Below are 144,179 nucleotides of genomic sequence, written 5' to 3'. Positions count from 1 at the left end.
GCAATAAAGAAAGTGGAATCCCGGGTTGCGCTCCAATTACCAGGATATACGCGGCAATCCCGTTGACGTGTTGCTTGGTCCCCGGGATGGGGCAATTATACATATATCTCCTGAAAACTATTGCTTCATTTTAAATGGAAGGTAAAACTATGTTGCGAGCTATAAAGTAGCTCCAGAACTAGCAACATCAATTTTGTTTATAACACGATGGGTGTTTATAATAGTCTTATATACAAGTAAGAATCTAATAATTATTTGCACTGGATAGTAAACATTAATTCAGTTCGTATATTATATGAACCCATTACACTGTATATGTTATTTATTTCTGGATATATACGTTATTTATTAATATTTTATTCTTCATGTTATTATTATACTTGTGGGTTCATAAGGAGTATCATTATCGATTTTTTTGTGTTTATTTTTGCTTAGTTTATTGTAACACAATGATATAATAAAATGGTATGGGGATAGCTACGCATTTCCTTGGTGTCAACACTAGGTGCCAGGTGCATGTCGTTTCCAGGTTAATGCTGGATTAGCACAATTTCCTATGTTGTGCCACACTAGTTTGTGCCACACTTAAAATCGTTCTCAGGAGATATAATAAATAAATAAAATAAATATACTACGACAATAAACACACCACCATCTAGCCCCAAAGTAAGCGTAGCTTGTGTTATGGGTGCTAAGATGACTGATGAATATTTTTTTAATGAATAATATACATAAATACTGATAAAATACATATAAACACCCAGACACTGAAAAACATTCCTGTTCATCACACAAACATTTTCCAGTTGTGGGAATCCAACCCACGGCCTTTGACTCAGACAGCAGGGTCGCTGCCCACTGCGCCAATCGGCCCTTAAAATTATATGATAATAATATAATAATGACATATATGTATAATTGCCTCATTATGGGGACTAAGCAACACGTCACACTAAACAATGAGCAACGTAGTGTGTGGCGCAATGTAGATTTTTTTTTTTTAAGTAGATACTTATGTACTTAATCAATTATGAACCGCGAACCCTTAAGTGATTATCGTCTATAGTTTAATTAATTTGATTTCAACATTACATTTACCTTGCGATAGTTATTTACATATATCCTAAACAGTGTTGTATCTATAGAACATTTTAATATAACATATTCTTTTGTTTCTAGCTAGTAGATTGAAATTATTCTGAACCTTCAATCAAAACTAGATAATATAATTTAGTGATATAAAAGAAAAGACCAGTTTTCGATTCGACTGAATATTTTTCTTTGCAGTATTTATCGAAGCGAATCGTGGAAAACACATTTCCTTGAGCCCCGAAAGGCGATACCGGCGCAGGCGGGACGGGTCTCTGGGGACCTACACTAGTTTTCCCAGCATATCTTATTGCTCTTTTGTTGATACCCCGGATCGTTAGTTTCATCGCTCGGGGTCATTGGAAAGAACCCGCATCACGGGATTGTCGAATTTCGTAGAGAGAGAGCGTCACTTATATTTTTATCACTAATAATTAAATGAGATATAATAAATTGATAAACTAAGGAAATTAAGATTTTTTGGTGAGTCTTGTAGTTTGAAAAATTTAAAAATTACTTCATGAAATTTTTTGAAAATCAGTTAGGTTAGGTTTTTAACTTAACAGTTAGTTAAGTCCTTGGGAGAAGTTCCTTCGATAAACAACTATATGAAATAAAAGATAGATAGAAAGTCTTTATTGCACATAAAGCAAAAGGTAAATAAATATATATGCGCAAAGACAGCCTTATCGCTTGAAGCGATCTCCCCCAGACAACCTTTGGTTGATGAAGCATGTATAAAACTTACGAACCGGGAAAGTAGGTCATATAAATGCTAAATTAGACTTACAATTTGTTAACTCCATTATTCTACGTAGATCTAAAGGTACTTTAGCATAGTTATGGTAAGTACCTAGCATATAACATAAGGTACATGAAGTAGGTAAGAAGATGATTTTATTTATGCCTATTTAAAGTTCTTTTATTTGTATTTTTTTTTAGGCTCAGAATCACTAAGCGGGCGATGGAGAGAGCTATGCTAGGAGAATCTCTACGTGATCAAATCAGAAAGGACGAGATCCGTAGAATAACTAGAGTTACCGACATAGCTTAGCGAGTCGCGAAGCTGAAGTGGCAACGGGCAGGGCACATTGCTCGGAGAACCGATGGACGTTGGGTTCTTAAGGTGCTGGAATGGCGACCCCGCACCGGTAAGCGCAGCGTAGGTCGGCCTCCAACGAGGTGGACGGATGATATCAGGCGAGTCGCTGGAGGCAAGCGGCCCAGAACCGTGTATTGTGGAACTCCCTACAAAAGTCCGATGTCAGCAGTTCTTTTGGAACGGTTGTAGGGTTAATTTAACGAAAATAGTAATAAACATCAACTCGTTGTTATAGAAACAATAATATGAATCCAGGTAAATTTGAATAAAGTTTTTACTTGTCTTGTCAGTTTTTTCTAAGTCCTTTACCTCAAAATAAACATCAAGAATACGGGGTGCAAAATAAGTGGATTTTATATAATGATGTATGTATCCGTAAATTCTTATTTGTATCGCCTTTATTGCAGCTAAAAGCAATTTGAAATTAGACGATAAAGCCTCGCCTTTCACCAATTATTCAACGAAATTTCCAGCTGAGACCGTGTTATTTCAAAGGATTAAAACATTCAAATCAGACAGTTATACAAGCGGGGATAGCCCCTCTGAAGACGACCCTTGTCTTATTTATTCATCCGAGGAAAAAACTTGTTTTGTTTACTCCCCTCGTAGTGTGAGGGAGTTTAGATATACGCTTCGAAGGCAACTTTGCTGATTTAATACAACGCAAGACGATATTTTTGCTTGTTTTGGTATTGTAAATCTAGCCTTACTTATAAAGTGCATGTTTATCTACTGTTTATACCTACTAGTGGATTGGAAGTATTCATATGAAGTTGTTGGGTTTACTTTCACGTTTTTACTGGCGGATAATATTGTTAAAAATAAGGTATTGTAGTGGATATTTGTATTCCTACACAAAGGTTTTTTATAGCTTGTAATTAGGTATCAAACTATCTATCTAACTATCAAATCGAACAGCGTGGAAGTTGTAAGATCTAAACCTCTCTAAAGAAATCTAAGAGATGAGGGATTTTGTCTTCTTAGTAAATTCAAAATTCCTTTATTTCAAGTAGGCCCAGTTTATAAGCACTTTTGTAACGTCAATCCAGTCTGTCTGTAGTGACTCTACCACCGGTTCGGAAGGCAGATTCTACCGCGAAGAGCCGGCAAGAAACTCAGCAGATTGCTCTTTTTTTAACATCATTCTACAGGTTAAAATTTTGGTCATTGGTGATACGCGGACGGCCGGATAAACGGATGACGGAATGATACAAGGGTTCTCTTTTCCGTAATATAGTTCGGAAGAGTACACGTATTTATAGAGAATATTATTATTAATTCTGAATATTAATTTGGAAAACAAATGTTTTTTTGTTTACGCAGTAAGCGTACTGAAGCGATACGAGAGGAATTCTATTTCATTAGATGAATAATAATTAGATAATATGAAGCAGCTTAAGCAAATAGTCCAAAATCCAGAATATCTAGCTTAAAGTGCAATGAAATGGCAGCCGCAGCTTAGTCGGTCTCGTCCCGACATCGCAAACTTTGCCTTGCACAGGTGCTCAAAGTTTTCTAATTATTTGAAACCGCTTATGTAACAAATGCAGCCATACTTTGGTATATTGGATAGAAGCGTTACTTTGCGGTAATCCATAATGTATTATGAAAATTAAGCTTAATTTGCTATAATCCGCGAACAGCAGGAGAATCTGTATGGTGTAATTTATAATTTCCGTATAATCCGAACCAAAAAGATCTTCGGCAATGTACCCTCAACGCACGTTTCGCTCCGAAACCGGAGCATCCTCAGGAGATGTTTACTTAACAATTATTCATTGTAAATTAAGCTTCATTTTCATGATACTTTGGTATGGTTAACTAGCTATTTAACGCGACTTTGTACGCATTTGTTTCATGCATATTTTTTTCAAAATCGGTTTTAGTGATAAGCCGTTCAAAGGTAACAAAGTTTTTTACAATCCCTGGTGCTTTTCCGGGATACATAGATATGAAAATTGTGACTTTTTGTTGTTATTTTCTTTTTTGTTTGTTTGTTTATTACCAGTGATTTGGTGTTCCGCTGCAATATTCCATGGAAACCGATTGGGGGTATGACTACCATACTCCCTAAAAGGATAGCCCGTTACCAACTTAGACTGCATCTTCACTTACCACCAGGTAAGATTGCAGTCAAGGGCTAACTTGTAGATAAATTAAATATTTCCTTCATATGTTTTGGCAAAGAGATATATTTGAAACATAGGAATATTTTTTCAAACCGTTCGTTTTAAATCACTTCACTGATCTATATGCATTATTCTATAAACATAGCTTGAATACGAAGATAATTTTTACTCTACTCAAATATAGCAAAATAAATCTTTGAATAAAACAGCTAGTTTATTATGAAAAAATGTGTCCTCGTACCTAAATAAAAATCTCAAACTTTGAGACGCACGGTGCTCTGTTATTCTACCCCAGAGCTACCCTTTTTAAGGGGATTTCTTTATGTTGTGAGAGCTCATTCATAGCGTCCATCAAGACGATTCTGAGCGTCGTTACGGTGGCGCGAAATGTAGCGAAATCATCGCTTCACTGCTACTACTTTTGCTACGGACATATTGTACCTACTGAAATAGGTACTGGGTACGTTTGATTCGATTTCAGTTACCGAAATGTTTTAAAGCTTTAGAACTTCTTTCCTATCAGTTATCTTCTATCATTGGTCAACATTTAGATATTCTATTTTTCATAAAATGAGACCTACTTTGATTCTCTATTCTCATATAGCAATTTTCAGTCATTTTATTCGGTATCATCACCACTATCAACCCCCTACTAGCCCGCTACAGAGCACGGTCTAGTCATATCAATTGCTAAAAAAAAATCTATAAAGCCCCAGCTTTTCCAGAATTAACGGCCGATTGGCGCAGTTTGCAGCGAACTTGCTTCCTGAGCCCAAGGCCGTAGGTTCGATTCCCACCACTGGAAAATGTTTGTGTGATGAGCATAAATGTACAGTGTCAGGGTGTCTATATGTATATTCCAAGTATTTATGTATATAATTCATAAACATATTCATCAGGTATCTAAGTACCCATAACACAAGCTACGCTTACTTTGGGGCTGGCGATATGTGTATTGTCGTATTAAAAAAAAATAAAAAAATAATGCTTTATAGAAAAACGAAGCATGAGCTTATTTAGTAAGCCTACCCTAAAACCCTTCCGCAAAAATTGGGCTATCAAACGATTTTTTAAACCTGACTGGTTGTTCGCTTTGTTGTTAATACATAGATTGATATACCTTTTTATAGTAATAAGAATAAAACACAGGAATTATAAAATAAAATGATTGTTACTAAAGAGTTCTGGAAGTTACGTCTGTTGAAGTCGTAACAGCGCTTGTGGACGTTTTGCGGCGGCAAATTTACTTTTAATAAAGGCCGCAATAGAACCTCTGCAGCCGTCGCTCCGTCGATATTACACGAACACCCACTAATGTTCTCTTTTACTATTACACTCGAAATATTACTGAGGGTTGACAATCTCTGTGTTTTTAATACTTACTATGTGATAAAGGACTTTAGGGCATTAACTGATGGAAATATAAAATTAACATCAACACTGCTTTGCGTATGTTAGGTAATCGGCTGATTGCAAAATCTTTCAGAGTAAGATTTCGTTATATATCAGATATAAAAATCTTCATTTTTCATACGCATCATCAATAGATTTTTAAATCTTAATTGCTTAAATAAAGCATCAAACAATCGCTTAATGTTCAAAAGGTGGTAATCCCGGGTATGAACCAATCTGATTAGAAGACTTATTCATCTGCAGATAGCCATTTTTTTAAGGCCATATTTAAAAAGGTATTAAACACCGGTATAATCACAGGGTACAGCTAGAAGTCCATTAATTTCCACAGTCAGTTACCTCCAAGGTAAAAGTTTACCTACAGTAGACATTCCTATCACGTTTAAATTATTACGTTAAACAAAGAAAAGTTCCATTTTATTTTTTATAAATCAGTAAATGCTGTTTTTGAACATTACGAGATGTTTTGTACCATCGCATAATGTTCAAAAACTGCAAAAATACACGGATAACTAATTGTTGTGTTTGTTTTATTATCGAAAAACAGCGACTTCTTGACCGTTAATTGCAACCGCATGTTTCGAAACATTAAGTCAACCCTCCTAAATGAGTATACTAACAAAATAATGTAGTGCAGGTCCGACGGTCGTAATGACCATGCGACGTCCCCCGATCGTCGCCCGCAATTAAGATCGGCGACTTCCTATGTAGTTAATCCGAAAATACGTGCGTTGGGTGATTATTGGCTGTAAATGACGTTTATGAGACCGTTTATTTTGCTACGTGAAATGAAAGCTAATAGTTCAATATAATTTCCTTCATATTTCATACCTAAATATTATTAATACATAGGTTCAATTAAAATGTGTCGTCTAAATATAAGCAGTTACTCAAAATAAAATTGGAAGAATTTTAGTGCAGAGCTTTTAAAAAGTTAACAAGTAGAATTCACTGAATATCGTGAGTACCTAATAAGGGGCATAGAGCGGAGGCTCCAGTCCGGCACGTCGGCTTTATGGACCGTTAGTGCTACTGAAATCAATAAAAGTGCCGGAATGTACCGCTCATGCGCAATAGAGACACCAGCCCGTACTGAGTCAGCTACATTTATTTTATAGCCACTTGTATTTGTGTCTATGGCCACTTTGTACTCTTTACTGTTGACGGAGTAAAAAGAGGGAAAAAATTAATTGGTACGGGTCGTAAATACCGCAAGCGGTATTAGAGGGTTGGTTTGATGATCTAAATCACAATTTGATGTTTCAGTACCTTTCCAAATATTATTTTAATAGCTCCTTTAAGTAATTAAAATCTTGACATGATTGGTTTTCTCATTTGCTTTAACAAAACTTGTGGTATGTTGGTACATAGAGGGACCTTTGTTACTCAGCAAAATTATTGCTTTGAACAAAACCTCGATCTCATGCTGTGACTAATAGATACTGCGCAGACAATCTAATAACTTTGCATTACGTTTAATTTATGATAGAATATAGACATATTTAGTTTCGCCCACGAACCGGTCCATTAAATGTTTCAATATTAATATATCAAATTTGAAGGTATTCACTGTATTAAGTTATTTATGTGAGACAAAAAGTTATAATATAGCTATAATATTTGAAATTACTAATTGAGTTGTGAATTTCCAACATTTAAGGAACATTAACTTTATAATACTTTACTAATTATATTACTAGATCTTGTTATTTTTTTGTGTATGCGCTGAATAGCTATAATAAATTTTATAAAGTTTGTTTGTTTAAACGTGGTAATCTCGGATATTAACCAATCCGATTAGTAGACTTATTTTTTAGCAGATAATCGTTTTATTAAGACAATATTTTATTAGGTATTAAAGACCGGTATAATCGCAGGGTATAGCTAGTTTTTTTTATAGTTCATTACTTTAGACAATCCCAAAGGTAAAAGTTTAACTACAGTAGGCATTCCTATCAAGTTTTAACTATTCATAAATAAAGCAACGTTCCATTTTATTTTGTAAGTAAATCTCTTCAACTAACAGTTAATAGTGCCTCATCGAATCAATCTCCTAAGATTAAAAATAAGCAAACGAGCATTATGTTCGACGTTTACGAGATTTTTATGAACTGTCAGCCCATCAAAATCTTTTTATTGAATCACTTGGCCATCAATTTTCCAAGCATCATCACGACAAAACTGATATGGCCTTTAACGACAGTACAATTAATTAAAAAGGTATAAAAGCCACGTTTATATACGAGGAGACTATAAAGACTAAGTTTTATACGTCGTAAACGCGATTGTTAAGGACCCTGACGACTTCGACGCTGGCTCGGGACGGCAGAACTGTACCAAACCGCTTATGGCAATAGGAAAAAAAATATTCATCACGAGTAACTTGTTTTTTTTTGTTTTCTCATATGCCATGTATATGTATATACACGTAACACATAAATTAGAGATATCTGCATATCTTCTGAGAAAAGTACAGAAATCTTTTGTGGGGATGGGTATATGCGTTTATATCATGATCCCGAATGTAATATTAGAACTACCTTTACCTAAGTTTACATATAACAATATATTTAAACACATTTAACCAATCGTGGTTACTACACGATTGATGAATTCCTTAACGACAAGGCTGCTTGGAAGCAGGCCAGTCCGCTCCCATCTCTTACAAAACAAAAAAATTCTAAAGATTAGTTTTTTTTGTTTTGTGATTGTTTTGATTAGAAGAAGAAAAGAGCAATCGGCTGAGTTTTTGGCTGGCTCTTCTTAGTGGACTCTGCCTTCCGAACTGGTGGTAAAGTCACTACAAACAGACTGACTTGACGTTTCAAAAGTATAAACTATAAACTAGGCCTACTTGAAATAAATGAATATTGAGATTTGTAAGCCGGCTATTTTTATATACTTGTACCTACGCAGAATAATGAGAAAATTAATGTGCGTTAATCTAATATTAGTTTCATCGTAAACTCATGTAGCATTATAAGCATTGGTAAATAATTAAGTATGCAATGGTATTTATTAGAAGCTGAAGGAATATGGCGTTAGATTCTGTGAACAAGCAAAGGGAAAATCTTTTTATTTTAAAATAAGTAAGTGAAAAGGTAATGAATTAAATCATCCTTAATTCGTTATTACTTTTCTTGCCGTCTTGAAAACCGCGTTTGTCAACCGCGCTAGGAAAAAATATCAGATTTCTAACGCGGCATTTCAAAATTTTAGCAATGCTGTATGGATCTATAAACGACGTTAAAGGTATATTACATTATTGTAAACTGCAAAAGCAGAGAGTTCGATAATGTTAGTTAGTCTTTGTTGAGTTAAAAAATATATCTACACTGAAGAGCGTTAATAAAATAGAGCATTAATATAATTTATTTGAAATATGAATGAAAGTAGACCCATAAATAACCCTGCGTGTGCAAAACACCGCACTAAATCACCGATAGATACAGAAAAGCAACGCAAACATAACATAAAAGCAATTCAGCTCGAAGCTAGATGTCTCGGAAGGCGAATAAAAGAGATTTATCCAAGGCGAAGGAAACTTTGAAAATTGTAATTTTTAAATAAACCATTAAGAAAAAGTTCCGCACCATTTGAGGGTTATTGTACTATCACTATTCGGAGCCATTGTAACAGAAGAGATATTTTAAACTGTACGACGCGGTATATTATACTACATTAGTTGAAAAGACATTTGCTGATATTTTAAAAGGCAATACGAATATTGATGGTAGTGTAATAATTTTGCGCCCACTATTAATGTTAGGGAATGATTTAATAAAAGGTACATAAAGGACACAATATTAGACATGTTCTTTGAATGTGATATTATTAGACACTTAAAATGTTGTGAAGTACTTAGTTACAAATACAAAAAATAAATGACTTAACTCTTAACTGAGTATTCGCTTTATATGAGTCAACGGATATATAGATCAGATTTAAAGAATAGTTTATATAATAAGATTTTAAGGGTGATGTTGGCAACCATGCAAATCTGTACCGTGCTATTTTTTTAAAGAACTTCTCACGAATCCTCTAATATCTCACATATTTCATGATTCATTAGATAAATAATATATTCGCGGAGTTATGCTTTTTACAAACATTTGTTTTGATATAGAAGCAAACTCAGTATATGATGCTTTTAAAAATCCCTATTTTAGTGAAGAAAATATACACATTTGTCTAACCGTATATTCATCATCATCATCCTCATATTAATCCATTACCGGCCTCTACTGGGCACGGGTCACAATGAGAACGGTTTAGGCCTGGCTCCGTGTAGATTGGTGGACTATTACAGTAAACCGTCTATTATTATAAATTAATTTTGGTACAAGTCATCTTGTTTACTAATAATATAGTTTGTAGAATAGCCCGGTGGTTGAGATGAATATAAAAACGACAAAATATCTTGTTCGTTTTTTGGCAAAAAAAAAACTTCATGTCTATATAATTATAAGTTCTCGGCATATTCCGATTTATTTGACATAATAATTTAGCTCTGCGGTGACTCGACTTAAGAGATTTACTTCCAAGTTATTCTCATCGGAATGGAGTGTTTGTAACCATTAATTTTTATGACCGACCGCATCCTTTGATTGTGTAAGATATATGTGAATAAGAAAGATAAAATTATCTTATATATTTATTAACGGAATTAAGACCTTAAGAGCAGTTCCGAATTAACATTTGAAATTAGCTTCTCTATCGACCCTTAATGTTCTTAATGTGTTCTACTTTATAAAAAAATATATAGAGTTGTTTTTAGATAAACACATGAATACTATTGGATTTATTTATTTAATTTGCAATTATCTATACGTAAGCAGATATTTTACTACTGAGGAAATATTCTTATGCCCCATATAAATTGTAAAACTCTTTAATGAATCAATCATTTTGCATTTCTTAATATTTTTCATGAACTCTTTCATAGGGGTTTTTAGAACTTAAACCCACCACGTTGCCCCAATGGGCTAGGAAAAGAACTGAATGCTAAAAATTTTACGAAGTTTTAGTGATAATGATTTTTACGAAGTTTTAGTTTTCATTAACTTATTTTTCGCATTGGAGCAACATGGTGGGTTTAAACTTTTTAGTGCCCTATGAAAAGGCGGGGCTGTGTTTTTCTGTAGACCAATAATTATACGAATGATAAACAGCCTTAAGGCTTATCTGTAACCCTGTGCGGTGGTGGCTCTAATAAGATAAGATACAAGATGGTTTATTTTACAAAATAATGTAATTTAGCTATAAAGAGTCTAACATATTTTAACTTTTCTGGTGTACAAAAATTTCACACTATAACTAGTTTAATTAACTTAAGAAAATAGGTGTCCTCATACATAAATTTTACCAAAAATGCTACTTAAATGGCAGGGAATATGATTATATGCAAGATCACTCGAAACGTAGATATGGAATTCTGAAACATTTTAATACTTTAATAGAATATATATGACCAGCTGTTGCCAGCGGCTTCCTACGCGGTTTTTTGGTTTTCATGAATCCTGCGGGAATCGTACAATTTCTTAGGATAAAAAGCAGCCTGTGTGTTAATCCAGGGTATATTCCAAAATTCAGTCAAATTGGTTCAGAACTTTCTGCGTGAAAGAGTAACAATCCATCCAACCATCCATACAAACTTTTGCATTTATAATATTAGTAGGATAAATGCGTTTGTTGGTTTGTTTGCCCTTCCTTCACGCACTTACGCACCCAATCAAACTAGATTTTTGGCATAAAGTTAGTTAACAGGACTGACAGTAATACAAGCTTATTTTTACAGTTACCACGGGATTTGTAAAAAGCGTAAGAAACGCGTACGAAGAACGGGGGCAGAAACTAGTGAAAATATAAATGTTGCTTACACAGTAGATTTTATTCATTTTGCATTCATGTGAAATATTAAAGCATTTATTTTTGCACTTGCAGATTTATTCAGGAGCCACGGGACGCCGTCGTACGTATTTATTTGTGGAGCATCAGGGCTCCCCGGGCGCTGCGGGGTGAAATGGCAAACACCGGAAACGGATCAGAAACTTTCCCGCCGAACCGGCGAAAGGGAGGATGTGTAGGGTGACTTTGTATTTGCGTTACCAACACACACAATAAGGCATTTTGGTTATTCCAACCAGATTCCAGAAATCATTTTTATGGTGATTATTTACTGACCAAGCAGATGGCCCAAGGTTGCCAGGGATAAAAGTATCAATGCCCCTGTTTAGGATAAAAACATCTCTATGCAAAATTTAACAAGATTGTAGTCAAGATCTTTAGGTAAAAAATCAAATTTAAATTCCTCGAGAACGTTACCCTGATGCTATTTCGGAATAAAAATATTTTCATCCCCAGGATGCAAGCTGCTGCTGAATTTCATCAAGATTTTTGCTCCTGAATAAACAAACAGATATACTCTCGCAATTAAAATATATATTAGTGTTTCATTAAATCTATAATATATATAGATTTAATGAAACATTATTTACACTAGAAACCACCGCAAAGCGTTTATTTTCTGAATGATTATCCAATCATACGGCTGTAATAATAAATACCCACGTGTTTTAAAGCAATACATCTTGCTTTAAGCGCGTTTTCCCCGATATTCCTAAACTTATGGCCATCCTTTCCCCTTGATATGTTTATATGCATTAATACGGCTTTATAGCAACGAGATAAGCATAAATCTAGCGGACGGTGTACATCCCACTTTATTGTTATTTCGTTGAATTTATTTATGAACCTCCAAATTGTCAAGTAAGCGCGGTATGGAACTGGGAAGTTTGATTGTTTTGTAATAAGTAGTGGGAGAGGGTAGGTTTATTTTTATCTCGATTTTTTTTATTGTTAATGTTACTTTTAAGTTCCTACTAATACACTTTAAAGCTCTATTGGAAAGATGCCAGTGCTAATATTAAATATTAAAAATTCATTTATTTTATGTAGGCGCATCTAATAAACATTTTTGAAACGTCTGGTATGTCTGTTTGTAATGTACTCTTGGAACGGTGTGGAAAAAAGATTATTAACAAAAACTTCTTCATTAAAATATAAAAAACAATAAGTAACACATTACGTTGTAGTCATAATCATCATCAAATAATGTGCAAATGCTGGACACAGGCCTTGTCTCTTACAGACAAGGATTAGCTACGCTTACTTGTTACACACCACGCTTTTTCAAAGAAGGTTAGCGGCCTTTGTTTTCATAATCCAAGCCTCTTTCCTTACCACTGCAAGTAAGTTGACTTGAATCTACTTGATGGTAAGTTGCGATGCAGTCTCATGTGGTACGGTAGTCGCAGAACTCCAAAGAACTTAAATAACCTGAGGAGAGGAAATATACATGAGCTAAATTCTTAATTTTCTATTGCCTGAACCATTCTTGTACTGCTACCATAAATAAAATGAAAACTTAATACAACAACCTCTAAAACCGATAAAACACATGCTTCCTACAATACTTTAAACATTTATGCACATAAAAAAAAACAATTTTTATGGTAAATGTTACAGAATTCTCTTATACTTCTACCTTTTTGTGTTGCACACGCAAGGAAAAATCTCTACTTACATGGGATTTAGTTTTTTATTTAGTATGACCACAAAAACAATAGGTATTATTTTCGAGAAAATAAGTCTAAAATACCTTATTGTTTATGTAATCAAACTTGTAGATTAACTTTTATTTTAGTCGTCACTGATAAGCACGCTATATCAATCCAAAATAAACATAACTATAACAATATTAAATACTTCTAAATAATTAAGCTAAACAGTAAAAAATCTTGTATAGCATGCAATCGAAATAAAAAAAAATACCTAATTTAATGAACATTTAATAGACTCACCCTGATGTTTATTTATTTTTAATCTAAGCAGACAAGTGGAGAGATTACGAAGATTTTATATGAATATTTTTGTTTAACAATAATAATATTAAACATTACCCACTTAAGCACTTTACAACATAAGCCTATACAATTTTAAACTAACTAAAATGGTATTTACACACGATTTTAGTTAGTTTAAAATAAGTTATTTATTTTTGATTTTGAAGGATTTTTTAACAGGTTTTTATGAGAAGTAGGATAGTACCGAGGCAACTTTACCACGGGGAAAGACTGAACCGATTTTGACGGAACTTTTTGACTTCGGTAACTCCGACGAGGACTCTGCAAGCAGAATTATTTTGTATTTATTTTATTTCGAAAAATGTTGAAATAGAAAAGAAAGAAGAGGTTTTTGCAAGGATAAGTCATATAAAAAGTCATTTCAAAATGCATATAAAAATCAGTTGTTGAGCAAACTGTATTGCAATTCTTAGGTATATGGTAAGAAACAAAAGGGGCCACGGAAATAAAATATGAATTCAGTGCGTCTCGGCAGTTTCGCGCACACGTTACTTGTTTATCCTGAGGGTGGCTTCTCATTTCAGACAACTGCCATGATTGCTGCGTAATAGCCGAAGACGTTTCCAGACCCTTACCAATTATAGAGAGACACGAAGTCAATTGAACGAGAGGAGAAGCGGGGTCAATGTCAATTGGTTATCATTAACGTTTTGGCATACCAACGAATGTTTTACTAATTTGTATAAACTGATAATTAAGTGTATTAGATTTTTAGAACGGTTTTTTTGGCTTTCCACCAGAGCAGACTAGAAAAAATTCAGAAATCATTAATCCAAATTGCCGCAACTGGGGATCGAGTTCGGGACCTCCCATTAAAAAGACCACCGCGCTCAACAATGTGCCACAGAGGTCGTTAAATCGGTACATTTGAAATTATTTATTGAACAATGAAGCTGACACTAAATAACAACTATAGAATATGTTTGGCTTGTGTCGCAAAAAACTCGGCTGACTGATGAACTTCGGGATTCATCATCGTCGCACCGTCAGCTTATTAATATCTGACTGGCTATAGGCCTTCTTTGATTGTCATTTTTCCATGTCATTTTTAGTAGAGCTTTTTGTGACAGAGTTCATACGACTACTGCCATGCCTATTTATAACGCAAAACAGCATTATTACAATGCTGCGCCCCTTTCTAAAGGGCGTGATTGCCGGTGTATTTACAGGAACATGAAGTTTAACAACTATGCCTTAGGTTGATGGACACAAGGTGGCACGTTGCAAGGACGTGTTCCTTGCATGCCCTGTTTAGTGTTGCCCTGTTTGTAGGCAATGTTTCTCCACTTTCCATCAGGTGAACCATCTGCATGGTTCGTCTATGATTCATTATCCTTATATCAACCCATTACTAGCCAACAACAGTGTCCCCCAAGGGGTTATGGTTGTAGTCCACCTCGCTGGCCCAGTGCGGATTGGTGGTCTCCACACAGCTGAGAACATTATGGAGAACTCTCAGGCATGCAGGTTTCCTCACGATGTTTTTCTTTACCGTTGAAACAAGTGATTTTTTTATTGCTTAAAACGCACGTTACTTACAAAAGTTAGTTTTTAGATTCGAACTCGGCCCCCCGAAAGTGAAGTCGAAGTCTACCGTCTATCACCGCTTCAATTATTACTGTAAAATAATTACATTCTGCCCTAATTCGAGTTGGTTGTCTATACCATTTTTTAACCTGACCCGGAATTCAAATAAGTTAACAACTAGACCAGAGAGGCAGTTAAATAAATAACGGGATGGGTCTTAAATGTCACACACAATCAACGTCCCACTGATGGGCACAGATTCACAGACAACATCATTCTAAGTGCACGAAATCACTTTACCCATGCAGGGTAAGATAGTGAAGCAAACAAATCCTAATGGAATACATACATGTCCATAAAAAGACGTCCATGGATTGAGAAGATGTAGATTTAAAGAAAGAGTTGGGAGAGGTGAAGACCGATATTTCAAAATGTCTATATGACTTAATTCTCATCATAATAAATAATATGATAGTAAGTATAGTTGTATGCTACTATCAGAAATTATATGTTCAGGAAGCTGGAGGGGAGTTCAGTCATAGTATCAGATGCTTTATGAACATTTCGCCTGTTTTGGCACAGTGTCAAAGTATTTTTGGCTCGCATTGCACTTCATGAATGCAGTGAATTCGCCGTTTTAAATATATTACGATAACGACCTACATATTATTAAATGTACACATATTGGAAGTTACTTTAATGTTTTAATATATTAAACATATTTGTTACCTTCTATTATTATAATTTATCTAATCTTAAATAGTTTTTTTTTGTTTTTAATTTTTTGTTTTATTGTTAAGTTACCTTTATTTATCTTTATTGTATTCAACCAGGAAGGACTGATTTCCACGACACATGGAATCCTAGTGTGGAAATCACAGACTTTATCTGTATTTTTTGGCTTACTTTTTATGTGTTTGTTTGAAATAAATAAATAAATGTCATATAATGCAAAACAAGTTTTTTTTAAATATATAGATGAACATGAGTTTAGCATTAGTAGAGCTTATTCTGACAGAGTTTTTCCGGGGAAGTACTATAGCGCTACTGATTTGCCACTAAACAGCGTTGTTGCAATGCTGTGTTCTGTTCTGACGAGCGTAATTGCCGGTGTATTGAAACTGGCAAATGAGGCTTAACGTAGGTGTTAAGCCTCAAATTGATGGACGCAAGGCGGTATGTTGCGGGACATGCTCCTTGCATGCTCTGTAAGTGTTGCTATATATATAAATATATATATATATATATATATATATATAGCAACACAAATGTATATAGCAACACATATATATATATAGCAACATATATATATAGGCGATGGTTTTTCACTAACCATTCGGTGGGCCATCGACTTGTTACGTCAGTTATTACTATAAAAAAATACATTCTGATATATGAAAATATCTTGAACTTTTAACCTCATTGAAACACTCAGACTACATTTTGTTGCTGCACTTGGCGCTTTCGTCTTATAATCGCGAAGTTGTCTCTGGTTTTATTCCCAGCTGGAACCTTATATTTGCTTAATTTGCTTGTCTGGTCCTTTGGGAGGCCAAGGCTGCAGCGCGACACTACTAAGTAAGATAAAGTGTTATCCTACAATGCTGCATAGAAACAGAATAGGCATAGATTTTAAAAGATGGTTAGTAAATGTTCAAATAATTACAATTTATGAGACATAGTACAACCATAATCATTATCAACCTATAGCCGGCACATTTCAGGTCACGGGTCTCCTCTTGGAATGAGAAGGGTTCAGGCAATATTGTACCAGCCAGCGGCCAGCGGCCAAGTATGGACTGGTGGACTTCACATTTAGGAAAGTTATGAAGATCACGACACTCAGGATGTTTTCCTTCATCGTTACACACATATGTGTGTTTAATATTCTTTGTTTGTTAAGATTACTAAAACAGGAAAAGTTAAAAAATTTGCAACAAGATAAGTTTAATATCCTAAAAATATACGATTACAAATATGGTTGCTTGCAATTTTTTAACTTGTGGAAAGGTAAAACACCTCACTTTTGTTATTTATTTCAGATTATAATACTAAATCCAGACCAAAAATAACAAAAACTTCTAATAAAGATAGCAATGTTGTGAGATAAAGCGTATTTAGCCGTACGTATTACATTATCAAACGGAAAAAAGGCGAAACAAAATTGAAAACAAGCCATTGTTATGTTATACGAAGGTTTCACGAGAAAAAGGCAATCTACATGGAGGGTTTGCACCGGACGCCTCGAGATGAGGAAATAAGAATTCATCCTTTCTCGCCCGGGGGTAGGTGGGGTTGGGGGGAAGTGGGGGCAAGACGGACGACGCCATTCCAAAAACCCATTATACGAGCTCTAGAGCTGTTTTCTATCTTGGAAAGGAACCCGCGTCGCCCCCTCCGCGCTCCACCCGACCCCTCGGAGTCCCGACTTTGTTTATGAAAATTACCCATTAAAATAGCTATGAAAGTAATGCTTTTACCACTCCCGAAATTAATAAGGAAATTGATATAGATTATTTTAAGAGAGGGCTGCTACTTACACATTTTTTGAATGGTGGATAATATGTTTTTTGGTAATGTATAAAAAGTTCCTAAATTTGCTTTTAATTTTTCTTTTAAATGATATCAAATAATAAAATATATTAGGTACTAAGGAGTACTAAGGGGTATTTTCTCTTAGCAGATAATTCATAAAAACCTAAAAAGACGCCTAAATTTGAAACTTTGTAGGTACAACATTAAATACCTACATAAAATAATAAGAAAGAGTTGGTAATATTTACCATTAATTTAATTTGACCACACATTTTCAACTTTAAATAATATACTCCTAGAAATTGATTTTCATTTAAGAATTTAATCAAATAATTAAACTGATATTAAATGTTCCTTTGCCTGTGTTCAAATCAAATCATCTTAAATTAATGACTGATTTATTTCCATTCAGTTTGTATTGTGCCGAATTTTTATGGCTTCTATTAAATTGATTCCCGCCCCTCAAAATTTACGACTGCACGCAGTTACAAATTAAATTAAAAAACAAAATTATAACACTTGAACCCAAAATCTAAATACACATTACCGTTCCCCTCTTTATTGAGAAGCAAGTAAAGAAAATTCTTTAGTTCGCATGCGTTGCTCCCTTTCTCACTTAAGCACTTTTGCGTGTTCAAGAGTAGGAGGGCAGATGTTCGTTGTTCCCGCTAGTATTTCGATATAAAGAAAGATTATCCGAAGCCCCTAAGGAAGTTTGAAATTGCTATTGTAGCGAAAAGGATTATATGTTAGTACTACGCCGTAGCGGTTCTACGTTGTAGCGGGGTTTTGAGAGGTTGTGTGACAAACTTATCTTTACAGGCATACCTATTTAATAGATCATAAGTAACTTGAATATTAAGTAACCTATGATATAGCTTCGCTAAGTACTGTACTACAGAGGCGCCCTGATTCTAAGGCATTGAAATCTTAATTAATTTTAAAAATAGTTCTCTTCATCCGATGACTGACCATTCATTTTTTTTTTCAAATAGCATTACATTATTATACATAGTTTCTCCATCATTGGCGTGAGTAATTAAGAGTTTCGAACCTAGGCTTTGCTTCGTTACAGGTGGGTTCCACTAAAGTAGAGGTTAACTTGGCGATTATTATTACTTAACTTTACTTTATTGTTACTAATAATATAATTAGGTACTTTCTATGCCTCGAGGATGGATAATATTAATTTTCTAACACCGATATCGAACTGAGAGTTTTTTGACAGAAAACTAGCCATCGAGTTATCTATCCAAAAACTCTCGGTTCGAACAATTAATGAATTAATCTACTCGACATTTTAATCACTAGATCAACGCAGCTGTTTTATAAACAAATATTGGTCAACGAGCACCCCGGGTCACCTGATGTTAAGAGATCAACGACGCCAATAAACATCTGCAAACACCAGAGGCGCAGTGGCGTGCAGAAAGGCTATGCGGATGATATAAAATGGAGAATATCTCCAGTACGAACTATAAAAAACTTAAGGATAGGCATTGAAAGAGTTATAAAAAGCCTACCCTTGAGTATTTATAATTCGTACAGTATAGTACATTTTTATATCGTCTGCATGCCCTGAGCATACCCTCAATGCAAGCCACTGCAGAGGAGCCATTAATGTGTTGCCGACTTTTAATATTTTGTTTTGTCTTTTGAATAATCCGAAATTGTAGATTTGAGGTAAACTTAGGACATTTTAGATGGGAGATTGTTCGACAACTTATATATGACATGATCTGGCGCAGAATACCAGATATCCAGATGGTGCAGATGAAACTTGTTTCCACTGCCTGAGTTGCAGTTACAATTTTATCACTTTACGAAAGTGATAAAAGTAACAAAACTTATTATTACACCAAATAATAAAACTACAAGTAAGAAATTTTATAAACAAACATAGGGCGTAAGGGCGGCCTTATCTCTTCCAGGCAACATCTAAAGGTATGAAGAACAAATAGTTGAATCGGTGATTGATGCAAAGATATAAAAAATTAAAACCGATTCGTTAATTTATTTATTTTATTTTTTATTTATTTATTTATTTTAAGACATACAATAAACTTACTTAAAGTAATAGCCAATCAAGGTCATGCAGTTTTGCAAAAATAACATGTTTTTCGGTGTTTATTCTAATTACACAGTTTCTTTCGATTTTCATAATTATTATAACATGCATCTCACTTCAATTAAAGGATAAAAATCGATATGTAATAATAATCAGGGTGTAATTTACTATGATAAGTACAAAATAACAGTTGGTGATATGTTGTGATTTACTCCTATTATTTCGACCATAAAAATTAAATAGTATTCAAAATAGATTCCAATAAACTGCAATTTTCCGTTCAGTTAATTAACACAAAATAAAGCAATAAAAGCAAACGATTTAAAACGTAAAATAAACAATACGATATCGCGACAAAGCACACCGGAGCGCATCCGGATTAATCCGGTGAAATCCAGTCGGAGCCGGTGGGATCCGGTTAAAGCCGAGCGGGGTCGGAGCGATACGGCCCGGCCTAGCGCTGTGGTGTTAATCCCTATTTTAAATTCTGATAAAAGCACCTGTATTATTTCGGACCCTAATTTGTTTTGGTTACGTGTATAAGTTTATAAGGTACCTCCTAGTTTTGGGCCATGAAACTTTTTTATTTGTTTTTGTGGTATTAAAATTAGTCTATGGAATTAGACTACTCACTGAACTTGATGCGAAAACCACACCAATGTATAACTAGGTTTTAGTATTTTCCACTATTAGTTGCCAGCCAAGGCAGCAAGTAGGGCCAGCGTGGTGGTCTTAGGCCTTAACCCTCACTGTGGGAGGAGACCCGTGCTCTGTAGTAGGCCGGTGGGTTGATGTGATGATGATGACTATAAATTAGCCCTTGACTGCAATTTCACCTGGTAAGTCATAATGTGGGACCAAGTGAGATTGGACATGACAGTTATAAAAACAAACCCTAATCGGGTGACTCAAGCCAGGCCCCTAAACCATTTAGCGTTCCGGTACTCCGCTTAAAAACAGATTATAATCAGACCCCAAGACCTCGTTATCTTTAGTGGATTATGTTTGTCACTACATCAACGCGGAATTTATATATCATATAAATCTAAGTTGTATTAGTATTTTATCAAACTAAGTCTAGGGAGAATTTCATAAAGCAATTTTATAATCCGCCCTCTCCACCCAATTAAGTAAACTAGTAGGTATATTAGAAAAAACTTTTCTAGTAGCTGAAACATCAAGAGAGAATTACATTAAAAATTTACATACATATCTACCCGAGACCATTAAACATCGAATTTAGGGATGGCGTATAATCCAGCGTGCATAACGAGATCGAAAATGAAACATAAATCGCCCAGACGTACTTACGGCGATTAAACCTATTAACGGGCACGGGTCATCGGTACCCGGGAGAGTCCCTGTCCAATCAACAACCCTTTTACTGCCAAAACAACCACCAGGTACATCAGATCCTGGCGATCTATCACAGTGGTAGTGTAATGGTAAAGTTAGATAGGTCGCGAGGTTCGCATTAGAATGGTTGGTGCGTATCAGGATTCATGATCGGGCGCCCCTGTACGCCCCCACTCAGATATACGGTAACGATCGCACCACAATACCATAGACAATAAATATGGCCCGTACGCGGCTACATATGCTGGAGGCGCGTACAGCCAGCCAGTACGAGTATTCGTATTGTTTATGCCACATTAAATTGTTAGAATGTTGCCCGGTTATTGCCGAAAGCGTATTTGGTTCGCGTATCGTTATGTAAGTTACGTATACGTAGGCGTAAATTGTTTCGCCCTAACGTTTACTGCTATTCCTTGTTAGTTTTCATGTGTTTTATATAATTTGATTGTGGGTCGTTATTGTCTTATTGTGTGTTACAGTGAAGGTAATGTATCTATAACTCACACGAGAAAACAGCGACCAAATATTTTTGAAGAAAAACTTAAGAACGGTCTCTATTTTTATATAAGGCAACCTACCCACCAGAGATGTAAAAGCAGATCACAGTAAGGATGTAATTGGGGATTATTAGACCTTTTCCATTAAAAGCAGCGAATATGACGTCTTCTGTAGCTATTTTAGTTTTGAATAGTATTGTCCACGTGTTTAACGCGGACATTTTAGCGAGGTACTCGTAAACAATGTTTTATTTGTATAAATAAGACAAACAAAATAATTCAAAACAAACAAAAGTACCTACACTAAGTGAGCAAAACATTTTTCCATTGCCTTAAAGTAGTTGATATTGCTAAGTGACGGGTTGCCTTGTTTCAATAACAATGTCACTCCGCAGAGACTACAAAATATTTTCCTCTATATGAATAAAGTAAACTTACGTTATATTGCGCTGCTAACTTAGTGGTTAGGGCTTCGGCTTCAACTTCCGGGAAGCCGAGTTCAAATCTCAGCACGCACTTCCAAGTTCTTTTTGCTTTAAGCAATAAATATCTCGCTTGCTTCAACGGCAAAGGAAAACAAAGTGAGGAAATCAGCATGCCTGAGTGTTTTCCATAATGTTCTCAAAGGTGTGTGAAGTACACCAATCCGCACTTGGCCAGCCAGTGGTTGACTACGGCCTAAACCCTTCTCACTTATCGGAGGAGACCTGTGCCTTGAATATAATTTCTCGCAATATTTCTCGTTAATTGCATCGTTGATAAAACTTTTCTCTATTGGACGGAAATGCTTGAATTACATTGGAAAAGATAATACAAATAATGTATTATTAAGGGGCTGGGTAAAGAAAATTCATTATAAAAAAATAAATTCTCTTCAAAATTTCTTAGGAAATCGGTATTGTCGTCTAGTTTGATGACGATGATGTATTTAATGCAAACATTCTGAACGGAACAATCGAGTGTATCTGGCCGTATCCGACTACAGCGACTCCTTCTAGATACCATTATGAGCGCACCCGATGTGCTCTCAAGTGGCTGGCATAACCAGTTTTTGTTTTAAATGTGCGATCACATTGACAGCACGTCAGTACTCCACTAATTATATTGTAATATATAGTCGGCGACGGCCTGGCCTTTATTTCATTACGCCTAGCATCTTTTTTTGCACACTTTTCCCAAAGGAAAATAATTGGAAACAATTGGAGATTACACTATTTATTTTTACTATTCTGCCTCTACCAGTCGAGAATTTAACTAAAAAAATACTTTACAAACAATACTATGTTGGAAAAAACGGTAAGGTAAATATATTACATAATATTATATACAACATACTTATAAAAATATTTTGTGGGTACCATGTAGATACCTACAGTAAGTACTTTAAGGAATGTATAATTTTAAGATTTAGGTCTGTATATTATTCAGTCCTCACAAATAATCCTACGGCAATAATGTAGTCCGGTATCTTATCTAGCAATGTAAGGCCCAGTAGTTGTTCGGTGTAGCAGTCTTACGGATGGCTATGAAAATAAAACATTCTTCAACAAGAGCATAAACGTCAAAGGGAACGCCTACTTGGAATAATTCTCGCCCCAACATCCAAAGTACATTCCCATGCATAATGTTAGGAAGAATATGGAATTTATGGTAACAAGTTCATATGTGAAACTTGTGAAAACGAAAGCGTGGCTATTCACTGAAAACGATTCCCTGAGGGAAAAGTTGCTGGAAACGATATCTAGGTAAATGTGTTATACTAAAATTATTAAATATTTCAATTGATAATGATATTTACTAGTCGGTAGCTCAATATTCTACCTATCTACGTAGTACGTACTGATTTTATTCATCATCATACTCAGCGTGTAAATAACACAGTGCTGGCCAGAGGCTACCTCTCTAGGTGAAAGAGGGATTGAGTGCTTAATCCTACATACTGTTTCATACATATCTAAATCGTGCTAATGCTGAATAGAAATTGATTTGGAAAGCGAAATGACCTTTCAAATGTCAGAGCTTGAAAAAACATTACTACTCACACGTTATGCTACAATTATTAATAAGGGTGTTTGGGGGTTTAGCGTAGCGTTATAATTCCATGTGAATGTAAGGAACGCACGCAATGACGCGGTGTCGAATGCTGAAGTCAGTGCTACTCATTGGTAAGTCACTACCGCGCACACGTTTTGTTTAAAAATTGTATATTTTGGGTTTTAGCTGGTGAAGATAACAGCTTCATTAAATGGCCAAATAAATAATGTAATTATTAATGATAAAATGCGCTACAAATCATAAAATATATATGACTTATGATACTAATACTTAGCTACTATTTTGAATTTGAATTTTGAATTTTATTTAATAGCAGACCTTGATTTAAATGAACTTTATAGTTAATATTTTGATTTAAAATTTTAAACTAAGATTTTCGTGGTTAATCAACATTTCTTAAATATAGTTCAACGACAAATCCAATAATATTATCGTGATATGTACCCGTTGAACTATATTTATTTTGATTATTAAATAAATCTGAAAAAGATACATGTAACGCCATCTGTGCCAAGCAGATAGTGAACTATTTCACCGAACAGTTGAAATACCTTTTTTGGGTGCCTAGACAAAAATATTAACAAAGTAGGTTCAAATGTACCGATTTATTATTTTAATACTTTAATGAAAAACAGTCCAATTGTTCATTGACTAAACTAAAATAGCAAACTGGCACCATAAGCATCAACAGCCTTTTACTCTCAGTTAGTGTGTCACACGCCGGTCACAGGACTTATCTCTCAAAGCAAAGAGTGATTTAGTATTAAGATCACCCACACTTCAATTTATTTTGTTATTTAATAAGTTTGCTTTATGTATCACATTATTACGTTACTGCATGGAAAATACTATGTAAAGGCGTTTTTTGAACAAAATTCCGAGAAAAATGCAAAATAAATACTCTTTACTACTATATCCATGTTGTATCGTCCATCGGCGACCGTGCGTGAAACGGCCGCCCGCTCCATTAAACGCAAGCATACCCTGTGTTTGATACACTACCGCTATTGGGGAAATTGTATTTTAGAATATAGCGTTTTACAGAGTAAAATTTTGTTTAGGTAACTTGGAATCCAAACTGTTTTAAATTTAAGTACAACAAGTTTCTTTGTCAAAGTTCAATCATGCTTTATTTTGATTTACATTATCACTAAGAAATTATTACCAAAATCAGAACGACAAGGGTTAAGACCGTAGACACGTTGGCGAAATGCAGATTGGTAGACGCTTTTTACGAGATGAGAACACCGTGGAAAACTCTCAGGCAGCAGCGAACCAACCACAAGTGACTACCTATCACTGAATTTTTACTGAGTTTCTTAATAAACAATGTAACATTTTAAAATATGTGTGGTAATATGAGAGTGTGTATGAATTAGTTCATGCAAAAGACACTCATATTGAATTGGTTATTGAACTGGTTAGAGAATGCTCGCATCGAATTATTTTCGCGTTTTGTGTAATTTATTTTCATTGTACACGTAATAAAAATACTGAGCTACTCCCGAGAAGATGTCCTGCCTTGTCTGCAGTGGCAGTTTTAAAGCCTAAAAAAAGTGAGGATATATCTCCGCTACAAAGCCAGAGAAATATCTTAGCGTAGTATAGTACATACTATAACTACGCTATAAGTAGAGTTTTACAAAGTTTGATTTTATTGATGTAACTTTGAGGCGGTATATGCTACGACTGATTTGAAATTAAATAGCCCAGTTAATAGAAGTTTTCATTTGCCATATATTAATAAAGCTAAATAAGTATTTTTCAGGGGGTTATTTTACATGCCACTATCCAGTTTTACATTGTTAATTCATAATCATTTATAGCGTTGTTCTTCGGTACAATCGAATCAAAAGAAATCGGTATTCAGTTATTTGCGAGGTAAAGATAAAAAGTAATGCTACAGGATCCTATCGTTTTAACATTCACTTGAAAATTAACGTACTATACCAAAATATATTTATATTATATTCATTAAACATCAATTAAATAAAGATTGGTGGCTGTTTCTAATCCGAAAACTTTGACTATTCACCTATTGCATATTCCGTCTAATAATAAAGGTGCACGAAAGCCACCTAATTAGTGTCTCCCAAATATATATGCTATATATGCTTCAAACCGGCGGCTTGATCAATAGTCTTAGGTAGCACTCTGCAACTTCTAAGTAAGGATTACCTACTGTCACTTGGTAATGGTGGCAGAGGGCTTAAAGAGCTTTACCAGGCACGGAGCAAAGGTACCTAAAGGATGAATTCGTACCTCTGAAAGTGGTACGCACATCCAATTAAGTACCAATTAAACTTTTTATTACCCTCGTGTGTAATATTCGTGCGTTATATTCAATATATACAAGTTCAAAATGGAAGTTATCGCTTCATACGGGTTGGTCACGGGGGAAATTTAACAGCTTCTGGCCATATTTGCATGGACACTGAACGCTGACCCTTCTGACGCGTTAACGCGCACTCGGATGATATTTGCATCTAATTGTAATCCATTGTTATTTCATGGGAATGGCCAGGGGGCAGTGATAAATTTGATTATACCTATTATATGGACCATATCAAATGTGCGCGTATGAGTTTGGATAGTAGATACGATTGCTAAGCTACTGTATATAGGGATTGAGCGAAATATTTGATGTGTTTTGATTATTTGATATAAGCAGGCGTTACTTTGCGGAATTCCATGATATGCTATAAAATTAGGTCCAATTTGCTCGACTCCGTGAAGAACTAAAAAAAAAATAGTGTGGAAATTTACACCATACAAATTCTCCTGCTTTTCGGGGTGTAATTAGTATAGCAAATTAGTCTTAATGTTCAAAAAAAGTGTTTTGGGTTCTTTGTAAGTACGAATTGATCAATTTGTAAAAAAACACTTACAAAAGGGGTTCTCAAATTTAATTCGTTTTACTTTAATATATATGGCGCACTACAAATCTGAAATAAAAGTTTATATAAGCACAAAAACCCGAAAAGATTTTATTAGTTTCTCGGTTTATCAAACAACAAATTATGTTTAGATATATTTTCATAACTGCAACGCAATTAACTTATTCTGGAAGTATTTAGTTACATCGTTGTTGTGTAATTGAATTCTCTCACAGTAAAATTATAATTATATTCGCCGTAAAGGCCGTGTCGGCGATCTCGACGAACGGGCAAAATGTGTAACTTCCGTTTTCCGCGGCATTGGGCACAATTTGAAATATTTTACTGCTCTTGTAACGACTTGATGGCACTGCCGAGGGCCACTTATATATCTCTTTTATCTTTTGTTGGCCCTCTCCCCTTTGCCCTCTGTCGGATAAAAGTTCGGGGGCCTTTTTTAGAGAATTATAGTTGAAGTAGATTACACCCGAATTTGTTTTGAAGAGATTGTTGTTTTTTTAATCGTTTGTGGAAATTAAGCCGCAATGTGAAGACCGTTTTCTTTTAAGACGAGAGGCATACCACAATTGTTTATATTGCAGGGGTAGCGTCTGAGGGTTTTATTATTTTAAATGATTGAATAAAGCTACTTTGTTCCGAATTTATTAATGAATTGTATTTTTCACTTTGCCTGATTTTTCGGATGGGAGGTTTAGGTTACCAGGTTACTTAGCATTCCGAAGCGATGTCGCGTATTGAGCGTATGGGTTCAAACTAATTTACGTACTAGTGAACATTGCATAGTCACTTACCAATAAGATGTCACCGACAGAACCCAAGTTATCTGTCAATAAGTAGAAAATATTTAGGTATACCTATCGTTTGACAAATCAATACTAATATTATAAATTCGAACTAAGCAACTAATTAACTTGCTATTTGGCATAGGTATGTGTGTAGATATATGACGGAGTATTATGTAAATTAAGCTTAATTTGCTATACTCCGCGCAAAGCAGGAGAATCTGTATGGTGTAATTTATAATTTCTCCAACTATTCATTGTAAAGTGAAACAACTCTAGCGGATGCTCCAGTTTTGGAGCAAAACGTGCGTAGATGGTACATTGCCGAAGATCTGTTTTTGTGTGCAGTATAAGGATTGGAGACATCATAAATTGCACCACGCAGATTCTCCTGCTTTTCGCGGAGATAATAAGCAAATGAAGTTTAATTTTCATAATATATCATGGAATTATTTCTGCAAAGTAAAGTGAGTATAACAAAGACTAATTTTAATCCCATAAAAACAAACAGTTCCCACGTAATTTGTAAAAAACGTGGACGAAGAACGCGGGCAACAGATAGTATTTCATATACATTACATTCAACATGTATACCAGGATTTCATGAAATATTTATAGCAGCAAACTCAAGTCGCCAATGTAAATGATATTCTATTGTGACCTTTGATTCGAGAAATACGCTGCACAATTAATTCTAAAATGAATGGGCTGGCGTAGCAGAAAATATCTTCAGAGATTCTAGGCATGGCATCTTAATTTAAAGACACTTTCGTAAACAAGTACACGGGCACAAATCTTGTCGATCGGCTCCTTAAATCAAGACACTATCTCAGTTGCAATCTGTGAGATTTATTGCGAGTTTCTCGTTTTATTATGCTGGAAACAAGGACTTGGTACACGGCGTGCTTTTGTTTTGGCACGCTTTAATGACGTTATTATTACTGCGATATCGAAATTTAGGTAGATAAGTATAAACCCGTATAATTTTTGAGCTTGGTTTCATTTATTTATACCAAATTGTAGATAGGGAAGTAGACAGCAGCGTGGTGGACTAAACAGACTGGACTGTAATTTATGTTATCTAAATTTTTCTCTACTTCGGTTTCGTGGGAGACTTCGGCCGTGGTAGTTACCATCCTACCGACAAAGAGACACCTTAACTGTTATATAACTTGTAACAGAATTACGAATTAATGTTGATGCACCCCGCATAAGAATATTTCAAAAGGAATCGCCCTGTAAAAATATTAAATCAAAGAAGCATATTTATTTTTCCATACAAACGAATTTAAAACATCCTAAGTGTTTTAAATTCGTTTGTATGGAAATCTTTTGACAACTTTCACGTATTCTTGTTAAAAAAACACTATAGAATATAATAGGTACATAAAATATACCTAGGTAAATTAAAAAGACTTCCGACGACCCCACGCGAACTTTACTAAAATAACTGAGCGAACTAGGGTGGTTGTATCATTTTAAACACTAATTTTTTATCACTAATTTTAGTAATCTTTTTACCGTCTTGAGCTAACGTTAGTATAAGAGTGCGCTATAACTACCTATCACACTAGGCCATAACCTTTTCGCTAGATATTAATATATAAGCATGGCATAAAGTAAGATGTAAGTTAAGTAATAAATCTGTTAACTCTACGAACAGCGCTTGGAGATTATTCTGTTGCACAGGTAATTCTAACTGGTTTGAAATGATATCCATTCTTTATTGCTTATATATTCATTACCCATTCGTCTTTCCCATAGGATTACAAGTTATAATATATAAATAACTAAACAAAAGGAACCCTAGCTCTGCCACGCATAACTTATAACAAACAAAACTATAATTCAGGCAAAAAATATACCTATAAGTAAGTATAGTGAAGTCTTTTTCATTTTTTGGTAACGTCTTGATTAAGTAGGGACCACCTGCTTGGGTCCGCTTCTGAGGGACTCGATAAATAAAGCTCGAAAAAAATATTAATGGTCACATAAAGTATCCGCTGAAACTCAAGTATGGGATATGGTCGTTTATGTTTTTATAATGAAAAGGGGTGTAGTTTCTTTGTTTCTGCCGATCCTAAAATAGGACTGAAGCAGTCAAATAGTATTTATATAAAAATGGATTTTAATATTTAATTTACTACCCAATTGGCAAACTTTTTAAACATTTTAGTCGCCAATTCGCCATATAAAAAAATGTTAAACTTAATGACATTGTGTTTGCTATGTTGTACTAAAAATATTAGATCGTCAGGAGGCGATCGCTTTTAAGCGACCTACAGTTTGACCCTGCTTTTTGAGTCCAAAGCCGTGGGCTCGATTCCCACTACTGGAAAATGTTTCTGTGAGGAAAATGAATGTTTTCCAGTGTCTGGGTGTATAAGTATTTAGTCAGTCATCAGTCATCTTAGTAGGTACCCACAACACAAGCTACGCTTACTTTGGGGCTAGATGGCGATGTGTGTAGTATATTTATTTATTTTTATATTCATAGTCTCTTCTTGAAGATATTTCAGTGAGTGTAGTAAGCGAAACTTATATATGGAAAAAGATTCAAAATAAAATACTATATTTAAAAAAATCTATTCCCCTTTGTTATTTGTCGGTTGTTATAAAGAAAGCATTAATAATGAATCTGCAAAATTGCATTTCACGCTCACAAAAAGACGTCTTTTTTCGCATCCGCATTGTGGTCGAAATTAAATGACTCCAAAACTCTTTTGTGCACCACCACTCCAGGTAAATAATACGAGAACGATCCAAAATGGCTTCCCCTTGACAACAAATCATCCTAGACACATTTCTGCTGTATACCTAATCGCAAATTTATTGTTGCGAGGCTCGCAGTGGTACGAATTAACAATGAACAAAGTATTATTACACATTGATGTATATTCGTATATTAAATCACTGAGGTCATTTTACGTAGCAATACGAGTGCTTTTATAGTTGCCCTGAGTGGTAATGAAGCAGTTTCCCTGCCACATAATGGTTTGAATGTCGCTGTAAATTGATTTTTATATTTTGTTTGACACAAATGATTGACATGAGAGAGTTTTCGACGCAGGGAATCGCTTGTACGATGCATTTACGACGTGAGCGACGTTTGAGGTGATAAATTTATCTGTTGTTGAATATTTGGGCAATTTTATGACTCATTTGGTGGTTTAGGCGTTCGGTAGGATGTTGAGTAGCGAGTTATTGCGTTTATGGTATGTGTGACTATTTGCTCTTATTTTTTCTTTTATTTATGATCTTAAGTACGGATTATATTGATACATGACAGAATAAATAAAATATGTTGGAATAATAACACTTTGGCTGAAACTAACGTTTACGAAGTAGCAAGTAGTTCATAATCGTATTTAGCGTTGTCAGCTTTTTTTTGTCTCATAGCTTAAGGACAGGTAATGGCCTTTTGCACCTATTGAAAGAGAGATATAGAGCAAGGACTAAAAACAAAGAGATATATAGACAAAGGATAAAAAATAGGACCCATGGATAAATAGTTAATAAAGTGCTCTCCAAGGCTCTTTGGTTGACGAAAAAAAAACCTAACTGATTGATACATAATGATTGGTGCTGCTGATTGATAAGTTGGGTACGTACTGAGAGTTTCTTACCAAATAAAAAACGGACCCGGGAATTGATGCCGTGACCTCGCGATTCATAGACGAAATAAAAAATAATCAGTATTCTTGTCTTAACAGAGTGTAGCTATTCGTAACCTACCTGATCAATTAACAATATGTAGGTAGGTACGTACCTATGTAACATCGTCACGGCGGCCCACTACTGGGCACGGGTCGCCTCCCACAGTGAGAAGGGTTTCAACACGATGTTTTATTTCACCGTTGAAACAAGTGTCCAATATTTTAATTGCTTAAAACGCACATAGCTCAGAAAAGTTAGAACTGCGTGCATGGATACGAAGCCAACACTGCTCCTGCTGCTGCTGCTATGAATATTATGTGTATATACATATTATGTATTTACACTATTATCTGACTTTTAGTTTATTATTCTCATGTTCGTCTGGTAGGAGGCTTCGACTGTGTATTTCGATTAGCTACCACCAACACACAACTTACAAAAGCCTAGCCGGTACTGCAATTAGAAACCGACTAGAGGTTTGGTTTTAATATAACTACCATACCTAACCTTAACCGGTTAGCTCGCTACCACCTTAAAATGCATCATCACATATATCACTAACTACCAAGTGAGAGTGCAGTCAGGGGATAAGTTGTAGTGGATAAAAAAACCTATTTCCTTATTTAAACCTATGCAATATAGGTAGGTGGGTACTAGGTAACTAGTTTCCATTATAGTGAGGTGAACTTTATTATAAGTTAGAACAATATAAGATGGTAAGTACGCATTTGGTTTTATATACGAGTAGGTATAGGTCAATAATTATATTTATATTGAAGAAGAAAAAGAATATATACTCCCTTATATGCGTAGTAGATACCACAGAAAATTTTACAAAAATGCAAATTTATTTATTTATTTAATTAACTTACATATTGTACAAATATCAACTACAAATATGTAAAAACTGCACAAATTTACAAAAAAATTCCTTGTGCATATAAAAAAAACATTGTTTATAGCTAAATTATTGAGATTTTTTCTGAAGGCTTATTGTAGAGCTTTATGAATTGTAAATAAATAAAATAAATAAACTTTCTTAAAAGAGAAGTCTTTTTCCTTCGATAAAGGTGGCCCAGTAGTGGGTTATTAATATGTTGCGGATGACGGTGATTATAAATAACCTTAGTCTAGAAGTTTTTTTTATTTTTTTATCGACCCATTACCTACCACAGAGCACGGGTCTCCTCTACAAATGACAAGGATGGGCTGTATTCCGCCACGCTGGCTAAGTACGTATTGAAAAATTTTCACACGATTTTGAGAACTCATGAACACATGCAGGTTTTACAACCGGTGATGGTTTTTCATCACCGTTTAAGAAAGTGATATTTAAAAAAAATATAAGTTTTGTGATGGGAATCGAGTTCAGTCCCCAGAAATGCAAGCTGAAGTCGTTACCACTAGGCTATCACCTACGCTTACCAATAAGCGCAACGAAAAGCAAAACAAACATTTCTACTGAGTGCGTAGCATTTTACAAAGCGCAGTGTCCTCGACGAAGGCTTCGCAGGAACAACATCAGTCTTATCCCAAGCCCCGCCCACCCTGAAAGCCTTCCTCCCATTGGTCCACATAGCCACGCCTACACCCACCTACAATTATATTTATAATGCACACGTTCAAATAATTTACATTCAAGCTGAATTTGCGACCAGTATGGGTAATTGAAAATTTGTTGTATTGACCCCCGACGGCCTATGGCGGGGATTAAATTAATTAACTACCAATGCGTTTGCGATTTTAATTCGTTATTTCACTGTTTCAGGGATTTCAGAATATTATATTATTTTTATAGTGTACTTAGTAGACCGCAAGTACCATTTGCAATTTATTATATAGGTATCGGCCAACATATCAACAGCTTTGGCCTAAATTACGCTTGATATTTTTTTTACTCATAGTTCACACTGTTCCATGAAAATAAAGTTTAACTTGACAGATATTTGAGAACACTGGGATACTAGACTATAACAGTCTGTAATCTGTAAATTGTCTAAAGTTTTTTAATATTTAAGTTATCACCTGACATTCCTACAGCTTTGCAAAACTAGATTGATATATCTTACTTATTGTCCACGCTGTCCCATAAAACTGTTGATATTGACTGATATCCACGAACACTGATAGGTATATGGCGTAGGTAATCCATCTATGGCTCATAAAATCTCCCTGGTTTTACAATACCTTCGAAAAGGTAGTGCAGCCAATGTGCCCTTAGTTTACCTTTTTAACAAAACTTTTAAGATCTAAAATAAGCCTAAGATATATTCATCCTTTCACTGGGTACAGTGTACCACCTACACCATTAGCTAAATAAAATATACCTATACCTAAGATTGACTTACAGATATAATAGAGATCAGAAAATTAATAAAATAGATTATTTTATCAAGAGAAAACTAACCATTAGCATATTTATAAGTTTTTACGGTGGACTGAATTACTAGATTACTGTATTATTAGATTATTTTTACTAGATATTTAATTAACAGCATCATAGGTATTGTTGCAATTTTCAGTTAGTGTGACAGAAATATGAATATGAACTAAAAAAAACATCAAAACTGGTTCGCCATGATGTATTCAAGGTCAAGTGTTGCTGTTTTGTGCGACTATAACGCTTCCGCATGGCTTGTAGTGGCAAGGGCCTTTAAACAGCTGTAAAAAGATATATGATAGGACCAAGACATTCTATTTGGATTGTATGTGAAGGGAAAAAATGCTACTTAGATTTTTTTCCAACAAGATTATTCTTAGAGTGACAACACTTGGAATATTTTCATGGGACAAGGTATCCATTAAGTATAAAAAAAATATTTGCCTGTACGTTGAATAACAAACGGTGAAACGTAAACACTTGCGACTTCACTCGTAGGGATAGAAGTTACCGATTTATGAGGAAAATTGCTGTTGACTGCGATTGCGTCCACGTTTATTTAGTTTTCTTTAATCCCGTTGGTTTTCGAGGGGTAAAAAGTATCCTGTGTCTATATACAATGATCTAAGGTACAAATGTGTGCCAAATTTCTTCAAGACCAGTGTAGTGGTAAAGCTAAACAAAGGTTACAAACAAACAGACACACTTTCGCAATCATTGTTTTTTTTTAATATATAGACTAGTGCTTCACAATGGTAAGTTATGATGCAGCCTAAGATTGGGCGGGCTTGCCTAGAAGGTGCCTATTCACTCTTGATTTGAAGGTACCCAGATTACAGGTATCGGGGAAGACGGAAGATGGGAGGGCATTCCAGGCCTTTGCGGTTCGTATCAGAAAAGAAGAAGCAAAGGTGCAAATTCTTTCGGTCACGTTTACGTTTATAAACCTCCCTTTTGAATCACTTTATATATTGCAGAAAACTGAAATTTATTAGAATCCGGTGCGTAATTTAATACATCTAATGCCCGATTTCACTAACGACGAACAAGGCAATGAATAAGTGACGTGACAAATCAAAGGAGAATCCTAGGAATACATAAACCATTGCCCAGTAGTTACCTAAGAGTTGAAACGTTTATATATTATTATAGATAACTATTCAGAATCATTAGGCGTTCGATCTAGGCGATGCCTAGATTTAGTGAAAACGGGCGTAAGCATACAAACAGCGTTAGTGAATTTGTTTTATACTATGCAGAGAAGATCCTTATTAGAAAATCACCGTTCACGAGTTAGTTACCTGTAGTCATCTATAAATGGAGAAGCCGCAACCGGTCCAATTGCCATCTAAAAGCGATAAACTCAGCATCCAATACCAATAAACCAACAGGGCTTTAATTGGCTCCACGATATAGATTTTAATTGGCCGTAAATCCAAAGACACCTCTTAATGGTTCGTGTTCTTAAAACGCACAAATCTTCGCGTGGAATTAAGATTTTTCTTCGTATACATCAAGATACACTGCTTACTTACGAACGTGATACCAGGGTAAGTCTCTTTTCAATTCTTAATGGGTGATTAAGGTGTTTTTAGATAATGTAATGTCTTTACATAGGGGCACTGGAGTTATAATGTCTTGGAAATAAATTTCATTATCTACAATTTACAATGTTTGTGCCGTTATCTAAAGTTTTCCCATTGAATTATGCTAGTGCCTACAAACGAGCAGGTACGTCTAATTTGTTATGATTCTTCATTCGTAATTCATTTTCATTATCATCTCAACCGAAGGACCACTACTAGATATGACTTCTGTTTTTGTGAATTTCTTATCAGCGTAATTTTATTGTTGAAATTGTAAAAGTTACACTTACAAAAATAGAGATAAGATCTTTTTAATTCGCAAGGGTGCGCTACTGACGTGTATGCTGGACTTATATCGTGATATTATATCATGAATTACTGGGCTTTTCTGGAGTGTATCGTTAGTTTTAAGGGTATATGTGTATATTTACCTATTTTCGTGAGTTTCTTTATTCCACCAGAATTTTTAAATGCCTTAATAGATTTGAATCCTTAATTAATCTCGACGCCATTGGCTGTAAGGCAATATAGAGGTTATAATATATATCTTGCCATGTTCAAATGTGATTAGCTATAGTGTTCGGCATTGGTTGTTTTAATTTTTTTAATTATATACTTGCATATATATAATACGGACAGTATGTATCTACTCTCCCTTTTAACGCAATCAAGTCATAAACGTCAAAGAAATATTTTTTTGTTTCACCCACGTGGTGACCAGTAACAAGGTATATATTACACTTTAGTAATAATAAGATTTCAGCCCGAAATAATCAAGCAGTCAAGAAAAATGTATTCTTATGTTTCTTAATTTTATTTTTCTTCTGTACCTTTATTGTGTGTGCAATAAAGGTTTCAAACAAACGAACCCATAGAGTGGGATCACAGGGAAAAGCTGGTATGCAACATGTATCAAGATAATCAGTTGCAAGAAATAAAGAAAAAAACATGTCTTATCAGCAAGCACTAAAATATAAGAGTAACGCAAAAATAAACTCAAATAAACATCAAGGCATTCTCAGCCAATGAATACTAAAACAAACAAGAGGAAATCTTTAACGCTGCACCATAAAGGGGTAGCTGTGAGATTTAATCAGGAGATAAAAATTGTCGAGGCTCCCTCAGATGGCGGCAATAGATAGCTGGCTCCTTTTTTATTCGATTACGAGTTGGCCTTGTAATCTCACCTGGTGGTAAAGATGGTGCATTCTAAGGTGGTAGCGAGCTAAGCTATCAGGAGTATAATCTTAATTATAAAAATCTCCTGTCACGATGTTTGTCCGCGATGGACTTCTAAACTACTTAACCGATTTTAAATTAAATTGGCACACCGTGAGCAGTCTGGTCCAACTTAAGAGATAGGATAGCTTAGATCTTTAATTATAGTCACAATTGTATTTTATTGCAAATTATTTGTCTATAATTAATTGACAGTCACATGTTATATATATATATATATATATACTACTATACTCATTTAAGGCTTAGCGATACTGAATACTTTAAAAACAAAATCAAACGCAGACGAAGTCTCGGGCAACAGCTAGTAGTTATATAAACCTCATCAGTTTCTACGCGGCATCGTACTGGAACGCTAAATCGCCAGAAAGGCTCTCATCCTATTATCATCATGTCATACTGTAGGTGTTATTAGCATCGCATAAGGCAGTATTATTTTCAACAACCCACGTGTCGCAGCGATAAGCGTTGTGCCTTGTGTGCGAATCCAGGTTCGATCCCGAGCATACCGAGGCGATTTGGGGATACAGTTATATGATTTTAGAGTAAATTGTGAGATGCGGTAGTTAGTTACTACTGTACTGAAAACGACATGACGCCAAGCGAAGCTGGCTGCGGGGTACTAAGAATTTCTGAATAGAACATATTTCACTGGCCCGACCCGGCAATCAAACTCAGAACCTCGTGATCTGTAATCCAACATGTTAACCAGTAGACCCACGATATATTCAAATAATATTGTGATAGAAATGTTACTGGTTTTTATACCTTTATACTACTTTTTAATTACTCTACCTATAGGCGATGTAAAATCCGACCGGCTCTACTACCTTTTTTTTATTCCACTACAAGTTGACCCTTGACTATAATCTCACGTGATGAAGCAGTATACGATAATAGCGGGCTAACCTGTAAGCGGTTTCTAAGCGACATCGCACCGAAGCACTAAATCGCTTAGCAGCAGTACACCCTACTCAGTGGCGTGCATAGAGGGTATGCACAGGGTATGTAGATGACATGAAATGTAGAAAATAAGAGTAATAGAAAGCCTACTCTTAAGTATTTATAACTCTTACAATGCCTATCCTTAAGTTGTTTATCACTTGTACCTACTGGAGATTTTCTTCATTGTAAATCATATGCAAACCCTGTGCATACCCTCTATGCACGCCACTGACCCTACTGTGTAATTCTAATTCTAGTTCGATTCCTTGCTAGTTACAACCAGGAATCGAACACGGGACCTCCTACTTAAATTCAAAGCGCGTACTGTTGCGCCAGAGAGGTCGTCAAAACTTTTTCTCAAATCTCATGTTCTACTATCAGAGAGGAGGCCTTTGCACAGCTGTGGGACTTTGAAAGGCGGATGATAATGATGAAAAAAATGCAGTTTTAGAGAAGCTCTCGTGCGTTTGGCATAACTGCATACAAACTGCAAACTAACTGCAATAGGACTGTAAAACAACATCTATCATCATATGATGATAGTGACTGTTCACTATCATCATCATATCAACCCTTTACCGGCCTACTACAGAGTACAGGTGTCCTCAGGCTGGCCCAGTACGGATTGGTGGACTTCACCCACCTTTGAGAACATTATGGGGATCTCTCAGATATGCCGATTTCCTCACGACGTTTTCCTTCACCGTTGTAAGTGATATTTTATATTTGAATTGCTTAAAACGCACATAACTTGGAAAAGTTAGAGGTACGTGCTTGGATTCGAACTCGGCCCTCCGAAGTCGAAGTCGTGGACTGTTAGCAGTAGCGTGCATAGAGGGTATGCACAGGGTATGCAGATGATATAAAATGAACAACGAGTACGAGTTATAAATACTTAAGGGTAGGCTTCTTATAACTCTTACAATGCCTATCCCTGTTTTTTTTAACTCGAACTGGAGATTTTCTTCTTTTTTTATCATCTGCATACCCTGTGCATACCCTCTATGCACGCTACTGACTATTAGGTTTATCCTATTGATTGTGCAGTCTATTGTAGACACCAAGTGAATACAAAATACTACCTTATCGCATCTACAATAAGGTTTAATAATAAAATCAGTGAGTTTGACATTGCTAAGAAGAACTGTGAGAATTTCATTGTCTGGGTTGCATTAAAAAGTATGGCGTCGGCTAGACTAACATCAAAATATAGAATAAAATTCTATTAAACATAATAAAATTCTATTATCATTAATAGAATTTTAGAGGTTTAATGGCTTTATACCATTAAGTGTATTTTCAGTTTTAATGGAAACTTAAAAAAGGTAATGCTTACTAGGTTTACGATTGGTTTACGTTTGGGCGGACCATCTTAGACTCTTTACAGAATTCAACAAACATTTCTAAGCATAACTTTTAGGTTGTTTGGTAACTTTCATCTTGATCATTATCTGTCCTACCGCTGGGTAGGATGGTAACTAGCCACGGCCGATACCACCAGACCTGACCAGATAAGACCAGACGAATTTCAGAAATTTTAAATTCCTTAATTGCCACTGCTGGGAATCGAACCGGCAACTTCAAACCACAAAGGCGGCTTTGCCTATACCTGCACGGTCGGGTTGGTGATCGCATTAGATGGCATTAGTAGCGCAGTAGTAGTTTTGTGGTTAAAGGAAAAGAATTCGTAACAGACAGTGGCGTGCAGGGTATGCATAAAGCAGATACGTGGCATAAAAGGGAAAATTCCCTATATCAAATAATTTGGGTAGGCAGTGCTTTTGTCCATGTATGAAGTGCACGCCACTGGTACCAGAGCACGCGGTAGATCACCGATGAGATGGACGGACGGTCGCAATCTAGGCTCCTCTACATGAATGCGCAAAAAAGGCAACGCGAAGAGTGGCGACAGATTGTAAAGCGAGCCACAACACCCATATGACGACCAAGACCTGTCAAGACTGTAACGACTAAGAAGAAGTAACACAGAGGACGCTGCTACCATTTTTACTTATATTCCCCTAGTCGCCTCGTAGTCGTACGAGACGCACAAGAAGAGGACGGGTTGCGACAAGTGTATTCTGATCTGCCGACAACACACAGCACATAACGGCATGACACTGTATTAATTTATATGGAAATGTAAATGTACCAACCTCAAATAATGATGATTATGCATTCACACGCTTCGCTCTCATCCCATTAGTACTACAAGTAGGTATACATTAGTAGGTACCTGAAACAATACAAAATTATATCGTTAGCATAAGGAACCGTTACTGTTGACTTGTGGACATTTTACTGGCATGTAATTAAGTAAGTAGGTACTGAAGCGGTGTTCTTCAAAGGCCTTCAATAGGTAGGTAAGAGCAAATTGCCCAATAAAATGAACCCTTCTTTATTGAAGTTAACCGTACTTTCATAGCTTTCGAAATATTTTTTAAATTTTTAACAACAGTTTTCTACAACGTTCTAAGATGTTCACATCGAACAAATATAACATGTGCGTTTAAGTAATTAATTTAATAAGTATACGAGTGGAAATCAAATTAAGGTGTTTTAAAGTGTTGACTATGATAGTGAGTGAAGTTTTACCAATATCTAAGCTTTTGCCAATGTATATTAGGATTTAAATAGGTAGACCTAACTACATATTACCTCTGGAATAAAATATCATGGTAAGTGGAAAAACTACTTATTTCTAAAATGACAATCGGTATGATCCAATTTGGGAAAATTCTTTCGCTCGCAATAGCTAGATAGCAAAACTTGACTCTTTATCAGTGAAGTCGTATTGGGTAGCTTATTCACTAACTTTCAAAACTTACCTTTGGTTAGGCTATCCGACTCTTATGTGGTGGTGAAAAAGGTCCTATGTCTAATAAAGACGATAAAAAGCAACTTCCTCTTACATTTTTTTTTTTTTTATCGTAGCTTATGAATTATTATAATAAGTAGATTATTGCTTTCTTTTTGAAATCAACTGCAGACCGATATTTTTTTCTTAATAGTACCTTCGTATGACGGATCTCTGTTTTTCATTCCAATTCGCTTTAGAAAAACCTACCTTGCTTTTGAAAATTACTATAAGCCTAGAATCTTATCATATCTCCGTAAGAACATAAAATATTACAGATAATATAGATAGATAGATAGTCAGTCTCTCTTTCTAAAGGCGAAAATTCTGTTATTTCGATTTTGTGTTTGTCCATTAGTACATACATACAAAACCAAATATATAATAACCTGACGGCCGATTGGCGCAGTGAGCAGCGACCCTGCTTTCTGAGTCCTAGGCCGTGGGTTCGATTCCCACAACTGGAAAATGTTTGTGTGATGAGCATGAATGTTTTTCAGTGTCTGGGTGTTTATATGTATATTCTAAGTATATATGTATGTTATTCATAAAATTATTCATCAGTCATCTTAGTACCTATAACACAAGCTACGCTTACTTTGGGGCTAGATGGCGGTGTGTGTATTGTCGTAATATATTTATTTATTATTTATTATTTAATATAATATAAAATACCATGGAGCTTGGAGAATATTCAGATGCCTTATAAATAAAAAGTACTTTATTGTTTAGTATAATAATAATATGCCAAAATAATTTAATTTAAGGTTAATAAAAAAATATATAAAAGCACCATCTATTGTAAAGTTGCTAATTCACATTAGCAACTATTAGGTTCGCTGAATGAACTATACTTATGCTGCCATCTATGGGCATGCGCGTGAATGACCATGCTAGCATGCTTTGCAGCGCGCGTCGTAATTTTAAGATTTGACGCTAGGTGCTGCTTTTTGGTTATGTACATAAATAAAATGTATTTGTATCAATGTATTAAATTATACATTTAATTTTAAATATAGTATTAAAATAATTTCAAAGAATACACAATAAATAATCATTATGTTGGTAATGTTTTATACAATATTACTGACATAATTATTTGTACATAATATTATGACGAAAAAACAACGGTCTTTATGTAATACGCAATCATTTTTATTAAATTCAGTTCTATAAAGTTATTATGAAAAGGAACAGTAGTAGCACAGGGCCGTATTTTATTGGCAAAATGTACACACATACCTTAGTCTATATCGTTCTAGAGTTCTATATCTTCGTATTATAAAATTGACTAGATAGATGATATTTAATCATTTTAAAATGCAAGATGAATTTGAAAGCACACGTTTGTCGTTAAGCTATGCGTGAAATGAATTTCAAAAACTTACGCAATAAACTGCGCGAACATGCTTGAGCTACTCACGAATAATAAATTATTGATATTGTTTCTTTAGACGAAAATAACAAAGGGTAGTAATAAGATATTCCAGTATCAGATATGAAAGATAGTCATAGTCGAAACATGCAATATTTAAATAAGATAAAATGCATTTATAGTTTTATTGATTTTTTGATTTGAAAATTTCTTTATTTTGTTAATATAATATAATAAATGTTTAACAATAGATAGGAAATAGTTCTTATTGCTAAAATAAACAAATATTTTTTGTTGTTCAGGTTAACACATCTTTGTAAACATACACAATGAGTATATAAAAAATTAAGAATAACTAAAAAATACCTACGTAAAAATAAACGTCACACTGTTTTACCTTATATAAACGGGCTGGTTCCGATCCTAAACACATTAAATTCACTTATTCAAATAAATTATCTTAAACTCATTCAGTGTACCATCGTCTATCGCACGTAACACTTATTTGCAGCTATATAGTTTTAAAGTAAAACAACTTTTATTTTAACTATGCGGGTAGACATTAAAAAAATCGGTAGGAAGCTACTACAGCGTAAACCGGTAGCTTGTTCTAACTTACTGGTATGAGTCACCAAGAAAATACCAATAATAATAGAAATAAGGCTCTTATAAGTAAGGGAAATGGGCATACGACAGTCACAGAATTCAGAACATACAGAAACCGTGTACACGACTAATATTGTACAAAAATCACTCCACTTTAGTAGTGTTTCTTGAACACTTCGAGCCACTTAACAGTTGACAGTAATTATTTTGCCTCTAGTGGTCTAAACGTTTACCATAAAATGGTTTTTTTTTGTGAGCTAGCATCATAAAGCGAGTTTAAAGTGAAATGTGCGCGGGCGCTTTCACTGTTTTTGAACACAATGTATTGAATGCAATAATGGCTAAATGTGGGTTCTGTATGATCTTAATTCTATGACGCTTACTCTTTTCAATTGTCGAGACGACAATATTTGGATGAAAAGGAATTTTCGTTTATAGAAATTATGAGATACTCTAAGTAGCTGTATAATGTTTAAGAAAAGGAAATTTTATCTGATTATCAGATATATTAGTTTTTTAAGATCAGATAGAAACGGGGTGGGTAGGTAGGTACTATATGCTATTTTAATAGCCTTGTTTTAGATCACCTGTAACCAGTGGCGTGCACTTCATACATGCACAAAAGCACTGCCTACACTACAAGTTATATATAACTGGTATAATAGGAGGATTTTTTTCCGTTTTATGCAATTTCCTTGCTGTATGCATACCCTGGTAAGAAACCCAATGCTCGTAACATAGAATATTTAATGTCAGTGATGATACACCAAACGGGACTGCGTACAGGGTCTAGGGTGGAATAAACTTGAAAATTTGTGGCAGAACAAAATTTTGATTTGCGATTAATTATCGGTCGCATTAGCTTTAAGAATTATTATAATAATATAGACAACCTGTCAATACACCAGTTGACCTTACCATCTAATATTTCACGTGCCGGCTACAACGCATAGTGCAATCGTTTAATGTAATTAAATGAGGGACAGAACGTTTTTTAGTTAAAATTATAGTTTTATTTATATTAGAAATTTAGTTTAGGCTGACAACATATTAAATAATAACTCATTAACTCCAAGGATAGTTTCAACTGTTACGAGATCACTGTCGTCCAAAGTTGTGTAATATCGTTAATAAAAATAATGAAAGAAGAATGAGTTGCGGTACACCAGCTGGTATACATTTTGGGATAGGGCTGTGATCGCCTATATGTACTGAAAAGGATTTTATCTTAATTTATGTAATACTCAGGCCTTCGTGCCAAACAGAGTCAAATGTCATTTCTATATCTAATAGGATCATACCTACTATACTATATGCTCGGCAACTCTGGCAAACTGGTGCGTTGTGGAATGTTTACGACGGAAATCAAATTGCTCAGATATAAGTAAGCGATCTATGGCAACCTGACGACGCGTTAAGATGATGGATTCTTCTCGTTTAGCCAGACTAGATAACAAGCTAATGGGTCTGTAACTGGAAGATTGGTCCTTTAGTTACAGACCTTCCTTTGATTGGTTAGATTGGTCTTAGATTGGTCCTTCACTGGTTTTTAATGTTTATCATCGTTGAAACCTTCCAGGAGGACGGGTGGTAGCCCAATAGTAGACACCCATTGAATATTCACGATATCGTAGTATCACGAACTAGACATTTTTGAGACATATTACTAAGCAATTTTGTAAACCGTCAAAACCAGTAAGTAGCCTTACCTGATTTGAGTTTTCTGAGCAGTTTGCGAATTCGCAAGGTCTAACCGATTTTTCAAGTTTATCCAACTTAAAAGTTGGATAAACTTGAAAATCGTTAAAGTTGAAAAATGTTAAAGTTTTACTTGACAACCATTGAATAACGTAGTATCACGAACTAGACATTTTTGAGACATATTACTAAGCAATTTTGTAAACCGTCAAAACCAGTAAGTAGCCGTACCTGATTTGAGTTTTCTGAGTAGTTTGCGAATTCGCAAGGGTCTAACCGATTTTTCAAGTTTATCCAACTTAAAAGTTTCATAACAATTCTCTAATAAATGCCAGCATTATGCAAGTTTATGATAGCATTGTTTTTACATTTTATGTCATGACAATTCATTGTTTCAGCGACTATACGTTCAGTCTCAAGATCACTGTTGCACTGTTTTGTTAGAGTCATGTTGGCAAGAAACGCATCTGCTAGACATACATTAGAGAACTCAAAAGTAGAGAACAAAGAGTCTCCTTAAGGAGTGGGACTGTATAGGTTTAGGGTTTAGAGTTTTTACTAGGTAGTTTATATTATTATTGCCTCTACCAATCCGCACTGAGCTAGCTTTGTGCCTTAACCCTTCCCATTATGGGAGGATACCCGTGCCCCGTAGTGGGCTATGAGTAATGGGTTGATATCATTTCTATTATTGTCCCTTCCTATGAAGATCGAGGCAGTCAAACGAGTGAAAACAAAGGAATTTAGCATATAGTTTCAAAGACAGTCAATGAAATCTTTCTTTTACGACAGTAGATATGTACGAGTGTGTAGTTATCTAACCACGCGGCATGGGACAACTTGCTCAGAGTATTAGCACATGTATGAAAGGAAATCAGGCTCTCAACTATAGGTGGGTACAGCAATTAGGTATACACATCAAATAAGGAACCAATACCAAATTAAGCAGTTAAATAGCATGATACCTACGCAGCTCCGATGACGATTAAAGCTCAAGAGGTGGTGGTACCTTATTCTTAAACCATATCCAAGCATCTACCAATTATACAAAGAATAACGGTTCTGATAGGTGTCCCGTCCCGTTGTTTATATTGGTGCAATAAAATAGTTACGACGTGTTGAATAATCGTTTTCACTCAGAGTGACCATAAATTTGTGTATTTTTAAAGTCACGCCGTTTGGAGTCAATAAAAATTTAACGATTGTGAGGGTGCTTGAATTAAATTGTTAAGTATTTTACGCTACATCTTTGTTAGTTCCGCTCGCAATGGGAAGATAATGAATTTAATTGAATGCGCCTTTTTAGTTAACTTAATCTACGTTTACCTTACCTTGTAGGTAGGTAACTAATTCAAAGTGAAATTTTCGCAATACGTCAAATTATCGGCCTATTAAATTAATCACAATTAGCATAGTGTTAAAATTAACTAATCAATAAGATAAATTAATAAAACTAAACTACATTGATAAATCTAACTAAGATACTAACACATATCCTAAGATAACTAATTAACAAGTTCAATATATATTTTTTATATTGTTTGGGGTTTATAAAGGCTTTGGATTGAATTGAACAGAAATCCATCACATTGACCGTTTTGAACACAATATATTGGCAAGCTATCAATACCTATTTATTAATTAATTCACTTCGGACTTAGGAATCTGCTAACAACGAACAAGTGCTCTCCTTGCACGACCTCTGTTGGACTTAACCAGTAAAAACAGTCTGGTGTTTCAGATGAGAAATTGCCCGGAGTGCCTTCTTAGTTTGACCACTAGCGTCACCGAAGATCGGATTGCGGCGGGCGATCCCAGTAGTCTAGACTTCGAGAATAAAGAATTTAAATCTCGATAACATTAATACAAAATTATTCCAAAATACAAATTCAAAACTTATTAAATACAAAAATAGCAAAAATGTCACTCTACATACATTATTATCTATATATGCATGCTCTGTCTTATTTTGCTATTTTTGACTTATTGACCTAAAAAGCAATTTAGGTAATCAATATTTGAATAAATCTGTTATAGTAAGGATGCCATAGGTATTTACTATATCGATTTCCGTTACAATGGAACCTTGTCGAACAGAAGTTTTTACTTAGTAATTCAATTTAAATTCAAATAAATTCCGTTGTAACGCTGGCTGGCTATAGACAGAGCGACAGAGAGAAGTGATCCCAAACTGTCACAGTAGTGGTCCTGTATTGGTAAACGTAGCCTCTGGTACACGCCACACTAATAGAAGAAACGTTATAAAGGGGGCATCTAAACCGCTGGTCAGAAGTGGGAAAAGACCATCGTGTGTAGAAATATCTGCAATAGACTATGTCAAATATAGACGAGGTCCTAAGGTAAACCTGAAACCTATTAGGTTTCTTTTAAGTAACTCTTAGTATTACCAGAAGTATTTTTGAGTATCGAAGTAAATGAAATAGCTCTACATTCGATCGAGAGGTAGGTAGGTACCAAAAGGTTACAGTTACCACATAAATACTCACGCAATTCGGTTTGCGCCCATAAACAGACAAACGTTGAGAAGTTATTCGTAACGTTCCTCAAAGCAATCTATCTGGAGGCCTCGCAATATCGGTTTCTCAACGATTAACAGAGGGCGTGCGTGCCCTTCGCTTTTATGGCATACTTTTACGACGTCGTAAAACCGGCTATAGGCCATAATCTTTTTCCAAGCTCCCAAGACCCACTAATAGATGGCGCTAAACAAAACTAGAATCACTGTCAACTAAATGTTAAAGTTTTATTGTGTGTTTCGCTAATGTGGTGTGAAATTAATAGGCAATAATGCTTTTATGGGTGCTTGTGAGGGTTTATAGGGTCATAAAGCGGGCAGGTGTATGGTGCGTATTTGTTTTAGTTGACCACATGTCATTTATTGACTTTAAAGAGGCATCATCGTAAACCCTGAGAAGGCATTTCCTATTCTATTCTAATAAGCTACGTAGACTTCTAGTTTCACATAAGGAATTTTATAAGGATTTTATCTATAAATAAAGAAAATAGGAAAGGGTGCAGGCATTAGTGATAAGGCGGTCAAACTTCAGGTAGGTACCAACGATATCTTATAAGCTTACGAGTCTGAGTGTGTTTGCGTATGTACATGTGTGTGATTTTTTTTTGTTTGAAATGTGGCAAAATGGTGTTTTTTTTTTAATAACTCCCTCAATATAGGTTTCAAATGAAAGGACTTATTTTTTAGAAAACTACACACTATATCGAATGTCAGGGTTTTTAATATTTTAGTTTATGTAGGTATTTTTCTTGCTCTTTTGTGTGGTGAACAGTAATGTTATTTTAACATAAAAACTTTATTTCACATCAAGAAATGGTTAAGTAATGTTACACAGTCCACCCGTACCTTCGATTGCTGACCAAAGAAGGGTCAGCTTTGTAGCGAAAGCGCTACAAAGCGATCCGTACCTACCAGGCAACCATGCCGCAGAGGATATGATAAAGACTGACAACTGTGTACTTACGAGTACCTATGTACAAAAATATTAGTACATCAGTATTGCTTCTTTCTGGGTCTAGGTTGGTAGAAATCTTTTTTTTGTTGCCCCAGTAGTTTTTTACAGGTACCACAACTTTGTGCAGGTACCTTTTATTGATCTCAGGAGAAAGTGTTTCATTAATCATTATAATAAATCCTTTTGCACCCAAACCTCTAAGTACCCCCTTTTACGACAAACCTGGTTTAAAAAAAAAAATGAGGAATACTAGACCTAACAGAACTTACAATTTAGTAAGTAGATGGGTACCCATCGAAACTTAGCAATTTAATTTCATTAGCAAAACTTTTATGTAAAAAACCTTTTAAATACCCTGTAAAAGGCTAATTCTCATTCCGAACATAGATACAAACTCGGGAAAATTCTTGCTGAAATGTTTTTACTAAGATGGGTAGAAAGGCCTCCCAAAAGCGAATTTTGAAATTAAACCTTCATTTGAAAAGGGCCCCAAGTCTTACATTACAATTATTGTGTGTCAGTGCTCTATTCATGATAAAAAACGTTTATATTAACATTAAACAACTTAGGCAGTAAATCGAATTTCCGTTAGTACCCATACCTTTTATAGGTAAACCTGTATCGTGGGTGCATAATATTAAAGTAGCGGTTGCTTTTCGCTGGAAGATTTTTTTTAAAAGTATCTTTGGCTTAAACATGAAGTATGTTTAACTGTTTGTTAAAATTACCTTATATTTTATTATAATAAATATTAGTCATTTTGGTGTTCCGTACCAGTCCTGTACTAATAAGACTCTACTGTCCGTCTGTCTGGCTCTCCGTGTGTCACCAGGCTGTATTTTATAAACCGTAATAGTTAAATATGTAGTTGAAATTTTTACAGATGATGCATTTCTGCTGCTGCTATAACAATAAATACTAAAAAACTAAATAAAATAAATATTTAAAGGGGTATTTTTTGCCGTTTTTATAGTTAATGGTAAGGAAACCTTCGTGCGCCTGTCAGGCTCCCACTTCTCTGTTTTTTTTTTCATTAGTACATTGACAGAGCCACAATTGCTATAGCGTGTTTGGGCCCCAGTGGACTAAAAGTTTCTCGGAAGCTCCGGTAGGAATTCAGGGTGTTAAAGTAAATTTTCAGACCTCGGGATAGTTCCCAACTACTCGGATCTCAAATGTCCCCACACTATTCCAAGCCCCGTAAATTAAAGTAAGCGTGAGCGCAAGTGCCATTACAATATATTTTAACTAGAACCGTATCACGCCTGTAATTTGCAACTCGCAACTTTACTCGTCTAGACTTAAACTATTCTGATATTGCCCTCAATTACACAAACTTTGTAACGCCTCCCTCTCTAGCTTACGATTATGTTTCGAGTGGGAAAAAGAGGGCTGCTATAAAGCAGGGCGGGCCGCTGAAATCCCGGCGATTTTCCATGCAATTGAATAGAATACGTTATGGTGTGTTGACGTCACATTCGGGCTTTTATGGCAGTTCGATTCATTTTTGCGGTTAAATTTTGCAAAGAAAATACCATACTATAATAAAAATAATAAGAAGTACTTACCTATTGTAATAAAATGCAATAGATTTTTTACTATTCTCATAAGATGGTGGTAAAGCAGGCGTGGTGGGTTAAAACCCTTTATCCTAATTTCATATCAGAGCAGAAACCTGTCCCAGGCTTGGGTCATTAGTAGGATGATGATGAAGTGCCGTTTTTATCAATAAAAAAAATACGATTTAGTTTAACGTATTTCTGTTCTATGGTTCTCAAAAAGCTAAAATAACCCTTTCTTGAAGCTTTAAGTTCTTTACAGTCTACTCTAGATGGTATAATTATATGAAAGGCTTGAATTTGAAGGTATCTAGATCTTACCTATAAAGAAGGGAAACATTTATCAATATTAAAAGGGCACTTGATGGCACAGCGAAAATACATGGAAAGCTCTCGAGAGTGGAAACCTTGCCGAATTTTCGGTAATGGCGTCTGAAACGAGGTCTGGGGCCGTAAACCGACGGAATTTGCATTATCGCGATATTAATACTAGGGATATACAAAAACAGCGGCTTTGTTGAGCGCAAATGTAAAGCGGTTTCCTTTTGGAAAATTGCTGGAAAAATTACCTGTCTATAGGTACCTAGGTACGGACCAAGTTTGACGCAATAGGATTTAGGTTATATTCTGTGTTTATAACACCGAATAATATATGGTCTGTATCAGGAAACAAAAACGTTCGGAACATGTTATTTATCGAACTTCATATGTGGAGGTACTTACTTGAACATCCTTTAAAGAAATAGAAAGAAACCTAAGTTGGATGCGCTCTGTACCTAGGACATTGAAACTTAACAACTAACTTAGCTTAGTGACCATCTTGCGTAGTACTCCTTACTGTGTGGTGACGTTAGATCAGAATATAGGTGTCACCACCCCTCCTCTTTCCGCGTGTGCCGTACGAGGTATTATGAAAATTAAGCTTAATTTGGTATGGGTATTCCGCGAAAAGCAGGAGAACATATATGGTGTAATTTATAATTCCTTCAATCCTTAATCCACACCAAACAGATCTTCGGCAATGCACTATCTACGCACGTTTCGCTCCGAAACCGGAGCATCCTAAGGAGATGTTGATTTACAATGAATAATTGTTAAGTACAGATTCTCCTGCTTTTCGCGGAGTATAGCAAATTAGTATATCATTGAATTCAGCAAAGTAACGCCTGCTTCTATCCAATATGTCGTACGAGGTGATTAAGGAAATATAACGGAGAACGGGTCGCGGGGTCCTCAGTGCTACTTCTACCATCTACTGCGATTACCAAACCGTTAACCCAGCGCGAAGATTATGGACTTACCCTCGTTGGGAGAGGCCTTTAGTCCAGCAGTGGACTATTATAAGCTTTTGATGATGATACCTACTTATCTCTTTTTTAACTTACTCAACATTAAGACGATCATTCTACATGCCTGCATGTGTGTGGGTAATTTCCTCATCTGCTATATCTAAATATAGCCAAATAGCAAATCCTAAGATTTGGAGATTACTCCATTGTTCCACATTTAAATGGCTGCGTAGGTAGGTGGTTGAAAATTTCGGAAAACATTTAGGTACGTAGGTATATTCAATTTCATTACCGCCTCTCCAAATTAGCATTTAAAATGGAAGCTCACGTAGATACAAATAATGCCTACGTAAATACGTTCTATAGCTAAGCAAAGAGCCGGCCGAATATCGTTATTTTAATACCCTTATCAAAAAACAAGGCACATTACAAAATGGCCGCATTTTCATGAGTTTGCGCGGGAAAAGCCTGGAAAATTATAACAAAAGGCATCTAACGCTATCTTTGTAATTATAGTAAATCACCTTGCTACAGGCGAGATAAGACCGTTTTCCATCCACCTTCAAAAGTCGTATAAGTCCGTTTCACAGAGCGACTTATTACCTTCCGGTTCTGTTCGATGGAATTTCCTTTAACACCTAACCAAAATGACATATAAAAATAAATCGTTTAAAGAGAAACAAACCCTAATGTTATGTATATAATTTCGTATTTGCTTTGGCATTATTGCAGATGTTTGCCTCTTCAATGCGGGAGTACAAATTCGTTCGATGAACGGACCCTCGCTGGTACAATAATCTCGAAAAGTCTTAATGTAGAAAATAGGTATCAGATAAGTAAAATACACGTTATAGCAAACAATAGAAGTTTCACGGGCCATTGTTCTTGTGTGCATTTTTAGGAAGTAGAATATAAAGTGAAAAGATCTTATAGGTTACGTTAGTACAAAATTGATATCTGATATTTAGTTTACCAAAAAACATGAATAAAGGTAGGTAGATAGGGCATACTAGAGGTACGAAAGTCATCTAAATCGAATGTGTATAGCAGCGTCTATCTACTTTTGCTTTTTCCATACGCGAGTTATAATAATATTACCGATGTTAAAATTGTCAAGACACCTATTTTTTTTTTCTGATTCATCATTCTCCTGGCGCTTTCCCTATTTGGGGTCGGCCCTCCTGATACTTGTCCGCCATTTAATACGGTCTTGTGTCATTTCTGGTGTTAGGCCCGGAGTTTTCATGCCATTGAAAACGGTTCTAGTCCAGGTGATAAGTGGGCGACCTCTACCTCTTTTGCCTTCATCTATAACCATTACTCGCTGTGTCGTGTAGCTTTTGTCTCTACGCATTATATGCCCGTAACAGCGTAATCGGCCCTCCTGCATCTTATGCTGTATTTCCACCCAGCGCAACATCTTCATTTCAGTAACATGTATTTTCTGTTCGTCGCTCTTCCTCATTCCCGAGCATTCGGACCCATAGAGCAGAGGTGATCGTGCAGCTTCGTATTTTATTTTTCTGATAAAAATTGTTATTATGCAATTGAAAAAAAAAATTTTTTAAGATGATAGTTGTAATATGGACATAGTAAATGGCCCATCTACATTCACAGCCATCGCCTATAAACAAGACATGCAAGGAACTCTGCCAGTAATATGCTGCCATGTGTCCATCACCTGAGGCGTAGGTGACAAGCCTAATGTGCTTGTAATCACACCGGGACGCACAGCATTGCAACAATGCTGCTTTGAGGCAGAAATAGGTATAGCGGTAGTACTTCCCCGAACAAGCTCTGTCTCAGAAAGCTTTACTACCAATATATCTTGTCTCTTAGACAATTAACTAATTAGAACATTAAACCGTTGTAGAGAAAACTGAAATGAAATTTTCTTATTAACTGTCCATCGTTTCTTTATATTTCGGTGGTGCACCAAAATACCACACATTCAAAGAACACCTGTATAACGTACTCACCCCACTCACACATTGACAGACAGATCCAGTTTAACAAGACCCTCCCTTCTCCCTTGTTTATATTGTTTTGCAGAGAGCTAAAGGGCTGATGGCCTACGCTTCGGAGATCTAGAAAGCTTGGTAAAGTCGCGGTACAGTGAAGATTTTCTGCTCTGTTTACTTGATTCTCTTTACTCTCTTATAAATTTGGTTACGCAACGTTTAATTTTAAGTAAGTTATAACGTCCACTATGGCTTCTTCGACATTTATGCTGGTAAAAAATTCTTTACTAAATTTTCGATGCATTGGAGGTAAAATAAGATATAAAAAATTTCTTGCCTACAACCTACGTGAATGTTTTGTACCATAGATTAAAAGTAGCTCTATTATTAACCTATGGTTCTTTAAGTTCTGAACGTCCGATTTCAACTCATTACAATTAGTTAAAGTTGCCAATTTTTTTAGGTTATCTTTATTTTTAAAAAACTAAATACGGATGTATACTTTATTTGAAATTATAGGTAGGTAATGCAGAACAGCTTAAATCGCTTACAACAATCAATAAGGGTCAAAAGATTCTCTATGAAATTTAAATCGTATCATATTAGTAAATGCAATTTGTAACGTCAAACTCGACAGTCCTAGGAAAGAGATGCCCTACTTAATGTGCTTTGAAAAAGTTGACGCCACCTCAAAATTCATTTCATGCGTAAGTATAATTTTGAAATCATAGAGAATAAGCCTATCTGCCTATTTAGTATATGTTATAGTAAAGTAGCCAAATCAGTACAGTAACTATTACAATAAAAATAAATTTGATAACACTAGCCTGAGATCCTGTAATAAACGTTACTCTAAAGACTAATCGGAAAATTGAAAATAGATTTCATCACATAACGAAAACTTAAGTTAGCTTCACAACTACCTTAGTTTACTTGGAACTTACGCTACGGGCTTTAAGTGTAACTTTAGAAGAGAAAATTTACTCTGTGGCAATGTAGATCTGTAAAATTACTACGGGGTTGTCAAAATTTGCGACATTTGGTTCTCCATGTAAAAATAAATATTTACGCTTACGTGGACTGACAGTCGATGGATGTGGGCGTTACAAGTTGCTGGAATGGCGACCTTGCACAACGAGGTGGATAGGAGACATCGAACGAGTCCCTGGGAGCCGCTGGTGGAAGCGGCTCAGGATCGTGGATTTTGGAACTCCCGACAATCTATTTATGACCGGCAGTGGATTTCAATCGGTTGAAGTGCTGATGATGATGATGACGTGGATGTAACGTAAGTTTACATAAAAAAATACAGTTACGCCACTGTGGCCAAAGTTTTAACTGAAATAAATTTTACACTGGCCTTAATGTAAACCTGTTATTTTATATAGTTTACATGTTACAAATCAATACGAATTTGACAAATAGGTAAACTTAAGTAATGCGTTTATAAACTTGAAAGCTAACATTAGATTTGTTGTAAGCAAGTATACTTGCCAGTTGACTTGAAAGGCTGGGGTAACACAACAAAACAATAGAAAGCTCGTAACTCGCGTCGGATAGTTAGGCGTACGAATAACGCCCGATATTGCCGCTCCCGGCTCAACGATCTGTTACGTAACACCATCCGATTAAATTGGACGAATTTACAGCTTTGTTACTAATGTAACGTTTATTTGTTACAAGAATTAGCAATAGCCATCTCGAAAACACTTTTACTTTTCCAAGGTTCCGAAGCAAAGTACAAGGAACCCCATTGTAGCTTAGTCACGACTGTCTCTTGGACCGTCCTAAAATATGTAGGATACTTATATTCTGTATAAGTGCCAGAGAGTCGACGGTTCAAATTTGTCAGTTTTGATATTCTTGTATGCTATTTAAGAATTTATCCATTTTATATTTCCTCCAAGTGTAGGTAAAAACACTTTAAATAAAAAATATAAAATAAAATGAAGTAAATTTAATGTCGCCTTATTTGTTTTAATTTGAATTTTAGTCTAAATAAGTACCTAATTTTTTTCACGTAAGGGAGAAAAAGAAATAAAATAAGAAGGTAAGAACTTTGTAAACCAGAAAATTGTATTGGTTTTTTTTAAGCTATACCTAATTATTAGTAATAGCGTCAGATATATTAATAATAAAGGCAAAACATTGTTTCTTACTGACATTGTCACAGTCATCAAAAAAACGTGTTGAATAATAGAAAAGAAACAAATTGTCTGGGATAATAAAGAGACTATAACACAAAGAGTAGGTATAAATGTCTATCTCAATGATTTATATTCAAATTAAATCAATAGGTACCAAAACGTGTTTAGCATTCTGTTCACATCCATTCCACAAATTAATTACCTAACTCAGCGTGATTTATATATTTTTGCTTATTTATCTGTAGTCATTATGATTGAAATTTTAAAAATGAATCTTATAACAAGTCTTGATATTTAACGTGATAAAGAGACGCGTTAAAAGTTAAAACATGAGTAATTGGCCAACATAGGCACAGTCTGTCTTGCCCCGCACATCGATAAATAAATATATAGATAATAAATATACTACGATAATACACACATCGCGAGTAGTTAAGATGACTGATGAATATTTTTATGAATGAAATACTTATAATATACAGATAGACACCCAGACACTGAAAATCATTCATGTTCATCGCACAAACATTTTCCAGTTGTGGGAATGGAACCAACGGCCTTGGATCCAGAAAGCAGGGTCGCCGCCTACTGGGCCAATCCGCCGTCCAAACTGCTGCAATTTGCTGACGATGTTGCAATTTCACGAAAACTTTATAGAAAAAGACACTTTCTTATATACAGTCGATGGCCATGAGGCCAGAATTCGTTATTGTTTTATCTCTATAGGTACTCCCAAAGATCACTTACTCGCTCAGCAAGCATTTTGTTCTCGAAAACTTCTCATGATGTTTTTTCTTCTCTTATTGGTTGGATAAAAATAAAACATATACTTACCTAGTAGTGAAATTTGTTAAGAAGGTTGTATGAAATCCTAGTTTTTGATGAAAGAGACAAAAAATGGGCAATGTACCTAATTTGAGAGAAAAAAAACACTTTTATTGAGTCGGAATATTGCGGGATACACTAGACTCGATAGACTAAACATTAAAGCGTACTTTAAACCGTAAGTAATGTTCAACACAATCGAAAAATGGTTTTCGCCTACCTGCAATATTTGTACTCGTAAAAGGCCACGTTAAAGGTATATCCATATCTTAGCCCCATTTAAGGTTTGGGGAAGACCGTGATTGATTTGTATGCCTACGCTAATTACTGCTTCCTAGTACTAAGAGTATCTGAGCTAACACGGAACTGACACGGATTTGGCGTTTAATAGTAGGTATAATATATCGTCAGAAGATAGATACAATTACCGTGCTAACGGAAAATGGTCATGAATGTATAATTTACGAGTTCTCTATAAATCAATACCTAATAAATATAATTTATTAATAATCATTAATAAAAATGTTATACGTGAAAATCGCAGCGAAACAAAGCGAAGTCATATTTCGTTTTAGTCGAAAAAAATATTATGTGCTGTATAATTTCGTAATTTAACTAAAAATGCTAAAACTGGTATATATTTTTAAATGTTCACTGTTTTCAAATACTATAATTTTTCACCTCTAAAATTTATTTTCTCAGAGGTACTATGGCTTCAGCACTATGACACATTTCAAAATTATTCTATCGACAGTTTACTTTTCACTGCGCGTAAGAGTAGCACAGTTTGAAATGTGTCAAAAGAAAAGCAGCAAACGATCTCGCAAAAATAAGTGGCATTATCCAAATGGTTCTGCAGTAGTGTTGTGGTAGAGGGTAGGTTTGCTCACAGAGTCGGGTACTATCTGCAAAATCAATGTGGCCATTAGCAAGTTTTCGCGCAGTCGCAAAGCGTTGAAAGGCTATCAGTTAGAAGTTATGCTGAACGCTACTTCCTATGTAGATGCGATTTACATAAAAAATTTGTTCGCTTTCATATCAAATGTATCATTCGCGCGTTCGGTACTATGATTATTTAGGTGTCTAGACGTTTAGCTAATAGCTTTCTATAACAAATTTGGATACTTAACGATTTTTTAATGAAAATAGCAGTTATTTTAGTAGAAATGCTGTTTTAAAGTTTTAATATATTTTTTACAAGCTGTTCCCCGTAGTTTGACCCACGTTAGCTAACATAATGTCACATTGCTCGGATATATTACCCACTCATAGACGTAAACAAATAAACGCAGTACGGTAAGGTAAAGGTTGGTAAGATTATTGATTGTAATGAAGACATGGCGTAGTTTCAATAACCTAAATTAGACAATTGCGCTGGTTAAGAAACATTGACCTAAGTCGGTAACTGATGGGTGACCTACTTTGGAGTACCGAAACTGGCGGTTATTATTTTTCCTTGCTGCGGCGAGCACGTTTAGATGCTAATGGCCATAATCAAGTGCAGTAATTGTTACCTAAATCTGCCAAACTCATATTGGACCAGCTTGGTAGTTTAGATTTATGTTTGACTAAGTTTAAACAATGTATTACCACATTCACTGAATCGTTGTTAATGCATAATTGATGAATTCCTTAACGACAAGGCTACTTGGAACTAGGCTGCTCCGCTTTCAACTCTCACAAGATAGAGATATAAATGATTTTTATACTGAAAAATAGCGTTTTAAAAGAAAAATTTGCCGAGTTTCTGGCCGTCTTCTTCCCTCAAGAATCTGTCTTCCAAACCGGTGGTAGAGATACTATAAACAGACTGTTTTGACGTTTGAAAGTCCTTATTGCCTACTAGTTGGCCATATAGTAATAAATGAATTTTGAATTTAAATTTGTGTAGGTAGGTAGGTACTAAGCTCGATATGTCTATCTATAGTGGAGCGATATCTGTATCTACCGAACAGGTGCTGTCATAAACACAATTTTTTGTACACTTTTGAGTTACATAGGAATAAATTTCTATTTCTTTTCTTGTTACCAGTGATTTAATCGAACGTGGACAAAACGTTATATGCAAGTCTTTGTAAAGAAAAATCTAAGTCTAGAACATAATTAATACTGAATACTGAATTAAGTTTTGCCGTTCCCTTCACAATCGCCCTTGGATATCAGTGGGTACCTACTCTGTACTCTACCGCAAATCGATACTGCAGTCGCGAGCTCGGTTTTGTGTAGAGCTTTCGCTATTTTGAAGCGGTACCTACAAACGTTCACTTATAGAGTACTAGGGCTTAATAAAATTGAATGGGTTTCTACATTACGATCCTTGTTTATAGATATTTTATTATTAAAGGTAATGTTTATAGATTTGATAAGATAATTAAGTAAATCTTATTAAGAAAGTACAGACTAGAATCTATCTTATCATTAATAAACAGGTTACTGGTGAAGGTTTGCTCATAGCACGATGGACGAAGCCAGTAAATGGTAGTAGTAGTACAGAGGACGCAGCTGACCATTCTCCGTTATATTCCCTTAATCGCCTCTTACGACCCTCGCGGGGACAGACAATCCCGGTGTTGACATCTGTCTTCTGTCATCACCAAACGGCAGAAAAATCTATCTACAATTAGAAATTGGCTAAGAGCACATGAATGTTTTCCTACTACTTCAAATACTTGGTCAATATTGACATAGTATAACTATTTAACGCACGCATTTCAGCAAACCTCTAACTTTTTTCAGTTGCATGCGTTTTAGGCAATTGACAGCCGAGTGGCGCAGTGGGCAGTGACCCTGCTTTCCGCGTCCAAGGCCGTGGGTTCGATTCCCACAACTGGAAAAACATGAATGTTTTTCAGTGTCTGGGTGTTTATATGTATATTATAATAATATGTGTATTATATTCATAAAAATATTCATCAGCAATCCTAGTACCCATAACACAAGCTACGCTTACTTTGGGGCTAGATAGCTATGTGTGTCTTGTCGTAGTTTATTTATTATTATTATTATTATTAATTAAAATACCACTTGCAACGGTGGAGGAAGGAAACCTGAAATCCATCGTTCGATTTTCCACCGGCTGACCTCCGAACTTCAATATGAAGATGGCACTTCAATGATGATAATGGGTTGATATGTTGATGACGATGATGCTTTCGGGGTCGTACATTATTGATCATCATCATCAACAGCCTATGAAAGTCCACTATTTGACTAAAAAGAGACTTCCAACGTTCTGTCCATAATCCCCACTTTGTACAGAGTTCGTTATTCATTTCTTCGTCATAATAAAACTATTCGGAACAATCTTCTCAGTAGGTAGTTCCTCGGCTAAATATCAGTTTTGATTGTAAGTACCTAACATGTCGCTGTTATATTTACAACCAAGCGAGCATTGCAATACGACCGTGTAAGCTTATATTGCAATAGTTGACTCATGAGCTAGCGATTTTCTTCGAAGATATGATGGACATGAAATTTTATGCTTCGTATTATGAGCATGCTATTGGTACTAAATCGTTATCGTTGTGTTAATTCTAACATGAGAAGGGGTTTCTTGAGTGCGCAACAAATTCTAGTAAGATTTTTTCGATTTTTATGGACTTGCGCTAAAGATTTATAGCAGACTTCAAAATGAAGGTTAATATGTATACTAATTTTTTTCTAACTTGTCGTGTTATGAAAACAATCTTTTTCTCAATTTTTATTAAGTGTGCAAAAAAAAATAAAGGAAAGGAAAATGTTTAGGTTGGTATTTAAAGTCAATAAGTGTGGTTCTATTTTTTTTAATTCCGTGGTCCACACTTATGTTGCCGCCATGCCCATCTGTCTGTCCGTGCACGGCTCAGCTGAGAGACATTTAATAAATACGTATTTAAATGCCGATAAAGTGATATAATATAATCGTAAAAAATATCATAATCTTTTAATAATATAATGGGTATAAATTTATTTACCGTTTAAAAAAGAAATTAGCTTTAAAGTGCTCATTTTTGTTACTCTAGTGCTACATGCATCCAACATAGTTTCATTCCTTGGACAACTTGTATTTTTTGATTTCAATTCATTTTTTGATTTCACAGTCAATCCACTCTACGTTCATAACTACATTGCCTGTAATAAAACCAATCATGAAACAAAATAAATGATAAAATTTAGACTTAAGGTTAAAACGTATGTATAAACATAAACATTTGAAAGATGTGCTCAGTTGAAGAAAGTTAATTCGCTCGTTTTGTTTGTAAGGCTGAAGAAAGTTAAGCGCATTGTCTTGACAGTGGACGTAACGTTCCAATAAGGACCAAACACGAATAAGATAATTCAGTCTTCTTTTTCTTCTATTTCTGAGTCTGTTTTCTTATGGGAACAGTAGAAACAGACCGTCTTACAAATGGCCACTGATGCGACTCCACGGAGTTCACTGCAGGCTGCTGAGCGGAAAGTTTGCCAAAAGTTTCAGGCCGTCCAGGCATGCTTAGATGCAGGCATGAGTAAGGCTACAGTATAGTCAACATGTGCTGATACTCCGTTGTACCTTACTTGAATAAGTACTTCCTTCACAAAAGACTTTCGGTTACACCTTAAAAAGAGGTGTTTTTTTAATTGACAGTGTTCTGTTATTTTAGAGCGCACCTTAGAAATTTACAATTGCATCATCTCTCAGAAGCTTTACTTATTTGAAGTAGGTAAATAATAATGTAGTAAACATGCTTCAGTATCTAAGTGGTCTTGTTAATATCTTAACTTTGTTAATATCTTCAGTCTTGGTTGAAATAACCCCCTAATACCGCGGACACCATTTTCGTCACGAAGCTCTATAAAATATGAAAGAATATGATTCTATTTGGATTTACAATATTTATCAAGCTTCTTGATTCTTAACTGGCTATCTTGATATCTTGGTTGATACACCGACCTTAATATTAAGCTTAAATGTCTATATATACGAGTAAGTTATGTTAGATTAGGTACGGTAAAGGTAAGTGATATTTACTTTTTAGAAGTACATATCGATGTAATCTTTTTGAAGTAATTATAGCTTGAAAATGTTAAGTGAATGTTTTAAATATCCAGCTAGTTTTAATCTAGCGAAGTTCCAGACCAACAAGAAAACAATATAGTTAAGCTATCTGTAATAACTTTTGGCTCGCGAACGATTTGTTTCATAAGAAAGCTCACTGACATTTAGCGGGTGATGACAAAAGATATGCGCACAGTATCCCAAAGTGATAAAATCGGAAGTGAGGAAAAACCAGATTTATCAACATACTCAACACATGAGAACATTAATTCAGAGATCCCAGCGAGTTGAGATGCAGCGATGGGCTGGGTGTATAGCTCGGAAGAATTTTGCACGCTAGGGTTCCAAGGTGCTGGAGTGGGGACCACGCACAGGAAAGCCTTGTGTTAGTAGACTCCTCACCAGGTGGACAGATCACATTAAACGAGACGTGGGGTTCCAACAAAATACCTTTGCCCAGGAGTAGAAGTCCTGTAATAGATATAATTCTTAAATAACGGCGTCGCTTTAGGTCATTTATACGCTGTTGACAGCTTGCTCACTGGGTTAAGAAGAACTGGAATATTATTGGCATAATGATATATAATATATATGTTATCGAAAGGTTTAAGGACCTACTGAGAAATATTTTTTGTTTTTTAGTCGAAATCAAGAATACACGTTTTACGTTCAATAGTAATACCCTATCAAAAGTTTACATGGTGAAACAAAACAATTTTCCCGATTGAATAGAAACAAAACCGAAATAAAATAAAAGAATGGAGTTTCCTATCGTATCCGGTATAGTTTGCAAGCGGATCGCAGTCGCCATGTTCAATCCACTGGGTCTGTTATTTCGTATCGTGATTGTGTTATTAACAATATGCATATTTGAAGTGCGGTTTCCAATGATATCTGGCAATTTCATTAACGTCGTTGCAGCGTTTACTTCTAATGAGGTATAAATAGGTACGATTTAACTAGCTTGGATATAAATTAGGGTAGTAAGCGAATCTAGCATTCTAAGCAAAGCTAGGTACCTAACTATCTAATACCTAATTGACTAAGATCTCTAAGTAACACTGAATAGATAAAAGTTATGCATATTTAAAGTGATATTTCAAGCTAGCTGATTTTTCATGTTACAAATTGAGAAATTAGACTTTTTATTTAATAAAACAGACATAAAATCTCGGCATAATAAAGTGCATTGGTTAGGTACATTGTGAATTGTGATTGTATGCATCAAGACTACTAGTATTATTTTTTTTTAATCAGGAGCAAAAAAACAGCTTCAAATTTTCTTAATAATAATTAATATATTATATTTTTTAAGTATTTCGTCAACCTAGTCACTTTAGCATGGCAATAAGGATTTAAGGTGGTTTGCTTGGATTCGGTACACGTATTTAGCGATTTTGGTGCAGAGAGGGAGCGTCAGAGCATGAAATTGGCCCAGTCTATGCCATTTCGACGCACTGCAGCTTAATCGTGATCGCAAATAGGATTAAAGCTATCATTCCGTTCATAAATTAATGGAATTAGCTGAACTTTACGTACCTATATTGGTAGGGTAGGCAAGTAGCTATACCTATGAGTAGATATAATTGCAGGCTATTGATTTATTTAAGGTGAAGAACACACATAACTATGTTCTAAGCTTGAACTGAACTAATTCGAATACAGATAGTTTGACACCTTCTTCAAGGTAGAGTTTGTAATGTTTAGGTAGAGTACTACTTACTTCAACTTAGCACATTATCACGATACTTGAAATTCTGCCCCGAAAGAAATAAGAGGGCTTCAAATTAGTGGGCTCTAATAAAATCCTCTAATTGATACTCTGTAAACATTATCGTATGTAAGTTGCACTCGCTTATTATATTGAGATTGTTGATAATTTATTGACATTGTAAAATTAGAATAAAAAAAGATTCAGTCCGGTATTATAGTTTTTGCTATATTTTTACTATATTGTTATTCCATACAATGAAAATTAAGCTTAATTTTCTGTGCTCCGCGGAAACAGGCCAATCTGTACGGTGTAATTTATAAAATCTAAATCTAATTCAATTATTTTAAGTTACTTCACAATGAATAATGTTTAAGTAACAATTATTTAATGTAAAATCAACATCTCCTGAGGAAGCTCCAGTTTTCGAGCGAAACGAGAGAGTAGGTACGTGCATAAGATCTCTTTGGTGTTGGTGAGTACAAAGATTGAGAAAATTAAAAATAACACAATACAGATTCAGTTTTTTTTTAAACATTATCCTTATCTTGAATGACTTTTCACAGGGGCCGGTTAATAGAAACATAAAATCACTTTATGAAAATGCATCTGAATTTGTTTTGGTTTTAGGACAAGCTTAAACTCTATATAACTGCCATTACAATTTGCTACGATCACACCATAATGCATCAGGCGCCATAAAGGTAATGCCAAAAGATAGGGGTACTTGAAAAAACAACCAACAAAAACTATGAAGGCAAAATATGAAACGAAAGGTTACCTACTACAAAAAAATGTTTATAATTTTGAGGCCAGAATCGCTTGGGACGAGGTTTCGTTTTGCATGGTTTTTACTTTAAAAGGTAAGTGAATTGCTTAGCGATTCTGCGTTTAATGTAGAGAGATCCCACCTATTGTGAATTCTGTAGGTCTGAAATTTATTTGACAGCGCCTGTGTCTGTGGAGAATAGAAAATGGCGGAATGGCAGTATACATTACATTATAGATATAACTCACGGTTTGTTTTTGGCGGGGATCCGACAATCGTTATTGCTATTTAGGGGCATTAAACTATTAGGGGCAATGGCATTTTCTTTTTTATTAGTGAAATACGAGACAGTGACTGTTATTAGAATGAGTTGCCGACAGTGTGAATGTTAGTTACGGTGGGAATTAATATTGTTTTAAATGGGGTCTGACAAGAAAAAAAAAATTCAAGTAGGCAGTTAGTGTCCTTTTTCTAAAATATGTCACCCCGTAATGATTTATTATTTACCTCTTGCGGTGTTGCTGTATAATAAAGTATCTTCAAGATTTCGTTATAGTTATTTACTTGTAGCAGGATAGTACAGTACAGTAACCTTTTAGAAGGTATCTAAAGCTAACACAATATAAGGCATGGCATTTATAGGTAGTTTCGTACTCTTTATCTAAAATTAACCTTTTCTGAGTAACCAATGTTTTTTTTTATATCAAATGACCGAATGAAATATTGGAGATGTCTCTCTTGTTAAGAGACATCTCCAATATTTCATTCGTTCAAGGTTTAGATACATAAAACGTAAGCTTATAGAAAAATCGTATTATAATATTAAGGATAATTTAAACGATAAAAAAGCTTGGGTGTGAATTGCTCTAATTTCATAGTTAAATATTAATTAATATTATGTCACTACAAAAAAAACACCCGCTAAGTATGTTGAGGGCCCTTCTTAGACCAGGGCGTGATTACGAAACTATCACGAACGAAATTATCACCATTACCTCACAATTATGTAAAGATATATGTATGAACGCTTCATAAGCGCCTGTGATAGGTTTACATGAACAAAGAATATTTGAAATTCGAATTTTTACATATTGTTACTAAATATTAGCAATCGTCCGTTAAGTCTTTTACTAATAATACAAAATTTGTCGGCTCAGTAGATATAATTCAACGACAGTAAAGAGTTGTTTGAGCCTTCCTTAGTTCATTATCAGATTTCGACATTCTTCAAAATTGGTTTAGCTATTGCGAAGGTGAGCCCTCAAAAAGAAAGGTGGTAAAAAAGAGGAAAGGCCATAGTTTTAATTTGCACTGTAAAATTTGCGAAAATGAAATAAGTAGGTTTTTACTTAGTGTTACTGGTGTCTTTTTAAGAGACGTGAAGTTCTGATCCGGGTCTTTGGAGATGGAGGATGTAACGCCCCCAATGACCTTGCAATGACTTTAATAAACGTTTGTAGAATCGGTGAACTCTAGGAAAAGTTTCGAAGATTTATGCCAAATGCTTAATGAAGCCATAGATGAGCCAACAGATCATTTTGATATAGTAATTATAAGAAACATTATAAGACTAAATTCTACTAACTCTAATGATTAATGAATAATAATTCTAGTCTCTTTATTCGTTACCAGAAAAATAAACATTGTATTTTGATTTGTAATGTATATAATACTTCAAATTTTACACCTGTTCTTGCCGTTTTGCATATAACTTACATATAGCTTTAGTTTTAAGTTTAAGAATGTGGTTATCGCCATGATCTCACTACCGTGTAATTCTTATGTACGCATCAAAAGTGCCACCTATGGGCCTACTTGAATAAAGATATTTTTGACTTTGACTTTGACTTTATGCTGAACTGGAGTTCTCTGCCAATTCCTTTCTTCTAGCATTTTTTTTTGAACTGAAATGCAAACCAAAAAATATCGTGTTACGTGCAATCATTGCCACGCGCGCCATTGGTTCGCCATACCTGCATTAGGTACCTACTATGCTAAGTAACAATTAGTTGCAATTCGGTGTCGTTTAAGATTTTTGAATATTTTCATATTTATTTGTATAATTTGTGAATACTTCTATAATTTTATGAGTGTATTATAAGTAATACCAAGTTTTTATAAACTAGCCAAAGTATAATTTGTTGGAATTTTACTTATCTGCATGCATTCTGTGTTGTCACAAATTGGATTTAAAGAGTGAGTTAGATCAGAATGGATCGATGATGATAAGGTGAAGGCCCTGTAGGGCTGAAATGCGTTCCACGAGATACGCAGGCTCTCTACCCGGTATGCTCATATTTTCTTTCTCTATAGAGATAGATGAGTCAATTGGTAGACATAACTTTCTAAAGCGCGCTTGCAAGCCCTGCAGTACGGCTAGCATGGAGAGGAGAAAATTATCTCCCCGGAGAAAGAGCAAAAATGTATCTCCTTCCACCGCTTTATCAACTCCCAGAGCATTGGCTCACAAGTGGAATTAATATCCTAATAATATATGTGTAATATGTTACCGACACATAATATTATCACAGGCACCATGAGTGCAGTATACATTTATAAATACTAAACACAAAATGAAGTACATAAACACTTCTATGGATACAACTTTGGCAGAAAATATATTAAGCTGTAGATTTTTTTTTGCTGCTGCTAAATTTTCTAGTTGAACTCTATGGCATAGTTGTATAAGGTTGATAAACAAGTGATTTTTGCATTTATGTAAAGATTATAAAATTAACCAAGTAGATACCTACTAGAGACTAACGACTAAGATACATTGTTCTGGTGTGTTTAACACATTTTAGAACATGAATGAATCTGAATCCCTCTATGTTATCGACGTGGTGTAAAACAGATCCAGAGATGCTCAAATAGGGGCCTGAAAATACGGCCAAATGGTTCCAGTAAAGAAGGTACCTTCGCGCTCGTCTTGGCGGATAAGTGATGAGGATAAGGTAATAATGAGTGTAAGATACAAATAAAGATAGCGATTGTTTTATTAACTCTTTATTCTCTTGAATTTTCGAAATGAATATTACAATATTGAATGCGGGTTTCATATACAATCACCCAACTATTTTCTTAATTTAACACGACACAGTCACGATGATTCGCACATTTTATTTCACTCGACCAAAAAAAATAAATATAAATAATTTACTCATATTGAAGGAAAATGCATGAAGTATATAACATATAAGAAATGCTCACCAAAATATTAAATCAACATGTGTTATTTTAGTCGTACAGATAGGCAAAGCATACCTTCTATTTAATCAAGTTACATTTCTATAAATTTTGATTGAAAAAGTGGACAGAAGCAGAAGGAAGGACGTTTTGACAATACGCGCCATATATTATATTTTCTTCGATTACAGAACATTTATACGTAGATCCTATGCGTAGATCCTATCCATAAAACATATTATTTAACGAACTTATTTAACTTTTTCCATAATTATGATATGCAATAGGTAGTCATAACACTTAAAAATATGGATTTTGGCATCCAATTCACATAATAATTGTGGATAGACACGGAAACACATAAATGTAGGAATTACAACAATAATATTCCTTTTCGTAATTCATGTATTTGGTCGAGTAAAATCACATCAAAATGTACGTTCATTACATAAATACATAACATAAAACAAAAAAATATAAACAAAAAATAATGCGCCACATAAAACTTTCACAACTATTTACACTTATTTAAAAGACAATATAATTAAAAATATAGTTACATACATACATAACTACATTTATAGTAAGATAAAATTAATCGATTTAGACGTAACCTAGTAGAACGGAAGTCTCGTTAATAATATAAATTTTAAAAATGGCGTAGGTATACCTAACGTTTTTTTAACTTAACAAATATTTTAAAGAATATGTGAAAAGACATCTACTGGGAAAGTTCATTTTTGTATAATAAAATTAGTTTTTTGTAAGTAATAACTATAAGATATACCTACCTACAGTTACTACAAATATTGAAAAGCTGTATTAAGCCAGGTATTATAATACCTTTAGTCTAAACACTAGCAATATGGCAAGACAGCATTACGGATGGAGGTCGTATATAATCTATTTAACAAATTGCTCATTGTTTCACGTGAATTATCTACAGTTCTTTACGAGGCAGAAACAATAAAGAGAACCTGACATAAATCATCGGAAGTACACACACACAAATATTATTTATACTATTACTCGTATGCTACTAGTTACCTATCTATTGTAAGAATCGGAACTTAATTAAGTATCGAAACAGTATCATAAAAACGATATCATGCTCATATAAAAAACGGTTATTAATTTGCACAGACCCATAAAAGTAACGAAACACTAACCGTGAAAGTAAATTATTCGTAACGGGATAAAATATTTTCTCAATATGCAGAAATAACAATTTTTTAGTTCGTATACACACATTGCGTTTTATTCCGAGAGGTAATGAACTAATTTGAGGTTTTTGATAGTTGATATTTGAACTAAGGTGGATCTCTTGTGATACCGCGGTATGGCAAACTTAACCTGTCAGACTAGCGTCTGTGGCCGATCTACGATATTATAAATTTTAATTGGAACTGGATCTGATCGAAGCAGTTCCCACGAAACAAAATAGGTGCTATCAATATCCTACTCTTCATCTTCAGCCTATAGACGCATGACTGCTGGACACAGGCTACTCTCCAAAAGAAGGTTCTGAGCGTATACGCACCAAGCTGATCCAATACGGTAAATTACTTCTCTAAACTGTCATAAACCTTATAACAGTTTACCTATATTTTTCTTGCGTACCTATATCAGAATTTTTTTGCGAGTTCTATAAAAAACCTATGTGCTATCTATTAGGTATTGGCAGAATCGAAGGGCTATTTTTGTATTCAGAGGGATACTTTAAATAAACATTGATTCCGTGCTACTCGTACATAATATTATACTTACAGCATTATTTTTTTTTATATAAATTGAAATTTTGGAGCATTCATGACTTGCGAGCCTGCCATAAGTCAGTTAAGGTATAGCAGCCACCTTTCAGCATTTCTAAACATTCTTCATAATTGTTCATATCCTCACGGTCCATTATAGATATCTTTCTCGATGCACATATCAGTGTGTAAAGTCCGTCTATTTGAAATAGTTACAACGTTTCATATTGTCCAATCATAATAATTACGAATGATACTAAATAAGTAAATAAGCGTTTTATAATCAAATACTTCTCCGGATTAATTACGCTTAAATTTATTACCAGTGTCTACATTAAAATCTATGCATTATAATTTATAAAGCCTACATATACCAAAGATTCTTAAGTACATTTTGTTCGATTTCCATTCATAGTTTAACGTAAGATGGGATAAAGGGTATTACCTACTAATGACAACCTTAAACAGTAATCTTACATGACGACTATGGCTCATGAGAAAAATGTATATCCAATAGTTATTGCACATATCTAGCTCTTGCTGATATATCATAATAATTATTATATAATAAGAACTAGAAATTCTTTGAATAGGGAATATTTAAACACTTCATTCATCGATTTGTAGAACTATGCTAATTTCATTCCCCTTTCACGGAACAGGTTGGTAAATAAGTTTACCTTAGCGACAAATTTCACGAAAAATTACAAAGGCCTTTCGTGCGCTTAACAAAATTAAATAAGTCAAAATGAAACTTCGACTGGTACTTTCGACTTTACAACTAGTTCCTATTAATGTACCTTAATTTTTAATACAAAATGTGAATGTCAAATAAGGTATCCGGGGGAAAAATTAGAATTGAACTACGAAACGTTTTGATACGTTTTATATGTAAATTAGATTTTTTTATAAAAAAATATAGTTCTTATTTAAACATATTTTGTGTGATAAATATATTTTGTGGTAAATTAATAGAAACTTAAAGTAATATATTGAATTTTTAAGTAAGAAGATCTGGGAATAATCAACTGATGTATTATTACTTAAAAGTATTTTTATTAGATTTTTTGAAACTTAATTTTTTCCATAATCCGTAATTTTATTTTATGTAGTTATAACATTACCACGTACTATGAGCTCCTTACATCTAAAAGGATCTTGCGCTAATGATATTGGCATATACATGTATATATTTTAAAATACGGCTACTGATCGTTATGATAACATTCATAATACAGTGGACAGATCTATTGAGTGATTATTATTATCAAAATTAAGCGAACTTTTTTATTTCATACACATATTTATTTAAATTTTCTTTAATTCTACCCTGACATTAATTTACGTATAATGGTGACTATCAACACTAAATTTAGAGTCCTAATTTAATATTTGTTCTGCTTTACGTATAGAGGAATTGTGTGTTTTTGTTCGGGCGTGAAAACTAAGAAGTGAAATTGTTTTATAATACCTAGGTTTTTGATCGAAATACGCAGTTAATTTATTTTTATAATATTTTGGCACAATGCGGATATAGAAGCAAGAATTGAAAAAGATTATTTAGGTTCGGTAAAATTAGTTTGCCAGCTTAATTATTTTATAATGAAATATTTGCATTTATAGATTAAATTACTAGGTATGTTAAAAAAATACATGCAGAAGAAATGAAAAGTACAGAATATGTAGGATTTAATATTCGGCCCCCACTGTAGGATCATTTAGCTAAAAATCTTAGCAATACTTTATATAAAGTTGAACCTACATTATCTATTTATACATTACACTTATGCTAGTCAATTTTAAAATTACATGTAAAATTTATTTTAGTCACATTATTGTTTATTATATGTTTCAATGTTACGTATATAATTTTGAACATTTGATGATTTGGGAAGTATGGACACACTGTATTTTTATAATACTTGAAATTCAAATTATGTCAAATATCTGGACAAGGTTTAACTACTATAAAGTAGAATCATCATCAAAAATACCGCATTTAATTTTTTTTTATGAGAACATTGATTACAAAACAACATTCCTTATGATGTGAACATACACGCAATTGTACTTCGATACGTATTTAGTAACGATTAAACGTCTAACGCTCCTATGGGAATAATAATAAAGTTATAGTTCATAAAACTGCGGATAAAATAAAACTATAAAAAGCAAATGTTTGAATCAAATAACAATTTGTAGATCTAACTACCAAAATGAAACATAATACGGAAAAAAATAAAAGCAACTTTTTTTCAAACCATCAGCTAAATCAACAAATTTTAGAATCATAAAAATGTGACCCTCAAAACATAACCAGTCCACTAATAGCAGACAAATAATAAAATATACATCAAAATGTACATAATATAATAATAATCTATTAATAAAAAAATATAAAATAAGTGGTAGCAATAAATACTATGAGATTCACAGATTTTAAATCTTAACTAACAATACCGAAATTCACTCGGTGTTGTAAATCTTAGAGCGATATACTAACGTTTTTGTAAAATTTAGTAAAATATTATTGCAATACATGGTGTGGTTATGGCAACGAAATAAATGCTTAAAGCACTTCACCAGCCTGTCCACAGCGAACGACACCGAGGCAAGTCCTTCGCACTAAAGGAACATTAATACAATAATTAAAGTCACAAAACACCTCCACAACGAGGCTACACTCCTACTTAATCAGCCGCAAAACATAAAAACTAGTGGATAGGAAACTAACGGTGCCCGCAGGTCCTTATGGACGTAACACTTCCATTCATGTATTCACACTATATGATACAGTATCAGTCAGGATTTAGTAAGCGGCTTGCGAGCGCCTTACGTCGGCACTTTATTCACTTTGAGGATATCGCTGGAGCCCTTGTCGATGGGCATTTTCATCGGGTCGTGGTGGTGGGTCACGTGGTGGCCGTGATGTTGGCTCTCCAGTTTCGCTTGCTTCTCCTGTTGCTGTTGCTTCATTCGGTCCTGCTCCTCCCTCTCCCGGCGAGCCTGTTCGTTTATCTCTTTCACCGCACGCAATTCTTTCTTTAATTTCATTCGTCGATTCTGGAACCATATTTTGATCTGCCTTTCCGTGAGACATAGTGCGTGCGCGATCTCTATCCTGCGCCGGCGCGTCAGGTAGTGATTAAAATGGAATTCCTTTTCTAATTCTAATGTTTGAAACCTTGTGTAAGTTTGTCGTCCCCGTCGACGTGGACACCCGTTCGGCCCTGAAGAAAAAAAAGAAAAATATTAATTTCACTTTCATAAAAGATAGCGGTACACTGATTATTAATTTATGTTAATGAGTAAAGATCTTTAGTAGAATTAAATCGATTTATCGCAATCATATATCACCAGCCTGTAACTCGTGCCTCGATTCGCATCGAGAAGGCTTCGAGCGAGTCATTAAATTTCACTTTTATAGCATCTTAGATTTTAATAGCTCATTAATATTTATTGCAGCTGTAAAGTTAATTTTAGAGTTATCCGCTACTGGGACCAACCTCAAAGTAGATCAACGGTCAATAGATTTACACCCGAATTTTACGATGCGGCATCCTAAAAATGGTAACAATGCAAGCAAACCTTCCTACCTAGTCACAAAATATGTATAATCAAAACGAGGTCTTCAAAAAGTAACGGAAAGGGTTAAGGGCGCTAAACGAACAGAAAGCTTTCAATAGAGCTTTCTAAAAATAAATCTTTACAAAAAACTCTGAGAAGGCAAGGGTTGCGCAACTTTCTAATTCTTTGTAAGGTGCCTTTTTGTATTAAGACGCTAAAGACATTTTCGAAGAAACTGTGAAAGTATTAACCCTTTTATTTTATTCATAAAAAATTTGGACAGTGTCGGAATAACGTTTTTTGTGTAATAAAATTGCATCCCACATAGTTTAGCGGTTTGTCATTGTTATTATATAGGTAGTAAATGTCGCTAACAAGGAAATTAAAATAATTTATTGCGTTCTTTTCCTTACGTTAATACGTTATTTTGTATTAATTTCCTTCTTGCAGGTTTATAAAGGTGAATTACTGACCCACTAACTATACCTACTGTGTTAATTGTTGCAGATTGCATCTTTTAAAAAATGTGCTTATCTAATATAAAATAATAAGAATTATATTTTATTTCTGTTAATTTATAATAACCTAGGTTATTTATGAACTTGTTTTTTTTTTATTTCAGTAACATTAATTAAGTAATCGGTAAGTGAAAAACTAGGATTGGAAAAAATTATACCTAGCTACTGTAAAAATACGAACTTGTTCGAGACTTGTTATTTTAGACAGGATACTTATTTGGAATATTCATGAATAGCTATAAAATTTTGTAAGGTTTCATTGTATATTTTCAGTAAGGACATCCTAAATACTATGCAATGTTAAGCATTCTATGAGAAAAACCTGTGTCATATTGAACCTGTGACATAAACCTGAGAAAAATGTACTGTGTTCTATAATAGTTACCTGCTAACTACTCGTCTTTTAGAACCATACTCATACCTACTTACAAGCGCTTATTAATTGAAAATTCAAGCGATTTTCTTTTTAACTGTCAACCTCCTAATTTAAACGTTAGAACATTTAAGTGGTATAAAAAATCAGAACATTATTATTACGTAATATAGGTTAGGTAAGTAGTTACGAAGCTGTAAAAGCGACAATATTCCTTATTCCCAAGTGCTTAAAAATTTATATTTTATCCAGAATTCATTCTCACGCTCTTTGGTTGTACCTGCGCAAGTAGCTGACTTTGGAGCTACATAGTCGGTTACATGCCTCGTCGGGCCGAGCCCAGACTGGTTTTGAGTCAGCCAATAAATAAGGCAAGATAAATAGTCTTCCCTTCGTGTATAATTGATAGCGGGCCAACTTGGAATGTCGCTTAGTTCAAGATTACACGGTTGCAGTTCTTATTGCTACACATATAAGTGTCATAATCCGGTAACAATTTCGGTCAAGCTGAAACACTACTGGTTTGACCGCCTCGGTGGTTGTAGTGAATGGAATTATTTGATTTTTTTTAATTAAGTTGCTTGCATCTTAAGATTTTAAACATTGTAATTCCTATATACCTACCTATAGTCCCATATAATTTCCTTGTTATGCTTTCAATATGTTAGGTATTGATATAGAACTAAGAATAATTAACAGCTAAGTAGATAAGTACTAAATTGTATTTATGTGTATTTGAGGCATATAAACCAATATATAGGTGTAAAGGACAATATAAACAAATCTATAATTAAATAAGTTCATAAAAACTTAAATCTAACTGAAATAGTTAATAAACTTATATCAGTTACTCACAGTTTAAACCCTCAAGTAGAAAATTATTACTATTAAACATGATAGGCACCTACTAAAGTATCTCAAAGGAGAAGGTCTATCTACCTACTACCGTTATACCTGTATAAATTCTGATATAAAAATTGAAGTTTTTTGTTATTTTTTAACCTAAACCAGTGGATAATTTCTAGAACTCTCTAGGTTCATGAACAAAGCACTATTTTGTGTAAATATTGGGTAATATCGAACTTCGAACTTAGGAACGCACTATTATATATATTATAAAGAATCCCGCATTAGGTTCACTAAATTCTGTACCTATCTTTCTCATCTAAGAGAAGGAGACACGAGCCCAGCATGAGGCCCATAGTCACTACTTATTCGATAAATAACTTACTAACTTTCTAATAACTTGTTTGTCAATATAAATTATGAGCACATCTACTTATTTTATTAAAATTCATTAAATTTTTGTCCTCAGATAATCAATAAACAACAGTTCTTGCTCAATAAGTTATATCGCGATCAAAAAGATATAAAATCCTTTAAGCAGCAAACATTCCTCTTAAATTAAAAAAAATATGCGAATCATAAATCATGTGACCAAAAATGTATCCAGATACAGCATTTTATATGAACAATAAATTAACGTAATTACATTTTTACTACCGCTACAACATTTATGGTCGAGGTTTATTTTGACAAAAAAACTTAAAACGGTTCCAAATATCACAGATAGAGAGAATTTAATAAGTATACAAGTGCGGTCGGCGTACGTTGTGACACATGCCGAATGTGATCCGCGGGAACGAGATAGCGATACATATTCTAATTTTAAAAAGCAAAGATGGAACCCAAAATACAATACAAACGTCCCGATTATCCAATTAAAGTGAAAGGTCATAAACGGATGTCGTTGATCTTTTAAATGGAATCTTCACATTTACATCGCAGAGTTCAAATTGCTATGTAGGAAGGGTGAGATGATCCTCTTTTTGTTGGTGTTTGTAATATGTTAGCGCAGGCAGGTTGGCCACCCTTCGCTCGGTCTCCATGACAACGGTCGAAGGCACCTCCCGTCAGCTGGGTCCCATTATTCTCTTTGGTATTGTAGTCGCGGGGAGTAAAGTCTGCCATGTATGGTGTACCTGTTCTCCTTATCGTAATTTACAGAGATATCTTATGATACAAGAAGAATTATTATGCGGAGAAATGAAGTCGTATCTGGACTTACGTCCTTTATCGATAAGGAGTGTTGATTATAAAATTATATAAAGCTTATATGTAATGACCAAAATGATGTAATTGTTCTCTGTCAGAATCAGAATCTGTTCAGAACCGGTCTATTTTAACTTATTTAACCTACCTACAATCTATTACGGTAGACCTTTTAATTCGATAGTAACCTATTTAAATATATTCTTCTCAATTTATTTATCTAGTATAAGCTAAAGAGTTTGCTTGTTTTATGTTTCTATGCATTACTACTAGACTGATTTGAAAAAATATTTTCTGCTCATAAAATGAACGTGAAGGAAATGAAAGCTAAAAGTATCACAACGATACCTTTAGTCAGGCACAGATTGTTCTTCATAAATTTTGTTCATCATAAGATAAAGTGAGATAATGCTCATCTAATCTTAGTAAAAAAAATAAGTTAAAAGAAGGACGCCGCGAACACAATATATCCTGTGAGAGGTGCGGCGGCATTAATTAGGGACGTACTCGTATACATCGCGCGAAGACCGGACGACTATAAACATACGGCGACAAGACCTGGCTCTTACCTCGCTTTTTTTCTCCGAAATAAATCTCACAGAATGTTCTTGCTTATTTATTATTTTATTTAACTCCGTATAAACCTGCCCGCCTTTTATACGAAACCCGTTCCACATACCTAGTTGATAAATACACCGGAATATTAAGGGTCCGATTGTGAATTATCGTTGGCCTGGTAAGAGGGTTATTTATGGAACTCGCTCGGGTCAGCTCCTGTAGAATGGTGTCTAGATAGCCGAAGACAACGAATTATGTGACTGCTCTGAGACGGTGACTTATTATTATTAACGATTATTATTATAAATGTGAGTACAGTTTCTAATTGAATATGCTTTCAATGTAGAGCTCCGGTTTTGTTTAATGATTTGATTTCTTAAATACTATCCAAATATATAGCCAACGTAATTGCTAATTAGAACGTAGCTGTTGTTTAGATTTAGCAACAACAAATACTTGCTTACTTACAGAACCAATTTCAGTACCATGTCCATTAAAATTATTTTTATGCTTATTTTAGCGGCTAAGTTAACACCATATCTAGAGGTATAGACGGTTTAGACGGCCGATTGGCGCAGTGGGCAGCGACCCTGCTTTCTGAGTCCAATGCCGTGGGTTTGATTTCCACAACTGGAATATGTTTGTGGGATGAACATGACTGTTTTTCAGTGTCTGGGTGTTTATATGTATATTATAGGTATTTATGTAGCATTCATTAAAAAATATTCATCAGTCAACTTAGTACCCATAACACAAGCTACGCTTACGTTGGGGCTAGATGGCGATTTGTGTATTGTCGTAGTATATATATATTTTTTAATAAATAATTAAATATACTACGAAACTCATACGACATCGCCTTCTAGCCTCAAAGTAAGTATTTATTATTATTAGGTATTTAGGCAGCAGTGGCGTGCACGAGGTTCTTGACCAGGGAATATGGCATAAAATAGAAATACCCTTCATTTTTATGAGTCATACAAAATTTTTAGGGTAGGCAGTGCTTTTGTGCATATATGAAGTGCACGCCACTGTTAGGCAGTATAGTTGTACTTTTTCCTTAATTGTTGTATCTACTTATTGAGTGTAGGCGTGTTAATGTTTAGGTGCGGTGTATTCAATTTATTTGACCAATTAATGTCAAGCAATTGATTGTATTCAAATGACCAAACTTAGAAACAAGTTGATTAATATTAATTTAAGGTTAATTTAACGTGGCTAGGTAATGGTATTGGATTTGTAATTATTAGGCATTGGCCGAATAATTAATGACTAATTGTTACTCAATAATAATAAACCTTATTTATTTAAACTAAAACAATTAATTTTTCGTTAAATTTATTAATAATATAAGTAATCAAAAGTATTGTAATATATATCTAATTAGAATAATAATAATAATTATAGCTTAATATAATATATGTTTGCTAACGGGTCCATAAACGATACCTACACTTTGGTCTTGAACAGAGTAAGTTAAAATATTAATAGGTAAATGCAAGCCGATCCGACCTATTGTTAATTTATGTTAAGGTATAAAATAGATTTAATTTCTTATTTTAAATATAAATTCATTAAAATATTGTGCATGAAAGTTAGTAGTTAATTATATTGACTGACTATTTAGTACTAATATTGTTAATTTAGTATTAATTTGAATGACATTTAAGTCTCTTTATTATTAAGGGCTTTGTAGCAGTATTAGCGACGGTTTATAGCGTCGTAACTCGACAATCGCCTTTATTGCTTGCAGTCACAGCGCGTTCCTAAAATAGTTCGTTATTTGAAATGCGTGTTTTACTGAAACGATTTCCGAATAATTATTGACATTTTGTTTTTGATCTAATCTATTTCCGAACAAAAGAACAGTGCTATTCATAGAACACAATGGGTTGGTTTTCATGAAAATTAAGCTTAATTTGCGATACTTTACTCGAAAAGCAGGAGAATCTTTTTGGTGTAAGTTATAATTTCTTCAATCCTCATACTCCAAACCGTTTCGCTCCGAAACCGAGACATCCTCAGGAGATATTGACTTTACAATGAATAATTGTTCAATTAACAATTATTTATTGTAAAGTCAATATTATAAGCGATCACGTTCTTTAATTTATATAAAAAATATTTCAAACTCGCTCATATACCGTTGCTTTTCTCACTATAGGTATATACATTGTCGATAGTATAGATACGTAGGTACGTTCGTACGTACGAACAAATTAGGAAATTAACATATTAATTACATAAATAAAAAATAACTGTGGTAATTTTTATTATGATGTTTATGAATTGCTAAAATTATTCCACGAACCGTAAAAATTGCCTTTGAGTTTTACTGCTACTCGTTTAAAAAAATTGCTTTTATTACATACTTTAGGGTCATTGTTTTGACAAAAAAGTCTCGAGTTTACGACAGGAAAGCTTGGAAGTGAATTGCCCTCACGAAGATTTAATATCATTTCAGGTTACATTGCATGGTGCGATGATGATGCTACTTTTACGGAAAGCTAGAATGTGACTATGAGGTGTCGCGTCAAAAGTATTTAAGATACGATAAACTGTAAACCTATAAGGGTGTCATTTTCACTGTTTAACTAACCCTTTTGAAAAGAAAAAGAAATGAAAGCAAAAGTGTTAGGCAGCGGCGGTTCGTCGTGAGTTTCTACTTAGACAAAAGTTTGTTTCAACATATCTCAGGTATGATAATTTATATGAATAATTATTTAAGACTTTAACTTAATAGTTCTTAAATTAAAGTGTTAAATAATTATTTAAATTTATGACAAAGTAAGTAATCGGTATCATTTTTATATAGATTTTTTCTGTATTGAATATTTTGTATATTATACAAACTTTAATGCAAAATAGGATAATAAGCAATTTTAGTCGGCATACTTTAATAATTAAAAATTTTAAGAACATGTGAATTGAAAAATATTTATCTAGACCAAATCTTGAATATAACCAAGCTCTAGCAACTAAGCAGTAATTTAAATACGTAATAGGTTTTAATGCATGTATCTTTTTATAATTATTCATTAAAAGTGCGGTTTTGGTGAAGAATAATGGATTCGTTTCACATGGGAGCCTAGAACAAGACCCTCTATTACCCACGCGTTTAGAATCGTCTCGGTTGGTAAGTTTAATTTAAATTTAATGGCACACGCTTACTTTAATAGTCAGGTATTCGAAATCTCAAATGCCGCAGTTTTATTGGCTATTATTTTAGCGTTTATGTTTATACCACTTCATAATACATTGTTCAAACATTTAAATTTTTCGTTTTTTACATGCCTATGCTCGATAGGCATGTTAAACCCACACTTTAAATGCAGAATTAATTGAGTTATTAAAGATTAACTCAAAGCTTTGGTTTTAAAGTTTAAAAAATATCATAAGGTCGGTAAACTAGTTTATTAACTTAAATATTTAAAATGCTCAAAAATATTGCGGTAAAACACTCAGACTGTTACAGAAAAGGCAAGAGATGAAAAGAGTTCCTCACACATTATTAAATATTCATTCTCATTCGTTTTTAAAAATACTAGTTAAGCTGAGTGTTTCAAGTTAAATTCACACAACATATCCTATTTAATCTAAGTTCAAGTAAAAAATGTTATTCTTGAGCATGTTTCCGACTTATGCATGATTAAGTATAATTTTCAACGGCAAAATTACCTCTAAAGAAAATAAGCAGCACGATTTTCTTAGGTACTTATAAAAAAAATTGGGTAAAATAAAAAAATTGCAAAAATTTAAAAATTTAAAAATTGCACAGAACGGCCGCGTAACAAGGCGATGTTTTAGTTTGCAACGGTAGAAATCGAATCTGTTCATGAAACGCTCCTAGCTGTTTCTACTTTTACATTTAACATACAACAGAAATAATACAATGAAATGACATAGAATGATCGTATCTCCAGTGCTTTGGCAGTAAAAGTGGCATATATGCAGTTGAGGCAATTTATTTGACTACAGCTAATATTTCAAGTTGGCAAGTCGGAAAGGACTATTTTTGCTCTTTGTAAGAGCCAGTTAAATCATCACAATGTTGTTCTGTACTCCGGCGAAAGGACATTGCCTTGAACGTAGGGCTGGCATAGCTTGTGCAATACGATATATAAGCTGCATTGACTAATTTCAATGTATCTAACATGAAACATTATATTCAAAGCATAAATTAATCTGCCATATTAAAAAAACTTACCTAAATCAAATGAAATATTTTATAGTTTAGATATTTTGGAAAAAGTTTGGCTTTAAATAACACTTGAATCTAGGCGAAAGTATCTCCTCAGTTGTAAGAATTTGATAAAACATTTTTTTTATTTGTTGCAGATACTAATAACTACGCTCTGTTTCTAAATAGTAAAAAGCTAGGTACTCTGTTCTGTACTCTAAAAAGCTCTAGAAGATCTTGTTGTGCATTTATAATAATGTCATTTCTTGCGCGTTATTGGAATACAAGCTTACGTTTTGTCCTTTGTTATTAGGTATATTTATAACATTATGGACACATTACACAGACCAAAATAAATAAAATCACCATAAGGAATTCCGCGTCAAAGTGGCAATAATTCAAATGCGCAGAAAATAAACGCACGGTATTTCCCTGTGGACAACCACATGGGCTGGCCTAGAAGCTTACGCAAACAATTTCACAGCATCTAGTCGTATTCCGCTCAGACATTTTTCCGCAGCCAAAGTCACGAACGAGAAATCTTAAATCACCCACTACAATTTAAAGAAAGCATAATCTTATTTATCAAGGCTAAAAATAAAATTGGCAATAATATATTTAATAAAAGTTTTTCATTCACTTAACATTTTTCGTAGCGACATTAAAGTATGTACAGGACTGAATTTAGCTCATAAATTAAACAGGCGTGTGTGGTAACCTTGGTATGCGTACGTAGGCATGCGTAGAAGTGAAAAGATCTTTGATCTGCGACGATATGACGTCAAGATTCTGACTACTGCAGCGGTGCCGAACATCTTTTCATGTTTCGTTACGAGCCTTATATATGGTATGTTATAGTTTGCTTTGATTAAGTTCGTCAAATACAAACTCCCTGGTGCAGTGATGAGCGCTGTGGTCTTATCAGTGGGAGGTCCGGGATTTGATCCCTGATGAGGTCAATATACGAATTTCTCTGGTGTGGCTTCGGCCGTCGCGACATTAAAGTCATATAATTAAATAAATAAAATAAATAATAAAATATCACTTGGCGGTACCTTGTTACGATGTCGCGTAGAAACCGATTATAGGTGGTCCGGAGTATGGTTATAAAATAAGTCAGTCAGCTATCTTAGACTGCATCATAAATAACAATCGGATGAGATATTAGTCAATTGCTGACTTGTAGACGAATATAAAAAAAATCGTAATCTTCTCGCGTTCTGGTTACCTAAATGCTCTCACCGTTTTGATGCAGATTTCACCATCTTTTTAATAATATTTCACAAATGGCTACCATTACCCAAAAAACTTTATTAGGCTTCATATGTAAATCTCTAAATATATACCTACATAAAGCCTGATTTGATTAGGCTTTTAGGGTTTAATAAATTGACTTAATAGTAAATTCATTCTTTTTTTTCTAATGAATGCACGTATGCATTAAGTTAGACTGGATTGCTAGTTTTTAATAAATACACTTAGACTTTCCAGCTAAATATAAATGGTATGTGGTATAATTGGTAGGTTTTATGTTTTTGATTGTTTTCATATTCATCGCAAACCTATAAATTAAAAATTTTTACGTCGCTTGTTAGTGTAGAGCAAATCACAAAAACAATATATTCATTTCAAAATCACAGCTAGACAAAGACATTTGAAGGTGGCGAGTAAATAAAATATAATACTTAGTTGGTAGTAATAGACGTAAAGTTGCTATTTACATTATCAACTGACGTTAAATAGGTGCTCGTGTAAATTACGAGCACAATTACCGCGTTAGAGTACGCTATTTTCATGACGCGATAGAAGGACTAACTTTAAATGTCCTATTTCGGAGCAAAAGGAATACCTAATGTATGCATTATGAGCATTCTCTTTGACTCGTAGCAAACACGACGGTTGTCGACCTCTCATCCGCAGCGGGGTGTGATGTAGCTTTATAAGGAGGAGGTTCCAGGTTCGATTACCAGCGGGAGTCAATTTTAAGAATAGTTTACGCGTCGTGTCTATTAACTACCCTACCAAAAATTGGAAATTCGGTGAAACGAAGCAATTGAGCATTCTGGATCGATCATGATCATTAATATCCTTTTAAAATCCTACTGCCAGACCAGATTGGTGGGTTACACAAGCGCGTGCTATTCAATAACGTATAGAATTTTTTTAAATCTTTTTTATAGTAATTAATGACGCACTAAGTAGATGTCAAAAATCTTTGCAACGTGTAAATGAAAACCGAGATAATACTTCAGAGGCTTTAGAGGTACATTATTACATATACTGACGGCCTAGTAGCGCAGTGCGCAGCGACCCTGCTTTCTGAGTCCAAGGTCGTGGGTTCGATTCCCACAACTGGAAAATGTTTGTGTGATGAGCATTAATGTTTTTCAGTGTCTGGGTGTTTATCTGTATATTATAAGTATTTATGTGTATTTCATTCATAAAAAAAAAAAATATTCATCAGCTATCTTAGTACCCATAACACAAGCTACGCTTACTTTGGGGCCAGATGGCGTTGTGTGTATTGTCGTAGTATATTTATAATAAAAAAACAAAAAAAAAAAAATTATTAACTGTCTCTGAGACTGTTCTGTGAAAGCGAAACACTAATATTTTTTGAGTTAAGCCAGTGCCATAGTTTTGCTGAAAGAAATCAGATACAGTCCTAATATCACTGCAAAATTTAAATCATGTGATGTCACTTTATTAGGTAGGTAGGTACGCGTCGCTTAGCGTAGATACTATGCTTGCGTCGGTATTTTATCTTCAATAGGGTTGTCATGAGTAAACATGAGTAATGTTTTTTTAATTAGTTATTTCAATTACATTGTGTGGAAAAATTATTTGGTTTTCTTTGATTGAATATTTTTACAGGGTGATTCCTTATAAAATATGCTTTTGCACCCTTAAACATTATTTCGTAACTTCAGTACACGTTGTATATAAAAGATGACAACCATAGTTTATAAACAGAGAAACATTTATCATGGCATGCAAGAAACACGTCCTGCAAAAGCCGCCCTGTGTCCACCAACCTGGAGCGTAGGTGTTAAGACTCATGCCTGTTATTACACCGGCAAACACGTCCCTCACGGAACACAGCAATACTGCCTGGCGGTAGATATAAACATAGCAGAACTACCTACCCCGGGTCCACTGGGTTCCAGTATTAAACTTGTCCATATTCAGTAGTTTCGATGCATTTCGTTTCAGATGTTAGGGATAAGTTACCGTTTAGTTAGTTACAATATATAAATAAAAATTGCCAGAGTTGAAGATGTTACATTTCAATTATTTAATGTCCTCTCTGTATCCCTTTCACGTTAGTAATACTGCACTTAACAATCAGACGATTACGCAGTCAAGTAACTAACTTGACTTAACTTTTTTTTTTAAATTAAACTACGACAATACACATGTATCGCCATTTAGCCCCAAAGTAAGCGTAGCATGTGTTATGGGTAAATAGATGACTGATGAATATTTTTATGAATAATTAACAAAAATTTTCAAATATACATATAAACACCCAGCCACAGAAACACATCCATGTTCATCCCAGTTGTCCGAATCGAACCCACAGCCTTCCATCCTTCCACAGCCTTGCACCAATTGGCCATCAAACTTGTCATCGAATAGAAACAAAGGTCTTAATGAACAACAGTGTACGTATCTGAATAAAGCTTTCCACAATAGGTATTGTAGGCACAGTTAACAACGTGGCGCGAACTCACAAATGAACTAACAACTGCAGACATCATGATTTAGTGCACACCGGGTCAACGCCCTTTACATTCTACAGGGTTGCGGCAGACATTGGGATAATTTTACCCGTCTAGGTTCGGAGTGGTTATGATTACTGCAGTTTAATTTTTGACAGTTTTAATTCGTACCTATTTTTGTGTGCAGTGACAACACAACAATAGGTACGAATGTAAATGGAAATCTCGCAGAAAAAGTGTTATTAAATGTACCTATGGCGACCAACATACAGACAGACAAAAATGAAAAAAATATAGTGTTGGCTCCAGTAGCAATTATAGAGGGACTAACCAAAAATAAATACTAAAAAAAATCCGCGGACAATCTGACTTAAAAAAAATCTCACGGGTACCTAGGGGTTATTTTTATATTATATTAATATATCTGCCGTACCCCTAACAGTATTCTTAAACTACACCAATACTCACCAAGTAAGATTGTAGAGGATTAAAAAATACATTTTAATATAGCAGATGCTATTTTTAGGAAGTTTTATAGAAATTAGATATTTAGTCGTTTTTTACCTATAAATTACCCATTCAGCGCGTTTAACGCTCTTTTAATACAGCTAATTTAAACATTTAAAAAAAAACGTCCCTAAAACGACTCTTCAAATCTATTTTTGAGGAACTACCAATCTCTCTCTGAATGTAGGATTTTATTTTCATTGTGGATTTTTGTAAAATTATTATATCTGCTGATGAATTCCTTACCTGCAATAATAATAATTGAAACCTGCTGTTACTCAATTACAAGACCTATAAATGTCAACCTATGTGGGTTAAACTTTACAAAAAAGAGTGAGGTTAATGTACATGAGAAAAATTATACCTATAGTTTTTGGCAGCAGATTTATGAGGACAATCCGGGCAACAAATTTAACGCACACTGCCTCACAAGACGCACACAACGTACCTACCTATATTCGATAGGGTGAAACGCTCCAAATAAGTGTGGTATACGAATGAAACGAAATAATCCACAATAGTTTAGCTTACTTGTAAAGGCAATGGAGAAAAGCGCACTCTTAAAGAGTCTGAAAGAAACTAAAAGTTACCATTACAACTACAACATTAAGCAAGAGTACGAAAAATGGGTCCAATAAGTTTTCACTCTGTATGAATCACTCGATTATGATCCAATGCCCAAACAATATTATCAGATCAGGGACGGGCGCTTTTGTAAGACGCGTTTCACATGCGTTGACACATTGACTTCGTCTTATACCAGGGAGACAGCATCGAGACCCCGGGAGCCGCAGCTTTGATGGCTGAAAACGGCAAAAGGCGTAAGAATGCCTCTAATATATAGTAACATTTGTTTGTCGTTCGCCGTGGAGACCCTGGGGCCATCGAGCCTTAATGTAAAAAAATCTTCCGAAAACTTCAACGCTGTTGATTGCGTCATCTGGTGGCAGAAGGACTTGCCCTTTTATGCGCGGAAATACAGCCAGCATCATTGTCACCATTCCACGTGGGCATGACCTTTATAGTACTAATTACTAGAAAGGTTTAATGTAACATTATAAGTAAAAAAAGTAGAAACAAAAGCCCTGTTAATTTTAAAATAAATAGAAACGAAGAGATAGTAGGAACGCTCTAGAGTAGCGGTTTATTGCAAAATTTATAGCTTCAGATACCTACTAAAGATAAATATCTTCCACAACCTTTTAAATAAATTTATGTGTTTAGAGAAAAGATTAGACCACTATCCCAAATATTATTGATAAAAAAATTTACCGCATCTTTGCCAGCTTTACAATAAGAACCTTTATTCAGATAGGCAAATTTGTAAACTTTCTTCTGAATCATTTATAATAATATAATATTCTTTAATCGTTATAGTAAGTGGTAGTAGGTAATCAACATTATTTTAGTCGTAATGTTCTTTGTAAAAAGTATAGCATTAGGTATATATGCTGGTACTGTTATGGCCGTTAGTAACGTCTTATCTAGGCATACCTACATCAATTGTTCACCAATAGTTATCACCTAACATATGGTGAAACGTTTTTTTCTATAGACATCGCCTAAATTATTAGGTGATGCCTAGGTATAGTGAAAACAGGCATTAAACTTCTTCTATATATAAATATAATAATTAGGGTGCGATAATTAAGGCCTCTAGACTAGACAGAAATTCTGTTTTCTGATCTAAACACCTATATATTTAGATCATTTTTATTACTTTATTATTCCTTTATGGATAGACCAAATATTTTATGTTTCCGGTCCCGTTTGTCATCCTTTGAAAATGGTTACATTAGTATAAAAAACTAATTATGACGTCAATAGGTACCTATATTAATCAGTAACACAATATTATAATAACAAAACATAAAATCGACTGTCCTAATTACAAAAAGAACAAAATCATTAACACAGTAAGCATAAAGTTAAAAGTAAGTAAACGTTATCATTCACTGATAAGGAAAGTCAGTACAGTAATCAATGGGCCAATTATAAATATATAACAAGCCTCTATCCTTAAGACAGTTAATCTCAGATTGCACATAGAAATACCAACCTTTTGAATTTCAGAACAGGATACATTTCAATGTTGGCAAAGAAGCCTCAAAAAACCCCGTTGAAGTCCCAAGTTACTAAAGTTTATTACGAGGGCAGACGTTCATGAATTTACATTCAGTATGTGTTAAGGAAGTTAAAATTATAGACAAAACAACACTTTTTAGACAATAATATAGAGATAGAGATAATATCGAGTATGTATTAAAAGAGTCTAAACATAAGAGTGTGACTAATAGGTTCATTTTATTTTGACGTATAGTGTTTGGAAACTCAAGAATTTCATGCTAAAGTCTTGATTTAACCCGATCCATGGTATACCTACATACCTATATTGTGGTCTTAAAATGCCATTTATTATGCAGCATAATATAAGCTTTATACATTCACAGCGCTGCGAAAACTATTATTGAAATTGATGACTCTATCCAAGATAAAAAGGTCATATGATATCGCAAATGACACATAATATTCGATTTAATTAGCCTGAATGTTTCCATTATATTAATATTCTCATATAAATTTATATGTAGCTTACTTTGAGACAAGCATTAGCGTTTTTTTAGCCTTATCCTGTTTTATAAGATTGCCTTAAGACAATTTGATTGGCCAATATTTTCTTTATCCGATGAGAAGTCGGTGCCTTTAAAGCAATCTAACCTCATAGTTAGTTACTAACCATGCAGATAAAGATGCGCGGTATAATACACCTATCAAATAACCATCGCCGAAGCCAGTACGATGCAAAATCTAAGCAGGAACAACCAATAAAAAAATCGCGGAGACTAACATAAAACCAAGATAAAAAATGTTTATAAAAGTATTCGTCAAACACAGGTCAAATTTACTTTATAAAAATACGCCAACGCAGGCAATTAAAGTAATGAATCATGCAAAAAAGAACCCATATCGAATTTATAAGGTCACTGAGGGTATATGAAGGGTAACTGAACAATAACATTGGAGAATCGGCCAGGTTAGTATTTTCCTGCTGCAGGTGCTTACCCACTTATTAACTCTTTTTTTACTGAATTACATATTCAGTAGATACAGTTATTTTTGAAGTTTTCTGTCAAGTAATATGTTCTGAAGTTACATAAATATAACATTTAATTTGTAGACTTGGTGGCACAATAATTCTGGGCATTGACTTCCTCTTTTTAAAGGGAAAGAGAATTAGAACTCAGACCTACCACGATGCTCCAATGCAGGTTGGCTTTAACGATGTTTATTCATGCATGCAAAACGAACGACGGCCTAAAGTGCTGAATTAGCGAAGTAACTTTGATATCCGGGCATGTCTGAATAACTTTTATTTAATAAATAAATAAGACAATGCGGGATAAAAGCAGGCGTTACTTTGCGGAAATCCATAATACATTCTGAAAATTAAGCTTAATTTGCTATACTCCGCGAACAGCAGCAGAATCTGTATGGTGTAATATATAATTACTTCAATCCGTATACTCCACACCAAACAGATCCTCTACGCACGATTCGCTCCGAAACCGGAGCATCCTCAGGATATGTTGACTTTACAAAATGACAGTGGTTGCGTCGTGTTTAAATTATATGAGTCGTGGTTTTAGCCATCCCTATCATTTTTAAGAAATGAGTGACTGCAATAAGTTCGTAACTTATGGCTGAAGGCGCTTAAATCTCACAATACAAGCTCCCAAATAAATGTGAAACGTTGGATGGACGGATACTGGTTTCTCAATTAGCTGAGCAGATCACAGAGAAACACAGAGAAAGTTTATAGTCTAAGAATAACGCAATGGCTACTTTTGTTCCGGAAAAATGTACGGTTCCCGTGGGATAGATTTGTATCCGTTTTTACCAGATCACGGGACCGACTTCATTTCTGGTACCGAAGAAATGATTCTTCTTCTTCAATCCTAAATATTTTTCATTACAGGTTATGAGGGATTAAATAAAACCTCGTCTTCAAGTTGGGTTGACGCATATAAAACGTGTACCTAAATGAAAACCGAAATAATACTTCACAGGCTTTAGAGGTACATTATGTACTGTCTCTGAGATTTATCTGTGAAACCGAAAACCTAAAATTTTAAGTATTTGAGTAAATACCACATGCAAAATTAAAATCATGGGACTCCTGTTACTTTATTAGGTACGCGTCGCGTAGGATAGGTACTATGCGCGTGTCGGTCTTAAACTTCAATAGGGTTGTGTAAACACTTAGAATGTTTTGAATTCTTTTTTATGGAGAAATAAATAATAATATTCTTTTGATTTCATATTGACAGGGTGATTCCTTGTGAAATATACTTATGCATTCTTCAACATTATTTCGTAATTCGATTACACGTTGTAAATATTTGGTAGTTTACTAAAAGGCGAACGAAGGTGCGAACAACACCAAGTAGTAAATAAAGTGCTTTAACTTGCGTGGTTGAAACCGAAGCCCTAGCTAGCGCGTATCTCGATATATTTTTTTTTTAATAATACCACACCCTCTAATCTTCCACATAGAGATTTTACCTGGTCCCCAAATTCTGAAACCTGTAATATAGTAATAACTTCACCTGTTCACGTGAACTGTTTTTTGCAGTATGCTTTACAAAAATCCAATTAAAAACCGAACTGTCGGGTTCATCCTGAACTATAACTAAATGTGTAGGTACAAAAGTACTTCTGCAAAAATTTACATACAAACAAACTGTTATGTTAGTTGAAGAACATAAACGTATCTAGAGTTGTTAAACTTAATAAGCGCTTTATAATTAAAAACATTTTACGGACTTTATATGTTTTCATAAGCACGAATGCAAGGTGCATTTGTCAGTAGCTACTGACTAAGTTATGGGCGGCTGTCACCATGTTTGCCAATTAATGAAAATTTCTGTTTCTAATATAGTCGCTAATTAAAATACAGAAAGCAAAAAGTATTAAGTTTTCATTTTATTTCCTCTATCGAGGAACGGTTATAAACAGTTGCATATTTAGACTTACCTACCTACATACTTCCTAACTAGTATGACATCGACATATAGCTTTAACCCTGGACATGGCTATTGCAAAGCTTTAATAGAGTTTTAACTCCATGAGCATAATTTTCATACAAATTAACATTAACTAAAGTAAGTAAAGGTTCTTATTTGCGGAAGACAAGGTATTCGGCAAATAACTTTTTATCTCGTGCGTGCAATGCTTTCAACAGCAAATATTGTGAGATGGACATTTTTCATGTCAAAATTGGCACTTTTAGGAAATTTATTATGGCTAAATAAGTTTTATAAGCTTTGTAGTTTTTGTTTTTCTTTTTTGTTTTAATTTTTTTTTTTTTCTTTTATTGTATATCGCTTGTACTTACTCCTAAGCAATTGTGGTTAATGTTTTCGTATTATATGTATAACTAAGTTTTGGAAACTTCATTGGTTAATGTGATATATAAATACGGCATTACTTTTATGTGTAACAGTACTGTTTGTTTCCCTTGAAAAGCTAATAAATAAATAAAAGCGGTGATAGCCCAGTGGGCAGAAGCAGCGGTGATAGGTGGTAGTGGGTAGGACTGCAACTTCGAGTTCTAATCCCAACACGCACCTCTAACTTTTATAAGTTTTTTGCATGAGTAATAGCTAAACCGAAAAATGTGTGAAAACTGCACACGGAAGTGCTACACATGTCTTTCATAGCAGGAAAATGCAAGCGCATTTCGCTTTAAGCACGTACCTACGTATCTTTCAAAAGGCGTTGTAGATCATTGTCGTGCACATAAAAGCTCTCAGTAGCGGCCGAACGGGTTTTGCATCTCGCATCGCAACATAACATGGCCGAAATGGGCAATGAAAATGCACACACAAACATTAACGTGAATGAAATGCGTGGGGACGTGTTTTATTTGCATGCTCTTTTTTTCTAAATATTATTTTATAAAAGGTGTTTTAGAGTATTTTCAAATTACGCAGTAGATCTTAATAAGTGTGTAACTCTTAAAATGTATATTTGTATCACTGATTTCTGCAGTACTTCATATCATAATAATATTATGCTTATTTTGAGTTCCATACAAATATAACTATTACATCACGAGATGCAGTTCCGGATCAGGATAAAATCTAATGAAACACGGCCATTTCGTTGCAAAAAGAAGTCTCTTGTACAGAAGGTAACACAGAGTAAAGGGATACGAATAGGTATACACTCTAAGGAAGGAAAAACATTCCACTACTACTCTTATAACTAAGCTTTATAACGTCAGATATACGTACCTAACTAGTTTTATACAGTACTTAGGTACATACGAATACCTAACCACTGTATCAAAAAGTAAATAGTAAGCAGGAATTTCTCATTCAAGCTCGGCTCAAACAAATGCCACTGCAAATAAAACAACTGCAGCGTGCACGTCGGCTACTGAATAGCGAATAATTAACTTTGCCTGTCTGGTGTGTTAGTCGAGACAATTTCATTTACGTTTAAGGTTATAGTATCAAAAACGCAAATGTAAATTTTTTAATGTTACGCAGATTATTTAGGACTGCGTTCTGCTCAACGTTTTTTTTTTTAAGAAAAACTGAAAATGATCGTAATGTTGTATCTAATAACAAAGCGTCACTAGAACGGTACTTACTTCATGCGAATCCTAAACTGAACTTGGAATGCCCTAAACCTACGCATCTGGAACCTGATAGATGTTGTCAGTTGCCTGAAAACGTCAAAGTCAAAATTTTAAGTTACCGAAAGGGAGTAAGTACATCCATCAGATCCTGAAAAATTTAAGGCATTCTCAGGGATATCTCAGATAGGGGTGGACAAGTAGCTTTATTATTTTACGATTAGATAAACGCTTCAATGTATATGGGACCGAGGTCCGGGACACTCGGCAGAATTAGAAATTAATGTGAGCAAAAATAATAATTAGTATTTTTGTTTAATAGATTAGATTAGATTTTAATACTACCAATGGTTTTAGCATCAAATGTTATAAATATAATCACGGCTTCATAAAAATCATCAACCTAGTTTCGTTCTACGAAATCTACGGCGGCATCTTTTATGTCCGGATACAATTGGCTTAGTTTTAAATTTTTAACTCAAACAAGTAGGTATACCACGTGTTAATACTATGACAGGATGTTTAGATCTCCGAATTGCTTTGCTAAGTGTATAGGTAAGTACTTTATATCCTATTCGGTGTTATTTGTGAGCTTTCTTTATTTAAGATAAGCCAACCGTCTAAGAAGAATTAAAGGGGTGTTTAAGAAATGCGACTACGACAACGACAAAGTAAACCTTTCACAATTCCTTTGCTATTGATACAAGTAAGTTAAGTGCTTCCTAACAGCTGGTCTCCCGTTTCTGTGCAGGACGTTAAAACGTACCTTAACAATGTACTTATGGCTTTAGAGATTATTTTGATAATATATTAATGTAAAGCGGTCGTACATTTTCTTGACGAGGGGACGTTTTATTTTTGAAAACATCACTCACCGATAACGCGCTCTCAGCGTCACAAAAAAAAGCTGTTACGCTCAGTATTATGTGTCACATACCATTTTTAAATAACTAAATATTGTTCAGCCGACATTGATGGATATTTTACAGGCTTTATTGCCTGTTAGATCTGCTGGAGTGGCAGAAGGTTAATTTATGTAAATTAATAGGAGAGGATAAGAACACAAAAACATTTTTCATAATTAGGCACTGCTTAAATGCCTAAATAACATAAATAGTTAACAATATGATTTTAAAGTTATTAAATTTAAATAAGAAATGTAGACTAGAATTTTTTATAAAACGTTGTATACGTAGGTATCTATTTACATATTTTCATTTCATTTATGTCACACGGGGACAGGAATTCAGCAAAAGACAGATTGAGCAAAAGCGAAGCGTGGCCGGGTTTTGGCTAGTACCTAATACATGATAATAAAATCTTTCGTACAAAATGCGTTCATTTACAATTAATGTAGTTTCAGTAACGGTGACGTATTGTTCATAAAGAGTGATAAGAGGCATACTACAATTGTTACCGTATTGTTAAATAGCTATGTATTCTACTAAATACGTATTACGTATTGTTATCTTTTAGCGGTGCCGGTAACTTGACCTATCCCAATGTTAACAATTAACCTAAAAACACATATGTAGCCAGATGTGAACTAATCTAAATGACATTGTACCTTGCCACTTAGAAGTTAGACTGCTAAAATAACTGAATGTGGCACACATTGTATACCTACGCCGAACTAAAAAAGTCTTAACGTGCTACCATTGCCATTTTAAACTTTATATACGCATAAAGTAAGTTAATTTTATCACTATCCGCTGGCCAGCAGCATTCTGCTGTTCTTTTTAAATCTGTTTTTTTTTTAATGATCTATTAAGGTGATATGGTCACCTTTACACCGTAGGACTATTTATCTGTATTTTGTTTGTAAAAGCAGCGGTTGATTACCTCATCTGCTAACAGGAAAGATGGCAATTTTTTTGCGCAAAGGATTAGCCTGGTTGTTCAGCGCACCAGCATTCTTGGCACCAATTCACGAGGACATGAAAAAACGATAGGTTTTTTACAGTAATTTGCTATAAGTTACAGGTATTGTAAACACCATCAATAAACGCTTAAACAGAACTTGAGATTTTGTTTGCTCAGTGTTGGTTTACGGGCCTTAGTAATTCTTTTGTTGCTGCGATATTATGGCAACCATGACCTTATGCTGGATCTATAATAGCAACTCCCAGAAAACTTAAAGGGGACGTGTCGTTTCTGGGCTTATTGTTTTGGTCTTGCTGAGATAGAGAGGAACAAGAAAGGTAGTAACAGATTTTTTATTGTCAGGGGTTTTAATTTTTTTTTAATAAAGTTTTAGATATTACGAATTTTTAAAGTGCGAACTTAGGTTGAAAAGAAAACTTGAATTTGCCAATTAATGTGATTACCATTAATTTTACTACCAAAAAACATGTAATTACTTATGGAACGTATAAACTTCATAACTTAAATATTTGGGGCTTAAGGTGCTTTAAATGTGTGATTTCAGTTCAACTATTACAATTATTGTTATACTGGCTGATTTACATTAACATCTTCCATATATTAACCATTTCGTCAGTTTCTTATCGCATATGTAAGTAATAAATGAGATATAGAAGACTAATGTGTAAATTTCAAACTATAAAACCCATTAATCTTATGTAGTGCCTAATGTACCTACTGACCTATCTTGACGCGATATAAACGTAAACTAAGCTTAATACAAGCTTTTAAAACATTTGGGAACATATTAAATCTTGTATTGAACATTAGGATGGCACCTACCTATTATATAGCTATCAATATGCGGTAGACTGAGATTCCCTAATATGATCCTTACAAATAATCCGCATGTATTTTTATCGTAGCGTTCCTAACTACGTAGGCATTCGGTTGGAGATCAATGGAAGTTTGCACAGAGAGTTTGTTAGGATATCAGTCGTACAGTTAAAGAGCTTTTAAAAACATCGCGCTATCTTAGCCATTGAGGCGGCGCGGCGGTCGTGTTACCCGACATGTTTTGAAAGCGCAACCATTACGATTACGTTTCCAACGAAGTGTCGACTTCGGGTTACGTTTGATATCGTCATATGAATATCGCGCTCGGATGTTTGGTCCAAAACGCTCGTTCATTAGCATTTTATGACTGATACGACCGATAAAAGTGGAGTAAGACGCATTCAACGGGTCATATGATGTGATAGACGCACCGGCCCGCTGGCACAGACTACAGGAAGTCGGCATTCCGTTATTGGGCTATATTCATTCAAATCAACGCTTTCTGATTCACTGAATGGGTATTATTGTACGTTTCAGATGCTTCGATGTCTATTTTGTTTGTTTACGCGTTTGATAGGCAATAACTGAGTATAATGTCGGGGGTACAAGTGAAATCGAGTGAGACATGAGTCATTTCACAAGTCACAGTGATCTTTGCACCTGAGTTAGGTATCTATTGCTTACGTTCGACATTATGTGTATTTTCGGTAACGCCGTGGGTAACGAATTATGATCGCTGACGTTAAATCCCTCATAAATTAAGTAAGTAAACAAATATTATGAGGAATAAACTAAAATAAAACTGTTAGCAACTTCACAAGAATCTTCAGCGTTACATTAACTCCATCGAGGCAGTTATAAATAACTGAATCAAACGCTCACATTTACCCAAATATTATATCATGAAGATATCCCTAATTTCTCAAACTTGAAGCGTTTATGTTAATGTTGAATGTTTTAGTATCTTAAAACTTAGATCTCGGGAAATGAAAATTTTAAGGTAAGTATATAATAAATTGTATCATGTATCTATATTTATCTCTGTTCCTTACCCTGAATATTTTGGCTCATCATCATCATTTTTAACCGAGAGACTGCTGGACACAAGCCTAGACAAGTTCGAATGAACAAGAATCTCCCAAAGATAACCTATTGAGAGGATAAATTAATCTTTGTTCATGCCAAGGATAAAGAATAAAATATATGTTTTGTCTAACGAGTGACTCGTTATGAGACCTAAGCATGTAAATCTTTATAACAGCGATATTGGCATCGGCACGCGCGTGTTTTTATTCTACGTCGAAAAGAAATGCTTGTTTCTGGATAATCTTATTTACCTATTGACTTGTGTTTTGTTTAGGTTCATTTTAGAATAACCTACATAATTGTAAAGACAGGTGAGCCCAAATCGTGAAGCATCTGCTGTAGTTCGCGATTGTCCACGATTCACCTCTACCAACAGTTCACCCCGTAGACATAAAGTCAAGCAGATGGAGGGCGCGCAAGATCGTAAAATTTTTTTAGAGCGACTCTCAACAAAACGCGAATCATAAAAGTAATTGGAGCCCATTCATATTAATAGACATTTACGAGGTTGCCATCATAAACTGAGATTGTCATCGCTTACGCAATGTCAGTTTGTGAGCAATCGAATGGGAATTAATTCGTGTTGCGCTTGTTGTATTGCTTTAGTGCTTATAAATCATAAAATTGGATATCCGGATAAACTCACAGTAAGGAAATAACGTCAAAATTAATTAATATTTCAATAACAGGAACCTACTTTTGTACCGTACCATGGATGCAGTGCACCAGCGTTGCTGAAAATCCATGAAATTCTTTGTATGGTCGACTAATCCTCCTGCGTTAAATGTAAAACGAGGTGGACAGAAGACAATATATGAGTTGCTGGTAGCCGCTGGAAATAATTGTCTCAGGACCGTGGATTTTGGGACTCACTACAAAAGGCCTATGTCTAACCGTGGACATCAAATGTGATGATAAAGCTTAATTTTCTATAATCAAAGACAAACGGATGAATTCGATTGGTGGAAAATCTATATTTTGCTTTAACTAAAAACACCACACAAATTCAGAATACTCTCTCGCGCTGCTTTAATAAATTCAGGTGGACTTTGATGAATTAGCAAAAGATTAATGTGTCGGTAAATGGATTGTGATACCATCATCTTATAAATAAGCACCTATCTATATATTAATAAATGAACTAAATCAGAAAACGATCGTTAATATAATATCGGCACATCTGTGCAAAGTGAGACTTGCAATGTATCGGGGGATCGTATTGGATGCTCTGTTATGACATATCTATCTACATACTAGCGTTTTCCCCGATCACAGATAAATAGAAAAGACATTAGGCTCCAGCTGTCGCTCGCCCCGCACCTCCTCAGGGACTCTCGCAATTTTCCTACCCTCAGCTTGATTCGAATCCCGAAAGGTTTTCCTTGGGATATTTATTATTATATCTTTATTAACGTCCCCGTTTCGGCTCGACTCGTTTATAGTGAATAAGTTTCCACCGGATTCTTGGGTGTGATAGTTTTTTTACATTTTCGTTTCGTTTATAAATATGACAGTAAAAAATGCACCTGCCTAAATAAATTAAAAAGTGTTATAACGCTGTGTTACGCTTGTCTAATGTGGTCGTAAAAGTCATGGTGAAAGACTTACGTATTTTATACATTCTGTAAGATATGTTTGGAGATTAAGATAATTGTAAACTATTATTATAATTCACTAAGTAGATTAATTTTGAAATAATAACGTTTTTTATCATTGCTTTACCTATAAGTACGTGGTAAGCATCGGTAAGTATTCTCGTTATTTATAAAATGATCTCTATCATTATATATAGCATCATCATATAAACCCATTAACGGCGCACTACAGAGCACGGTTCTCCTCTCATCGTGAGAAGGATTAACGCCGTAGTCCACCACGCCGGCCAATTGCGGATTGGTGGACTTCACACGCCTGTGAGAACATTGTTTCCTAACGATGTTTCCCTTCACCGTTGTAGAAAGTAATATTTTTATTGCTTAAAACGCACATAGAAAAGTTATAGGCGTGCTGGGATTCGAACTCGGCCTCCCGAAGTGAGCCGAACTCTATACAACTGCGCTATCATCGCCTCAATATAGCATGATCATTGAAAAATATCGAATCCAGAGTAAATAATAAAGTAAACATGTGTGTGATAAGAAAGTATAATTAAACATTTAACCTGACTAATATTTTATGCCAACCCTCTCTGTTTATGTCTGCAATATTTTATTCCCTTTGCAATATCGTAACGTAATTTAAAACAAATTAGGTTCCCCCACAGACTGGCAAATTTGAATACCTCGCTCGCGCCCCATTTTGACGTACCTGATACGTTTTTAAAAAACAAAGGGAGGAACATCGTTGTTATATTTTATAATACTACGCCCCACTCTCGGCGCAAATGCTTTGTAAAATAGACTCCCTAATGTAAAGCAATAGCTAGGTAGGAGTTTTGCACAGAAATTGCTGCTTTTATCTGTAGAAAATGTTTCTAGATATTATTTTTACTCCCGTTTTAAAGCTTGAATTATAAGTACCAAATAGAAGTCAGTGCATTTAAGTAACACTAACAGATCTTTGAGTAATTTTTTGTAATGCAGAACAAATTAAACTTTTGTCGTGTAGGAACTCAACTTTCTAGTATCTGTATTAAGTATTCATATTTAAGTTCTATATCGGAGAGTTTTAGTTAAGTACAGGGAAAGAATGCGTTATGATATAAGGTCATACAAGATTTCATAAATGGTAAAACCGGTTGGGAATTGAGTGTTCTTTATAGCTGTCTAAAAATTTAGTTTCACACAATGACAGTTTTAGATGGAAAATAACAACTGAAAACCCGAATAACAATTTTGTGGCGAGTTTTTCTTTGACCAGGTCGCATTTCAAACTCTCGTAGCTTCAGTTTTTAGTGTCAATAGGTACTTAACGCATTACATCTCACTACAATAAAAAAAATGGTACGTAACGTAAACGCGTATAACGACGATGCCGTATTAGTATACAGTCTTAATTGTATATTAATACTAGCTAAAAGTAAACGCGTTATTTCCTCATGTAACACTCTAAATTTCTTAATGCTCTTCCCACGTAGAAAGGTATCTACAGTAAATTTTGGTATAGGAAATTTTAGTCCACAAATGGAACCTTCAGAGTAGAATAGAACCAATCTTTATGCACATCAGTTGATTAATTCCATACCCGCATTACTGCAATAAATATCAAAACGTCCTAGTGAAGCTGCACTCATAGAATTAAGGACATACAGAAACCGTTTTCACGACTAACACTGACTAAAATGGCGATTACTGCGTTCTCCCATTTTCGAAACGGGGCGTGCGGTAGGTGTAAATACCTACCTAGTTAAAACTTGCGAGCCGAAATTAAGGGCCAAGCAATGAACCCTATAGAATTAACGTACAACACATGAGATGCTCAATTCCAAGCCCGCATTACTGCACTGATTGTCGAAACGTCAACGTGACAGCTGCATTTAATCCACCCTTGCTTAATGCTGACCAAAATGGCGTCCACTGCATTTGGCTATAGCCAAGGCGGGGCAAGGGGTAGGTATAATGGCGCAGTTGATGTTGCTAACATGCAAATTTAATACACCGATGGAAACACTGGCCTCCGACAGCGCTCGTTAGTTGCCCTATTGTGCGCTTATTAATTCAACGATGTTATTTATGGATTATGTATTAGCTCGCATAAATTCCTTTAATTGGAATATATACGGGCTTAGACGGATGCAATGTGCAACCATAATGGACTTAGTAATAAACTTATTGGATTGCCGAAATTAAAAATATTAATTGGCTGAGGTCAAAGTGACATAAGACCTACAATATTTATGAAGAATATTTACCTACTGGTATATATTCTTTATTATCTATATGATGCCATATTACATCTTTTCATAACATTATCTGATTTAAAAAGTTTAGTTAAAAATTCATTAAAGTTATTTATAGTGGTATTTTTAATGAGTCTGCATTATAGTTTTGAACTCGAAAGGTATCAGAAATGTTATTATATAATTTACAAAGAAATTGCTTACCCTAAAGATATAATATGGCATCATATAGATAATAAATTTAATACATATACCAGTTAGTTAGTGATAAATAATAATAGCGTTTCCTTAAGTACCTATTCCCTAATTAGACCCGAGAAAAATTACTTACCAAGGAGCATATTTGAAATCATGTTTATGTTAAAATTAATATGAAAGAGGTTTTAAATTTACGGACCCTAGCGTACCCGTGCTAGCCTAGTACCTACGTACCCACCTACTCTGTCGTATTAAATTTAGGCATGAATTGGCGAATGTTCAGACGTGAACAGCTAAATCCTTCTCAAGAGACGTTGCTATACTACATAATTGTCCGTTTAGAGCGTTTTAATTACAAGTGCTCTATTCCAAGGGTGTTATGTGCCCTTAAGCGTCAAACGGCGAAGGCATGTGCCCTAACGTGCTTGTAAACTACGTTACGGCTAAATTATGTGTCATAGAGACACCATCTAAATTATTAGACCCTTACTTTACACGCTTCATAGTACGTTTTAGAAATTATCGTTTAATTTAAGAAATAAGTTGTTCTAAATAAATTTAGAATTCTATAAAAGTGTTTTATTGCTATTATTTTGAGCGTCTATGAAAATACAAGACAATGGTCTGGGATCACAAAAAGTAGGTACCTACTCCCTTAATAATATGTTTTGATCTTTTCGAGATAACTACTCTGCTTTGGTAATAAGATATCTAATTCTCTTTATTCTTCTATACATCCATTTTAAGAGCCACTATCGATAAATAAAACAAAAATCAGTTTGTGACTTTAAAACAAGAATTATTATTGCATGTTTCTTAAAATATAACTTGCGATTCGAATCCATCATTTATCCATCATCATTGCAATATGTAGTCGAATATACAAACCACTATAACCAATAAACCAATGAGGCAGTAAGGAGTCGGCATAGTCGCCGTTACAGAAGCAGTAGGTATTTTAATAAAGGATATATAACTGCGCAATTATACAGCCCTTATAACTCAAGAATGCGTTTAATATCCCCTCTCAGCCCTCGTTATAAGTCCAGCGATTAAATCGCGCCTCTCACGCATTCAGACCGCGTCTTCACTGAGCAGCCGCCATTTGCTACGGTGCAATTATAATTAAAAATTAATCCAGCTTCGTGCAGAAACCTTACAACGTTTCGTGGTTAATTATTATTGGAACAGAACAAATATAAATAAAGTCTTAACTACTGTTTCCAGTTTTCAGTTCCTTTGTTTGGAACAGGGAAACTTTTTTAATTAATCAATTCGATAAATTTTGTTTTCATGACCGGTAGCAAAGATGTAAACGTTAAATTAAAACCATTTAATACAAAGCTCTGAATTAAGCGAATATTTCTATTGGGTGCGTAGCTATATCCATAAACCAACGAGGTGAATTGCCCTGCGTACAGTTATGTTAATGTTCGCCCCACGCCGGTTGAAAAAGATAGGATTACGAATTTGCGGCCAAAAATTTATGATAGCTATGTACCTATAGATTTTCCCGAGGGGCGAAGGGTAAAATAGGTCTATCGGCGTTTGGGAGCTGGTTTTGCTCGTTGTCGGCCAAAATGACCCTAAACATTTTATTTGGTAGCACCGCTATTCCCGTAACGCTGTACAGCGCAGAGTAATCTTAAGCCACAATTTAAAGGGTGTTCACGCTTGTTACATAATAATATAAATATACGAAATCGTGGAACCTCGGAACGAGGTTTAAGTCATGTTACCTACGTTGGCTGAATTCTAATATGATCTCTGAGGAATATCAACTTTAAAAGCTTAATTTATTTATAAATAAATATTTCAGATTATATCACCTATTAACATTATCAAAACCAATTGAAATAATAGTTATTACCTGTTAGTCTGAAAAATAAACAAATGCTGGTAGATACAAGTAAACCGTTATGTAGTAGTAATATCAAAAACCTTAATCTTGACATAAGAACCTTGACTAGATATTCAAATGATGACTAGACGGCCTTTTAATGTCCCATAGCTGGGTAGAGTCACCATGGGAGAGAGCGTAGACCCTCTACGCGAGGTGGCGAGAATATCATGTGTTAGTTTTATTAACCAGCATCATACCTTAACATGCTCTGTGACCTACATTACGGGGATGGATAACTAGTTCCTATAGAAAATGTCTCCACTGAAAATTTAGTAGAGACATTTTTTTTTACATAAAATAAACTACGATCGAACATCCTAACCATTTGACCAAGGAGGCAATAGTTCAATATATATATGTACCTAATGCTAATCAATTAACACCCTTATTCAACAGGAATAGGTTCCGAAATGAGTGGTTTCGTAATCTTGTTAGCGAACCTGAAGCTTACTTTTATTTACGTAATGAACGGTTGAAAAGACGCGGGTGTTTTCTTTCAGTTGGTAATTTAGCCTAAGTGCTCTTTTAATCTCATATACCATTTTCTCTGTACGCATATAGATATATTTATGATTTTAATCAATTAGACTGTTTTTTTTTAGCCTGGGTAATGGTATTACTATGGGTAATGTAATTTATACTTTCATTGTTAATCTCTTCAAATACCTACCTACCTTTAGATATTTCTGTGCCATTTATATTATTTAAATCTGACCTAAAGCTATGGCTACACCAAGACCTGGCGTGCGCGTGCGACCAATGAAGATTTTTAGAGAATTATTTTTATAAAAAATAAAAACAGAGGTTTGAACATCGAAAAATATTAAATAGTCCGCTAGCTCGCTAGCATTAGCTCAGTTTTATGCGACAGGAATCTCGTGCTTAGTAAATGAGACATTCTGTTAAGACTGATGAGTTTACTTAGTAGGTACAAACCAAAGTAAAACGAATATTGTACCTATAGTTTTTATTCTGAGAAAATCAAATTATACCTAAATTCCTTTCCAGGATCCCTCAAGCGGATCCGAGTGCGTGTTTCTAAACTCGCCATAGTGTGGTTTTATTTATTGTTTTCAGTTCTCTATTTCCCACATATCACCTAGTATTAATTAGAGTTACTTGGAAACAGTAATTTAAATCAATAAAAAACATTATAATTTCAATTTATAATTGGAAAGAGTGAAAATCATTACTTATCTTAATGGTAGGTTTAAATTAATTTAAAAAAAAAAACGACTTCAACATACGCCCAGGAACTAAAAAGCAAAAAATACTTGTATCTACCGGCGATAAAATTAAATTATAGAACACAAACGCTACTATTGTGACCTAAATATGATAGTTAGATATATTCCCTTCCGGACTTTTTTGTAGGTAATAATGAGTACTTTGATCATGTAGTACATATTTTATATGTATTACCCATACTTTTCTCAGCGCTCGCCAAATAAAGAACAACATAGGCAAAAACTTGCTACTTTGGGTTACATTATTGAATGATGCCCTTTAAAACAAAATAAATAATTTTTCAAACGGTTCAGGCGTCTTTGAGTAATCGGGTAACATACATAAAAAAAATTACGACGAATTGAGAACCTCCTCCTTTTGAAGTCGGTTAAAAAGTATTATATGTAGTACTAGGAATACTAATACATTTACTTAAGAAGTATACCTAGAAGTTCATATAATAATACTGTTTTTCAAAAAATCTACAAGTAATGCGAATGTTTGTTGATTTTCAGTTCTTTCACGCAAGGACTTTTGCATTGCAAATAAAGATGATACGAGTAGTATCTGTAAAGAACTTGAAATAGGCTTACACGCTTACGTGCTAAAACGTGAACAAAGCAGATCTTGAAAACATAATAAAGGTAGGTACCTACTCGTAACAGTAAATTAACGCATACCTGTAAAATTTACTCCTATCTCCTGAACATAATATCAGCGAAAAAAAGGTTTTATCATATTATTATTGGTAACCACATGTGAAAACAATGGTGGCATATTGTCTCTCTGCCATAGTAATAGATGAATACCTATCAGTATTCCCACATCGATATCTCCCGAATGTAAATATACACCCCATAAACTGAATGTTTTATAGGTTGCCACTGCTATTCCAATTTATCCTGGTCATTTTTTACTTCGAGGGTGTTCGATTTTTTAGGGGAGAATTTATACCTTTTATTGTATATTCCGTGTTAATACCACCTTTGTACCAGTTGGTCAAATATAAACATTCGGTTTAAGCTTCTTTATAGTCGTAGGTACTTAGGGTTGATTGCATATCGTTCTTCGTGTAGGCCCACAAATAGGTACTGTATGCATTACTATGAACGAATATTAACGTAACCGATTAAGATTAACCGATTGATAGCTTGAGTCATGGCAAAAATAAAATATGAATCGTTTAGAAAACTGATATATGTATCAAAGATTTCTTAAGTTTCTCGAAATTGATTACTCACGGATATTTTATAATTTAATTATTATAATATATTACATTCAACAGAGGTTGTAAAATATAGTATACTTCCCTTATGGAAACATTCATTGGTAACTACATAATATTTTAAATACGTGATTTTTTGTTAGTATTTTTTTTTCTCACACATTTGCGGACCCTCTAATTGGTTGATTTCACTTTTATGCCTGGAAAAATACATATAATGTTGACGATGCCACAGGCTTCAGTCTAACAGTAACACCTTTAAACCCTTGTTATAATGGCTTAAGTGCGTAGATATACACAAAAGCGTTATTGCTATTATGTATTGAGCTTCAATATTGTACAGGTGCTAGTTAAAGTGAGCATCAATTCGCACGAGTAGCTTATAAATCGTATCGAGTTTGCAATTGATCAGCGCTCGGATCGGTATCGACGAGCCTTCTCGCATTGTAATCCATTGCTTAGGATGCGATATCAGGCGAGCGAACAAAATATTCTGATCTCGTACGCCTTTAACGCCCTTCGTAGCGCCGGCCCCCTCTATTTATACCACTGTTATTGGCACTACTTCAATGTCAGACGCACCCTGTCCCTGTCCCTACACCCCTAAGCTGCGAAGATCCCCTTGGATCCTGACATGCATTACACTACACCGCCTGAATACCAAGGGACGCCATGACAATTATATAAAATTATATCAATCGGGTAGATTTTATGATCCGATTACAATTTCAGATTCACACCTCTTTTGAGTTGCAGTCTATTGAGTTTAGAAATTGTAACAGACTGCAAGAATCCAAAATTGAAGGGTTAAGATTTTATTGACTTATCTTCTAGAACTGTACCTATAAATAAAAATTTAAAGAAAAGAACCGACTTTGTAATATAACTAAAAAAGTTAAATGTATAATTTTTAAATCTTTGAGAGTATATCGTATCTTTAAGATGTTAGTTCTCGCATTTCTAATAATAATACATTATCTAATTCCTTTTTCTTGTGTGGTTTTTAAATTTTAGACATGCAAAAAGTTTTCTACTGCCTGCCCCTTTAACTAATTGATCATTAAACAATGCTTACGTAATTTCAAAGGAACTTTATGGTCCTAAAAAGTTTCAAAGTTGCTTGGATGGGGACACTCACGACCGCTCACACTTAAACAAATTTGGCTCCATTTCATATTAAATCCTTTTACTACGTTAGCTACAACAACATTTGCTTCATTTTAAAACAGTGAAGTGAAGAATTTTGATTTTTAACTACGCAGCGTGAGCAGAAACTAAAGCATTTGTAGTAGAGCAGCGTGGATATTGATATATTGTGGTGTGGTGATCATTTAGGTTGATACACTGTTTATGTAATTTTGTTACTTTTCTTCTCAATCTTATTAAATCGTTTTTGAGGTAGTTTTTCTGACGTAGTAAAGATATCACCTCAGAGTAGAAGCTATGATGATCGAAAGAATGCTGCCGTAGTGTTTAATTCCATTCCATTTATAAATTAATATGCTTTATGTATAATGCAGTCAACTAACTAAAGTAGCTTTCTTTCTGTTAAATCGCTATTTATTTATACCTAACATAGATAATCTAGTTATTAATGATATCGTGTTTCACAATGTAACCGACTTAAAATATTTGCGCTGTTGAAAGCTTGCGCATTCGAATAATCAAGTGTACAATATGTAAATATTATTATGACATTTATCTTGCGTATCCGGTCGGGTACTAAGAAGTATGCTAATACATGGAGGTAGGCATGTGGTAAATAAAAAATACACGCTTGTATCATATAGCTTTTAATTACTCGAAGATATCCGCTTAACTAGAAACTATAGGCATAAATTAATAGTCCAGTTTATTCTATTCCTTATTATGACCAAACATTGATGTTAAATGTAAGATTTATTCTTTGTGTTTTGCTTTTTGCCGATATCTCTTTCAGTTTGGATACAAAATCAAATCTACCGCTTACAAGCCCGACGTCGGTGGCGAGTTTACTTAGTATAATTTGTTTACAAAAAAAAGCCGTTGATTTTGAAATTTTAAACACTGAAAAACTATGCTGGGATACCTATAGATTAAGCGAAAAAAAATCATCAACTAATGACATAAACTAACTCATAATTCATAAACTTTGAGCCTTCAAGAGAGTGTCAATTTATAGGAAAACATAAAAGACGTTTTCTTATCATGATAATGGCATTAATCGATAAAAGTCTCAATTAAAAAGATATGAAACTTGTCAAACTACCTTTTTATCCATAATTCTGCTACGCCTACACTCACTACGTATAAAAATGGCAGCTTATGTGGATGGGCCTTCATTGTTTAACTAGATTGTAATTAAAATCATGATACCAAGTTTCGCTTTTTAATAACAACCTTTAAAATTCGATGGCTACCTATGTTCTTAAGAAAAATATCTGGCTTATTTATTTAAAACAAGTCACAATGAGTACCTACAGTTGGTTACCGCAAAAGGATAGCGTCAAATCCTTTCAATTAATTCGTCTACAATAAAGTAACATTTTAATTACATATTTGCAGTAATTAAATACTTAAACGGCGCCTTAATTGGCTGGCACGTTTATTTGACATTTCATTTAAGTAAAGACCAGGTAATGTTATTTCTATTACTTAAAAGAGGTATTTTTATTATGGTAAGATCAAGAGTAATTTTATATACTATATAAACAACAATATTAGACTAAGAAAGTTTTGGCTTAACAAAATACACGCCTTGTAACACTACGCTTGTATTTTGGCTTATATACTTAATTCATCATTTAGAATCTGATCTGAGGGTATCTTATTGGGTAAATACCTATGCACTTATTCAAAGAAAATCTTAGCAGATTATCGGTACACAGGCCAAATTTTATACCCCAAACACATATTACAGGTACTGTCTCGTACTTTAAATCACAACTGTTTCTTACAAAATAAAACTTAGATATTTTAGGTACATTTTTTTTAAACATGTTTGACAATGGAGACAACCTTCTCATTATTTAGTGTAAACCCAGTACAAAAAAATATAAAAAACTGTAATTATGTATTTTTTAAAATTATTTATATACATATTCAAACATACTTTGCACAAGAACTTATGAAAAGATAGATTACATTATAAGAATAATAACAAAAAAATGTAACGTTTCATTACAACCACAAAGTTATACGGGTTACGTTTATTCTGCAAACAAGTCATTCGAAGGTGAAAACGTTCCCTACCGTACAATAAAATAACAAGATGCTATCAGAGATTTACTTGCAGCGATTGTATCAAAGATTAATGCGTCGCTAGACCCAACCTACAGACTTGTAATATAACTCCGTTCCTTTATCTTGTTATTTATATACAAATGTAGCTTTTATTTTATTTATAATGCGACGCATCATGGCGTTTCAAAGATATTTTTCTTGGTAGAGTGGCTATTGGAAACTTTTCACACAACACGTTTGATGTTTTGGTTCAGTTATAGTATTGTATCGTAACCATTCATCGCCTATCAAATCTCTCTGCTGGACACAGGCTTTCTCTTTCATAGAAGATTTTTCACCTGTACAACAGTTTATGGGTTTTTAAAAAATATTTTCTCATGTTCGTAAGTAGCGGACGGTAGGTACCACGTATTCTGCGCGATACACAGATCTACTGGAAATTTCATTACAAAAACCTCTATACCCTCGAAACCGAACTTCGTAATTCGACCTCGCTTGCAACGGCATACAAAGAAACAACTAAGTGGTTAATCTGGTAATGGTACTAGTTAACATTGGCGCAACAGAAAGAAATAGTCAATTGGCTTTTTTTTTTTTTTTTGCTCATGACTAACTTTTTATCCTGTCTAACATTAAATCGGAATATATGTCTCTGTTTAGAAAAATAAATCTCAGTTTTTGGATAGGTGTATCGACCGCATCAGGCATTATCAGGCATTATGGATATTAACTACACTCAGTGTTTCCTTTTTTTTACAAGACCTCTAATCTAGGTAGTACTTCCAAGTTGTATTAGCTCTATTACCAAACTTATTTACTCCTATACCCTTGTTAGGTATGTATGGGGATAACTCAAAATACATAAGGGAGTCTACAGAGCTAAGAAATAAACTTAACTCAAAAGGAGCATGACATCTAACGAGTTTCTTTTGAGAGGCTGATGTGAAGGCCCAGCTTTATTTATGTTGCTTTATAACTTTAAAATACCGTACCGAGCGTTATTTTAATGTAAATGTTTTTCCTCTTATATATCTATGTTAAGATAAGGAGTCGCTTGATGGCATTCTTACATCATCGCATACTCGCATTAGTATCAAATTATCATGTCTTGTAATGTTACAGCAATTAACAATAATCATTATACGGAGGATGGTTTCAGTTACGATGGACATCTGAGATATTTCTACCATATTTATTTATGGTCTTACCTATATTATTTTTTTAACCCTGCAACAAATGATGCTAAAGGTTATCCGCTTTATCTATCTGCGTATATATCTGAGTAGCGTTTAAGCGGATAGACCTATTTTTTAACGTTGCTGTCGTACTTAGTTCCTGGCAGGTTCTTAGATATGGACCACAAATTAAAAACAATTGAATTGACATTTGTTTTGAATTTGTTACTATGTTACCATTTTCAAAACTTTTACGCCATTTATTTGATTAAATGCACCATGACCAGGTGCTTCCGGAGAAAATCATTAAAACGGTTTGTCATTATTTCAAGTTCATAAATAAATCATTTCAAGTCGGTACTTAAATCAATAAGTTCTCTGGAAATGTTAAATTACATTCGGAAAACAGATAAAATCGACAAGAAGTCTGGAATAAACTCAGCAGTTGCTTATCTCTAATATCAGGGTTCTTTATTTTAACAATCGTTATTCTATTTTGTTATATGAAATTGGAACCGAAATTCATTACTTGTATTTTACTAACCCTCTATGTTGTCATATTCCCATTCATTTTAATATTGGATACTACATTGATACGGAAATAGTTGTCATAGTTCATTCTACAATATTTCATTATAGGCGCAATAACTCGAACAACATGAAACGGTAGTAAATCACCTTCGGGCGTGTCGCTCCGCTTCCTTGTACGTGTGTAAGTGGCCAACTCTGGCCAGCGGGCGGCCAATTTGTTTTTATTGAGACTACCCCCGACTTATGCAAACTGGTAGGAAACGCTGAGCGTGCCGTAAACAAACTTGTGCGCGGCCAGTCATCGTTGACCTTCGAAAGGGAAAACGCTTTCATCGTCTGTGATGTAAGACATGAGTATACGGAGCTGCGCCAGGTGGATCGGGCTTGAGTGGCGTACATTACCAGGTCTACCTTTAATCTTGGCGTGCGTGTTTTCACAAGCGTCTGCGCTACCGAGGCCGCGGTCAGACGCGCGTAAACAATACTCAACGTTAATAGAGATATAAATTGTAAGCATTACATTTAATTCCTTTGAGAGCAGTCGACGCTTATGCATTATGAAATTGAACGCTATCGTACCAGCCAGGCGTCTGAAGCCCATAATGTGTGGACTTTCGGGTCTCGGTATATTTACGCAGCGAAACAAACGTCACATCTCCCCAAGCTTGCTCGCTCTATCCTAAGCTAACAACCACTGGTTTTAATACATTGTACAAACACATAAACTCACTTGTTTATACGTCCATAGTTTTAACAAACGTACCGTAAAATTTCGTATAATAAACAGTCTCGAACGTGACATTAGCATCAGTATGAACATTTCGCCTCATAGCAGACGAATAAAATAAATTTGAATTGGCGTACTGGCAGACATTGTAGTATCAGAATTATCATAGCAAATTTGGCATGAAATCCAAATGAAACTCTGCTAAGCTTCTGAAGCTCACATCATTGTACTATGCACAGCCTACGATCACATCCCTTTGTAAAAACAGAACTATGTCGAAAGATAAAAAACATCTCAATTTAGAATTTAGAATTTTTATGTACGGTTTATTTCTTTAAAAGTATTCTCTGAATCCATTTAAAAATAAATATTCGGTTTCTTGATCTTTCAAATATTTTATAAAAAATCTATTCAAGTTCTTTGATTTTACATCGACTTGTGAAAAAAGCAATGGTCAAGTTAATGAGTTTTAACGAGGTCGTTACTTATTGTTATTTTTTTCTATTTAATAACAATATTATCGAGAATCTATTCTGAAATATACGTAGTTGAAATAGGTGCATTACATAGATAACTAACTACACGACATATTTAACTATTCTATACACAGAGTCCTCAGAAATTTTTGAGATAATCCTTTACATTTTACACCTAGTAGCTACTATTGTTTCCAAGAACGGGTGATTTAATCACAAACAAAACATGTAAATTTTGTTCACGGGTACAGTGCACGTTAACCATATTAATACAATTTCCAATTACCTACTGTGTGTTAGAAATTATGGATGGGAGGACAAATGACGCGATTAACTAAACAATATGTAAATAAACAGTCGTGCCGATTAAATTATTGATATATTCATAAGATGAAGTGAACATGAGGAATAAAGATGACAAGTTACGTGTTACTTGCATGACTTGATACTTATGCATCCTATGTACAAACCACCTTATGTGTATAGAAATAATTGGAAATAGCTACGTATAAAAGCAGCTGAATAAACGTAAATTATTTATTTATATTTTATTTATTGAGTGCCTCACTACCTCCTAAGAAACAATAAAAGAACAGGACTTGCACAAGTACCTACCTACAGCTTAGAGAAAGCAAGTAGGTATTTAGAGATTAGTTACAAGAACTTTCGAATGTAAGTGAAATATAAAGGGTAAATGCTGAGAAGGTACCTAGTTATAGTTACTAATTATGGATCTCAACACTTCAACTTTTGCTCAAATTGAAGTATAGACAAAATATTTTATTTGAAACGTGGCTAAAGTCAATCAATTTATAAAAAAATTAGCACGAAATGTTTAGCTTATCATGATCTCCATAAACCTTTCCACTCTCAGCTGCGTTTAAACTATGATAACACTTGTGCACTAAAGAGAGTTCAAGAATTTAATAGCACTATAATAGAAAAGTTAAACCCAAAATAATGTAACCTCAGCCAGATTACATATATTTCTATTGAGTGGGTAATAGAAATCATTATAATTCGATATCGATAATAGAAGAAAAATTTTGCAATACAATCATTCATGACAATTTAAGAGTAATTATTACTCAACTTAATAAATTAATTAAAACGATTTGTAGTCTACTATTCTTGCGCCGTTGGGACTTCATTTTTGTTATTTTAAATTATTATAAGTATGGATTTTATAAATAGATCAAATTAGAATTAGTTAAACTCTTAAATTAAAACTATTGATTATGGAGGTATAAACCCATAAGTAGCACATTAATGTGCAGTCTCCTGAAGCCTACAGAATTTGGGTTGACAAAGAGTAGGTTCCTATCTACGCGACGTTTTTAATTATTAGATACTGATATATTATGTTGGGTAGGTACTTGATTTAACATTCGACTACTGTTCATTACATCCGTTGCAACAGTTTTCAACGTTAAATATTATATTTTATAATATATTTAAACATCAGCACGTCTTGCTTTGGTTATAAAATTATGCTTTGATGTCAACAGGATATGAATTAAAATGGCTGATTTAACAGTGATGTTTATCGCTAGTAATATTCAAAGTATTGGTTTTATACGGATTTTGGTGTCTAAAAGGTAACTGGAGATATTTTAATTTAAGGGTTTTCAAACCTGGATTTGACATTAATAAACAAATATATAAGACAGAAAAAATAACTAAGTGTAGATGTAGACCTAATGTAGGTGAGATTGTTCAGAATGTCATCTACATTAGGTAGCCTTGTAAATCAAAGCTCTATAAATTCCTCGTCTCCATACATCAGTGGGAAATGAAGGCGCGAAGGAGGGGCGAAGAACCTATGCCGCGGGAATACACGCAGCGTCGCTCCGAGCTCCGTCAGGTCGTAATGGTTGAATAGAAGGAACGACTGGAAAATCACAGCGCAGGGCATGACGATAGCGGTGATGAGGCCCGTTATGGAGGACTGGCATAAAGTATCTGTGTCACATAAATCGGGAGTAATCACCCGGTTAGATTGCAGTCAAGGGCTATGTTGCAGAGGAAAAAAAAACTATTGCGACGACTGCCTTGAGAACACGGCGCAGCACACCTTGGAGGTGTGTCCAGCTTGGGCGGAGCAGCGCCGTGCTCTCCAAAATACGGCAACTTGTGACCTTTCGCTTCTAACGATAGTTCGGATCGAGATAGCGTGGACTACCTCTTTATGTGAGGAGGTGATGTCCGCAAAGGAGGAGGCGGAGCGAGAGAGCGATAGGACATCAACATTCCCATCTCGCAGGAGACGCACCAGGCGCCGAAGGGGAATTAATGACCTCCGGCCTCCATGAGTTGCAGGACTGCCTGTGGCGAATTAAAGCGGAAGTTTGTCACCCAACTAATGACTGGCCTGAGAAGGCGGCGTGTCGTGTAGGGTGCGCCTCTCTGGAGGATTCTGCAGAAACCAGGCCATCGCCGACGGGACCCACCATTCATTGTGGGGTCAAAACCTTGGCAAGAGTGCGGTGAATACGCAAGTGAATCACGTACTCTCACTTATAGGTCTGTCGAAGAACAAACAAAGTTTTTAGTAGGTGCAAGTCTCACATAACTACTATGTTTTCTCTCTGAATAAAAAAATATCTCCATACTCTTTGATGTACGAATATTTTATTCGACAAGGATGTAGAAAATAGCTTTTTGATTTATCAAATTTATTGGGTTCTTACTCGTTTTTAAATAGAATTGTGAAGAATCATCATAATGGATTGACCTTGATTTTGACAGATTCCAAGTTACGTTTCTAACTAAGCTACTTATTTCCATTTCCATAATTTTTCCCCCTTTTTTCTAATCATAAGACTCAATATTCAATAAGTATGAAAACGCGAATATTATAAAAGATAGAAAGAAAGAACTAAAAACCTTAACATTTGTAATACTTGAGTTGAATTGTAGCAACTTCAATTAAGTAGATGATAAGGTATTTTTATTTTTATAAATACAGTGTTAAATCATTTCAAGGTTTAAAATATGGTTGAGAAACTCTGAATTCTATTTTAAAATATAATTAAAATAAAGTTAGTTGTTATTTTTACTTTATATAAAAATATATTATTATTATGCTTGGAAATAGTAAAAAAAAAATATGGAAAATTAAGTGGAAATATGTTCTATTAATGATACCGAACCACCAAAAAAAATCCGCAGTGGTTTCAAAATTATTCTGTACAAAAGGCACTGTACACGTCACGCTACGTCATTGAACTGTAGAAGATTTTGAATATTACCCTGAGATTATTTAAGATCAGATACATTGAAGTGGCAGCCAAAATAACATAATAAAAAAGTTGAAGTGTATAGGTATTCAGCAAATGTTCGGTCAGTAGGTAATGCTTATTTCAAATTTACTGACTAAAACTCATATTTGATAGAGACCTTTTGACCCTTGCGAAGCACCAATCGCCCGAGTAAATTGCCGAAGGAAATGGTGTACACTGATACTATAACGTTACTTTCTATTTATGAGCGCTTTCGCTGAGTTTGAGAAATTCTATTGCTGTTTAGATATTGGATCAAAATTATTTATGAAGATTAAAGCATTGAATCGTAGCTCATAGATTTTTGAAAAGCGTTTTCGCGGCATTAATTTTAGATTGTGGTTGTGTTTTAGGTAACTTTGCCTTGTTACCTAATCTGAAGTGTCCTAAATCTTATCACAACCAAACTGGTCCAAGATTGTACGAATATCTCCCTCAAACCATTTCACAAATCCCTATTAAGTGCCTTCTCGGGGTAATTTACTAAAGGTGTCTAATTTGTCTCCCTGACATCTTTAAAGGCGATCGAGGGGAATATAAGATCTGATATCGTCCACTTTATCGGCATACACAACTAAAGGCTAATCCAGCTAGTGACAGAAATGTATTCACCCTTAACGTGACCACCCCCTGCTCGGCACATGCCTCCTCTCTCATAGGAGAGAGAGTTTTAGAGCAAATACAAACCCTGCAGCTCCAATGCAGGTAAGTGGGCTCTTACGACTATTGTCACAAGTAAGTGAGTAGGTATAACCGGGATTGATGGCATAACGTGCTCTCCGGCGGATTTATCACTGCCAATTTCTGGCAAACTCCGGTCTGGTACTGACAATTCTTTAACAAAAGAATTACAATACCTGTCAATTTTTGACGTGATCTGGGATTCAAAGTCCTCGTGATCCGTCGTTGAACATGAGAACCACTAGCCCAACGAGGCAGTTTTACGAAAGAATAAGAATGAAAGTTTAAGTTTAGAATGTAAATTAACTTCATTTTAGTCCATCGCATGCCAGTTTAGAATTGTGTAACAGAATCTTTTATTGTGTTTACGAAATATAATTTGTATACTACGGCTTTCTCATCATATTTCAATTTATGACTAGATAGTATGGATGTCTTACCAGTAATAATACATGGCTCTTAATATTAAATACAGTACGTCCGTGAAACCGTTGCCTTGTAAAAAGATAAAACTTTCGCAGTAATTAAATTACTTAATGTGCGCCTTAATTACCTTTAAGCAGTATTTTATAGTGCTGTAGTAGTTTATAGTAGTGTATGTGTGCTTTTTGATCCACAATTCTGGACCACTTGACACAGGCGCCCAGGACCGAGGATTTCGAATTTTCTACAAATTACCTTTGACCAGCTGTGGACGATGTTTGGTTGAGGTGGTGATAATGATAAATAAGTATTTCTTTATATGTGCCTATATGGTACTTTATTAAAGCCCAGGTTGTTACAATGTTGTAAAAAAATAAGTATAGACTTATCTGTATTTAATCATGTAATTAAACCCTATAAACAATTTAACTATCTACTAAATCATAGTATTAATAAATATTCATTGCTCTCTTACTTATTTGCGTAACTATATTCCAATATAGGTAGTGCTATGTTATGATATTTATTTTTAGTATACCTGTGCAACGGCGAGTATTAATCAATAAGTGTATGTTAATTAAGTGCTTATCAAAATATTAATGAAACATTTAAGCTTAAATTGACAGTCCAAAATTCAACGTGAAGTTTAAACTATAAAATGTACCTACCTACTTCTGATCGTAAAAGTTTCTACACACAACTACGCTTGTTAAATAAAGGCAGCATTGTTTATATTGGCAGCAATAGTGTTAGGTATAGCTCATATAACCATGCGCACTGCATTGCCGAATGTAGAGCTTACATACATTATTATGTGCTCGGTTCATGCACTGAATAACATATTAAACCGTAGAGGTCGACAACCTTAATGCATTTTTTAACGTGTCTATAAATAAAGTGTTGCGTAACTTTAGTAATAGCAACAACTATAGCCTTGAACGACAAAATATGTAGATAGCTAAGTGTACGAATAGTGCGGTGTAACCTCATGTCTAATGGAAAGTAATGTGATACGTATAAAGGCGCTTTCAAACCAGCCGTTACGAAAGCGGCCAGATAGACGCGTTTTCTCTTTCGCAAGCCCAGGAATCTTTACATTCAAGCGCATACTTAGATACCTGCATAAGTTTTACACAGAGCATTAAAAAAATATTTCGAAGTAATAATTCGATATGGATCTAGGTCAGTATCGTAGATTTATTACATCGTAAATGATATATGCCCGCAGGATATGATATATTTACGCAATATACTATTCTACTACTATATTAAAGAGAGTTCTTTGCCAGTATTCATGACAATGCAAATCTTTTGTTATACTTATTACTTTTTCTTGGGCTCAAAAGGTAATTTTAGAAACTGAAGTGAAAAAAGTTTCATTAAAAAAATATGAGGTGACAACTATAATAACATCAGCTGTTTTTATTCAAGGGCACGGATTATGCACTATGGCAATATAATAGTAGGTACTACACGTATCAATGTATCATTATCATTAATTAGGGCTGGCAATTTTTAAGGTTACATTTGTATGAAAACTAAAGATATAGTATTGAGTTAAGTGATATTCTTTATTTTCCTACTTAGTATCGTCCTCGAAATGACATACTACATGAGGATGAGAGTTATAATATAAGTAAATTTATATTTATTAAATGAAATAAACATATCCAGTGGTTATATTGAATAGTATATTAAATTCTAGATAAGACGCACTCATTTCTCATACAGACGATTGAAGCTATTTTACACGTCTTTTACATGCATTGGTTTGAAGAAGTAAGTTAATCGATAAAAACGCGCGGTTGATAATACAAGTTGGATTGGCTTGCGTATGTACAACGCGACGCAAGTACTTTGGCATTGACATTAGATCTTAAACGTTGGCAACGCGTACGCATAACCGTGAACTCTGGAAAATTAGATACCACTTGGTTTCACGGTCATGATTATCACTATCCATCTTCTAAATATTCTTTTTATGTCAAAACCTACTTAAAAATGAAAATATTATAAATACCCGAATAAATAAACGGGCTATTACAGCTGGTATTATAATATTTGTAGGATCACGAAGGTAGGTATTTTAAAACAGTTGATTTATTTAAAACATTTTTATAGTCCGTGTATTGATGAATCAAGCTTTGTTTTCTCGCTTTTGAACTCTCAATTTTTTACGAGCCAAATGACGATAGACGGTCGTCACTAAAGCGCGGTACACATGTTGAGCCAGCTGTTTCTATGACACTCACGTCCACGACTGTGACGTCGTGTTTATACAACGGCACGCCGCGGGTTTTGCCTCGTTAAATTTTTATAGCCACAAGGTCGGCACTTTATGGTCAATTCCCAGATCTTATTGTTCGCTGACAAATTTTTTCACACAACCTGCTCTTGCGCTCTACAATAATTGTAGAGTTACGATTGACATTGATTAGTTATTTAACTGTTATAGACCTATAAAACTAATTTTATAAACTCTTAAGTGGCTCATATGTTTTGTGGACTTCATTACTTTAATACAGACTGATTATTAAAACAGATTAATGCAGCATTATTTAGGAAAACGATTTTTATACTGAATTAACGTTATAAGTGACAGTTTTATTGGAAAATACAAGGTACAGTATACCAAACGCTTTTATTGTAATGTATGTCTTAAGGAATTAGTTGTATAGGTAGTTTGTATTCGTTCAAATCGTCGTATGACAACAAACGATGTTTTGACTGCGATTTTGGCGATATCGACTTTCGCAGAATGACCGCGGAGCGTCGGGTAATAAAGCAATTTGCGAGCGTGCCAACAAAACAATGGCCCCTGTTCTAAGCTTGTTTTAAAAGCTTTCGACACCGTGATTTAAAACCCTTTGACTTATACCTTATTTGTAAACATCTTGCGGGCACAAAGGATTGCTATTTTTAACAAAAAGAGAAATTGCACAACCCTATTGCCGTGAATCTTTTGTTGGTCATTTATTACAAAGTGGTGAGAGCGTAGTTATTGTAAATATTAGGGTTCTCAGAGAATTAGCTGATCAGGTAAAATTAGTAACACATCTTCATCATGGAACAATCTCATGTACCTACTTTAAACTTAAAATGTAAAAATACTAATTAATGGGCATATATAATGTAAGATAAGATTTTCCAAATTAGTACTTAATATATTGAGTATCCCATTAAATAAATAAGAACATCGATGGACATCACTATTTTTTTTTTAATTTCGTTTGAATTAGTTATTTCATAACTTTGTAAACTAACATTAACCATTCTTTATCTATATTCCAAAATTACTAAGGAGACAGAACCCTCGCAAATATTGAAACTCTTTCTTTCGATTCATTTACCTTAATTCTTTTGGTTTTTAAGATAGCGTCACACTATTCATCCATTGTGTTTGGAGAAAGTTGCTATTCTTTGCAAATTTTTTAAACCCTTTCGTCACTTTTTTGCTAAGCGCCATAAAATCATTTGCCATGGTTGTAAATTTTTCATTCACTTTAAAATATACTGCAGACAAGAGATATAAGATGCCAAGGTGAAGATAAACGATCTGCTTACCCCTACGTGCATGTAGAGATTTTAATCAGAATTCGTAACCGTTCTGTAGTTGATTTGTTAAAATCAAAGATATCAAGCTTAATCAGTATATAACTCAAAATGTCTGAGTTATAATTACTAATAAGCAGGATGCAGAACTGGATATACGTATATGATTGAGCAATCACCGATTTAATTAATTTTGATTCTAAATTGTCAGAACCAATTATAGAAAATTCATTGTTTATTTCCTTCACAAAAAGCGCAGTATAAATATCAATTGCAATGATTCGACGAAGCCATGTCAAATGAATAATTGCAACTAAATGTTACGGAAGGCATGTTCTTAAGAGCCTCTATACATGAGCGTTAAAATGCGTGTAGTGAATCGATTAGAATAATAATATCGATTACTGTTCATGATTCCGTTGGAAGCTCTTGTATAGATGCTTCTATGTTATTTGAAAATTCCAAACGCTCTGTACCATTTCTTAGATATTTAAGTTTTAGATTTTATTATTATAGCTACATTGTCTCGAGTGAAGAGGCAGAACTATTTATCGAGTAGAATCGAAATTGTAACCACCTAACTGTTTACCTAAACAGTCAATTCTTTAAAAATAAAAATTAATCAAAAGTTTTTTGCTAACATTTTTGAAGAAATCCAATTTAATAACAAAAATGGCTATTGTAGACTTAATAGCAATCCAATTAAATGACAGTGGTACTCAGTTCGTTTGGAATTCGAATGTTTTACTAAATTAAACTTAGAACTAAAAGAAAATAAATTTGAAACGATAAATACCATTGAACTCACCGCAGACCACGCGGTCGAAGGGGCTCATCCAATCTGGAAACGGAAAATCTATTATCAATCGTAATGAATGTTCTTAATCCCACATAAATACATGCACAACAAGTAACAAAGATATTGAAAGCTTACGTATATACCTTATCATTACTAGAAACGAAAATGCTATCTACTTAAGCTATAACGTAGTAAAATCTAGCACAAAGAAAATTGTTGATTATGTAACTTTACCTGCTCTTATAAATTAAAATCAAAATGTAAATTGTATGTATTTTTTTTAGTGAATAGGGAAAACGCAGCTTGCTCGTTTACAAAAACTTAAGCAAGGTTTTCGGATGTAAATAAGTATAATTAGGCCGTAGTCTACCACGCTGGCCAAAAGCAGTTTGGTAGACTTCACAGGCCGTTGTATACTTTATGGCAAACTCTCAGGCATGCAGATTTCCTCGCGTTCTTTTCCTCCACCGTTAAAGTAAGAAGTGATATTTAAATTGCTTAAATTAAAAATGCACATAGCTCAAAAAAGTGGTGTCGATCGGGGATCGAACTCGGTCTGAACGAAAGGAAGCCGAAGCCTTACCCAGCGCTTAAAACGATGTAATAATGGGTAAATACTGTAGTCAAAATACGGCTACTTATCCACACTCAAATATAACCTGCTGTTTTACTTCATCAACCTACTGATATCGCTTAGTGAGACACTAGTTTAGATGCTACTCTAGGGATACTCTAGGGAGGGAAAATTAATTTATCGATAGTTTTACCTAGATATTTAAAAATGATATCTGCCTGAAAAACACTTTATCGTATAGACAGGCATTCCGAATGATTAAGAAATGAATTTACAGAGCAGACAGTTGGTGATGACTTAACAATTAGGCCAACTAATTTATAAGAAAATTAATAAAGATATTTAAATAATTCAAATTGTTTTCTTGATACTTATGCAAGTAATACCTACACTAGAAGGTAAGCACGCAAACTTTTTAAAAAAAAATCTATACAATTACGACGGACTTCAAAGAAAAGGAATTTTTAATGTTATAGGCTTCCACGCATTGTTGAAGCGACCCAGTTGAGTTGATATCTTAGATATTAGCGAAACGAGCGTAGAATACATATTTATTGTTGCAAAAATACCAAGTAGTTGTTTTTGCAGCTGTTAAACATCACTAAGCAAACACAATAAAGACTATTAAAAAGCAATATTCATGCAATCTAGCTATGAAAAAATTTTCACATAAACATAATGAATAGAGCAGGGCAATTTTTATAATCATGTGAATTGATAAAATTTTTATATCACCGCTTCGCGGTTGGTGGAAAGTTAAGTGAATACAAGATTTTTAAGTTTTCATAGAAAAATTAATAAGGCAAGTTATTATCATTTTCCGCTGCTTTTAAATTATAAATGTAGTCTATAAATAATATTTATTCTACCATAGAACATGCAACGATTTTATTTCTTTCTATGCCTTCGTTTGCCAGGATGAGATGTAGCGATAAGGCTGCCAAATTGTACCTTTTTTCTTCCTTGCTCTATTCTCTATTCTGCATTTTGTGCAGTAAAAGTAAATAAATCAATTAATTTTTATACATGTTCAGCCGAATTTAATTTTAATTCAATAATTATGTAAAGTCTACCTGTTGTCTGTTAATTAATGCGATAGGATTCGCTCTTAAGTTGACTACTGGCAAGATTCACGCCCGTTCTTGCACGAGTATCAAAGAAAACAAAAAAAAACAGAAAAGAACTGTCGAGTACGCTAACTTTGGGGTAGTAAGTTAATATTAGTTGCCGCAGACTCGTTTGCCAGCGGTATCTCGAGACGCAAAGACCAATAATAGATTGAATCTAAGTAAAGTCTATTATTTTTACCAGAAGAGATATTTACTAGGACCTAGCAAATTACTACAATAACTACTTTCAGTAACATAACTGCGTAGTTAGTGTATGTTTCTAAAAGTAGAAATAAATTCAAATTTATATATATGTAGGCAGGCCACGGTCATTGAATTTTGTTTATATAAGCGCTATTCCAACCGCATATTCAAAAACCATTGTGAACCACGCGCACGCTGCAAGCTACCCGGGTGCTCACCGTTCGTATTTCTTGTATTATTGATTAACTGAAAACCCAGTATATTAAAATTTTAAGCATTTTCATTAAAAAAAATACTAGCTTTCCCGTGCTCAAGAGCTGGCACACAACTAAGACGACCTACCTAAGATGCAACTGGATCGAACACAATAATGAGGACTTCTCTATAAATATAATTCAATGGCTGGCGCACAATTATTTTGTTACTTTGCATAGTGTCACTGTCACCGTTTTATATAAGTAGGTAATCAAGAACTCTTATCTAATCCACAGTATGTGCGTATGATTACCTACCGATCTATACCTATAGCTAATTACCAGCTCACTTCGGTTATTTAGTGTTTTAAACGATTCCTGCTAATCGGAAACATTAAATGTGCCGATTGGATAACCTTTAATAGCTTTTAAGTGCACAAAATGCTCGATTATTTGGAACGTTGAATTGGCGGGCAATAATATACGAATTTCGTGACATACCTAAGTTACTTTCTGATAAGACAACAAAATAATTCCTTTTTAGTGGAAATAATATTTTGTGTCGAAAGGACACACATAAAAGAACGACTAATATGAAGAAATAAATATTAATTATTAGTATTTATAAAGCGTACCTTACTTTCCACCATTTAAGGTGTATCATTCATTACATAGGTAGAGCACTGCTATATTTCTTAGTTTGTAATAGCAGCCGTAACTACCTATCTTGGTAAACAATAAAAATAGAAACGACAGTAATTAGCAATGTTCTACAAATAGCAATCAATAGAATATAGAGTCGTCGCTATCATGCAAGCTGGGAAATCGTGACCTATGATTGGTCAACGCGGCGGCCATCTTTGTTGCGCATGCGCTATGAACGCGAGGCACACATGTGACTGGCTCATCTCTGACATATATCACGTTAGGATAGTGAGTGTCGAGGACAATCTAAACTGCAATTTAATTCAAGCTATAGTTTTTCATAGATAAATGATTATCTATTATTTAGAGTCATAATATTATACATATATTCATAATAGTAAAATAGTTTTCTATCTAGGTTATCTCAGAGATTTAATTATTTAAAAATAAGATCAAACCTTTATTTTTTAATGCATTTCATTCTAAACTAATAATACCTTACTTATTCTCCTTTAAATCACAAAGTTACAGTAAAAGAAAAGTTACTAACTTGTACCTAATTAGAAGATTTTTTGTTTTTCGTCATTTTAAAATAATATTTGACTCTACAGTAGAATATGAACAGCTTTCCCTATTATTTTTAATTAAGTTGTAAAGTAAATAGGATTTGAAACTCCAGAATTAAGTAACTTAGATTCATATGCATAGACGATTTAGCTACAGGTATTATTTAGTTTGCCTACTTTAAATTTAATAAATGTTAATATCCTTTTAGAAATTATAGATAGGTATCGAGCCGTCTATAAAATGAAATAAAAAGACCATAATTGTAATTAATAATAATAGTAATTAATATTAGAGTCATTCCTGCCATTTTAACTAGACACTATAAAAGTAGGTGGTAACTGGTACCTATATTTAGTTACTTGACAATCGCATAAAAATATTCTGGATATAGTTTTTGAGTTATTGATATCTATTGGCCAAAAAAAAAAGGCTAAGCTCTAGACTACTTAAAAATTAATTTGGATTATTGCTAGGACTGCAATTAATGAAGAGCGTTATGACCTTTTCACACATTTGACACAATAGGTATAATATTAAAGGTAATATTATCTATATCAGGCTGCCTTATCGCGTTTTAGTAGTTTCATGATAATTACTGCCGAGCATATTGAAAAATAATTTTGAATATTGTCCATACTACTAGTAATGAAGGGTGTCATGCCATTTAAACTTTGTGAACACGTGGTGTTGCTAGCACCTGCTGACATATATCTGCTTTTTATATCACGTTAAATAACACCGCCCGCCCACCGCTGTCGCAGCGATAATTTTTATAATCTAGTATTGCCAACAAATCACAAAAATTATCGCATTTAAAATAAAAACAAGTAGGTTATAGGCCATTTAGTGTAATTCCAGTGAGCTACGAGCCACTTTCCGTGGCAGATCGGCTTTGATTATTGGTTTCTTCACGTCTCTACTTTATTGATGAGCGTCATGTGGCAGGAAGGACGCCTCAGATGTAAAAATCTTTATAATTCACACGTTTCTTTAATTTTCTTTTAAAGTTATTTAGGAAAACATAACATTCGTCTAGTTTACTGAATTCCGCGGTAACAAGATTTCATTGAAATGTAATTTTAAGTTATTTGATGTTTGTACTATCCGTATCTGAAACTAACTCACTTGTGGGACTAGAAGTGGCAGACATTTGGGGTTTCTGTTAATCTAGGAGTTGCCAGCCCTCTGCCTTGGAGAGCACGTGAGGTTGTGGAGTCGGATAATTATCACTAACGTGACTAATATTAATTGTACCGTCTATTGTCGTGGATCTCTACTCTCTTTCCTATTAGTGAGACGTTAATAGACTGACGTTGATGATTTTAGTGCATGATAGTGATAATGTCCGAGACCCACGGATTAACGTGCTCTTCGTGGCAAACTATCTACGACAATGCTTATTTCCCAACTTAAAGATAATGAACAGCGTAAATAGGTTAATTTCCAACCCAGGATTTGAACTTAAAACCTAGTAATCCCCAAGACCAACGAGGCGTATTGAGTAACCTTACTTTTGAGAAAATAAATAAATAGATAGACATTAAAAATAATAAACAGGTTTGTTGATACAACTCTATTTCCCGTTAGTTACATTTTCCACGGATTTTTTTATACAACTCTAAAATTATTTACTTGCCAAATACTACATGTCTAGATTAGTGCAAACAGTAATAAAACTGCGAATAAAATTAACCGTTCCATTGTATTCAAAACATACAGGCAGTTTGTCCGTAATGTATTGTCACATGCGAGTACAAAGTGGACCTCACAAGAATTCGTGAGATATGAAATAAAGTAGGGGCCTCGGCTACCGTCTAGGACTTGTCTAATGACCTAGGTTAGTTTTGTTTTGCTTTTATAATGAAAATAAAATACAAAAACTTAATGATATCCAAATACTACGAGCCATTGTTGTAGCCATAGTTTCTTTAAAATGTCTATGTCGTAAGACTGAGATTTTTTTTTCATTTCTAGATATATATTTAATATAAATTAAACTTCGAAGAAACTTTGGAGAAATTTATCGAATTGATCGAGTTATCTATATATATACATAGATTCAACGGTATGTACCTATAAAAGTAAACCTACCTAGTTAGTCATCAAGAAATAGTAACATAATAAACCAGGTGATGACCTATAAACATTTTTGTAAACATTAAATCAAAATGCCAAATAAAGTCTCACAATACAAATTAACAAATATTTAATTAATTAATATTTCACCAAGTTCAATCCTTAAATGGGCAAAACGAAATTGAAGTTTTATAGCGATTTATTTCTCAACGGAATTCCTTGAAACTTCGCAGATAAAAATCCAAAGATATAAACTCGAAAATGTCTCTGTCTCTTTGTTATCTTTAACTTTCTGAACCGATCTTACGTGCTGGCAAGTTGCATATGAATTGACAAACAAGGGGATTATCGGATAGAAATTTGACGAAGACCAAACGCCGAAATGGTAACAAAATATAGAATTAACGTATAATAGGTTACGTATTATTTTATCAATAACTTATTTGATTTCAATAAATAAAATTATTATTATATTCTAATTATCAAGGTTTCCTTTGGTAATCTGAAATTTATAAGATGGTTAGTCCTATATAGGTAGTAAACAGCTCTTAAATAGATACCCATTAATAATAATTTATGTATCAAATATGTTTTTTCTATAGTGAATAGGTATAGTGTATTTGAAATATATTAAATATTCCAAGTTATAAAATAACCTTCATTAATGTAGGTACCTAGTTTGACTCGAGAGGGACACAGGCGTTTGTGACAAAGTCGGAAACCACATACCTCATGTTACCTGCCTTATGTAACGCCGCCGTCGGCGGCGCCGAAGGTGCGCACCTTGCACGTTGAAATTTTATACGTTTGTGTTAGTTATACCTACTTGCTATTATTGTACTTAAGGGAAAACATTTTGTCAGTTTAAACCCAATAATGTTAATAAAGTATAAGATAAAAAGTTATCATCTGATATTATATACCTACACATAATTGCATATTTCTATCACAAACAATGATGTATGTCATCTATAACATCGTTAGAGGTATATCAGAAAACCATTATATTTTTTATCTATAGGTATTCTTAATGGGTGTTTTAACAGTAGTGAAAGAACATTCACTACCCTACCCTAGGAAGGTATGTAAATCTGTATCGATGGCTATCTTCAATTTATAGATTTTATATATAAGTAAAGCGGTACCTAGGTATATAGTTAGGTAGGCAATATAGGTAAATTCAGTACATTTGTATTATATATATGGGCTAATTGATATCGTATTGACTAAATAATGGAAGTGCTTATTTTAAGCAGGTAAATAGGTTATTTACGATCAATAATGCGATTCTTATTGGATTCAAAGGAGCATCTTGATATAGACTTGTGAGATGATAACGAATCATCCCGAATATAGCGTGACTTCATATTCATGACAATAAAAATAAAAATGTTTGTCCCACTTTACCTAACTACCTTTGATTATATGTACACAAGTGTAATTAAAGCCTTTGAAAGTTAATAGTGGATTTTAAGGTCTAGACAGTTATTTACATACTCGGGTAGATTTTTTTTAGGAGGAATAAAGGCATAGGTATAGACCGACCCGACATTAAGGCAAATTGACATTTTATAATGTTACATTTTTTCATAGAACGAAATCTAATTCTATCCTACATAAAAGGTACAAATAATAAACTACTACCAATAAGCCCTTTAAATCTAGGTACGCAAATATAATAACAAAAAGTCTCTACAAAAACAAAACTTACAAAAATGCAAAACACCAAAAGACAATTTACTTTTTCAGTGTCATTTTCAAATTAAAGAGCCGAACTACGTTTTTGTATCAAAATAATTCCACTGGGCAAAGCTATTATCAAGAGCTTTTTTTAAAAAGAAAACCTTTTATTTAATTTCAGAAACAAATCCAATGGGTGCTACAAAATGAATAGGCGGCAAAATTGGCATGCAGTGTATGAGTAAACAATTACCGGTAATGGACATCCAGGGATAACGCGGTATGTCTGGCAGAGGCTGAGCGGAAGGCTGAGAGCAGGTGCCACCCATGGCGTCTACTGAGGCCGCCGAGGCAGCTGAGGCTGCTGATGCTGCGGCCTGGTGGTAGAACTGTGCCGCCGCCGCCATACTGGCTGACGCAGCCGACACCGCCGCGCCTCCATTGTGCTGTCCCAGCGCGTAGTTCACCATAGGGTCCCCGCCGACCGCGGTAGGATATCGGCAACTCTTGTCGTCAGCCGACAGCCCTCCACCGGTGGGGAAGGGCACCGACCCGCCGAACTGTTGGTGGTGCGACACGTACGGGTACATCCTTGCCGGTGCGCCTGGCGACGCTGACGATGACGAAGAGGAGCGCTGCGGGCTCCCGGCCCCCGGCGAACCGGCCCCCAGCGCAGCCGCCCCCAGTCCGCCAGACAACGACGATGACAGCGACGTCGACAACGACGACGACAGCGACGAAGACAACGATGCCTCTATCGGCGAAGCCCCAGCTCCCGCGAACAAGTTCTGATGATGGAACTGCTGGTGGTACTTGGGGAGCATGCTATCGATGATGAACTTGGAACTCATCGCTCGGCGGCGACGCGGCGCGCGACGATCGCCTCGCGGGAGATGCGTTTATCGCCGGCGATTCGGATCGATTCTCGCGCGTGCACCTCTAGTATGGCCGCGGATCGTTTATGACCCGCGTATGAGGCTCTACGACTCTGAATTCCCGTCGTGGCGAGCGTTACCGATGCCGCGCGCCGCGCGCGAGACAGCAAAACGTAGCACGTGCGTGCGAACGAGAGGCACTGATTGTGTTGAGTGACGCGCCGGAACCATCTCCGTCTCATTAATTCCTACCTGCGTGGCTTACATTAGAAAGAGATAAAAGCTATTCGCTAACGACTGTTCCGCCGGCCATTGTTCGTAATGGCGCTGGGCCCCGCGCACCCCCGCGCACTCCTCGTCTACGCCAATAGTGATCCGGTGCAGAACATTCACCACCAATCACAAACCATTCCGGCACTTCTAGCTGTCAAAGTGAACGGCTTTCAACAATAAAGCAGCAGTTAGTTTGCTAAATTCAAATTATTTTGTATTAATTTATAAAAAAATAAATTTAGTTAAACATAATACGTCTAGTAAAGTTTATAATAGTATTTAAGACATATGTATTTTGCCTATCTACTCAATCTTAATTACACGTAATAAACGGAATTGATAAAAAAATGTAAGAGGTAAACTTACTAAAAATCTAATTTTTTGTAGGTATTGGTTTAAAGTGTGGACCCTTACCTGTTGAACATATTATATTACTTATTCGTAAACATGTTTCTTGGTAAGCGGCATTCAGGTATTATCTAAAAATTAATTATAGTACATAATCTAATAAGTATCTATACTACGCCTGTAGGCCCAAAACCTATCCTTACTAATGCTTTTAAATGTAAAAGAGTTATGGTTTGTTTGTCCTTCCTTTAAGCCTAAACAACTAAGCAACAAATGAACTTGACTTTTGGCATAGAGTTAGTGGTAAGGATGGAGAGTAGCCTAGGCTACTTTTTATCCCAGGTAAACAAACGGTTCGCCCGGAATTTTTAAAATACCGTAATAAACATGGACGAAGAACGCAGGCAACAGTTAGTAGAAAGATATTCGAGAAAGGGAACCGTACTGAAACCGTTTGACTGTTCGAGGGTAAAAACTCAGTTTATTAATAATTATTTTTATATTTGAACTAAGGTAAGTATTGGTAGTTAATGTTAAATGTTTCAAAAGTTAAAATCACAAAAAATATTGCACAGTTTATAATATTCATTTCAAATTTATTTTTAAACCAAACATCTGTACATATACAATACAATATAATTATAATGAATACTACTCAGTAGGTAGGTATACCTACTAAGTAGTATTAATTATAAGTATATTAATATCATTGTTTTCAAATTGAACTAACAATAAAAAAACAAAGCAGAGTAAGGTATAACTTCATTTTTATCTTTAATTATATTAAACGCTAATATGAGTTTGTTTGTTTTTTGTTTACATTTTTACGTCTTAACTATATTCAATCAACGTGATATTTTGCAGTCACGTTGTCAGGGGTACGGAAAAGTACATAAAATACCTACCGTTCATACAGAAAGAACATCAACACATTAACGATAGTCGAGCCGCTGGCGAAATATAGTTTTATGTAAATGTAAATTACATATATTAAATAAAAGTAAATTAATCTTTATTGTAATTTAAATTACATACTATTTATTCTAACAAGAAAACATCAGTCAGCAGACAATAAAATAAAACCATAAACTCCAATATGAATTGCACTGACTTGTGTTACGCCGGCCACGTGGTCGAACTGGTATCATTCATCCCTCTCCAACAAACATTGTCCTTTCATTCACGCATTTCATTCATCCTTCGAAGTCGTAACCACAAAGAGTACACGTGGAATTGTAATCTTTACGACGATTTAAATAAAACCGTTTATTGCCTGACGAGTTTATTTATTTACTACATTTTTGATTGCTAGACGGTGTTTAGTGCAGGGTTTTTATAGGCTTAACTTGCCTTTTCAGCTTTATCAGGTCGGTGGTACGACGGTGTGGCAGTAGAACATTGCATAAGTATAGGTTTTATGTTGTTATTGTGATGTTTATGCCATAAACGAATACAGGGTCTGATATGGACAGTTTAGGTCATTTGTTTTACGATTCGGGCATTTTTCTATTGGTCTGTAATTGATAATTACACTGTCTAATGATTTATTTTTATGATCAACTATTGAGTAGGTAATTAATAATGTACTGTAATGCGTAATAAATTACAGATAAAAAAGTATTAAATTAAAAATCTCAGAGGTCATTATAGAGATCGACACGTCGTTAAATTTTTAATAGGTTTATTGCCAGGACAGATAATCTAATTATTTACATATATTTTATATACAAATGGGTAAACAGCCTACTTACCTGAAATTGTAAAAAAAATATTTCACTCTAATTTATTACTCTACGATTGCTAAATAACTAAGTATGATTGCACAGTCACTCTACGTAACTAACTACCGACAAAATATTATTATTAACAAATAGAGATGCACCTACCTAGATCTATTATACAAATAATACTTACTTCGTTGGGATAGTAACTCAAAGAGGAACATAATCTCCGACAATAGAAGCTGCATCTCACGACTGTTTAGGCGTTCGAGAGATCATTCTTATTAGATTTCCTTTTCTCACTGCTGATCTTCTCCTATGCTGATAATCTCTCCATTTCAATGAACTCCTGCCCTTTAGTATACTTCAATCATCTTTCAAAAAGACTTAGCATCTTTCTTTTGTTTCGACCACCGTTCGACCCTTAGTCCTCTCTTTTTGCATCCAATATTGGCAGCCGTATGCCGTACACTCACTAGATTTTAACTCTGAACTACCCTAACTACAGTTTTTTTTTTAAGTATATTTGTAATTTCATCTTTACGCAATAAAGATGTTTAAATAGATAAATTAAATAAACAGTTTATAAAAATTCATCTTTATTTCCCAGCTTTACTTATTTTCCTTCTTGCAAAAAATACTGAGGCGTGGGTAGGATGCGTTTTAGATTTTTTTATCTATTGTTTAATGGAACACTAAACCATCTATGGATCTAAATAAAACTGAATTGAATTTAGATTAATCTTGTTAGAATTTTCCCAATAAAAATAAATATTATTTTAATGAGGTGCTTTATTGTTAGATGATTTTAATATCCGACACGTAATCGTTGCTTAACTGCAAAACTATTCAAAATTTATAATATTTATGGCTCATTTTGACACGATTTGCAAGACGTAGAAGAGCCAAAGTAGGACATAGATTAACACTCGAAATTAATAAGCAATCTAATCCAATAAGTTCAGATGGCAGATTGAAATGAGTAGTGATTTACTTTTGACTCTTGTCTATAAGTAGCAAAGCCTTAGGTACTATATTCACTCCGCAATCCGAAAAATTTTGGAAAGATCGATTACATTGACTTCGGGCGTAGGATAGTTCAGACCAATTGGTAGATATAGTACGATATGTATTTACACTAGATAACATGACATTATATTCCGTCTACCCATGGGCATAAAGCTCAAGATTGCTTTTTAAAACCTTTAGGCATAGACATTGGATTAAAAGCCCAAGAATCTGGGAAACAAGGAAATTAACTAAACGTATCAAATTCTTTCATTTAAATAATATGTTCAGGATTAGGAAAGATAAAACAAACAAATCTGATTTCTGTGTTTTTGCATACTGTTACACTGATTGTGAGTGATATTGTGTTGTTGAGATTGTTGTGAAGTTCGGGAGTTCCGTCCTCTGTTTTCATCGGTTTTTATCAGATCCTCAAAAAACTTTCAAAACACCAATAAAAAATAAGGTTAACATTTAAGATTAGGTGAATGTACCTAACATTACAAAAAAATACGATTCACACGACAGTTTCTAATTTGAAACAAAAATTTTGGATTTTTCTCGCCAATTGTTGTGAAGCAATTTTATTAACAACCATTTTCTCCAACATTGTTTGGTACACAGCTTCCCGCGCTAAACATTAGTAAAAAACCTTTCGCATCCACAAAAAGGCCGTAAAACTTAGTCTGTGTTTGATTACACGCTCATCTACCAAAACACTACATGTGCCAATAAATAATTTACTAAAGACAGTGTGTAAAATTTCACCCATAACAAAGAAACGCCGACAAACACTGATGGCCTGTTTTATAGAGGATCGATGTATAGGAGCCATCTCACAGCCACAAAGTCCCAGGTGGGAGGAGCAAGTGTCCATCGTAAAAGTGCTCAACTCCTCGGAAAATTTACAACTATCGCCCGCGAGATTTAACGACCAGTTTATAGAACCAACGCTTTTAAATTCGATATAAACTTGTTTTGTCAATTGCAGTGTTCATCAAATTGACAAACGACTGTAAACAAGACTGGAATCACTCTTGTTTGATCGTTATGCCAAATTGAGTTTATTCGCAGATAAAAGTTAGAGGATTTAGAATACTGGTCCAATAGTAAATTTGTTAGGGAATCAAAATAAACTAAAGGAATATTTTTTTTGGAAACATCGTCTGGTAGGCGTAAATGCTAGTTAGTATTTATTGATCCGTCTGGAGTGTTTTAAATATTTTTCGAGTTGACTAGACCAGATACCTTCAATAACGAACATACAGTTACGCAGTATGAAAGGTAAAAGAGGTAGTGGGAAATTTAGAGAGGGTGTTTGAAAAACGCTGTAAGGACTAATACAACTTGTCAGTTGGTCGGAACCAATAATGAAAACAAAATAGTTTAATACAAAATACTTATTATATAAATGATCAATATTGACATAAAATGCCAGGCTATGCTGCTGGTTCTTAATAGGTGAGATATACCTAAATGTTTAGGTTTAAAGTGGTCTTAGAAATTGAATAATCGAGAAGAGATGGCAAGTAACTCAGCAGATGTGTCGGTTTGTTTGTTTTGGCACCGTAAAGTATCATGAGTAAGTAAGGATTTTTATCTTCGCGTAATGTAGGTATGGGCAATCAATATAGAAGATGCAAAAGAACCACTTAAAAACTTATCAAACACCCCACAGAATTGTTCACGCTCTCTCGTGATATAGTACCTGGGTTATAAAAAACGTTACTAAAATTTAATAACTATTAACGGAAATAAAATAATAATTACTCTTACCTTTTCATCCAACAAACTGTTTTGTCACCTGAAACAGAAAAACAAGAGATTTATTTCTTATATTTACCGAACGAGATATTGATATAGGAAACATCATAGATATGAAAAATAAAATAACTAAAATATACCTGAACGACAATTAAAATTGGTAGGATTCGTATTCCGTACTTAGCGCCTAAATTTCTTTTGATTTCTATCTCAGCTTTTGGGCAGACCTACCCTTATAGGCCACTTAGCCCCGAATTCCTATTTTATATGTTATGCCGAATCTATTCAGTCTTTCCCACACAAGATCTATTTAGAATGATAGATTCTTATTTTGTTTTATGGTTATACTATATGTGCACTGCGGCTTCGCCCGCGTAATTTTGGGAGGCAGCGTACTGCTACATAGTCCACACCTATAGTCATATATGAGATTGTGAGATTTTTCCACAAACATTTTTTTTTCTTTCGTAACTTTTCTTTTCTTTGAAAAGTATACTGTGTATATAATAAGTTTCATAAAGATCGGTTCAGTAGTTTTCGTGTGAAAGCGTAACAAACAAACTTACATTCACATTTATAATATTAGTAGGGAATGGTTAGGTATTTTTATATGTATATAGACGCTATTTTCTGCGCTTGCGCTTGTCTGCAATCACACCTCATGAAATGTGGAGGGCACTGCCCAGAAGATTCCTCTTCACTCTTGGTTTGAAGGTACTCGTATTATAGTAGCAAAGATAATGGAAGCTAGAAAGGCATTCCATATCTTTGGGTTGCGAATCAGAAACGAGGATGCAAAGCGCTTCGTACGCGTCCATGTTTTTTTAACCAAGTACCTAGGCACCCCTAGTAATAGTCTAGCCTAGTAAGAGTAAAATAAATTTAGGTTTACCTTTTTTTTTACTCTTACCAAAGTATAGAGACTGAAGATACTAAATGCTTTTTTAAAATTCGAAATTTATAATCTATCTAATTCAAAATAATTAAATGTAATTTGCGATTGTCTATCGATAAGCCACTTAATTATTTCAAATTCAAATGTTAAATGAGCAAGCATCTTTTCACTTGTGTGATATTTTCAGACAGGTTGTAGTTTCTTTATTTTTACATATACAGAAGTACCTGTCGTGGAAATCTAAAGCCAAAAGCCGGAAATGTAAGTAAAACTAATAAATATTATGTTTGAGGCCTCAAGCCAAGCACATAGGTGTTATTTGTTATATATATAGAATTATAATCATTGTTTTAACAGATTGCTAATAGTATATTTTCGATTGTTATGGGGGCTATTAATTAAAAAAAATATAAAATCAAATTATTTGAGTAATTAATACCTAGTAATGTCAATAAATTACTTAATAGAAATAATATTCTGAGTTGTAAAAGCTTCTTCCTTATGGTAACAACATGAGCAGAGAGATAGATGGTTTGACAGTAAAATGGTAAAGGTTATTTTTTTACAACGCGAGGGTTGTTGGGGCTTACTAGAGTATAATGCAATAGTTGTACTCTAGTAGACACTGTTCAACCAAGTAAGAAGAAACCCCTTTTGTCATATATTATTACATAATTTACGGTCCAAGCAGACGGATCGCCTGGTGGTAAGTGAAAACCATAGCCTATAAACAGAGCTACACTGCAATTAACATGTTTTAACATATGTACATATTTTTAAGGTAATGTTCGCATCAAAAGTGCCATCTAAGTGCCTTGTTTAGTAAATGAATATTTTATTTTAACTTTATACAGGAACTAAAAAGTGCCACCCTTAGCCATCGACCTAAGGCGTAGATATTAAGCCTCACGTGACTGTAATTACCTGTGATTAAATGATACCTGAATATCTAACTAAGTTATAAATAAACTTTAGTTACTTAACAGTGTTTTCAGAAAAGAAATATACTTTCAGAACCCTTTACAATTAGGCCGGTAAAAACAAATTTACATTTTTTAAATAAGTACTTGTATTTATCTCACTTTGTAAGTTTCTAACTAGGCAGCGATATTTATTAAGCTATTCCCGTATAAAGGGGGGTAAGTAGGAAATTTTAATTTCACGTCTAGGCCGGGGGCGCGGAATTTGTGTGGCATAATAAGTGAGATTGTTGCGAAATTTGCTACAAGAAAAAGAAGGAGGGCCCACACCGTTCCACTTCGTGAGAATAACGTGGACGCCCTGTTAGTAATACCGAGCTTGTTAGTTTAGGTATATGCTGAAAGATATCGTAAACTAAAATATTTGTCATATTAATTAGAACTCATACTTGGAACTTATTTATTTTTATTCCACTACATCTGAGCCCTTAACTACAATCTCACCTCGGGGTAAGTGATGATGCAGTCTAAGATGGTATCGGTCTAATTTGTTTAGGAGCAGGATAGAGCAGGAGCAGAGCAAACCCATACTCCTAATCGGCGATTGTGACGGCCGATTGGCTCAGTGGGCAGCGACCCTGCTTTCTGAGTCCAAGGCCGTGGGTTCGATTCCCACAGCTGGACAAAATTTGTGTGATGAACATGAATGTTTTTCAGTGTCTGGGTGTTTATCTATATATTATAAGTATTTATGTATACTATTCATAAAAAATATTCATCAGTTATCTTAGTACCCATAAAACCAGCTACGCTTACTTTGGGACTAGATGGCGATGTGTGTATTGTCGTAGTATATATATTTATAATCGGGTTTTACGCGACATCGTACCGGATCGCTGAATTGCTTAGTAGCACGTTTTTGTCAATGGTAACTAGCCACGGCCGAAGCTTTCCACCAGACTAATATTCAAATAGGTGTTTTAAATGCATACCTATAAATTATTTATACTTGCTGACTTATTGTAAGGTAAATATGACAAATATACCTCTTAACCCATATTAAATTGGCACATAACGGTGAGAGCCCAGTCGGTTGGAGCTCGACTTTACTCTAGGGGGGGCCGAGTTCAAATCACAGCACGCACCTCTAACCTTCCTCGGTTATGTGCGTTTCAAGTAATTAACATAGCACTTGCTTCAACGGTGAAAAAACATCGGCAAGAAACCTGTATGCCTGAGAGTTCTACATAATGTTCTCGAAGTTGAGTGGAGTCCACCAATCAGATACAGATTACAATATACGGCCTAATATAACTTAAAACTCACATAACTTAGAAAAGTTAGAGGTTGCTGGGATTCGAACACGGCCCCCCGAAAGTGAAGTCAAGCTCCTACCCACTCGGCTAACACCGTTTCAGAATATAGTTTTTGTAGTATTTTAAGACATATCCACGTTAGGCTAGCGTCTGGCAGCGGGCGCACGTGTAAGTGGCAGCTTCAATATTTATGTGCAATTTTTCCAACGCCCTCCCTCCCCGCACACCCTGCCCCTTGATAAAGGATGCAGCGATCCTTCCGCACCGGAATTGCTTAATAATGCTTGTTATTATAAATACTTGCACAGGACTCCACCATTGACCGACATATAAACTTAAATTTTTTTTTTCCTTGACTGCAGTTTCTCATATCTGCAGGGCAGGGCAGTTAAACAGTGCAAAAGCACCAAATGAAGGAACTTATTTAAGTAAATAGAAATTAAAATATATTTTAACAACAATAACCCTCGAATAAATGGTATGGATAGAATTAACTTTCTAATCAAATTACTGGAAGTTTCAGAATTAGTCAAAAACTAATGCTGAAACTTATAACAGACGTATGTCATTGAGTCTGTTTGGATAGTAAGTTATAAAATGTACGTAGTGAAGACCAAAACATATTTAACATTTACTTACATATACACCGTGCCTACTTAGAACCAATTAAGATGGGTAGGTACTATTTCTGTTCTAATTGACATACTATGTCACCTAAAATCAATTTTACTATATATTTCTAACCATAAATCATAATAATCAATCTGTTCACTCTAGGATCTAATTATTATTACCTACCTACCGAATCTATATAAATTAATATGTGCAAGAAACGTCAAATACATCAGTATACATACATAAACAAATGCAAGACAGCGGGTTCCAGTATAAAGGAGCATTAACAGTGCAAACCTAATTGACTGTGCTACGAGATACCTACGGGCTACGACAAGTAGTCCAATAGGCAACGTCATAAATATTTTGAAGCAAACTTCAAAATACGCCCGTAATTGACGGCCGATTGGCGCAGTTTGCAGCAACCCTGCTTTCTGAGCCGTGGGTTCGATTCCCACTACTGGAAAATGTTTGTGTGATGAACATTAATGTTTTTCAGTGTCTGGCTATGTATACTATTCATAAAATATTCACCAGTCATCTTAGTACCCAGAACACAAGCTAGGCTTACTTTGGGGCAAGATGGCGATGTGTGTATCGTCGTAGTATACTTATTTATTCATTTATTTATATTTTTTTAGGTACATGTGATAACACCTATTCGTTAAAGCCCGCCAATTTGCATTGGAGCAGCGTGATGAATTTATGCATTCAAAACTTCTCTTATTAGAGCAGTGTAGGCTGAGGATATGCGCTGACTCGTCACACATCCGAATACGGGAGAAAACAACGAACTATAGACACGCTGAGAAAACTCTGTCTGATCTGAATCAACACTTGGCTATTCCGCCTATATAGAGCTAAACCCTATTTGGTGGAAATAATAACAGGGCGTAGAATTTACAAACTATTTTGCCTTAGGTGCTTCGGGCAGTATGCCTGGTATTCTCAGCTTTGCTTCTGGAGACATACCAAACCTTAGGCGCCCTTCGGATTAAGATGGCTGGAGTACCGACAGAGGTTTCTATGCGTAGAACAGACAAGAAGTTTTAAGTGCAGAAACTGGCCCAGTACAAGAAAAAGCAGAAGGCTAAGAGTGATGATACTATTACTTGAAATAAGTAGGTATAAGAAGTTACATAAATTACGATGTTGATTTCTCATTTTAATCCTATAATAATAAAAATTTTAAATTTTGTCTACTTCGACCTATTAGGGGTTAGCCATTTACCTTCATGAACCAAAAACATATTATTCGGAAATATTCAGATGCCACATTAGAACTCTATAAAATGAATAAAGTAATTTAAACACAGCAAGCAATACAATAACTATCATTTCTTCATCCGCATAGAGACTGGTATAGTAATATTATTCAAATAAAAACAATTTCAATTTGGGAACAAATTGAAACAGAGAGCAGGCGGCGTGTTATTACATTTGGGCGGAGGTTAGCTCCGGCAGAGCGTGTAAAGTGCCGATAGAGCCTTGCCGCCCGGCCCTCTCATTGCCTATAACACCGGCTTTGGGCTTTCCTCAAAAGCCTCCAAGAACGCCTCAAATTTAGCGACTTTTCGCTCTCAATACTTTTACGCGACATTTAGGCGGTATATGCTACACTAGATTTTAAGCTCGGCTCTGCCCTTTATTTTGACCTCCCACGCTTATCCATTTGTTTTATCTGTGTCTATCTATCTGTGTAGGAACATCTGTGTCGGTCTATGTGTATAAGAACTTTTAAAATGCACCTATCGCTTCTAAGCAGTCATTTGGATATATTTTACGGCTACTATATGCTACAAAGACCTGCAGCAATATTCTGAAAACTACAAAACAAAAGAGCATGAAACTTTAAGGTCGATTTTACTGTAGTATTTTATATTTATAACAAATTTAACAGAATTATTAGAGCGGATTCTTAAATTCGTTTTTAGGTTATAGTTACCTAGGTCACAAGGCCACAAGAGCGCGCTATACGAATGTTTGTTTTCCTAATTCCTAGGGTATTCTTATTAATTATAAAGCTACAGTGCTTTACTATGACATGAGAAAACATTTGTTACTGCACATTGATTTATACATAATTTATGTTCATCGCATAGGTACCTGACTGTAGTTACATCCGCATTTACACGAACTAAGCGTTATACTGCGAGAGCATGGGTGAGCCATAAGATTCAGAGTTCATTAAATAGGCAGTTCATCGTTTGCTTTTATCTTATTTGCAAGTCTATTTAAAATTACTCGCGTATATTTATACTTAATATGCGCTACCCACATTATCAAGTGGAGCTGATAAAAGTAGTTTCTATTCTATTACAGTCATTGCAGAACGAAAGTTGATTTATAGGTATAAAACTTTCGTCTCACTACAGACAAACTTATACGTGACGCAGTACAAGCACAAAAATGATAAAGCACCTTGCTATATAGGTATATTATATTTTCCTCATCTGTGACCGAAAAAAATAGTTTACCGTCCGCTTCCATACGCGTGAACATAACGGTTCGATGGGTCGTTTCTGTACAATAGGGCTGTATGGTGATAATCAAGGTGGATATTTCTTATTGAGCGATACATCGCGTCTATATTTTCATTGAAGGTCCACAGACTGGACCATATTATGACTTTCTTTGCCATATTTTTCATGTCGGAAAATTAACTTTACCGTAATATTTTTTATGCATTAAGATATTTGCAAGGACCTTCCAGTTTTGTACATATATTCTACTAAAAGTACCTACTATGAAATAACCGACCGGTATTGAAGCTTATTGCGGAATGCGTGAAAAAAGATAAATCAAAATAATAATTAACACTTTCATTTCATGTGACAATCAACAACACAATCACGGTACAACAAATGTACCGTTTTCCATGTTGTAAAAATATTTATTGTTTTTTTCAAATTTTTTGTGAGTTAGCACACTTTTAACGCGATTGTTTTTGTATAAGTTTGACCTGTAAAACCGAAACGCTAATAGTTTTGAGTAAACCATTGCCATAGTTTTACTGGAAGAAATCAGATACAGCCCTAAAATCACATGCAAAAGTAAAAACGTGTGACTCCTCTCAGTTAATCAGGTAAGCGTCGCGTAGCGTAGGTTGCCATAAGTAAACACTTAGAATGTTTTGAATCAGTTTGTATGGAATAATAAGTATGCTTCTTTGATTTAATATTTTTACATGGTGATTCCTTATGAAATATACCCAGGCACACTTGAACAATATTTTGTAATTCCGATACACGTTGTCGGAATCGGAATCGGAATTACAAAAATGAGGAATGAGATAAATGGGTATCGAACCGATGACATTTAAATTATCGATAGTCCGTCTATAGCGCAAACTAGCTTATTGAAATCACGTGTTAAGTAAGAACACGTCTTATAGAAAATATTCTACTCTGATTCCACTAGATATCTATCTAGCACGTGGACGGTAAACAGCTGGGTAAAAATAGAAAAGCGTCGGTAGTAGTACGTACGCATGTTCAAAACTCAATAATCTATACCGACCGTAAAATGATTTTAAATTATTGTTTATATGAGTGAATTTGATGATTCAACGGGTTGCGATCTTATAACAACATAGCTGCGCCCCACGGTGTTACCCGTGGTGAATAAGTGTGTACACGCAATTGCAATAAAAACAGTATCAATAGTACAGACTTACTTTTGAATTTTATGTTTTTCTAGGACTAGAACTTTTTTATTTTACTTTCCTTTCTTGCAACTATCTCTCTACCAAAATCAAGTAGATTGGTTGCAAGAAAAAATGTTTTTTTTTGCGCAAGGTGTACCAGTATACCTTCGGAAATTTGATGTTTTTCCAGGACCTTAGTAAGCCTATGTTACTCTTTGTTCTTTCAACTAACTCTATGCCAATCGATTCGATTGGTTTCTTAGTAAGTGTGTGAAGGAAATATAAAACAAACAATTATTTGTTTGTTTTACATTTCACATTTATAATATTATTTAGGATGTCGGGACTAGATCAGCGTATGTAGGTACTTAAAACGTTTGCTCGAATTTCTATCAAAATAGGTACGTACCGGTTCGGACACTATTTGGTATTTGAAATCTTTTGGGAACGATTACGTCGCTCTAATAATGAGATCCTCCGGCCAAAACGAAAATTGGTTGATCATCAAAATATTTCTAAGGGGATTGATATTTCATACTTACATTATACACACGAAAGTGTGTCCGTTCGTTTGTTTCTCAAGTTTAGCTCAACCTTTGAAACGATCTTGCTGAAATTTGGCATACAATATTTAAGAAAAAAATTGTACTTTAAATCAAGTATAAACTATTATTTTATAATTAAAAAAATATGAACCATGCATTCAGAAGGGTAAAAGTAAACAACGCTAAAGCTACACTACGAATTTCACCTACCAAGCAGGTATATTTAGTAGATAGGTAGGTGCCTACCTTTTTGAGAGAATATCCTGAAGGTATATTTGACAAGCCTTTCAATGTTTTTTTAAGCTCGTTATGTACCTAAGTATTACCGCAATTTAATAGAATTCATAAAATCTGGAGCTTTAATTGCCATACTGAATCAGTGACTCTTATAGTCTGTAGTGCCATCTATGTATTGACTGCATAACTAACTAGGTGACAAACTTGGTCAGTTTCTGTAACGACTTCGGTCATTAATTAGCATAAAAAGGTTTTCCCAAATAACTTTATTAATATTTTAATAAATGCAAAATATATCTTCTAAAGAAATCAAAATGTATTTTTTTTTGTTAGGTCGTTATCTAAACTAAAAAAATACGGAATATGTTGTATTGTGTTCCCGTACTACCAACGCCATCTTACGGGGGGCTGAGGAACTACTTATCAAGGTTGAAAGCTGCATTGTTCAGTGCATGCTACGCCAGCACAGCGCACAGATTTTGTCTTTTGCAGCTTAGGTTTTGTTTTAGAACCCCGAATTAGTAGGTTAGAAGGTACTTATATGACTTATCTAAAAATCAAGCAATCCTGGTAAACTTTGTGAAAGTTTTTTTTAAAGTACGATTTAACCATTTTAAGTATCATATATCAGTTGTACGCACTGTTACAATGATTTAATTTACCATCAAGGCAGTAAAATTGTGGAATGATCTTCCACGTGGCATTCGTTACGCTAAATCACATTATATTGTTAAGTCGTCTAAAAATTATTATCTAACACTGTAAGTATGATTATTATGTTCCACAGTTCTCTACCGTTAACATTATGTATAATATCTAAGTTTTTTTTTATAAATGTATGTCTATTTTTAGAACTTCGCGCACCGCTATAACGATTCATATGTGAGTCAATTCCTCATCATGGTTGCCTGAAAGATATCACTTTAATTGATAATGCCGCCTTTGTTACACAAATTTGAATTAGTAGGCCCAAGACTTTTGTTCTTTTTTTATTAATTTCTGTTTTGTTCTTGTGTGCAATGAAGTATTTTTGATTGATTGATTGATACCTATTTGTTATGGTTATTATTGATCATAAGCCTATTAAGACCCTAGTGCACAGGTCTTTTCTCTCATAGGAGAAACTCTACGATACTAGAGAGAGTTTACGATAATAATTATTAGCATTATTATGTTTATCGTGGTTTGTGGAGTGAGCTCGGCTGGCTGGAGTGACCTAGCGGGGAGCCGTACCAGTAGCACTACGTACAACGGTAGTTTCCGGCCGATCAAGTACGGAGACCAGCCGAGGGAAAGAAGATATTTATCGTGCTCTGCCTGCTGGCATGGGGTTGGCCACGAATTTATTAACTGAGAGCCCACCTACATAATCTTATTAGTTGTTAGGTAGAAAGGTATCATTCATACTCGTAGCTACATTTTAAATGATTTACTGAAGCGATGCATATCTATAACCTTCGCAGTTTACAAAGTACAGACATCATTATTCAATTTGCACATTCATTATCTGTGCTTCACTTTTCAAGCAGTGCGCCTAAACATGCCTATTGCAGATATTGCAGCGTGAAGTGATCTAAAAACAAATATAAGTCTTATCTTTTGGAAGCAGCCACCAGCTTTTGCTGAAAGGCAGGCGGCTATTTCAAAGGCTCGGCACGTTCTGTACGTAGGTTTTTATTTTAAATCCCACTGAAAAGTTTCCAGGCAGTTTCGAATAACAGTATTATATCTTCTACTAGCTATCTCTTTCACAAAATTGATCAACATCAGTGTAGCGGTTAAGATGTTTCGATGGCCGATTGGCGCAGTAGACAGCGACTCTGCTCTCCGAGTCCACGGTCGTGGGTTCTATTCCCATAACTGGAAAATGTTTGTGTGATGAAAATTAATGTTTTTCAGTGCCTTGGTGTTTATATTTATATTCTGAGTATTTATGTATATTATTCATTAAAATATTCATCAGTCATTTAAGCTACGCTTACTTTGGGGCTAGATGGCGATGTTTGTATTGTCGTAGTTATTATTCGAGATTAATATTAAATAATTCTTATAAATAAGAACCCACGCCAATTTGCTAACTCCGGGCTGGTACGTATGACCTAAGTCCTGTGAAATAAAGGGCCAATTTACGGCCTTACGATCTGCAGTTTTTTTAGTACGCTACAAGTTAGCCCTTTAGATTACACCTAGTGGTAGCGGGCTTACCTGTTCAGGAGTATGGTAGTCATACCTAAATGGATTTATATGCAACATCGCTCAGGAACACTAAATCGCTTAGTGTCACGTCTTTGTCGGTGTCGGTGGTAATAAGCCACGGCCAAAGCCAGACCAGACCAGAGAAAATTCTGAAATTATAAACTCCCAAATTCCTTCTAAAGGGAATCGCACCCAGGACCTCCTACTTAAATTTACAGCGCTCACCGTTGCGCCAGGGGTCGTCAAAACTTGCTTACCACAAGAGCGACGTGGCAGATACAAGAACCACATAACTAGTTAGTATATTTAAAAACAGCATTACCATAATAAATCATAAAAATATGACATTAGTGATATGATAGTAATCAGTAAGGGACCGCTTTGTAAAAAAGCGCTATCAAGATTTCAATTACACGGTGATTTGACGCGGCCCCGCGTGTTACGTGCACATTACAGCGCCTAGGTGCCGTGCTGCGTTCCGCACACACCACATTGTCTAAATAATGAATCCATTCTCACGTTCTTCGCTGATTTACTACCCCACATAGAACCGCTATAAGACTCCGTTATGACCAAAGATTTAAATCGGTAGATATGTACGCCCTCGCCTTTCACGTGGCGAATTTGCAATTTTTATAATAATCTCTCATCTACGGTGTTCCCTAAATGTAGAATTAAGTTTTTTTAGGCTTAAGTTGTAGTTTTTTTTATATATAATATAAAAAACTCTTAAATGCATTAGGGGGTCTGGTATTGCAATATTCATGGGCGATAAACGGTTAACATCGTGCCACCCACTTGCTCGTTTGCTGCAGTCAATATACAAAACTAAAGTTCTTTGAAACTTGAAAACACATAGGTCCATAGTTTTTCGGTGTCAGAGCATATCTACGATTGAAATCCATGGCATAGTTTAAATATTAAATAATGAATCCATTCTCACGTTCTCCGCTGATTTACAACCCCACACAGAACCGCTATAAGACTCCGTAATGGCGCCTACCGCAGCCACTTTATTTTTGGACCTTCACATTTTTTTTTTGACACGCGACAATTTAGAATTTTTATCACGTAAATTTTCCGCTTGAAAGGGAAACCCCTATTGTCATTCAGCGCGTACAGCCCGTTTCCTCACAAACACGTGTTCGATGATGTTTATATACTTGCTTACGTAGGTATATAATGTGGTGGATTTATTTCTGTCACGCAATTCTGTTTCGGTGAGTTTTGAATTTTCGTTTCGCTGTAGTTTTGACGTTTCTGGGAGTCTACAATGACTCAATTAAGAACAATTTATTGGGGATTGACATGAAAATAACAGCTAGGGGGTTTGTGTAACAGAAAATATTCTCTACATTATACCTACCTATATGTGTGAATTTATTTTCATTCCACTAAATGGTAGCCATTGACTGCTATTTTACCTGCTGGTGAGTGATGATGCAGTCTAAGATGTAAGTGGGCTAACTTGTTAATGTTATGGCTCATATAACTGCCATACCATATCTGTCAATGTACTAAGATAATAGAATAACTTCTAAAACAGTGCTATCTATTTAATAAAAGCTTTCCCTAATCTTAAAATATATCTAAAATACTTATTCATAAATGCATACTTTCACTTGTTTGTCTACTGGGTATCCATTTAAGCACAGAAATGAACGATGGTTATACTTGGTATTTTACCACAATTATAAAAGAAAATGTTACCTTGGAAGAAAATGTCAACATTGAGCCACCAGGCCCGCAAGATGTTATTATAATATGCTAATTTAAGTACATGCAAAATTTCAGTTTTCTGGGTCGGCTGAGAATTTAAAAGATAGGGGAAACGAAGGCAACTTGAATCGTGGAAATGTCTTTGGACACGAAACTCTAGCAAACACACTGCATATTATTTAAAAATATTTCTGTTTAGATTAGGTAAGGACTAACGTAGCAGCTGCAAGTAAAAAACTAAAACATCAATTATAATTAAATAAATGTACCACGACAAGGCACACATCGGCATCTAGCCCCAAAGTAAGCGTTGCTTGTGTTATGGGTACTAAGATGAATAATATACATAAATACTTATAATGTAAACATAAACACCCAGACACTGAAAAAAATTCATGTTCATCACACAAACATTTTCCAGTAGTGGGAATCGAACCCACGGCCTTGGACCCATAAAGCAGGGTCACTAGTCACTGCGCCACTCGGCCGAAAAGTCGTCAGTAAACTCGGCCTATAAAAGTCCACTGCTGGACTAAAGGCTGCTCCTAACAGAAGGGTGTGCCAATGACTACCACGCTGGTCAGATTGGTGATCGCTGTAGATGGTAAAAGTAGCACAGAGCACGCTGCCGCCCATTCTTCGTTATATTCCCTTAGTCGCCTCGTGCGACACGTGGGAGAAGTGATCTTGTCTTCCAGCAGGTGACAACTTTATTCTGATCTATCATATTCTTATTCAGATTCGATCAGATTAGATCATCTTTATTATTATAGTGGAAACAATGTTTTATTTTAAATGCCTATAGTCATTCTTTGAAGTACCTATCTAGGGACAATCTTTTGTAGTTTTAAATATAGAACACGCTCGCATGCCGGGGAATACCTTGGCGAGCGTTGCATACCCTGGTAAACTATATTATGATGTTCCTACATACATAGGTATGAAGGTACGTTCTGGTATTGCTTATGTAGGTATAGTAGGTACTCTGAAGGACCACTTGATATCGCAGGGCATTTTTCCCCGTTTTATAAGCTGACCCTTAGACAGTGAATATACTGAAATTACAACCAATCTGGCCTTGCAAAAATGAACTAATTGAGAGTAAATACTAAACGTCCTTAGGTACCGGAAACACTGGTAATTGAGAATAATGTGGGCGTCTGAAGTACACAGTGCTCCCGGCAATAAGTATGTCAAGATGCCGACATTGCAATAAATTAATAAAAATCATATGCAGGATACCTACATTAATACTTGCATACCTACTATATGACAAGCGATTGTTTAATCTGTTAGCAAAACGCTGTTTACAATTTTACTTACAGCTTCTTACAATATTTAATTTTATTTAAAATTTTGATAACTTGAACAGCATTGACCCCTATCTAATAGAGATAAGTGTGTCTTAAACTGATTAAGACCATAAAGGTGAAGGCATCTTCTAGCTTTTTTGTTACTTTGCCGGATTAGGTATATATTGTTAACCAATGAGACTATTCAGACAGAGAAATGAAATGTGAAAGAAAATATATGCCTTCACTTTCACAATGTTCTTTACACAAAAAAATGTAATTTTGTTAATGAATCACCTAACCTTTTGTTTAATTAATAAAAAAAACATGTGAATATCAAATACATACCTGACTTTGAGTATATATACACCTGTATATTTACCACTGTCAGATATATATATATAAATTTATGAGCGCTGAGTAACTTCATGAGCCTTTATGAAACATGAGATTTATGCAAAGTTGATTATATCTAGGACTCCATCGCAGATAGGGTACCCACTTAACTTCTATTCTTGATAGTCATTGAACCTCTTAATAGTCTCCTTATGAAATAGTGATTTCGTGATAGTGCTAAAAACCTTCGGATAAGGAGATGACCACATTGAGGGCGATGGTTGCGGATGATAGAAAATAATATCATGACCGTCAATCATGATATTTTTTTAAATCTTAAATACCAAATGTGAAAATTGTAAATAAACATAAAATAAAAAATAAAATAATTTTATTTCAGGTTTTGGACCCATATACAAAATTGAGAGATTAACATAAAATAAATACTTATAAAAGATACACAGATAAAAAAAACAAAAATTAATTAAAATTAGAATAAATTAAATTACAATTAAAATTGAACTATTTTATAAATAAGTATAATATGTTTTTTTAATGGTAGGTACTGTGATAAACACCAAAAGACAATTCTAAATTCAGTTATTTCAAGTAGGCCTTGTTTATAAGCACTTAGTCGTAATCAAACTAAGATAGCATCCGAAACTTGAAAAATGCACATCCCAAGATCTTTTATAGGATTAAATAAGGTGAAAGTACCTAAACTGAATAGGTGCTTTGCTAACGAATCTGTTTTCAAAAACTTCGTTAATAAGTTTATTACGCATAGCCTACAAGCTACAAGTAGGTATGGCCTAGCCGAGGGAATCCATATCCAA

The 144,179-nt window shown here is 34.6% G+C and overlaps 2 protein-coding genes across 3 annotated transcripts; both read right to left on the bottom strand.

The window, feature by feature from the left end:
- Positions 1–51,219: 51,219 nt before the first annotated feature.
- Positions 51,220–51,522, bottom strand: LOC120627051. Its single transcript, XM_039894890.1, has one exon. It carries the CDS (start codon positions 51,520–51,522, stop codon positions 51,220–51,222), a length of 303 nt encoding a protein of 100 aa, XP_039750824.1.
- An 18,321-nt stretch (positions 51,523–69,843) lies between these two features.
- Positions 69,844–124,611, bottom strand: LOC120627089 (homeobox protein abdominal-A homolog). Of its 2 annotated transcripts, none has more exons than XM_039894934.1 (3): positions 123,891–124,611; positions 116,586–116,645; positions 69,844–70,654 (listed from the first exon to the last, which is right to left on the bottom strand). In XM_039894934.1, the coding sequence occupies exons 1-3, from the start codon at positions 124,486–124,488 to the stop codon at positions 70,257–70,259; spliced, it is 1,056 nt and encodes a 351-aa protein (XP_039750868.1). In that variant the 5' UTR covers positions 124,489–124,611; the 3' UTR covers positions 69,844–70,256. The 2 variants fall into 2 exon arrangements, with proteins under 2 accessions (XP_039750868.1, XP_039750869.1); XM_039894935.1 differs by having other exon boundaries at positions 116,586–116,630.
- Between the last annotated feature and the right edge of the window lie 19,568 nt (positions 124,612–144,179).

Source organism: Pararge aegeria, chromosome 10 (genome assembly GCF_905163445.1).
Source record: "Pararge aegeria chromosome 10, ilParAegt1.1, whole genome shotgun sequence".
Lineage (NCBI taxonomy): Eukaryota > Metazoa > Arthropoda > Insecta > Lepidoptera > Nymphalidae > Pararge > Pararge aegeria.
Note: the sequence above shows the minus strand (reverse complement) of the source record. Positions and strands in the feature narration are given on the sequence as shown.

Coding starts and splice junctions, on each gene's coding strand:
- LOC120627051 (XM_039894890.1), bottom strand. CDS start 51,522: ATGAGGAAGAGCGACGAACAGAAAATACATGTTACTGAAATGAAGATG.
- LOC120627089 (XM_039894934.1), bottom strand. CDS start 124,488: ATGAGTTCCAAGTTCATCATCGATAGCATGCTCCCCAAGTACCACCAG. Junction 116,646..123,890: donor TCCCTGGATGTCCATTACCG/GTAATTGTTTAC, acceptor GATTGATAATAG/ATTTTCCGTTTCCAGATTGG. Junction 70,655..116,585: donor GGTCTGCGGTGAGTTCAATG/GTATTTATCGTT, acceptor TTTTTTCTTCAG/GGCCGAACGGGTGTCCACGT.